This window comes from Erythrolamprus reginae, chromosome 1 (genome assembly GCF_031021105.1).
Source record: "Erythrolamprus reginae isolate rEryReg1 chromosome 1, rEryReg1.hap1, whole genome shotgun sequence".
Classification (NCBI taxonomy): domain Eukaryota; kingdom Metazoa; phylum Chordata; class Lepidosauria; order Squamata; family Dipsadidae; genus Erythrolamprus; species Erythrolamprus reginae.
In genome coordinates this window covers 27,871,930-27,989,271 of record NC_091950.1, presented here as the reverse complement: position 1 = coordinate 27,989,271, position 117,342 = coordinate 27,871,930, and the positions used below count along the sequence as shown (strand labels likewise).

General features: G+C 44.8%; 2 protein-coding genes across 7 annotated transcripts in view; both read right to left on the bottom strand.

Annotated features, from left to right (window-relative positions):
* Positions 1 to 19,366: 19,366 nt before the first annotated feature.
* Positions 19,367 to 88,141, bottom strand: PIK3R2 (phosphoinositide-3-kinase regulatory subunit 2). Of its 3 annotated transcripts, XM_070748166.1 has the most exons (16): positions 88,036 to 88,141; positions 70,881 to 71,535; positions 58,120 to 58,212; positions 56,312 to 56,374; positions 52,551 to 52,685; positions 51,245 to 51,449; positions 49,940 to 50,025; positions 47,753 to 47,858; positions 45,962 to 46,060; positions 44,779 to 44,959; positions 39,857 to 39,982; positions 38,403 to 38,545; positions 33,636 to 33,812; positions 29,978 to 30,049; positions 22,799 to 22,969; positions 19,367 to 20,364 (listed from the first exon to the last, which is right to left on the bottom strand). In XM_070748166.1, exons 2-16 carry the CDS (start codon positions 71,212 to 71,214, stop codon positions 20,172 to 20,174), a joined length of 2,184 nt encoding a protein of 727 aa, XP_070604267.1. In that variant the 5' UTR covers positions 71,215 to 71,535; positions 88,036 to 88,141; the 3' UTR covers positions 19,367 to 20,171. The 3 variants fall into 3 exon arrangements, with proteins under 3 accessions (XP_070604267.1, XP_070604276.1, XP_070604287.1); XM_070748175.1 differs by lacking the exon at positions 58,120 to 58,212; XM_070748186.1 differs by lacking the exons at positions 56,312 to 56,374; positions 58,120 to 58,212.
* A 17,836-nt stretch (positions 88,142 to 105,977) lies between these two features.
* The window catches only part of MAST3 (microtubule associated serine/threonine kinase 3), a 130,580-nt gene continuing 119,215 nt past the window's right edge, over positions 105,978 to 117,342 (bottom strand). For all 4 annotated transcript variants that reach the window (XM_070748149.1, XM_070748131.1, XM_070748141.1 and 1 more), the window contains 5 exons: positions 116,940 to 117,166; positions 113,411 to 113,533; positions 112,059 to 112,195; positions 109,040 to 109,221; positions 105,978 to 107,456 (listed from right to left, as the gene is read on the bottom strand). In XM_070748149.1, coding sequence (XP_070604250.1) covers positions 106,423 to 107,456; positions 109,040 to 109,221; positions 112,059 to 112,195; positions 113,411 to 113,533; positions 116,940 to 117,166 — 1,703 coding nt within the window. In that variant the 3' untranslated portion in view covers positions 105,978 to 106,422. The remainder of the gene's footprint in view (positions 107,457 to 109,039; positions 109,222 to 112,058; positions 112,196 to 113,410; positions 113,534 to 116,939; positions 117,167 to 117,342) is intronic.

Below are 117,342 nucleotides of genomic sequence, written 5' to 3'. Positions count from 1 at the left end.
TTCATTAGTATATCAACTTTAAAAACTACAAAAAAAGAAAATGCAAACAAAATAGACATTATACAATAACCGACAAACAAAAAAAATCCACAAACAAAACATAAAAACATACATTAATACCCTTAAGGTTATTTTATGATACGTATATCTACTCTTATTTTACGCTCATTCACTATTTCTACTTTCATTATATTTCTGTATCTCTTAGAGCAGTGTTTCCCAACCTTGGCAACTTGAAGATATTTGGACTTCAACTCCCAGAATTCCCCAGCAAGCGAATGCTGGCTGGGGAATTCTGGGAGTTGAAGTCCAGATATCTTCAAGTTACCAAGGTTGGGAAACACTGCTCTAAGGAACTTAATTATAGTGCCTATAAGTAGTATATACACTGCTCCCAAAAAAATAAAGGGAACACTGAAACAACACAATATAACTCCATGTAAATCAAACTTCTGTGAAATCAAACTGTCCACTTAGGAAGCAACACGGATTGACAATCAATTTCACATGCTGTTGTGCACATTCAACTTTGTTCAGAACAAAGTATTCCAAAGTACTGTATGTTTCATTCATTCAGATCTAGGATGTGTTCTTTGAGTGTCCCCTTTGTTTTTTGCATTGATTACTCTATTGCTGAAGTCGTATTTTTTTGCAGTTTAGTTTGGAGCTGTTGACATTTAGTTTAAATCTATTTTGTGCTCATGTGTTGTTGCGGATGAAGGTGAAGTAGTCGCTAACAGGTAAGACATTTTGCTATCTGAGGGGCACAACGGTGCGCTAATGCACACCCCTTACAGACCTCTTAGGAATGGAGTGAGGTGGACTGTAGACAGCCTAACAAAAAAAGTTAAAAGTTTTGAGGGTTTGGGGAAGAAACCACAGAGTCAGGTAGTGCATTCCAGGTGTTGATCGCTCTGTTGCTGAAGATAGTTTTCTAGTTTTCTAACCACTCTGGCAGTGTTCCCTCTAATTTTTTGGGGGGGTGTCCCCTGGGGCCCACCAAACGACATTGTTTAGTCAACGGGACCCGGAGAAGGCCAACTCTGTGGGACCTAACTGGTCGCTTTGATTCGTGCAGCAGAAGGCGGTCCTGGAGATATTCTGGTCCGATGCCATGAAGGGCTTTATAGCTCATAACCAACACTTTGAATTGTGACCAGAAACCAATTGAGATCGGCAACCAATGCAGACTGCGGAGTGTTGAAGTAACAAGGGCATACTGTATTTAGGGAAGTCCATGATAGCTCTCACAACTGCATTCTGCACGATCTGGAGTTTCCGAACACTTTTCAAAGGTAGCCCCATGTAGAGAGCATTACAGTAGTCGAGCCTCGAGGTGATGAGGGCATGAGTGACTGTGAGCAGTAACTCCCAGTCCAAATAGGGCCGCAACTGGTGCACCAGGCGAACTTGGGCAAACATTGCATGCAGCTTCGCGGTTCTGGTGCACAAATGTGGAATCGAGTGCAGTTTTACTTCCCACACCTGTGCAGATAGCAAAATCCTGTATGGGGATGCACATGTGTGCATGTTTTGCTGAGGTTTTTTGCTTCCCAGTGTGTGCGCAGGCACTTCAAAGGCCTTATTTTCGGGGAAGGGCTTACTTTAGGGCATACGCTCAAAAGCCCAATTGGGCTTATTATCCGGAGAAGTCTTAGTTTCAGGGAAACATGATATATAGACACCTAAATCATCAAACCCGAGAAAAAAATGTGAGTTTGCGAGTGGTGATGATAACATTTATGCTTTCACAATATGTTCTATGCAATCTTTAGCCATGTCCGAAGCCCCAAGTATCATGTGGTCTGACTGACATGAGATTATAACTACAGTATTATGGCTCAGCAAAATACGACACTGTGTTTCACAAGTCAGCACAAATACACTGGATGTGAATAAGGCAAAGATTGTTGTGTTTTAGATCATTACCATGTTGTGTTGTGCTTCCCCTCTCCCTGTGTTTCCAGAGCTCCTAGAACAGTGATGGCAAACCTATGGCACGGGTGCCCCAGGTGGCACGCAGAGCCATATCTGCTGGCACACGAGCCATTGCCCTAGCTCAGCTCCAGTGTGCATGTGTGTGCCAGCCAGCTGGTTTTTGGCTCGCACAGAGGATCTGAGAGAGCATTTTTGGCTTCCAGAGAGCCTCCATCATTTTAGGGGAGGAAAGAGTGTGTCTTATACTCTGAAAAATACAGTATGTGAAATGACCTGTTTTCCTCCACATTCACACAATTAACAATTAATACTACTTGTCTGTGGAAACCAAAGGAGGGATGTTAGATTTTATTTGTTTGTTTGTTTGTTTGTTTGTTTGTTTGTTTGTTTGTTTAGTCCAAAACATAATACACATTGAAGAGAAAGATATGTAATAATATAAGTAAAGAAAAGAATAGAAGATAAGATATAAAAGTACTGTACAGGTGAACAAATTTGAAAGGAAGAAAAGATAAATGAGATAAGGAGAGACAATTGGACAGGGGACGGAAGGTGCACTTATGTACGCCCCTTACTGACCTCTAAGGAACCTGGAGAGGTCAATCGTGGATAGTCTAAGGGAAAAATGTTGGGGGTTAGGGGTTGACACTACTGAGTCAGGTAATGAGTTCCGTGCTTCGACAACTCGGTTGCTGAAGTCATATTTTTTACAGTCAAGTTTGGAGCGGTTAATATTAAGTTTGAATCTGTTGCGTGCTCTTGTGTTGTTGCGGTTGAAGCTGAAGTAGTCATTGACAGGTAGAACGTTGCAGCATATGATCTTGTGGGCAATACTTAGATCGTGTTTTAGGCATCGTAGTTCTAAGCTTTCAAGACCAAGGATTGATAGTCTGCTTTCGTAGGGTATTCTGTTTCGAGTGGAGGAGTGAATGGCTCTTCTGGTGAAGTATTTTTGGACATTTTCAAGGATATTGATGTCCGAGATGTGGTATGGGTTCCAGACAGATGAACTGTATTCAAGGATGGGTCTGGCAAAAGTTTTGTAGGCTCTGGTGAGTAGTGTGAGATTGCCAGAGCAGAAGCTGCATAGGATCAGGTTAACAACTCTAGAAGCCTTTTTGGCGATATTGTTGCAGTGGGCTTTGGCACTGCTGAACTACTAGATATTGAACTCGCAAGATGTAGAGCAAAATTTGATTTATTTTTGCTGATTGTCTACAGAGATTCTCAATCATCCAGTTCATTATTATCCCTAAGGTCAAACTTCAGACCTGAAGGAAGCTGCTTGGATGAGAAGTGAAACGTCTTCAAGGAAAACAGAGTCCAGCTGCCTTTTGAAAAAGCACCTTTGCTTTGGGACAATTTTGCTAATTCCAAGACAGTTATTGTTAAAACTCCGTTTATGTCTGTGGAAACTGTTACCAGGGAAAGTATGCTAATAGCTTGCGCCTGATTGGTTAAGGCGCTGACAGCTCGTTTTGAGCGGGAAGAAAAACTGTATAAATAGAGCCGGTTTTCTTTGCCCAGCTGAGACGCGTTCCAGCTGATAGTCACTTGCAAAAAGAGCTTAATAAAGAACCGTCTCGTAGCTGCTGCCTCAAGACTCTTCACCTGGCGACGACGGAAGAACGAGCCTTCGCTTGCCGCAATGGATTCCCTGCCGGTCGGAAGAGCTCCGGAATACTTCAACCCGGAGAAGTCTACCTGGGACGCCTACCTCGCGAAATTCGACGTCTTCCTCGAGGCTGCCGGCATGAGAGACGCTGATAACGACCGAAAGAGAGCAATTTTTTTTAAATTACTGTGGCTCAGAGATGTTCGATCTTGCCCAGACTTTAACCGACCCGGCACCAGCGAATTCAATCTCCTGGGATTCCCTGAAAACGAAGCTGTCTGCCCATTTCCAACCAACGAAGCCGGCGATCGTCTACAGACACCAATTTTCAAGAATGGGCCAGCTGGAAGCTGAAAGCATCAACCAATACGCTACGCGCCTAAGAACCGTGCTGTCAAAATGCCGCTTCGAAAACCCGGAAGCACGCCTAATCGACTCAGTTATGCTTGGACTCCAGAAGAAAATCTAAAACTGAAGTTAATAGGACAAGCTACAGTCTCCTGCAGTTATTTCATAAATGTAAGTTTATTGATTGGCTAACCCAAACCTCTGGTGTTTGTTGAAGTGAAAATATCACATCACTTTTCACAACTCTAAAATCTGGAACTGAATGTAGATTGTTCTGAATCACCCAACCCACAGTTTCTTTTTAAAAAAAGCACACTTCTGCCAACAATTCTGTCAACAAGATGGACATTTGAAAATAAGAAACCAATGTGTTCTTTAAAATAGCAGTAGCAATATCATTTAGATTTATATACCGATTTACAGTGCTTTACAGCCCTCTCTAAGCAGTTTACAGAGAAAAAGCATATAGAAACATAGAAACATAGAAGATTGACGGCAGAAAAAGACCCCATGGTCCATCTTGTCTGCTCTTATACTATTTCCTGTATTTTATTTATTTTATTATTTTATTTATTGTTAGAGTTGGAAGGGACCATGCAGGTCATCAAGTCCAAACCCCCTGCCTAAGCAGGAACCCTATAGCATTCCAGCCAAATGGCAGTCCAATTTCCTCTTTAAAATGTCCAGAGTATTGGAGTTCACAACGTCCGCTGGTAGGTTGTTCCACTGGTTGATCGTTCTGACCATCAGGAAGTTCTTCCTTATTTCCAGGTTGAATCTCTCCTTGGTCAGCTTCCAGCCGTTGTTCCTCGTCCGGCCCTCCAGTGCCCTGGAGAATAAAGTGATCCCCTCCTCTCTGTGGCAACCCCTCGTATACCTGTAGACTGCTATCATGTCCGCTCTGGCCCTCCTTTTCTCTAGGCTATCCATGCCCAGTTCCCGCAGTCTCTCTTCGTAAGTCTTGGTTTCTAGACCCTGATCATTTTGGTTGCTCTTTTCTGCACTTTTTTCTTTTATCTTAGGATGGATATATGTTTATCCCAGGCATGTTTAAATTCAGTTACTGTGGATTTACCAACCACGTCTGCTGGAAGTTTGTTCCAAGCATCTAGTACTCTTTCAATAAAATAATATTTTACCACATTGCTTCTGATCTTTCCCGCAACTAACCCTTGTTCTTGTGTTCACTTTCCTATTAAAATACTTTCCCCCTGAACCTTATTTAACCCTTTAACATATTTAAATGTTTTGATCATGTCCCCAACAATCTGGGTCCTCATTTTACCAACCTTGGAAGGATGGAACATATAACAGGGCAACAGCAGCACACTTTTAAAAAACTTATTCCACAGTAAATTCATTCATAAATTGTTACCTACCCCCAGTTTATGAAAATTAGATTAGCAAATGGGGAAAAAAAGTCTAGTTGTGTAAGATAAAATAAAAGATGGACATTTCCCCTATGGATATTTTCATATTGTTTTCAAATGGAAACATACCACTGAGAGGGTTTGCTACTAATTTGTTCCCAGTCGGGTCTACACTAACCAGATATAATCCTGTCCAGGTTTCTTGCGATCTTTTTGTGAATCAGAGACAAACTCTTGCAGTGCTCTTCTCTAGTTGTAAAAGGCTGAGACTAGAATTTCGGCTGCTAACTAAGGCAGTTGTTAATAGAATAGAATAGAATAGAATAGAATAGAATTTTATTGGCCAAGTGTGATTGGACACACAAGGAATTTGTCTTTGGTGCATATGCTCTCAGCGTACATAAAATAAAATATACATTTGTCAAGAATCATGTGGTATGACACTTAATGATTGTCATAGGGGTCAATAAGCAATGAAGAAGCAATATTAATAAAAATCTTAGGATACAAGCAACAAGTTACAGTCATACAGTCCTAAGTGGGAGGAAAAGGATAGGAATGATGAGAAAAACTAGTAGATAGAAGTGCAGATTTAGTAAAAAGTCTGACAATGTTGAGGAATTATTTGTTTAGTAGAGTGATGGATAATGACCATATAGAAAGTGGAAGCCTGATATTTGGCTCCATTCACACAAACAAGCAAACAGATCCATAGAAAACCCATTCAAGATGGGATATTTTGAAATTTCCCCATGGCAAGATTTGGCAGCTAACAAACCACACTACTAGAATCCGAAAATCTTAGGATATAAATGAATCATGCCTGTGTTTGCCAACTTTTCTGGCTACATTTAAGCGAACCAAGGCAGCTGTTAAGTGAATCGCATGGTCATTAAGTGAATACGTCTTTTCCCCTTTGACTTTGCTTCTCAGAAGCTGGCTGGAAAAGTCACAACTTAGTATTGAGACACTGCAGCCATTGTAAACACATGCCATGCACTCAAATTTTCATCCGATGACTATTTTTTAAAATTTATTTATTCATTTGTCCAATACACAAATACATAGGAAGAAAAATAGACATGTAGTAATATATATAAGGGTAAAAGTGAACTTAGAGGAGAAGATATATGAAAGGAAGAATATATATATGATACCGTGTTTCACCGAAAATAAGACACCGTCTTATATTAATTTTTGCTCCAAAAGTTGTGCTACGTCTTATTTTCAGGGGGTGCCTTATATTTCTCAAATAAGACAAATTCACAGGCAGAAAAGCTGACAGCCCCAAAGAAAGTGTACACTGATTATGGTACGGTACCTGTCAGTATGGCACCCACACACACAAACGACGGCACTTATATGGTACAACAGTATACTCCCTCTATTGCAGCTTCCAGCCACCCGAGGAACTACAGTCTACGCACTGGAGTGGAGACTGTAATGGCGGTGAGACAGCAGCAGACTGTGACTGTTGTACTGGATGGTACAAAGCGATGGAAGGGGCCAGCAGGGGACGCCACATTATTACGGTACCGCTATGAACAGCTTTGAATGGTACCATATGTTTTTCCACCGTACCGTATGTAAACTTGACTACGCCTTATTTTCGGGGGGTGCCTTATATTAGCAAATTCTGCAAAACCTCTGACATGTCTTACTTTCAGGGTACGTCTTATTTTCAGGGAAACGGGGTATGTGAGAGAAAGGAAAGATAATTGGACAGGGGACGAAAGGCACACTAGTGCACTTATGTATGCCCCTTACTGGCCTCTTAGGAATCTGGAGAGGTCAATCATGGAGAGTCTAAGGGAGAAATGTTGGGGGTTAGGGGTTGACACTATTGAGTCCGGTAATGAGTTCCACGCTTCGACAACTCGATTGTTAAAGTCATATTTTTTACAGTCAAGTTTGGAGCGGTTCATATTAAGTTTGAATCTGTTGTGTGCTCTTGTGTTGTTGCGGTTGAAGCTGAAGTAGTCATTGACCGGTAGGACGTTGTAGCATATGATCTTGTGGGCAATACTTAAATCGTGTTTTAGGAGCCGTAGTTCTAGGCTTTCTAGGCCCAGGATTGTTAGTCTATTTTCGTAGGGTATTCTGTTTCGAGTGGAGGAGTGAAGGGCTCTTCTGGTGAAATATCTTTGGACGTTTTCAAGGGTGTTAATGTCTGAGATGTGGTATGGGTTCCAGACAGATGAGCAGTAGCCTAGGATGGGTCTAGGGATACTCCAGTGGTTGGAAGTGCAAATATCAGTTATAATTGAGGTCCCTTGGGTGAAACCTGTTAGGAAATGAACCGTGTAACTGAGCGAGCAGGCATGAACGATGCTCCACTTGTTGAGTGACGGGTGCTTGCACTCACAAAGTTCCACTTGCATGAGCAGTGAACATTTGCACTCATGCCCAAAGCTCTGATCACATAAATGGAGGTGGGCATGTTGGCACCTGCCACTCAAACAGAATCTTCCCCTGTCTGTGCCACCACGGAGGAAAAGTTGTGGACCGCTGGAAAAGTTGTGGACTGCTGAGTTATAAGTCACTTTTTTTTAGTACCGTTGTAGTTTCAAATAGTCACTAAAGGAATGGTTGTAAGTCAAGAATTAACTATATACTCCATAGTGTCATCCCCAAACCCCCAACACTTTACCCTTAGATTATCTATGGTTGACCTATCCAGATTCCTAAGAGGTCAGTAAGGGGCGAGTACAAGTGCACTAGAGTGCCTTCCGTCCCCTGTCCTATTGCTCTCCTATATCTCTTATTCCTTTCTTCCATTCCTATATCTCTTCTTCTATTCTTTCATTGATATGTTCTATTACTATACCTTCTTTTCTATTCTTTCATAGATATATTTTACTATGAGTATCTCCTCTATATTTATTTATTTATTTTATTTATTGGATTTGTATGCCACCCCTCTCCACAGACTATAACCTTCATCATGTATTTTACTATGTAAAAATTCAGCAAAAACATGTGATACATATATATGTATCACATGTTTTTGCTGAATTTTTAAAATTAAGGGAGACTAGAATAGCACTATTTCGGCCTTGTTCTGGCCTCATCAGCTAGCCATACCCTTACTGGGATTTGATCCGGCAGCTTCTGCCTTGTAAGGCAGAGAATTAACCTCTAGGCCACCAGATCTGATCCCTTCAGCTTTGTACCAGGGAGGGGCTATATGTTTTTTATGTCGGATCACCCTGGTATATTGAAGGAACGTCACAGCTCCTTTTTTGCCTCTAGGCCCAAACCCAGGGCCATTTCAAGGCAGTTAATTTATTCATAGCCAACAAACTATGTTCTGTATGTATCACATGTTTTTGCTGAATTTTTAAAATTAAGGGAGACTAGGATAGCACTATTTCGGCCTTGTTCTGGCCTCATCAGCTAGCTTTATATATATATACCCACTAAAACTCTCATTGTGTATTGGACTAACTAACTAACTAACTAACTAACCAACCAACCAACCAACCAACCAACCAACCAACCAACCAACCAACCAACCAACCAACCAAATAAATAAATAAATAAATAAATAAATAAATAAATAAATAAATAAATGGAAGCACTTGCTGGGGTGTTTCTAAAAAGTGAAGATGGTAGATGGAAGTGAAGATGGTAGATGGCATTTAGCATCATCAAGATTGGCAAAGATATATCCAAATACAAATTCGACCTGTTAGAAATGCAATAAAGATGCAGACACCTTCTTTCACATGTGGTGGTTATGTCCCACAGCAAAAAGTTACTGGAAAAAGTTTCATGACTGGCTGTAACAGGTTACAGAAAAGAAAATAGGATATGCTCCTTTTTATTGGGTATAACAAGAAAACAACAACCGAGGGACCACGGGTGGGCTGCTGCTCGGATTGGGGCCGCAGTGGGGTAGCAGAAATGGAGCTCCACCCCAGAGCACCCAATTTGCACTGAAAGTTGAAAGAAAACGCAGGGCATCCTGCATAAGCCATGCTCACAGTGTGGTAGTAAAAATTTTGGTATCCCTTCACTGCGAGAGACATACAATATTTATCACTACATATCATCATGGCAGCAAGAATCATTTATGCTCAATACTGGAAAGAGGATAGTGTTCCATTAGATAGCGTATTGATTGATAAAATATATAGGTGTGCGGAAATGGACAAAGTGACAATAGAATTAAATGGATAAAAGGATAACTACAATGTTTGGACTAAATGATACATTTGGATTTAAAAAAGAGAGAGAAAAAAAAACATGAGAAAATGTGGGGAAAAGACCAGGAAATGGGATAATGAAAATTTATGAAGTAATGTAATAATAATAATAATTATTATTATTATTATTAATAATAATAATAATAATTTATTTATTAGATTTGTATGCTGCCCCTCTCCGCAGATTCTGTGCGGCTCACAAAAATAATAAAACAATGTACAATGTGACAAATCTAATGTTTAAAAGAAAACACATTAAAAACCCAACATTTGAAAACCATGCAACACAAGCATGCCATACATAAAACTATACTGTATAAGCCTGGGGAGATGTCTCAATTCCCCCATGCCTGGCGATATAGGTGGGTCTTAAGCAATTTATGAAAGACAAGGAAGGTGGGGGCAGTTCTAATCTCTGAGGGGAGTTGATTTCAGAGGGCCAGGGCCGCCACAGAGAAGCTCTTCTCCTGGGTCCCGCCAGATGACATTGTTTAGTCTACGGCAGAGGTCCCCAACCTTTTTTGCACCAGGGACCGGCTTTAAGCTAGACCAGTTTTCCATGGCCCGGTGAGGGGGGAGGGGGGGGGGGGGGGGGGAGCTAGCTGTCAGCGGCGCCGTAAAAGGGGCGATCAATAGAGGAATGGGTGAATGAATGGACGGAGGGTGGGAAGGAAGGAAGGAAAGAGGGAAGGGACAGGAACAAAAGAAGGGTGCAAAGGAAGCAAGGAAAGGTGTGAAAGGGGAGAGTAAGAGAGGAAGGAGTGAAAGAAGGGAATGAGGGAGGAAGGAAGGGAGGAAGGAAAAGGAAAGCAAGAAATGGAGGGAGGAAAGGAAGGAAAGAAAGAAAGAAAGAAAGAAAGAAAGAAAGGGGGAAGGGACAGGAACAGAGGAAGGAAGCAAGGAAACTTATGAAAGGGGAGAGTAAGGGAAGAAGGTAGGAAGGAGAAAGAAAAGAAGAAATAGAGGAAGGGAAGGTAAAAGAGAGAAAGAAAAAGAGCAAGAAAGAAAGCAAGAAAGAGAAAGAAAGAAAGGCAACTTCAAAGAAAGGCTCACTGAGCATCTCTCACTCTCTCTCTCTTTCTATCCCTCTTTCTTTCTTTCTCTTCCTTTCTCTCTCTCCTCTTCCTTTATCTCCTCTCTCTCTCCCTCTCTCTTTCTCTCCCCCTCTCTCCCCCTTTCCCTCTCTCCCTCTCTTGCTATCTCTCCCCCCTCTCCCTCTCTCTTTCTCCCTCTCCCTCTCTTTCTCTCTCTCCCCCCTCTCTCTTTCTCTCTCTCTCCCCCTCTTTCTCTCTCTTCTTCTCACTTTCTCTCTCTTGTTTTCTTTCTGTCTCTTTTGCTTTCTCTCTCTCTCACTCTTTCTTGTTTTCTTTCTCACGCTCTTTCTCTCTCTTGTTCTCTCTCTTGCTATCTCTTTCTCTCCCCCCCCTTTCTCACTCTCTCTTTCTCACTTTCTCTCTATCTTGCTGTCTGTTGCTCTCACTCACTCTCGTTCTCTCTCCATTCTTCTCAGCGATGACGCGCGCACGCCCTGCCCGCCTCACCTTTGCGAGAGCACTTTCGCCCCGGGCTCTCAGCAAGGGGGTTTGGAGGAGAGGCGGGGCCGGCGAAGGTGATATTGAATGTCGGGGGAGAACGGGCGGCTGCAAGCGCTCCCTATCCCCCTGCTAGCCCACTCGGAATATTCAAAATAAGAAAAGCCTTCGCCGGCAAAGGTTTTTCTTATTTTGAATATTCCGAGTGGGCTAGCAGGGAGATAGGGAGCGCGTGCAAATACCCGTTCTCCCCCGACATTCAATATCACCTTCGCCGGCCTCCGCTGAGGAAAGCCTTTGCCGGCATTTCCTCTCGTTGTCAAGGAGGCGCAGCGGCGGGCGGAGAGAGGGAAGGAGGGGGGGGCAGCGGCGTCCCTCCTGGCCTTGGCGGGCCGCCCAACCCTCCCCACCTCCTGCAAACGCGGCGGGCGGCGGGGGGGAGAGCGAGGAGCCGGTTCCGGCGGGCGCGGGGCTTGGCTGGCTGGCGGGGGGAGCGCCGCTGGTGATGCGGAAAGGCCGAGGGGGCCCTGGCGCCGCGGACCGGCTGAAAAGCTCCAACGGCCCGGTCCCGGTCCGCGGACCGGCGGTTGGGGACCTCTGGTCTACGGGACCCGGAGAAGGCCAACTCTGTGGGACCTTATTGGCCGCTGGGATTCGTGTGGCAGTAGACGGTCCCAGAGGTATTCTGGTCCGATGCCATGTAGGGCTTTATTGGTCATTACCAACACTTTGAATTGTGACCGGAAACTGATCGGCAGCCAATGCAAGCCACGGAGTGTTGGAGAGATGTGGGGAAACCTAGGTAACCCCACAATAGCTCTCGCATTCTGCACGATCTGAAGTTTCCAAACACTTTTCAAAGGTAGCCCCATGTAGAGAGCGTTGCAGTAGTCGAACAATGTATAAGATTCGGGTGTAGATCAGTGTAAAAATGATATGATGTTTAAAGATAAAAGAACAACTAAAAATATTTTTAAAAATGAAGATGGTGATGGAAGAAAAATGGAGTAGCCAGAGGAGAGGATTGGATTATAAAATTAACAGAGCTTGCAGAAATGGCAAAGCTAATAAAAGATTTATCTGGACTTTTTGTGGACAGGAGAAAGGTTTGAATTCATACTTATAGATTTGGGGATTAAAGAGGTTTAAAGAGGAAAAAGAAAGAATAAGATGGCAGTTACCAGATGAATAGAAGGGTAAAAAATTATAATTCTATTTTTCTTTCTCTCTGCATCTTTTTTCTTATTTCCTTTTTTTCCTTTAACTGTTTCTAGCTTTATTGAACTGAAAAATTCTAACACTTTTTTTTAAAAGGGGGAAGTTATCCATATGACTTCCCCCTTTTTAAATATAATTCAATAAATCCAACCCCCAAAAAAGTCAAGATGGAAACTGCAGAATTGAAACTATTATTTTTTTTAAATGTATGTTGCATGTGATGCTTGCAACGGTTATGTTAGTGCGGTTAATATCATCCTTTGTGTGACTTGTTTATATTATTTTTAAATTGTGACTATTTTATGTCTTATAATAATAATAATAATAATAATAATAATAATAATAATAATAATTTATTAGATTTGTATGCCGTCCCTCTCCGTAGACTCATAAGTATGAAGTCAGAAATCACTACCCCTAACTCCTTCTCTTTTGAGGTTTTTGCTAGCACAGAACTGTCAATCCTCAGATTGAGGATTACTTTTGCCCAAGTGCATTATTTTACATTTGGAAACATTAAACTGTGCATACGCTGGCCATCTTATTTTCAGCTTTTTAAATATACTGTATACATATTTAGAGGCTAAGGCCACTGCCTTACAAGGCAGAGGCCCAGGTTCAAATCCCAGCAAGCATATGGCTACCTGAGCAAAGCAAATAAGCTCAAAATAGATCTACAGTACAGTACTCTCTCTTCCTTTTCATTATCAGCAAAAATATGTTACATACATACATACATACACACATACATACGGCACAGGAGGAGGAAGTGAACTGACAGCGAGGTAAGTTAGAACCCACCCCTGTACAGAGGGTTAGAATCAAGATCATGTGAAGTATTAATTCCACTTTATAATGCCTTGGTAAGACCACACTTGGAATATTGCATCCAATTTTGGTCGCCGTGATGTAAAAAAAGATGTTGAGACTCTAGAAAGAGTGCAGAGAAGGGCAACAAGGATGATTAGGGGACTGGAGGATAAAACATATGAAGGACAGTTGCAGGAATTGGGTATGTCTGGTTTAATGAAAAGAAGATCTAGGGGAGACATGACAGCAATATTTCAGGGGTTGCCACCAAGAAGAGGGAGTCAAACTATTCTCCAAGCACCTGAAGATAGAACAATAAGCAATGGGTGGAAACCATGGATTGCTCCCCAGTTTGGACCAGTTCTTAAAATGGGTAGAATGGGTGCCGGTGGTGGGAGGCTCCACCTACCCCCGGAATGCTTCTTCACATGCACAGAAGTCTCATGTGCGTGCGTGTGCATGAACCGGTGGCAAAATTATTTACAACCCACCACTGGTGGAAACCAATCAAGGAGAGAAACAACCTAGAACTAAGGAGAAATATGCAGTGTAGGGCAGTGTTTCCCAACCTTGGCATCTTGAAGATATTTGGATTTCAACTCCCAGAATTCCCCAGCCAGCGAATGCTGGCTGGGGAATTCTGGGAGTTGAAGTCCAAATTTCTTCAAGTTACCAAGGTTGGGAAACACTGGTGTAGGGTTTCCTGCCATACAGGGACTAGAAGACCTCCAAGGTCCCTTCCAACTCTGTATTCTATTCCATTCCATTCCATTCCATTCCACTCCACTCCACTCCATTCTATTCTATTCTATTAATTCTAATTCTATTCTTGATATAAATAATGATGGGGCTTTGTTCACATGGTCACATCCAACATTTTGGCTTTGGCACATAAGTAACATAGAAACATAGAAGATTGACGGCAGAAAAAGACCTCATGGTCCATCTAATCTGCCCTTATACTATTTCCTGTATTTTATCTTAGGATAGATATATGTTTATCCCAGGCATGTTTAAATTCAGTTACTGTGGATTTACCAGCCACGTCTGCTGGAAGTTTGTTCCAAGGATCTACTACTCTATCAGTCAAACAATATTTTCTCATGTTGCTTCTGATCTTTCCCGCAACTAACCTCAGATGGTGCCCCCTTGTTCTTGTGTTCACTTTCCTATTAAAAAAAGTAATTATTAAAAACACTTCCTTCCTGAACCTTATTTAGCCCTTTAACATATTTAAATGTTTCAATCATGTCCCCGTCTTTCCCTTCTGTCCTCCAGGACAGTACAAGTAGTTCTTGACTTACATCCATTTATTCAGTCGCCATTTGACGTTACAACAGCCCAAAAAAAGGGACTTGTGCGACTGGTTTTCATACAACTGTAGAAGCATCCCCAGGGTTACATGATAAAATATGGGTGCTTGGCATACTGACATATATTTATAACAATTGCACTATTCCAGGGTCATGTGATTGTCACTTGTAACCTTTCCAGACGGTTTCCAACAAGCAAAGTCAATATAGGTAATAATTGAGGTATGACCCCAATTGAGCCAATAAATTATGTCGCTATAAATAATAATAATAACAATAATAATAATAATAATAATTATTATTATTTATTAGATTTGTATGCCACCCCTCTCCGAAGACTCGGGGCGGCTCACAACAACGATAAAAACAATATTATAATGGCACAAATCTAATATTAAGAAAAATAGAAACCCTATCATAATTAAAAAACCAAACAGCACATACATACCAAACATAAATTATAATAAGCCTGGGGGGAAAGATGTCTCAAAATCCCCATGCCTGGCGGTATAGGTGGGTCTTAAGTAGTTTTCGGAAGACAAGGAGGGTGGGAGCAGTTCTAATCTCCGGGGGGATTCGATTCCAGAGGGGCCGGGGCCGCCACAGAGAAGGCTCTTCCCCTGGGGCCCGCCAGATGACATTGTTTAGTCGACGGGACCCAGAGAAGGCCAACCTCTGTGGGACTTTAGCGGCCGCTGGGATTCGTGCGGTAGCAGGCGGTTCTGAAGGTACTCTGGTCCAATGCCATGTAGGGCTTTAAAGGTCATGACCAACCACTTTGAATTGTGACCGGAAACTGACCGGCAGCCAACGCAGGGCCACAGAGTGTTGTAGATACGTGGGCGAATTTGTTATGAGCTTTGCTCCATTTGTACCTTTCTTGCCCCAGATGTTAAGTGAATCCCTGCAGTTGTTAAGCTAGTAGCACCGTTAAGTGAATCTCGCTTTCCACAGGTGATATACACTGCTCAAAAAAAAATAAAAAGAACACTTAAACAACACAATATAACTCTAAGTAAATCAAACTTCTGTGAAATCAAACTGTCCACTTAGGAAGCAACACTGATCGACAATCCATTTCACATGCTGTTGTGTACATTCAACTTTGTACAGAACAAAGTATTCCATGAGAATATTTCATTCATTCAGATCTAGGATGTGTTCTTGGAGTGTTCCCTTTGTTTTTTTTTGAGCAGTATATTTTGTTTACAGTGTAGGTAAGCATTTTTTGTGAATAGGACCAAGTTCATTTTAAAAAATATTCTGATTTTGTATGTCACAGGAGTCACGTCGCCTATTTGTTTTGTGAAGAGGTGGCCTGTTTTTTTGTAGCTGGAGGGGGGGGGGGAGAAGAGTTGGTAGTTTAGAAGAAAGGAAGCAATGAATATTGTGCCACCACAAATCAATGTTGTTGCTACCAACTTGAGGAGCATGGCAACTTTAAGGTGTACTGCCTGGGGGATTTCCAAGAGTCAAAGTCCATGCTAGGCCTTGATTAATTTTGTTTTGTTCTACAGTTCTACAGAGGAATCATTGAGTTTGTCATCTGCACCTCTATAACTGTCTGGTTTGGTGCTGCAACCCAACAAGACCCACACAGACTTCAGGGGACAATCAGAACTGCAGAAAAAACAATGGCTGCCAACCTGCCTTCCATTGAGGACCTGTATACTGCACGAGCCAAACTGTTTCAACTCCTACCCTCAAAACGTCGCTATAGAGCACTGCACGCCAAGACAACTAGACACAAGAACAGTTTTTCCCCGAACTCCATCACTCTCCTAAACAAATAATTCCCTCAACACTGTCAGACTTTTTACTAAATCTGCACTTCTAATCTACTAGTTCTTCTCGTCATTCATATCATCCTTTTCCTCCCACGTAGGACTGTAACTTGTTGCTTGTGTCCTAAGATTTTTATTAATATTATTTCTTCATTGCTTATTTGACCCCTATGACAATCAAGTGTTGCACCACATGATTCTTGACAAATGTATCTTTTTCTTTGATGTACGCTGAGAGCATCTGCACCAAAGACAAGTTCCTTGTGTGTCCAATAATAATAATAATAATAATAATAATAATAATAATTATTATTATTATTATTATTTATTAGATTTGTATGCCGCCCCTCTCCGAAGATTCGGGGCCAATAAACTTGGCCAATAAAATTCTATTCTATTCTATTTAACTTGTGTATCAAGTTATTAAAAGACGCTAGGGTTGCAGTTTTCAGGGGTTGTTACTCTCGTGGTTTGAAAAGCCTGATTTATGTGCAATCGTTTTTCACTTCTTCTTTCTACAAAAAGCATCAGGCTACCCACTTCCTTCTCAGGAAAAAAAGAAAGAATGTTCTTTAAAGGTTATTACTGCTCTGTCTCGGTCTTGCTTGACAGGCCTTCAACCCTCCAACCCTGCAGGGTTTGTTTTTTTAAAAAAAATACCCCTTGAATTATTTTTTTTTCCATTTTAAGAATCAAACATTTGATGAGCAAAGAGAGAAACAAAAGTATGTGCACCATTGCATTAACACATTTCATTTTATTATTTTTTTTAATGTTCGAAGTACCGTACAAAACTTTTCATTTTCTTTTTATCTTACAGTAACAAATTCTGACGCAAATACTGGAGCTTACAATGATGTAATAAACATTTCTTTCCTTTTTTTTAATTTTTTTAAAGTGAAGGAGCCTGGAAAGTATGGCTGGAATGATGTGAGGAAGGGAAATAAAGAGAAGGTGGTTGGTATTATTGCATATAACTAGGATGAGAACACACACACACACACACACAATCACACACACACACAACTTTTGCTTCTGGAATCCACTCATTCCAGCTTGCTCTATTCTGCACAGATCCAGAGGGGCACATGGACCAAGAAAGAGCCCTCCTCCTTACTCACTGGAAAAGAACGATGAAAATGAAAATAATAACAATTCCATTCTTTAATGGAGGTCAGCAATGGCATCAAATGGGGGCTGTGATAGGAAGACAAAAGGAAAAAACAAAACAAAAATAAAATCACAAGGTTTTGTGTGCGATATGGGTTGCATGGATCAAATGGCTTTAGACCAGCCCTTTCTTTGGAAATGGAAGCCAGCACTACATTAAAGCAGGCCAGGTAATACAGGTAGCTTAGGGGCAGGGGTGGGCTTCAAAAACTTCAGCAACAGGTTCTCGGCTCGGTTGCTGGAGGCGCGTGGCCATGGCCTAGTTGGTTTTCTGCACAATAGCGGGGCATTTTCGCCTTCCCCAGGCTCTGGACGCTTTTCTTGAGCCTCTGGAGGGCAAAAACTCCTTCCTCCAGGCTGTGGAGGCCCTCTGGATATCCCAAGATACCCGTTTACCCCCTTGCATTTACCTCTTATTCAAAATGGGCCGCGTGGAGACTCCTGGGAGGGGTGGGGTGAGCCAGACAGGGGTGGGATTTGGCGGTTCTCGGAACCAGCCATGTTAGCTGTGGGTTCTCCCGAACCCCGGGAAAACCCATAGCAGCCAACACCCCCGTCTTTGAGTGAGAATTACCAAGAACTTCCTCCATCCCCGTCCTTCTCTGGCATAAGTTGGGAAATGAGTTTATGGCTTTATGCCAAAGAGCATGCAAGCTGCCACCAAATCTCCAGGTTTTATCTGGATATATGGACAGGCACAGCCCTGAGAAGCAGGACTGACTAGGGGGGGGGGGGGGAGCGGAAGGGTGGTGAAACGGAGCCCTATCAGAAGGGATGTACCCGGTCCAACGGGAAGGCCTAGGATCTCCAGCAATGGCTTACCAGCCTCAGCCTCAGGGTTCAAAGAAGAGGCAGGCTTTCCATCCTGGTTAAATGGAGCCGTGGGGGAAGAAGGCAGAAGTGGGTGGGCAATTGAACTGGCGTCATCCCCCCCCCCCTCCCTCCCCACTCATTCAGCAGCAGGTAAAGTGCTTGGAAAGCAAGGCAGATTGAAAGGAGTGGGTGTGTGAGAGGAGGGGGAGAAGCTTCCAAAGACCACGGATCATGGAGTTTTCTTCTCCGCTCTCCGTTTTTGCATATTTTAAGAACAGAAGCAGCTGCATAGGAAAGCTAAAAACGAAGTACTTGTCATATCATTCTACACCAGGGAAGGAAAAAGAAAGCTGGCACAGGGAAAGGAGGTGGGTGTGGAGTTACCGCAAAGCAGGCTAAAGTTTTGCCAGGTGAATGCGAACACAGATGGATTGCAAGGGCTGAAGAGTTTATTAAATCATCTCATCCGGCCCTTTTCCCAGGCAAAACCGGGAGGCAGAAAACAAGGAAAGGAAATACAGTGATACCTCGTCATACAAACTTTTCGAGATACAAACCCGGGGTTTAAGATTTTTTGCCTCTTCTTACAAAACTATTTTCACCTTACAAACCCACCGCCGCGGCTGGGATGCCCCGCCTCCGGACGTCCGTTGCCAGCGAAGCACCTGTTTTTACGCTGCTGGGATTCCCCTGAGGCTCCCCTCCGTGGGAAACCCCACCTCCGGACTTCCGTGTTTTTGTGATGCGAGGGGAACCTCAGTGAAATCGCAGCATCGCAAAAACACAGAGGTCTGGAGGTGGAGTTTCGAGGACTTCGGTGTTTTTGCGATGCTGCGATTTCAGTGATGCTCCCTTCGCTGGGAAACCCCACCTCCGGATTTCCGTTGCCAGCGAAACACTCGTTTTTGCGATGCTGGGATTCCCCTGCAGCATCGCAAAAACACGGAAGTCCGGAGATGGGGTTTCCTATGGAGGGGAGCCTCGGGGGAATCCCAGCAGCGCAAAAACGGGTGCTTCGGCTGGCAAAAAAGGTGAATTTTGGGCTTGCACGCATTAATCGCTTTTCCATTGATTCCTATGGGAAACATTGTTTCATCTTGTAAACTTTTCACCTTAAGAACCTCGTCCGGGAACCAATTAAGTTTGTAAGACAAGGTATCACTGTAATGGTTTCTTCCCAAGTTCTGAGGAATTGCCAGCCTGCAGAAGCGCCATACCACCCACCCTCCCCTCCCTCCCTCCCCAAGAATAGCTTTTCTGCTGAGATTGTGCACAGCGGTATAAGGAAGGATCCCTAGCACCAAAATAAAAAATAAAAATAAAAGCCGCTAGGAGAAAATGAAGAAGGGATTCAAAATGCATCAGCGGATGTAAAAAGAAGTGAGCCTAGAACAGTGATGACGAACTTATGGCACGCGTGGTACGCGGAGTCATATCTGCCGGCATGCGAGCCGTTGCCCTAGCTCAGCTCCAACACGCACGTGCATGCCGGCCAGCTGATTTTCAGCTCACACAAAGGCTCAGGAGCCTGGGGAGGGCGAAAAACAGGCTTACTGGGCCCACCAGAAGTTGGGAAACAGGCCGTTTCCAGCCTTCAGGGGGGCAGGAGAGGCCGTTTTCACCCTCCCCAGGCATTGAAATATGGGTGCGTTCACTCGTGCACGTGTGAAACCGCTCGCACACTTTCGGCACCCGAGGAAAAAAAGGTTCGCCATCACCGGCCTAGATTAGTGATTTTTCAACCTTGACCACTTTTAAGATCCATGGACTTTGGTTCCCAGAATTCTCCAGCCAGCGTGCAGAGCCGAAGTCCCAAGTATCTTAACATTGTCAGCAAGGTTGAAAAAAAGAAATTCCAGCTGAGAGAAAGGAAGGTAGGCAGGAAAAGGGAAAAAGAAGAGGAGTGCAGGAGCAACAATAGGCAGAATTAACGGTGAACGCGAGCAGGAAATCTCTGCAGCGCTTTTGATCCCCTGGGGCCGCCAAAGGAAATGCAGGCCATTCACCGGAGGTTCTGGAAGGGTAGGGAGTGGGAAGTTGGCAGGGGAGCGTTCATCTTGGGGGAGGTTGGGAAAGGATGGGGTGTGCCAGCGTGACGTTGAGCGAGTCATTGTGCTGCACCAGGGAGGTGTGCTTGTAGTGCAAAACCAACTCCTTCAGCGAGGCGTAGAGGTTGTAAGGTTCTGCAAAGCCGTAGCCTGTCGCCGTCTTGTAGATCACGCAGTGTTTCGTGTCTCCGTCCACCCTGCAAGGACAAGTAAATGAAGAACTGAATCAACAGGAAGGTCTTAAGCATAAAACGTATCAGGAAAGACTTCATGAACTCAATCTGTATAGTCTGGAGGACAGAAGGGAAAGGGGGGACATGATCGAAACATTTAAATATGTCAAACGGTTAAATAAGCTCCAGGAGGGAAGTGTTTTTAATAGGAAAGTGAACACAAGAACAAGGGGACACAATCTGAAGTTAGTTGGGGGAAAAGATCAAAAGCAACGTGAGAAAATATTATTTTACTGAAAGAGTAGTAGATCCTTGGAACAAACTTCCAGAAGACGTGGTTGGTAAATCCACAGTAACTGAATTTAAACATGCCTGGGATAAACATATAGCCATTGTAAGATAAAATACAGGAAATAGTATAAGGGCAGACTAGATGGACCATGAGGTCTTTTTCTGCCGTCAGTCTTCTGTTTCTAACAGTGAACGCTTCGTGAAACAACACAAGAGCATGCGACAGATTCAAACTTAATATTAACCGCTCCAAACTTGACTGTAAAAAATATGACTTCAGCAACCGAGTTGTCGAAGCGTGGAACTCATTACCTGACTCAGTAGTGTCAACCCCTAACCCCCAACAATTTTTCCCTTAGACTATCCACGATTGACCTCTCCAGGTTCCTTAGAGGTCAGCAAGGGGCGTGCATAAGTCTTCTATGTTTCTATGTTTCTATGGATATATGTTTATCCCAGGCATGTTTTAATTCAGTTACTGTGGATTTACCAACCACGTCTGCTGGAAGTTTGTTCCAAGCATCTACTTACTCTTTCAGTAAAATAATATTTTCTCACGTTGCTTCTGATATTTGCCCCAACTAATCTCAGATTGTGCCCCCTTGTTCTTGTGTTCAGTTTCCTATTAAAAACACTTCCCTCCTGAACCTTATTTAACCCTTTGACATATTTAAATGTTTCAATCATGTCCCCGCTTTTCCTTCTGTCCTCCAGACTATACAGATTGAGTTCATTAAGTCTTTCCTGATACGTTTTATGCTTACGACCTTCCACCATTTTTGTAGCCCGTCTTTGGACCCGTTCAATTTTGTCAATATCTTTTTGTAGGTGAGGTCTCGAGAACTGAACACAGTATTCCAAATGTGGTCTCACCAGCGCTCTATACAGCGGGATCACAATCTCCCTCTTCCTGCTTGTTATACCTCTAGCTATGCAGCCAAGCATCCTACTTGCTTTCCCAACTGCAACAGTCTTTTTGTGGGTGAGGTCTCCAGAACTCAGAACTCTAAGCCTCCCCCATTCAGCACTGAATTTAAACATGCCTGGGATAAACATACAGTGATCCCCCGATCATTGCGAGGGTTCCGTTCCAGGACCCCAAGCAATGATCGGGTTTTCGCGAAGTAGCGCTGCGGAAGTAAAAACACCATCTGCGCATGCGCAGATGGTGTTTTTACTCCCGCAGCGCTAGCGAGGAGCCGAAGATTGGGGTTCCTGTTTTAAAACGTCGCCGCCGGCATGGGCGGCTTGCCAGCACCCCCCCGGACCCCCAACCCGGGTTTGGGGGGCTGCTAGGAAGCTGCCCATGCCAGCGGCGACGTTTTAAAATAGCCGCGCGGCTTTCCAATGAGTCCCGAAGACAAACGTCAAACTTCCGCGTTTGTCTTCGGGACTCATTGGAAAGCCGCGCGGCTGTTTTAAAACGTCGCCGCCGGCGTGGGCGGCTTGCCAGCACCCCCCCCCCGAACCCGGGTGAGCAGCGAGCGAACGGCGGGTGGCCGGGCGAAGGGCGGGCGAGCGGCGAAGGGCGGGCGAGCGGGTGCTGGGGAGGGCTTCTCGCCCTCCCGCCAGCAAGAGGGGGAGCGAATGGCGTGGGAAGCGGCCCGAGCGAACAGCAGCAGCGAGGAGTTTGCGTGGGCGGTGGGGAAACTCCTCGCTGATGCCCGCCAAGTGGGGGAAGACCTAGGGAAGCCGCCCAGCAGCTGATCTGCCTGGCGCCATCTACGCATGCGTGCCCATAGAAAAAAAGGGCACGCATGCGCAGATGGTGTTTTGACTTCCGGGTTCAAAAATCGCAAATTAGCCTGTTCGCAATGGTCGGGAACGCAATAACCGGGGGATCACTGTATATCCATTGTAAGATAAAATACAGGAAATAGTATAAGGGCAGACTAGATGGACCATGAGGTCTTTTTCTGCCGTCAGTCTTCTATGTTTCTATGTTTCTATCATAACTTCAAATGGTCGCTGATGAAGCGTTCGCTAAGGAAGGACCACCTGCATTTATTATGGAGTGAAAAATACAGCACGTCATGCCAGGTTTCACCATAACACAGGCAGCAACCGATTCAGGTCAGCTGATCAAGCAAGTCAACTAAATTTAACTAAGCTTGATTGTTTTTTTTTAAATGAACAGGAAACAAAAAACTTTAATAAGACGACTCACACCACCGAGCAGGCGTAGCACCCTCGCTGGCTGCTCTCCCGAATAAGAAAGGTTCCATCGCGCTTGCCCACCAGCATTTCCTCTGCCTGGTTGCGGTTGATCTTGCCTACATACCATGTCCGGTCATCGTGATGGGGCAGCTCTTCCTCATCCTCCATCATGGAGTATTGGCTGCAGGGAAGAACGAATTTATTTATTTTTATTTTATTTTATTTATTGGATTTGTATGCTGCCCCTCTCCGTAGACTCGGGGCGGCTAACAACAGTAACAAAAAAAACAGCAGGTAAATCCAATACTAAAACAACTAAAAAACCCTTATTATAAAACTAAACATCCCTACAAACAAACATATCATACATGAATTGTAAAGGCCTAGGGGGAAAGAATATCTCAGTTCCCCCATGCCTGACGGCAGAGGTGGGTTTTAAGGAGCTTACGAAAGGCAAGGAGGGTGGGGGCAATTCTAATCTCCAGGGGGAGTTGGTTCCAGAGGGCCGGGGCCGCCACAGAGAAGGCTTTTCCCCTGGGCCCCGCCAAACGACATTGTTTTGTTGACGGGACCCGGAGGAGGCCCACTCTGTGGGTCCTAACTGGTCGCTGGGATTCGTGCGGCAGAAGGTGGTCTCGTAGATACCCTGGTCCCGCCAAACGACATTGTTTTGTTGACGGGACCCGGAGGAGGCCCACTCTGTGAGACCTAACTGGTCGCTGGGATTCATGCAGCAGAAGGCGGTCCCTGACATAATCTGGTCCGGTGCCATGAAATGCTTTATAGGTGATGACCAACACTTTGAATTGTGACCGGAAACTGATCGGCAACCAATGCAGACTGCGGAGTGTTGGTGTTACATGGGCATTTTTGGGAAAGCCCATGATTGCTCTCGCAATCATGGTGAGAATACAAAGGGGAAGCTGTCCAGTTCCCTGAAAAGGAGCTCTGTAGAAGACTGCCCTCCAACGACACTGCCACTACCAACACAGAGTCCCACCGCCTTCTTGCCAGAGCCCTGAACCATTGGCATAATCCTACATCTTGATTTGTCTTAAGGTATTTCCAGGGTGTCCAAGGGGAAAGCATTTTGAAAATTCCCTGGCATTTCCTTGTAACATGCGATTTAGTTAAAGCGCGGTCGTAGATGACGTCATACCAAATGGCTAAGCCGTGGAGAAATATCGGTAGCTGAGGAAGCAAGTTGTTGCCACAGTTATGCTCATTTTTGCTTGACTCTGCTAGGCAGTGCGATTCGGGGGTTTTTTTTACATGATTTTCCCCTGACTTTGAAACATTTTAATACAGTTTGGGCTTTTTCCTGATTTATTCCATTTTTTTACGAATTCCCTGATATTTCCGATTCCAAACCGCCGATTTCCCTGATAATTCCCTGATTTCTCTGTTTTCCAGGTTTGCTGGACACTCTGTATTTCCTACTGTGAATCCTAAGTATCTTAAGTATCTGAGACAGTGGTACCTCTACCTAAGAACGCCTCTATTTATGAACTTTTCTAGATAAGAACCGGGTGTTCAAGATTTTTTTGCCTCTTCTCAAGAACCATTTTCCACTTACAAACCTGAGCCTCTGAAACTGTTACCGGAAAAGGCAGGGAGAAGCCTCCGTGGGGCCTCTCTAGGAATCTCCTGGGAGGAAACAGGGCTGGAGAAGGCAGGGGGAAGCCTCCGTGGGGCCTCTCTAGGAATCTCCTGGGAGGAAACAGGGCCGGAGAAGGCAGGGGGAAGCCTCCGTGGGGCCTGTCTAGGAATCTCCTGGGAGGAAACAGGGCCGGAGAAGGCAGGGGGAAGCCTCCGTGGGGCCTGTCTAGGAATCTCCTGGGAGGAAACAGGGCCGGAGGAGGCAGGGGGAAGCCTCCGTGGGACCTCTCTAGGAATCTCCTGGGAGGAAACAGGGCCGGAAGAGGCAGGGGGAAGCCTCCGTGGGACCTCTCTAGGAATCTCCTGGGAGGAAACAGGGCCGGAAGAGGCAGGGAGAAGCCTCCGTGGGACCTCTCTAGGAATCTCCTGGGAGGAAACAGGGCCGGAAGAGGCAGGGAGAAGCCTCCGTGGGACCTCTCTAGGAATCTCCTGGGAGGAAACAGGGCCGGAAGAGGCAGGGAGAAGCCTCCGTGGGACCTCTCTAGGAATCTCCTGGGAGGAAACAGGGCCGGAAGAGGCAGGGAGAAGCCTCCGTGGGACCTCTCTAGGAATCTCCTGGGAGGAAACAGGGCCGGAAGAGGCAGGGAGAAGCCTCCGTGGGACCTCTCTAGGAATCTCCTGGGAGGAAACAGGGCCGGAAGAGGCAGGGAGAAGCCTCCGTGGGACCTCTCTAGGAATCTCCTGGGAGGAAACAGGGCCGGAAGAGGCAGGGAGAAGCCTCCGTGGGACCTCTCTAGGAATCTCCTGGGAGGAAACAGGGCCGGAAGAGGCAGGGAGAAGCCTCCGTGGGACCTCTCTAGGAATCTCCTGGGAGGAAACAGGGCCGGAGAAGGCAGGGGGAAGCCTCCGTGGGGCCTCTCTAGGAATCTCCTGGGAGGAAACAGGGCCGGAGAAGGCAGGGGGAAGCCTCCGTGGGGCCTGTCTAGGAATCTCCTGGGAGGAAACAGGGCCGGAGGAGGCAGGGGGAAGCCTCCGTGGGGCCTGTCTAGGAATCTCCTGGGAGGAAACAGGGCCGGAGGAGGCAGGGGGAAGCCTCCGTGGGACCTCTCTAGGAATCTCCTGGGAGGAAACAGGGCCGGAAGAGGCAGGGGGAAGCCTCCGTGGGACCTCTCTAGGAATCTCCTGGGAGGAAACAGGGCCGGAAGAGGCAGGGAGAAGCCTCCGTGGGACCTCTCTAGGAATCTCCTGGGAGGAAACAGGGCCGGAAGAGGCAGGGAGAAGCCTCCGTGGGACCTCTCTAGGAATCTCCTGGGAGGAAACAGGGCCGGAAGAGGCAGGGAGAAGCCTCCGTGGGACCTCTCTAGGAATCTCCTGGGAGGAAACAGGGCCGGAAGAGGCAGGGAGAAGCCTCCGTGGGACCTCTCTAGGAATCTCCTGGGAGGAAACAGGGCCGGAAGAGGCAGGGAGAAGCCTCCGTGGGACCTCTCTAGGAATCTCCTGGGAGGAAACAGGGCCGGAAGAGGCAGGGAGAAGCCTCCGTGGGACCTCTCTAGGAATCTCCTGGGAGGAAACAGGGCCGGAAGAGGCAGGGAGAAGCCTCCGTGGGACCTCTCTAGGAATCTCCTGGGAGGAAACAGGGCCGGAAGAGGCAGGGAGAAGCCTCCGTGGGACCTCTCTAGGAATCTCCTGGGAGGAAACAGGGCCGGAAGAGGCAGGGAGAAGCCTCCGTGGGACCTCTCTAGGAATCTCCTGGGAGGAAACAGGGCCGGAGAAGGCAGGGGGAAGCCTCCGTGGGGCCTCTCTAGGAATCTCCTGGGAGGAAACAGGGCCGGAGAAGGCAGGGGGAAGCCTCCGTGGGGCCTGTCTAGGAATCTCCTGGGAGGAAACAGGGCCGGAGAAGGCAGGGGGAAGCCTCCGTGGGGCCTGTCTAGGAATCTCCTGGGAGGAAACAGGGCCGGAGGAGGCAGGGGGAAGCCTCCGTGGGACCTCTCTAGGAATCTCCTGGGAGGAAACAGGGCCGGAAGAGGCAGGGGGAAGCCTCCGTGGGACCTCTCTAGGAATCTCCTGGGAGGAAACAGGGCCGGAAGAGGCAGGGAGAAGCCTCCGTGGGACCTCTCTAGGAATCTCCTGGGAGGAAACAGGGCCGGAAGAGGCAGGGAGAAGCCTCCGTGGGACCTCTCTAGGAATCTCCTGGGAGGAAACAGGGCCGGAAGAGGCAGGGAGAAGCCTCCGTGGGACCTCTCTAGGAATCTCCTGGGAGGAAACAGGGCCGGAAGAGGCAGGGAGAAGCCTCCGTGGGACCTCTCTAGGAATCTCCTGGGAGGAAACAGGGCCGGAAGAGGCAGGGAGGAGCCTCCGTGGGACCTCTCTAGGAATCTCCTGGGAGGAAACAGGGCCGGAAGAGGCAGGGAGGAGCCTCCGTGGGACCTCTCTAGGAATCTCCTGGGAGGAAACAGGGCCGGAAGAGGCAGGGAGGAGCCTCCGTGGGACCTCTCTAGGAATCTCCTGGTAGGAAACAGGGCCGGAAGAGGCAGGGAGGAGCCTCTGTGGGACCTCTCTAGGAATCTCCTGGGAGGAAACAGGGCCTCCACCCTCCCTGTGGTTTCCCCAATTGCACACATTATTTGCTTTTACATTGATTCCTATGGGAAAAATTGCTTCTTCGTACAAACTTTTCTACTTAAGAACCTGGTCACGGAACGAATTAAGTTCATACGCAGAGGTACCACTGTACTTCCTATAGAGCCGTGATGGCGAAACTATGGCACATGCCCTATGTCAACTCCAACGCATATGCACACACTAGCCAGCTGAATTTTGGTCTTGGGGAAGGCCGTTTTTCCTTCCAGAGGCTTCAGGGAAGCTTCTGTGAAGTCCCAGAGTGAAAAAAACCCTTCCCAATGGGCAAACTGGAAGTTCGGGAAAAAGGGACTTCCGGTTTGCCTGTTGTGCTGTTTTTCACACTCAGGAGCCTTCAGGGAAGCTTTCTGAAGCCTCTGCCAAACTTCCCGTTTCCCCATTTTTTTCACTGTCCCAGGCTTCAGTGAGACCCATCGCATGTGTGGGGATGGGGTGAGGGCGGAATTGTGTACATGCGCAGGGGCTGCACGGGGATGCGGATGCAAGGGGGGAGGGGATGGGTGTGGGCAGGCGCCATCATTGCTATGGGGCAGTGTTTCCCAACCTTGGCCGCTTGAAGATATCTGGACTTCAATTCCCAGAATTCCCCAGCCAGCAAATGCTGGCTGGGGAATTCTGGGAGTTGAAGTCCAAATATCGTCAAGCAGCCAAGGTTGGGAAACACTGCTATAGGGAGCCGTGGTGGCGCAGTGGTTAAAATGCAGTACTGCAGGCAAATTTGCCCACAGCCTGGAGTTTGATCCAGATGGAGCTCAAGGTTAACTCGGACCTCTATCCTTCCGAAGTCAATAAAATGTAAAATTGTTTGGCCAATTGCTGATATTTGTAAACTGCTTAGAGAGAACTGTAAAACTCCAGTGAAGTGATATGTAAGTCACAGTGCTGTGGTTACATCTGTCGGCAGTGAAGTCTCAAAATGGCCTCAGTCAGGCCAGCTGTGGGTCTGTTACTTGGAACCCTGACAATGGCCTCCAAAATACCAAAGACTACTCTCTCTTCTCCACTTTCGAGATGAGATATTATTAAAGAACATCCAAGGTCGGTAAAACGAGGACCCAGATTGTTGGGGGCAATATACTTACTCTCTGTATACTGCTTAGAGAGGGCTGTAAAGCACAGTGAAGTGGTATATAAGTCTAAATCTCTGGGACCGGCTTCTGCCGCACGAATCCCAGCGACCGGTTAGGTCCCACAGAGTTGGCCTTCTCCGGGTCCCGTTGACTAAACAATGTCGTTTGGCGGGACCCAGGAGAAGAGCCTTCTCTGTGGCGGCCCCGACCCTCTGGAACCAGCTCCCCCCCAGACATCAGAGTTGCCCCCACCCTCCTTGCCTTTCGCAAGCTCCTTGAAACCCACCTCTGTCGTCAGGCATGGGGGAATTGAGACTTTTCCCTTCCCCCTAGGCTTATAGAATTTATACATGGTATGCTTGTATGTATGAGTGGTTCTTTAAATTGGGGGTTTTTAGATTATTTTTAATATTAGATTTGTTTACATTGTCTTTTTATTGTTGTTAGCCGCCCCGAGTCTTCGAAGAGGAGCGGCATACAAATCTAATAAATACAAATAATACAAATACAAATAAATGCTATAAATGCTATTATCCTGTTATGAAGTAGCAATTTCCTTCCTTAAGAGGACAATAGATATGATGGAATTCCAGGCCTATGTAAAACAAAAAGATCCAGAACTCAGAATTCGGTCCAAGATCATATGTCGATCTTTTGTTGATTTTATGGTGAGCTTATTTAAAATCTTGGAAAGCTCACTGAAGACTCTGCCACAAAGATGCCTTTCCAATCCCCTGCTAGTTGTCCATTTATTAACTCAGTGGTTCTCCACCTTTCTAATGCTGCAACCCCCTTAATATAGTTCATCATCTTGTGGTGACCCCCAACCATAAGTCTAGCGCCAATTCTCTCAACAAAGCTTTAAGCTGACTGGCAGGAAGGTCAAAGGGACACACCCACTGTAAACACCTGATTGGTTGGATTGTAAAAATATGTTCCAAAGCGCCAGAATTGAAGCTTTAATTCCTATGGGAAATTTGTCTTTTCCCATGGGGTTAGGAGACCCCTGTGAAAGGGTCATTCGACCCCCAAAGGTTGTGTTGTGATTAGCTCTGGCCCAGCTCCTGCCCCAAGGACTGTGGATGTGGAGGAGACATCCACATGCTGCAGGCCTGTTTTGCCCCCGGTGGAATCTTCTGATGAAGGCTCCTCTGACCAAGAAGACATGAGTGGCAGGGAGGAGGAGAGTGTGGCAGACAGCTCAAAAGGAGATCAATTATCTCTCTCCTCCTTGGATTCAGAACAAGAGTTAATGATACAGCCACGCATGTGGAGAGCGATGCATAGGCAGCAACAACTGAGAGATTATTATCAAAGAAAATGAGGCCACCTGTGGTTGGGTGGGGCTGTGGTAATTAGCGAGGCTGCTATAAATAGCAGCCTGTGGGTTTGGCCATTGTGGAGGATTATCTGATCCTTGTGTTTCGTGCCTGCTTTACTGACTTTGACCTTTTGTGTGCTGCTTTTTCACCGCTTTGAAACTAAACCAGGGCAAAGTGTGTTTCACTTTGTGAAAGAAGAAGGACTGTGAATTGCCTCACAGCTGCAAGCTAAGTATCACGGAACTGATAAGGGACTTGTAGAAATTACCAGTTTGTTTGGAGACGAGTGCTCTTTGCTATACCAAAAGAGGGCTTAGATTAAGTGAATTTTCATTATAAAGAACATTGTTTTGAATTTTCAAACGTGTGTGTGTCTGAAATTTGTACCTGTGAATTGTTGGGAGAAGTCTACCAGAGAGCCCGACAGAACAGGTTGAGAACCACTGTATTAACTGAACACACCAGAGTTTCAATCTGAAACCTTCTGAATACAAAACAATCTCCTGTAGACATAGATGGTAAACTATCTCGGAGCAAAATAAGAATGGAGCCACTTACTCCTCAGTTTCACTCTTGATACCGAGCCATTCATTGATCTTCTTCTGACGAGTCCCCTTCTGGGTCAACCATCTGGAGGCATTAAAAAAAAAAGAAACAAAAATGGCATATTTTTAAACAGCACTTAAGGGACGTTCACGAAATTGTTCTTCCAGGCCTAGTAAATTAAGATGACAATTGTGACCACATCAAGAAGGCTTTGGTGCATAATTATAAAAGGGTAATTATTCAAAGTGTTGGTTATCACCTATAAAGCCCTTCATGGCACCGGACCAGATTATCTCAGGGACCGCCTTCTGCTGCACGAATCCCAGCGACCAGTTAGGTCCCACAGAGTGGGTCTCCTCCGGGTCCCGCCAACTAAACAATGCCGCTTGGCGGGACTCAGGGGAAGAGCCTTCTCTGTGGCGGCCCCTGTCCTCTGGAACCAACTCCCCCCAGAGATTAGAATTGCTCCCACCCTCCTTGCCTTTCGTAAGCTACTTAAAACCCACCTCTGTCGTCAGGCATGGGGGAACTGAGATACCCTTTCCCCCTAGGCCTTTACAATTTTTATGCATGGTATGTCTGTATGTATGTTTGGTTTTTATTATAATGGGTTTTTAAATTGTTTTTAGTATTGGATTATTGTTATATGCTGTCTTATTATTGCTGTTAGCCGCCCCGAGTCTCCAGAGAGTGGCGGCATACTAATCCAATAAATAAATAAATAAATATTTGCATTCAGCCCTAGTGGGTTAAAAAATTCTAATGTTAAAAGAACATTTTTTTAAAAAAAATCATTAAATAGTTATTTTAAACTTAGCTGTCCCAAGAACATGTTAATATAATGTTCTGTTATCTAACCAGAAAAATAACATTTTAGAAGGAGATCATACCCCCCCTTTCAGATAAGCAAAGCCACTCATTGGATAGCTTTCGTCAGCCCCTTTCTTAAGCTTTTAACTATTTTACACAATCAGGTTGAAAGCCTTGTAAGTCTGTACAGTACGTACTTGCTTTAGCACTGAATGATGAGAGCACATGCATTTTGTGGGCAGGCCACTGGGGGGCAGGATTACACTATCAAAAAGGCAACTGGAAATCAAAGTAGCTCGATTTTTGACCCTAACGCACTGCTTCTCAAATAGTGGGGGGTGCCCTGGGGGGGGCAGAGCAGAAGTGGGCTATTGTCTGGCCGAGGAGGGGGGGGAACGCAGTGGGGTAGCAAAAATGCAGCTCCAACCCAGAGCACCCAATTTGCACTGAAAAGATGTTGAAAGAAAATGCAAGGCGTCCTGCATAAGCTACGGCTTGCATGGTAGTAAAAATTTTGGTAGCCCTTAATTGGCACAGAGTGATGCTGGGGGGGGCACGTGTGACCCCGTGGTCCCTCTCAATTGATTCCCCCAGATGGGGAGTGTTTTCCCAGTTGCACGCTGCTCCGAGCCCACAAGAGAAGGCGGCCAAGCGGGGCGTGCTGGCTGCATGAGTTTTTATTGTTCTCGGTGGGCGCCGCAGTAGTTTAAGTTTAAGTTTAATCAGATTTGTATGCCGCCCCTCTCCACAGACTCGGGGCGGCTCACAGCAACAGCAACACAATGTACAACAAATCCAATATTTAAATTAATTTTAAAAACCCCACAAGTTAAAACCAATCATACACACTAGCGTACCATACATAAATTTTATAAGCCTAGGGAGAAGGAACATGTCAATTCCCCCATGCCTGACAACAGAGGTGGGTTTTAAGGAGCTTACGAAAGGCTAGGAGGGTGGGGGCAACTCTGATATCTGGGGGGAGTTGGTTCCAAAGGGTCGGGGCCGCCACAGAGAAGGCTCTTCCCCTAGGCCCCGCCAACCGACATTGTTTAGTTGACGGGACCCGGAGAAGGCCAACTCTGTGGGACCTAACTGGTCGCTGGGACTCGTGCGGTAGAAGGCGGTCCCGGAGATATTCTGGTCCAGTGCCATGAAGGGCTTTATAGCCATGAATGGTGTGGCGAACCTGCTGATGGGAAAAAGCACCGAAGGGCACCCTGAAGCTTCCTTCCCCACCGTTTGCTGTGAGTGCCTGGCAGAGGCAGCGCTTATGGGCCAGGCCGGCAACCCCAAAATATTTGCTTGATTAAGTTGTCCTGGCCCTTTGTCAAAGAGTAGCAACGGCAGCCTATGCCTACCTAACCGAAAACAGGCTCCACTGAGTTTAGGGTGACTTACTCCCAGGTAAGTGGGTAGAGCAGCCTTCCCCAGCCAATAGTTTGCCTGCAGCTTATAATAAGTAAAATGATAAATATTAACACTAAAATTCCATTGGGGCCCAGATCGGAGAATTGGGTGTGCGTGTGTGCGAAATGTTTACTTCTTTCCTGGGGGAGTGGGGAGGCGTGTAACAGAAAATAATTGAACCCAGAATTTTCCATCAAAAATCAGGATGATGATACATCAAGGCACCCACGTGGCTGACCCAATTTTATGACATTTTCTGCAGCAGTCGTTAAGCAAATGTAGCCATTGTTAAGCAACCCCACTGTCTGCAATAGGGTTGGGTTTATTTCTTGCATGAAACTGTAAGAAAATGCTGGTTTCTGGCAAAAAAAAAAAAAGGTTGCAAATTACAGTCATGTGAACTCAATACACTTCAAAGGGCCAGTTGTTAAGTACCCAAAAGGTGCCACGTGACTCTCTGTTTGTCTGTAGGGGGCATTATAACTTTGAATCTAGATAATTAGCGAACTGGAGGCTAAAACATATGAAGAACAGTTGCAGGAATTATGTATGTCTAATGAAAAGAAGGACTAGGGTAGACATGATCACACTGTTCCAATATCTCAGGGGTTGCCACAAAGAAGAAGAAGGCAACCTATTCTCCAAAGCACCTTAGAGTAGAACAAGAAGCAATGAGTGGAAGCTAAACAAGGAGAGAAGCAACTTAGAGCCAAGGAGAAATTTCCTGATAGTTAGAACAATTAATCAGTGGAACAGCTTGCCTCCAGAAGTTGTGAATGCTCCAACACTGGAAGTTTTCAAAGAACAGATTGGATAATCATTTGTCTGAAGTAGTGTAGGGTTTCTTGCCTAAACAGGGGGTTGGACTAAAAGACCTCCAAGGTCCCTTTGAACTAGTGTTCCCTTGATTTTCGCGGGTTCGAACTTCGCGAAAAGTCTACACCATGGTTTTTCAAAAATATTAATTAAAAAATACTTCACGGGTTTTTTCCCTATACCATGGTTTTTCCCACCCGATGACGTCATATGTCATCGCCAAACTTTTGTCTGCCTTTAATAAATATTTTTTTTAATAAACTTTAATAAATAAACAGGGTGAGTAATAATCTGAATGGTTGCTAAGGGAATGGAAAATTGCAATTTAGGGGTTTAAAGTGTTAAGGGAAGGCTTGTGATACTGTTCACAGCCAAAAATAGTGTATTTACTTCCGCATCTCTACTTCGTGGAAATTCGACTTTTGCGGGCGGTCTCGGAACGCATCCCTCGCGAAAAGCGAGGGAACACTGTATTCCTATTCTATTATATTCTATTCTAGATTTTATTCAACTGGTCACTAAGAGATAAGATGAGGACTACCTGTACAGACATCCAACCCATCTGCTTAGGGAAGGCAGATTTTAAACCGCATTTATGCTTGTATTTCTCAGGATGCTTATGAAGAGCACATACACTAAGTACTGGTCACGAAGTTTGCGCAGCTGCAGCAAGTCAGGTTTAAGACTATTCATGCGCTTGTCGATCTCCCGGTTTTCGGAGGCCTGCTGCTTGAGGTCCTGCTCCAGCTTCATCTTGCTGTCATGGATTTCGGTAATGCGAGACTTCAGCTTTTCTGAATTCATCATGATCCTAGGGGGGAAAAAAGACAGAGAGAGGCTGTTAGAGAAACTAGAAAGGCTCAGAAGTTGCCTAAGCAGAGCCAGCTTGGTGAAGTGATGGCTTAGAAACTAGGAGAGTGTGAGTTATAGCCCTGCCTTAGGCATGAAAGTTGACAGGGTGACTGTGGGCCAATCACCAGGAGATTCAATCCTAATCCCATTTTAGGGACTAAAAATCTGACTGGATGACGTAAGCCAATCACCCGGAGACAGCGAGTTCTAGTCTTGCTTTAGGAATGAAAGCCAGGTGGGTAACTTTGGGTCAGTCGCCAGGAGACTGTGAATTCTAGTCCTACCTTAGGCACAGAAGCTGGCTTGGTGATTACCAGTCTTCTTCTTTATGTATCTCAGCGACCAATCAGGTCCTATAGAAGTAATCTGGCGGGGCTTAGGGGAAGAGCCTTCTCTGTGGTGGCCCCGGCCCTTTGGAACAAACTCTCTGGAAATACTTACAGCCCCCACCCTTCTGGCCTTTCACCAAGCCTTGAAGACCCATCTCTGCCAGCAGGCATGGGGGCCGTGTCTGTTGAAAGTTAACTCCGGCCGATGCTGTGACTGGCTTGATCTAGCTGGATAAATATGGGTGATTGTGTTTTAGGATAAATAAGGTTTTAGAATTTTTTTGTTTTTTAGTTTTCTTATATACTTTGTATCGTATTTATCATGTTGTACACCAACCTGAGTCGGTTGAGAAGGGCGGCATAGAAATCTAATAAAATAAAATAAAATAACAAATAAGTCATTGTCTCTCAACCCAAACCCATGTCATAGAGTTGCTGTGGGGAACATAGGAGGAGGGAGGTTTAGATATCTTTGCCATCTTGGGTTACTTATAAACATAGAAACATAGAAGATTGACGCCAGAAAAAGACCTCCTGGTCCATCTAGTCTGCCCTTATACTATTTCCTGTATTTTATCTTAGGATGGATCTATGTTTATCCCAGGCATGTTTAAATTCAGTTACTGTGGATTTACCAACCACGTCTGCTGGAAGTTTCTTCCAAGCATCTACTACTCTTTCAGTAAAATAATATTTTCTCACGTCTCTTCTGATCTTTCCCCCAACTAACCTCAGATTGTGCCCCCTTGTTCTTGTGTTCACTTTCCTATTAAAAACACTTCCCTCCTGAACCTTATTTAACCCTTTAACATATTTAAATGTTTCGATCATGTCCCCCCCCCCCCTTTCCTTCTGTCCTCCAGACTATACAGATTGAGTTGATTGTCTTTCCTGATACGTTTTATGCTGAAGACCTTCCACCCGTTCAATTTTATCAATCTCTTTTTGTAGATGAGGTCTCCAGAACTGGACACAGTCTTCCAAATTAATTAATTAATTAATTAATTAATTAATTAATTAATTGCATTCTTATGCCGCCCCTCTCCACAGATGTGGTGTCACCAGCGCTCTATACAGCAGGATCACAATCTACCTCTTCCTGCTTGTTATACCTTGTTATACCTTATAAAGTAATGAAGACGGGGATAAAAATCTAATAAATAACAGCCGGGGTGGCGCAGCAGGTAGAGTGCTGTACTGCAGGGCCACTGAAGCTGACTGTAGATCTGTAGGTCAGCGGTTCAAATCTCATCACCAGGCTCAAGGTTGACTCAGCCTTCCATCCTTCCGAGGTGGGTAGAATGAGGACCCAGATTGTGGGGGCAATAGGCTGGCTCTGTTAAAAGGTGCTGTTGTTAACATGTTGTAAGCCACCCTGAGTCTAAAGAGAAGGGCGGCATAAAAATTGAATGAGTGAGTGAGTGAGTGAGTGAGTGAGTGAGTGAGTGAGTGAGTGAGTAAGTAAGTAAGTAAGTAAGTATATCTCCGGGACCGCCTTCTGCCGCACAAATCCCAGCGACCAGTTAGGTCCCACAGAGTTGGCCTTCTCTGGTTTCCGTCGACTAAACAATGCCGTTTGGCGGGACCCAGCGAAAGAGCCTTCTCTGTGGCGGCCCCGACCCTCTGGAACCAACTCCCCCCAGAGATCAGAGTTGCCCCCACCCTCCTTGCCTTTCGTAAGCTCCTTAAAACCCACCTCTGTCGTCAGGCATGGGGGAACTGAGATATTCTCCTCCCCCTAGGCTTACAAAAAACTTATGCATGGTATGTCTGTATGTATGATTGGTTTATTAAATTAGGGTTTTTAAATTAACTTGAATATTAGATTTGTTTATTTTGTCTTATTATTGTTGTTAGCTGCCCCGAGTCTACAGAGATACAGCATACAAATCTAATAAATAAATAAATAAATAATAAATAATAGATCCTCAGCGGCTGCGTTCCAGAGGGGTAAGGAACAATTTAGTCCAAATATTATGTGTGCGAGAAAGAGGGTGAAAATAGCCCGTGCTTAATGGTTCACAGTATTGCAGAGGCCGATAGTAGAGTCTTTAACCTGGCCAGATTTTGCCCACAGGTGTGAAATAATAAATAGCACAGCTTGGAAGAATTACATGTCTTTTTTGGTGTGAGGTTTGACAAAATGAGAACATAGTAAATATGAGAAATTCTCCCCCCAAGTTTAGACGCAACCACATTGCCTTCTTGACAACACTACAGAAGTGGTTTGTCTCAGCATTTTCCCAGCATTTACAAAAGAAAAAAAAAAATCCAGTCTAACCTACAATTCTGAGTTTCCTGGTGCTTTCCTATTCAAATACCAGGTCTAGTCCTGCTGAGGTTTTTCAAAATCAATAATGGAGGCCCACAATAAAAGCATTTGGAAAGGCCACAGAACAGCGCCAAGAATTGGCTGCAAATTCTAGCTTTTAACTTGACAGCTGGGGGAAATTAAACACACAGGGATTAACCCTATTAACTGTACTTCATTCATTTCAATTAACTGGAAATTGGTGTTTTTCTGGGGGGCCCACCCTCTTCTCTCTTCTGTTTGTGAAATGTAGTCCAGTGGGAAAAGAGGAGAAGATGTAACTACTGTATTTTGTGGAATATAAGATGCACCTCTTCCCTCTCTAAAAGAGGGTAAAAATTTGGGTGAGTCTTATACACCGAATGTAGCCCTGCCCAGTCTCTCAAAGAGAGGTTTCAGAGGGGTTTATCCAGCCTGTGAAACCTCCATTTCAGAGGCTGTTTTTCCTCAGCTTCTGAAATTTCCATTTCAGAGGAGCTTTCAGAGACTGGGGAAAAAAACCCTCTAAAAGGGAGGTTTCAAAGGGTGAGGGAAAAAAGCCTCTGAAATGGAGGTTTTAGAGGTTGGAAAGAAGCCTCTGAAAAAGTGGTTTCACAGGCTGGAAAAAAGCCTCTGAAAAGGTGGTTTCACAGGCCGGAAAAAAGCCTCTGAAAAGGTGGTTTCACAGGCCGGAAAAAAGCCTCTGAAAAGGAGGTTTCACAGGCCGGAAAAAAGCCTCTGAAAAGGAGGTTTCACAGGCCGGAAAAAGCCTCTGAAAAGGAGATTTCACAGGCCGGAAAAAGCCTCTGAAAAGGAGATTTCACAGGCCAGAAAAAGCTTCTGAAAAGGAGATTTCACAGGCCAGAAAGAAGCTTCTGAAAAGGAGGTTTCACAGGCCGGAAAAAAGCCTCTGAAAAGGTGGTTTCACAGGCCGGAAAAAGCCTCTGAAAAGGAGATTTCACAGGCCAGAAAGAAGCTTCTGAAAAGGAGATTTCACAGGCCAGAAAGAAGCTTCTGAAAAGGTGGTTTCACAGGCCGGAAAAAGCCTCTGAAAAGGAGATTTCACAGGCCGGAAAAAAGCCTCTGAAAAGGAGGTTTCACAGGCCAGAAAGAAGCTTCTGAAAAGGAGGTTTCGCAGGCCGGAAAAAGCCTCTGAAAAGGTGGTTTCACAGGCCGGAAAAAGCTTCTGAAAAGGAGATTTCACAGGCCGGAAAAAAGCCTCTGAAAAGGTGGTTTCACAGGCCGGAAAAAGCCTCTGAAAAGGAGATTTCACAGGCCAGAAAGAAGCTTCTGAAAAGGTGGTTTCACAGGCCGGAAAAAGCCTCTGAAAGGGAGATTTCACAGGCCGGAAAAAAGCCTCTGAAAAGGAGGTTTCACAGGCCAGAAAGAAGCTTCTGAAAAGGAGGTTTCGCAGGCTGGAAAAAGCCTCTGAAAAGGAGGTTTCGCAGGCTGGAATGAAGCCTCTGAAAAGGAGGTTTCACAGGCTGAAGAAAAAGCCTCCGAAAAGGTGGTTTCACAGGCCGGAAAAAGCCTCTGAAAAGGAGATTTCACAGGCCAGAAAGAAGCTTCTGAAAAGGAGGTTTCACAGGCTGAAGAAAAAGCCTCTGAAAAGGTGGTTTCACAGGCCGGAAAAAAGCCTCTGAAAAGGAGATTTCACAGGCCGGAAAAAAGCCTCTGAAAAAGAGGTTTCACAGGCTGAAGAAAAAGCCTCCGAAAAGGAGGTTTCACAGCTGGAAAAGCAAGGCACAAAATTTACAACCAATGAACCTGTTCCTAAAGTTCACCTCTGGGAACAGCAGATTGAGGATATCCAGGGAGGCCATCCACCTCACAATCTGCTTTTTTCCCCTTATTTTCCTCCCCAAAAACTAAGGTTTGTCTTATACTACGGTGCGTCTGAGAAATACGGTGTATTCTGAAAGGGTCTCACCGCTGCACTTCCTTCTCATTCCCTTCCCTTCGGAAGCGCTCCACGTAGTCCCGGCTGCATTTCTCTTGCGTCTGGCACTGCTCCTCAAAGATCTTGATGGTTTCGTTGAAGGCCTCAATGGCCGTCCGTTTCATTTGCAGTTCCTGAGCAGGAGGGAGAGAGAGGACGATGGAGTCAAGAGGAAGTACTATGGAAGCCCACCATAAATAGGTAGCAGGTATAGGAAGTTTTGAATGACTATAATGGAGCCCACCCGTTACGTTTGTAAATCATGATGGCTAAACTGACTTCTTTGATAAAAGGAAAAAAAAAAAACACAGAAGTACTTTTGTTTCTACTTGGAAACCCCTTCTGGATTTTGTGCTTGAAGCAGGAACAAACCTGAAACGTTGATTCTGAGTTTTGCTGATTAGTTAGACCTTGTTATAGAAATGGCTAGTTGACATTGCTATGTAAAAATAACAAGTTGAGGTTGGATATAACTTCTTATTCTACTGCACCAAAGTGATGTGAGTGGTCCACGACCAGTTCAGTTAGTCACAGGTTCTGAGGAGGATGAACTGGGTCCATCTTGGTACCCTACGCTTGTTCTTGACAGCTGAGTCACAGAGTGAGAGTGAGGGAGAATTGGAACCTGGGGAACCACCAGTGACTGTAGAAACCCGAATTATGGTAATATCTGACTCAGAGGAGGAGGAGGAGGAGATTGGGGACCAGGAGCCCCTATTAGAAGGTCACGAAGCAGATGGGGAATATCTTTATGGAAAATGTTCTAGAAGCTGAATCTCTAGGGAAGAAAGTTTATCTCTTGGAAACAGTTGACAACACCCGGACAGTATATTAGTGAAAGTTTATGGGTAAAGAGGTGTCAAGAATCAACATTGTAATGGTGGAGGTCCTAGATCCAAGGGTCCAGAAATGCTTTGCTGGCAAACTGCTGTTATCCCTTTAAGTTCATCATGCAGACTACCGGTGCATCCTCTGAGGCCATTGCAGGTGCACATGCGCCCAGGGATGCAAGATTTGGCTTCTGTGCATGCACAGCAAGCCAAATCTCATGCGAAGATGCTCATGCAAATGAGATTTCGGAGATTTTCGCTGATATTTTTACTTCTGTGCATGCGCAAAAAATCGGCGAAAATTGCCAAAATCTCGCTTGCGTGAGCGCGTTCACACATTTAGCTTTCTGCGCAGAAGCCAAATCTCACGCAGGGGCGCGCATGCACACATTGGGAATGTGCAGCTGCGTGGTCATCCTGAAAATCGCCACCGGAGCAGAGCACCTGACTGCTCCGGTAGTGGCCCATCCCTGATCCCCTCCCTCCGTACCACCAGTCTGCAATGGCGGAAAGGCTGGAGATGCGGACCGCTGTTCTATAGGCTTGATTAGGTTGTAAATCAAGGACCGCCTGTAGTCTTTAAAGAGGATTTTAAAGCGGGCAGGCTCCAAGTACCTGCGAGGTGCGTGTGTATTCTTCATACAGAAGGTCGTACTCGCGGCTCTTGTCCTGGTACTGCTGGTGATAGACTTTCAGCTGCTCCCCAACTGCCTCCACGCTGTCCTCCTTCACCACCTGGTCCTGCCAAAACAGAGCAAAGGCTTAAGAGAGAGGTCCCCAAACACCGCAACTTTAAGACTTGTGGACTTCAACTCCCAGAATTCTCCAGCTAGCTATGGACCAACATCAGAGCCAAGAAGGTGGCTTCATCCTGGAAGTTTAAAGTTTGATCTAGACACGGAAGAAGAACAAACTATCTGTACTCCTTACTCGACCCACCACCACTGGCTCTCATGCCCTCCTTTTATTTATTTATTATTTAATTGTACTTTTATGCCGCCCCTCTCCGTGGACTCGGGGCGGCTAGTATTTTGTTCAAAATACTTCCCTTCAGTGCCAACAGCATAAGGTGGCACCAGTTCAGGCTCTCCTTTCCCACCAAGCCACTGCATTGGTTGGTCTGGTTTTTGTCCTCTGAAAATATTTTAGCTGTCTACTGGACAGTAGAGATCAAATTTTGTCTGATGTGCTGGTTATCCTGTGCCTAGAGTAAGGATCCTCAAAGTTGGCAACTTTAAGACTTGTGGACTTCAACTCAAAGAATTCTCTGAACTTATGGACTTCAACTCCCAGAATTCTCCAGCCACCTATGCTGGCTGGAGAATTCTGGGAGTTGAAGTACACAAATCTTAAAGCTGCCATGTTTGGGAACCCCTGGATAAAGAGAATGACCATTACCATCCTTGATAATGATACAACAGACATTCATAGAGGCAGCATCCTCCCCCAAAACAAGACACTCCAAAATATTTTGCCAAGTTTTTTTCTTTAAAGAAAGAAAACCTCCTTAAGACAGTTAGCTTAACTGCTCTGGGAAAAGCAGAGTTGGCAACTTTCGGTAATTTAACCTTCCTGGGTTTTAAGATTCTTGGCTCCTCTTTAGTTCGGAGAAAGCCACTTTCCATTTCTTTGTTCCAACAGTGAATTGCTTGTATATTCCTCCCTTCCCATGTTCTTTCTGGTAAATTAGCGAGGCCAGCAGACCAATTCTGCCATTGATTAATTGAAGATTAATGTCTGGTCAAGCCAAGGCAGTCTTCTCCAGTCTGCTGCTTTCCAAATGTGGAAATAATGGAAATAGCTGCAGATTAAACCTCCAGGTTGCTGGGACAGTGAGGATCTGCCGTGGTTAATTGCTGCCGAATGTCGTTTTCTGATATATTAATCTAAATCCATTTTTAAAAACATTTAGCAGCTCTAGCAGCCGAGATAACTAGCTCAACATTCTCTTTCCAAAGCAGGGAAGGCAGTAAAGAAACAGCATAGGGCAGCACATAAATCTAGGAAATTATTATTTTCCCTTTGTGTTGCTTGTTCTGCACAATTAGTTTATACAAGGCAGACTGCTGCTAGATATGGAGGCTTTGCTCAGCTACCTCGACTTGTTGATACTGGTAGGAGCGTCTATGGAGATTCTCAATCATCCAGGTCATAGTTGTCCTAAAGGTGCTTTTTTTCAAGAGGCAACAGGACTTTCTGGTTTTTTCTTTTGAAGACGTTTCGCTTCTCATCCAAGAAGCTTCTTCAGCTCTGACAAGATAGTGGGGAATGGAAGGATTTGTGCTCCTTGTAGACAGCTGGGCATTTGCATTCTTTCAAAGAGCTGTTGAAGCCACCTGGACATTTATCTGTATTGTCAAAGTCACCTGAATAGTGCAAATGGGTGTGGAGCCTTCTTGGAACTGCTGAAAGGACTGTATTGTAGACTGCATTGGTTGCCGATCAATTTCCGGTCACAATTCAAAGTGTTGGTTATGACCTATAAAGCCCTTCATGGCATTGGGCCAGAATATTTCTGGGACCACCTTCTGCCGCATGAATCCCAGCGACTGGTTAGGTCCCACAGAGTTGGCCTTCTCTGGGTCCCGTCAACTAAACAATGTTGTTTGGCGGGCCCCAGGGGAAGAGCCTTCTCTGTGGCGGCCCCGAATCTGTGGAACCAGCTCCCCCGAGAGATTAGAACTGCCCCCACCCTCCTTGCCTTTCGTAAACTCCTCAAAACCCACCTTTGTCGTCAGGCATGGGGGAACTGAGATATATCCCCCGGGCCTATACAATTTATGTATGGTATGTTTGTACGTATGTCTGCTTAATAATGGGGTTTTTAAAATATTTTAAATTGTAAATTATTAGATTTGTTATGAACTGTTTTATTGTGTTGTGAGCCGCCCCGAGTCTACGGAGAGGGGCAGCATACAAATCTAATAAATAAATAAATAAATAAATAAACAAACAAACAAACAAACAAACAAACAAATTCTCTCTATGGTGCAAAAAAGGGCAACAAGTATGATCAAGGAAATGGAGCCCCTCCCTTATGAAACCAGGTTGCAACACCTTGGTCTCTTCAGCCTTGAAAGACGGTGTTTAAGGGGTGACTTGATCGAAGTGTATAAGATCATGCATGGGACAGAAAAGGTGGATAGAGAAAAATTCTTTTCTCTGTCACACAATACTAGGACGAGGGGGCACTCCCTAAAGCTCATAGGTAAGAAAGTTAGGACAAATAAAGGGAAATATTTCTTCACCCAGAGGGTCGTTGGTTTATGGAATTCACTTCCAGAAGAGGTCGTGACAGCTGTCAGCCTGGATAGTAGCTTCAAGGCAGGATTAGACAGATTCATGGATGCCAAGTGTATCGATGGTTATTGGAACGGATGTCCAAATGCCATCTCTATGTTGGTTGAGGCAGGCAGGATTCCCTTGGGTACCAGTTGTTTGGAAAGGGAGGGTCTTGCCTTCTCTTTCTGCTCAAGATCCCCATGGACAATTGGTGGGCCACTGTGTGACGCAGAATGCTGGACTCGATGGGCTTTGGCCTGATTCAGCATGGCTCTTCTTATGTTCTTATTATGTCGTATACCCCCACGCCCCCACTCCTCGTTGAGACAAGGCTGTTCAAAAGGCCTCTTTGACCCCTATTTAGCCATCCTCTCAATCCAAACGTGGACTTTGCTGTCTTCAAGAGAATGGCCTTTGTTTTTTAAAGGCAGATAGACATCGGAATCTAATCCTGATGGGTTTGTTCTCCTGTGTTGTGCCATGCATTTATGAAGAAGCTTCTTAGATGAGAAATGAAACATCTTCAAAGAAAAAACCAGAAAGTCCTGTTGCCTCTTAAAAAAAGACCTTTGGGGCCTTGTTGAAAAAGAGTTAAATTCTCCTATGAACTTGCCTAATCTTTAGATCGTAAATCCAGCCCAGAGTATCCAAGTCAGAATGCTTGGAGATTTTGGCCTGCCACATTATGCTATGTTCTTTTGGAATGCTTCTTGCTGTGGGAATTTGGGAGGAGGGGGCGGTGGCTGCATGCCATGAAAAATTCCTTTTAAGTTCTCAAGGTCAGCCTTTGTTCAGCACCTGGCCGGAAGCTGACAGGAGTTGCAGGATACCGCTGACAGAAGATGTATGGTTTATGTGATGGACTTGTGGGAGGAGATGCAAGGAAATGAACTCTAACCCGGGGGAAGATACTCTTGTAACTTCAGATTCGGGTTTCTCCAGTTGTGCTAACATGGCCCTGTTAATAACTGGCACTTTGAAGAAGGCGAAACCTTGGACTCTGATTTAGAAACATAGAAGACTGACGGCAGAAAAAGACCTCATAGAAACATAGAAACATAGAAGTCTGACGGCAGAAAAAGACCTCATGGTCCATCTAGTCTGCCCTTATACTATTTTCTGTATTTTATCTTAGGATGGATATATGTTTATCCCAGGCATGTTTAAATTCAGTTACTGTGGATTTATGTGTATGTATGTAGATTGTTCTGAGTTCGGGTTTTGACCCGTGTAATATTTTGAGTGTCTATGCGACGTTTCGGTGAAATTACATTCAGCATCATCATGGTCCATCTAGTCTGCCCTTATACTATTTTCTGTATTTTATCTTAGGATGGATATATGTTTATCCCAGGCATGTTTAAATTCAGTTACTGTGGATTTACCAACCGTGTCTGCTGGAAGTTTGTTCCAAGGATCTACTACTCTTTCAGTAAAATAATATTTTCTCACGTTGCTTTTGATCTTTCCCCCAATTAACCTCAGATTGTGTCCCCTTGTTCTTGTGTTCACTTTCCTATTAAAAACACTTCCCTCCTGGACCTTATTTAACCCTTTAACATATTTAAATGTTTCGATCATGTCCCCCCTTTTCCTTCTGTCCTCCAGACCATACAGATTGAGTTCATGAAGTCTTTCCTGATACGTTTTATGCTTAAGACCTTCCACCATTCTTGTAGCCCGTCCTTGGACCCGTTCAATTTTGTCAACATCTTTTTGCAGGTGAGGTCTCCAGAACTGAACACAGTATTCCAAATGTGGTCTCGCCAGCACTCTATATAAGGGGATCACAATCTCCCTGCTTGTTATACCTCTAGCTATGCAGCCAAGCATCCTACTTGCTTTTCCTACCGCCCGACCACACTGCGCACCCATTTTGAGACTGTCAGAAATCACTACCCCTAAATCCTTCTCTTCTGACTTTTTTGCTAACACAGAACTGAGAATTTATTTCTCGGATGCCATTTGGAACGCTGAGACAAGAGTTCCATTCGGCCTGTAGGCCAGCTGTGTGCTCCAATGGGCCGGACACCAAAGATGGAGATAGTTACAGTATCTTCCGCTTGAGTTCTTAAAATCCAGCGTCAGGCTGCTTCCTGAGGAAGACACTTCCCTCAGCCGCCATAAAACAACCTCTCTACCCGCTTCAGAACAGGCGACTTCCTTCCCCTCAGGAAGCGCTCCGGTTATTTGGCATCCTGTTTCTGACGGAGGCCCGTTCCGTCGGTGCGCAGTGAGTAACAACCCCTCCTCACCTGCTGGTACTTGGAGATCGGGTACAGTAACCGAGTGTCCAGCTTGGCGTTGTACTGGGCCAAGGACTCGTGCCGGTAGTGGTTGATGAGTTCCACCACAGAGCCAAAAGTCAGCGGCTCTGAGAAGCCGTATTTGCCTTCCCGGTGGAAAATCTTGATCAGTTTGTTGTTTCCCCCTTTCCTGTCGAGAGAGAGAGACAGACAAACTGACATTCAGCCCATCCAGGCTTGGCAGCAACACATCACTCCTCCGTCTTGTCTCCTTCCTCAGTGCACACCTGGGCTTCTCATCCTCTCTGAAGCCCAAACCCAGAGAAGGGACAGTGAGAGGCAGTAAAGTCCAATCCTTTTTTAGAAATAATAATTTATTTTATTTATTTATTTATTAAATGTGTATGCCGCCCCTCTCTGTAGACTCGGGGCGGCTCACAACAGTAATAATATTTATTAGTTTTTCCAAGTTTTAAAAACAACATTACTATAGTTTAATACAGATCTATCCCCGATTCCTTAGGTTTGTAACATTTCTTATATCACCTCTTTATAGATATATACACTGCTCAAAAAAAATAAAGAGAACACTCAAAGAACACATCCTAGATCTGAATGAATGAAATATTCTCATTGAGTACTTTGTTCTGTACAAAGTTGAATGTGCACAACAGCATGTGAAATTGATTGTCAATCAGTGTTGCTTCCTAAGTGGACAGTTTGATTCCACAGACGTTTGATTTACTTGGAGTTATATTGTGTTGTTTAAGTGTTCCCTTTATTTTTTTGAGCAGTATATATTATATTACATGTTTATGTATTTCTCGGTTTTTTATATGTCCTTTCACACTTTATCTGTCCCTTGTTGTCAATCCATCACAATCTTTTCTTACATATCGGATGTACAGTATATTTAGTGTAGTCAAGTCCAATCCTTTATTACTTACACCTAATGGACAGAATCTTGCCAAACTAAAGCTATAAATTTTCTAACCTATTAGATATATCCTGAAAAATTCTAGGCTGTGGCTACTCTAAGTCTTTTTCCCTGTTCTCTTTTCCAGACTGGAACTATGCAGATCTCTTAACCCGGGCCATTATTTGGGAAAGCTCTGTGTGTCGTCCTCCCCCTCCCCCTCCAGGTACCTATTCCATCACATCTGCCCTCCAACAAAGTTAAATTGGGGCTCACCGGAGGGTCAATGTATATTCACCCTGGATCTTGCTGGAAGCATCCCTCACCAGGAAGGTACCATCAGGAGTGTCTCGGAGTTTTTCATTCACTTCCTCTCTGAAAAAGAGGCGAGAAGATTTGGATCAATACTTACGATCTTCACGCACACAAACCTATACGAACGTTGTTGTTGTTATTGTTAATTATTAATTATTATTAGATTTATAGGTCATCGTTCTCCTTGCGGACTCTGGGCGGCTTACAAGATAAAATAAAACAACGATAAAGAATTGTACAATACAGTTAAAACATTAAAAAAGTAGAAGTAAATACCCATGTAAAACAGTGACCGTATTGTTTGGTGTATAAGACACAACTTTTTCTTCCCTAAAGAAGCTGATAATCAGGGTGTGTCTTATACTCTGGATGTAGCTCCCCCCTCCCAGCCCTAAATAGCTGCTAACGATCTTCCCAGCTCTTACTTTGCAGGCTCTTTCATTGTTACTCTCTGCGAATAATGTTTTCCAAACCCTGTCTTTGATTTTTTTTTCATTCTGTATTTGCTCCAAATGTTTCCTTCCAGCCCTAACCAGGTGCTAACAATGTTCCCAGCTCTTACCAGCTTGCAAGCTCTTTCATTGTTACTCTCTGCCAAGAATATATTCCAAACCCTGTTTTTGTAGGGCTTTCCCCCCCATTGCTTTACTTGCTCCAGATGTTTCCTTCCAGCCCTAACCAGGTGCTAACAATGTTCCCAGCTCTTACCAGCTTGCAAGCTCTTTCATTGTTACTCTCTCAGAATAATTTTTTTAAGCCCTTAACCAGGGGATAAAGTAATGTGCTGAAGCTGACCAGACTAAGGACGCTAGCTAGATGAATACCTGGTAAGCAGATTCTTTCCCTTATTTTCCTCCCAAAAAAACCTAAGGCACGTCTTATATTCCGGGGCGTCTTATACTCCGAAAAATACGGTAATCACCACCCATTTATACTATTGGTCGGAGCAGAACTATCGCTCACGGCTCCAGGCCTGCTGGCCTAGATATGCTTTTAGCGCCTTTTGGCAGGCGAGGAGTGGGGGCGGTGTGAATCTCCAGGGGGAGTTGGTTCCAGAGGACCAGGGCCGCAACAGAGAAGGCTCTTCCCCGCGGAACCACCAGTTGACATTGTTTGGCCGACGGGACCCGGAGAAGGCCAACTCTGCGCGATCTAACCAGTCGCTGGGACATGTGAGGCAGAAGACGGTCCCCTAAATAATCTGGTCCCATGCCATGTAGGGCTTATGTTCTAACTATCAGGAAATTTCTCCTTTGTTCTAAGTTGCTTCTCTCCTTGATTAGTTTCCACCATTGCTTCTTGTTCAACCCTCAGGTGCTTTGGAGAATAGGTTGACTCCCTCTTCTTTGTGACAAGTCCTGAGATATTGGAACACTGCTATCCTGTCTCCCCTGGTCCTTCTTTTCATTAAACCAGACATACCCAGCTCCTGCAACCGTTCTTCATATCTTTTAGCTTTTAGTCTCCTAATCATCTCTGTTGCTCTTCTCTGCACTTTTTCTAGAGTCTCAACATTTTCCATCCCACTTCCCGAACGTCCCATTCTGACCAAAGTGTTCTTCCCACATACCCTCCCCCCCCCACATGACTACAGACAAGGTCTCCAACCTTGGCAACTTTAAGACTTGTGGACTTCAACTCCCTCCTTTGCTGGTTGAGGAATTCTGGGAGTTGAAGTCCAGAAGTCTTAAAGTTGCCAAGGTTTGAGACCACTGGTTTAGTTCACTTGGTTCCCTCCCCCCGCCCTTTTACCTGGAGATGTCTCCCCAGTACCACTCTGCATCCTGCAGGGTTGTGCCATTCCCGTTGGTCAGAGAGACTACTGCAGGTTTCGCTTTGGGCGGCTTCGGAGGCAGAGCTAGAAAAGAGAAGATCAGGATGGCTGAAAGGGATCATGTCAACTCTTATCCTGGAAGACCACCATGCTATTTGAAAAGGAGCATGGAGATCTGTTGTGGTTAGCTCTGGCCCAGCTCCTGCCCCAAGGACTGTGGATGTGGGGGAGACATCCACATGCTGCAGGACTGTTTTGCCCCCCCCCCCCCCGGTGGAATCTGCTGATGAAGGCTTCTCTGACCAAGAAGACATGAGTGACAGGGAGGAGGAGAGTGTGGCAGACAGCTCAGAAGGAGATCAATTATCTAGCTCCTCCTTGGATTCAGAACAAGAGTTAATGATACAGCCACGCATGCGGAGAGTGATGCATAGGCAGCAACAACAGAGAGATTATTATCAAAGAAAATGAGGCCACCTGTGGTTGGGTGGGGCTGTGGTAATTAGTGAGGCTGCTATAAATAGCAGCCTGTGGGTTTGGCCATTGTGGAGGATTATCTGATCGTTGTGTTTCATGACTGCTTTACTGACTTTACTGACCTTTTGTGTGCTGATTTTTCCCCGCTTTGAAACTAAACCAGAGCAAAGTGTGTTTCACTTTGTGAAAGAAGGCCTGTGAATTGCCTCACAGCTGCAAGCAAAGTATCACAGAACTGATAAGGGACTTGTACAAATTACCAGTTTGTTTGGAGACCAGTGCTCTTTGCTATACCAAAAGAGGGCTTAGTTTAAGTGAATTTTCATTATAAAGAACATTGTTTTGAATTTTCAAACGTGTGTGTGTCTGAAATTTGTACCTTTAATTTTCAGGAGGAGTCTACCAGAGAGCCCGACAGAACAGAGACCCAACGGTATCTCATCAAGGGAGAATTCCTATTTGCCATCATCTTTTTTCTAACAACCCCAGAATCCTTTGCGGGGTGGAATTTGGGGCAACTGAGCAGAATATTTACTGGCCGGATTCCCTTCCTGTCACCAATGCAGAGTTTTGTCCAGCACATCTATTCTCAATTGTGCCCAAAAGATAAAAATGTCTGCCTCTACCTAAGATCGAACTCACAGACTCCTTATTGTGAGGAGAGAGATCAATCTGTAGGCCAGCGATGGCGAATCTTTATTTTCCCTTGGGTGCTGAAAGTGTGTTCACACATACGTGCGTTGCAGGAGTGCCCACACCCATAATTCAATGCCTGGGGAGGACAAAAATTGCCTCCCCTGCCCCTCAGAGGGGAGGCCATTTCCCAACTTCTGGTAGGCCCAACTAGGCCCAACAGGCCCATTTCCCAACTTCTGGTAGGCCCAACTAGGCCCAACAGGCCCATTTCCCAACTTCTGCTAGGCCCAACTAGGCCCAACAGGCCCATTTCCCAACTTTTGGTAGGCCCAACTAGGCCCAACAGGCCCATTTCCCAACTTCTGGTAGGCCCAACTAGGCCCAACAGGCCCATTTCCCAACTTCTGCTAGGCCCAACTAGGCCCAACAGGCCCATTTCCCAACTTCTGCTAGGCCCAACTAGGCCCAACAGGCCCATTTCCCAACTTTTGGTAGGCCCAACTAGGCCCAACAGACCCGTTTTTCACCCTCCCCAGGCTCCAGAGGCTTCCCTGGAACCTGGGAAGGGCAAAAACACCCTCCCACATCTCCCCAGAGGCCCTTTGTGAGCCAAAAATCAGCTGGCCAGCACGCACATGCATGAGCTGAGCTAGGGCAATGGCTTACATGCCCTCAGATATGACTCTGTATGGCACCTGTGGCACACAGGCAATAGGTTCAGCATCATGGCTCTGGGCCCCTGCACCACTCCAAGGAAGTCCCCCCATTCCTCTCAATCATATGCAGAAGAATCAACCCACCCTGAAGGGGTTTAACCAACTGGGGGCCTTGGCACTCAGCTTCTGCATACACCTGCACCCTTTCTAGCCTTCGTCCGCCTGTTGTTCTCCAGATGTGTTGATCTTCAACAGCCAATGAGGCTGTTCGGGACATAGGGAGGAATCGCTAAGGAAGGCGGCTGCCATGTTCCAACTCCACCCGCTTGTCTCCTTGGCCAAGCATCCCATCCTCACACTCCCTTCTCCTGCTGGACACACAAAGACATACCCTACCTGGAGGGGGAAGGTCTGACTCAGTGTCCTTTGTCTGCAGAAGGGTCTCCAGGAAGAGGTTTGGAACATCTGGTGTTGTCTCAGAGCTGCGTGAGGAACAGGACAAAGGTTATGCATCGGAGTGGATGGGGAAAACTTTTAGTTTGTCAAACGTTTTACTAAGTTTGCACTTCTATTTCTACTAGTTTTTTCTCATCATTCCTATCATCCTCCCCTTAGGACTGCATAACTGTAACTTGCTGCTTGTATCCTAAGATTTTTATTAATGTTGATTGTTTTTTAATTGCTTATTAGACCTCTATGACATTAGACCTCTTCATTGCTTATTAGACCCCTATGACAATCATCAAGAGTGCCACTTTGGGTCACTACAGTGTCACTCAGAGCAAAACAGAGTCGGCCTTCTCCAGGTCCCGTCAGCCAAGCAGTGCCGGCTGGCAGGCCCTTCTCTGTGGTGGCTCCGACCCTCTGGAACCAACTGCCCCCGGAGATTCGCACTGCCCCCACTCTGTACCGGCAGGCCTGGGGCTGTTGAGCTTTATCATTCTTGCTCCGGATGTTAATTTGAATTTGATTGCGGTATGAATGTGTGAGTACATGGTTTTTTTAAATGGATCTTTTAGTTTATCAATTGGGTTTTTAGATTATTTAATATTGGACTTTTTGAAGCTGTTTTTGTATTTTGTGCTTTTGTATGTTGTAAGCCGCCCTGAGTCCTCAGAGAAGGGCGGCACGTAAGTCCAATAAATAAATAAATAATGAATAGTGCAAAAAATTGGTAGAACTAGAAAAGTAATGATAAACATAGGAAGCATTAACACGACGAAAGTCAAACAGACTTCAGCTCCAATTTAAAGGAGGATTGAGCAAGAGTGGCACAGTGGGTAGAGTGCAGTATTGCAGCCCACTAAAGCTGACTGCTAGATCTGCAGGTCAGCGGTTCAAATCTCATCACCGGCTCAAGGTTGACTCGGCCTTCCATCCTTCCGAGGTGGGTAAAATGAGGACCCGGATTGTGGGGGGCAATAGGCTGGCTCTGTTAAAAAGTGCTATTGCTAACATGTTGTAAGCCACCCTGAGTCTAAGGAGAAGGGCGGCATAAAAAAATTGAATGAATGAATGAATGAATGAATGAATCTATGAATGAATGAATGAATGAATGAATGAATGAATGAATGAATGAATGAATGAATGAATGAATGAACGAAGATTGCCTCTGGCCCAGCCCGCGGTTGTGTTTTTAGGAGTGCCGATTAAAGGGAGCATCTGTGCCCCAAGGCAGAGGGGGGGTTTGGAGCCACTCACCTGGCAGCTGCAGGGAACCGAAGGAGCAGACCGCCGAAGATCTCACTCAGGGCCCGAGGCGACAATCCATTGCTTTCGGCTTGTTCAGCCACTTTGGAAAAATGCCGGAGCAGGAACTGGAAAGTGAGGAGGTGCGGCAGAGGCATGGCTGGCGATTCCAACACCGAAAGCAGCTGCTTTTGACAAAGCTCTGGCTGGGTAACATCTAGAGAGGCGACGGAGTCAGGTTCCCAAACAGGAAAAAAGAGCGAGGCTTGATAAATCTGTGCACTTTTGCGCCAAAAAGAAGGTTTGGGCATACCAAAACATGTCTACGTCTGCTAGGAAGGACTCCCGGGAGACGGGCACTCCTTGCATACCGAGAACCCCACCAAGCATTCGAATGAAATGGGAGAAGAAAGCAAGGGGGGGGGGGGTTTCCAGAAGTTAACAGGGCGAACGACTGTGGGGTGTTTGAGGAAACAGGGGCGGCTTATGGAACTTCAAGATTCGGTGGCCGGATTGACCGATTGCTTCTTTTCCGCCCCCACATCTCCTTTCTCAGTCGTTTCTCTTTTATGCTGTGTATTTCACACTGTAATCCAGGGGTCCCTAAACTTGCCAACGTTAAGACTTGTGGACTTCAACTCCCAGAATATGCTGGCTGGGGAATTCTGGGAGTTGAGGTCCATTAGTCTTAAAGTGGCCAAATTTAGGGACCCCTGGATTACAGTGTAAACTAGCCATGCTGTCTGGGGAATTCTGGGAGTCGAAGTCCACAAGTCTTAAAGTTGCCAAATTTAGGGACCCCTGGATTACATTGTAAACTAGCTATTCTGGCTGGAGAATTCTGGGAGTCGAAGTCCACAAGTCTTAAAGTGGCCAAATTTAGGGACCCCTGGATTACAGTGTAGATTAGCTATGCTGGCTAGAGAATTCTGGGAGTCGAAGTCCACAAGTCTTAAAGTTGCCAAATTTAGGGACCCCTGGATTACAGTGTAGATTAGCTATGCTGGCTAGAGAATTCTGGGAGTTAAAGTCTATTAGTCTTAAAGTTGCCAAGTTTGAAAACCACTGCTGTAAGCTTACATGCCGGGACGAATCTCTCTCTCTTACTGCTTTTACATAAGCTATTCTAAAGCCTTTCCTGGTACAAGGCGGGTAAAAAGGATTTAAGTCAGTGCTTTGGCTTTTTTTAAAAAAGGCTCTCCTTCTTCTGCCCATCCCATACTTCCTGGTCTTTGTCCCAGCTTGCAGCCATTTCTGCTTCTCTCTTCCCAAACCTCCAGCTCTGAAGTTTTCCTTTCCCTACAGAAGCTCTTCTCACCTTGGAGCACTCGTAGGATTTCGCCCTGCACGCAAGGGGGCACCACGGGGGTTGGCAGGTCTTGCAGGTAGCCCTTGAGAGCCTCGCCCAGAGAATGCACATCTAACGCTTCCAAATCGCCAGTCACAGCCCAGTCTGCAAGGACAGAAACAGCGAGAGAGGATTTGTTCCAGGAAGTGACTCATAAGCTGACCTTGGGTTTCCATCTCCCAGCGTATAGCTTTGACCCTCCCGATGACGCTGGCAATGGGAAACAAGACTCAAACAAGGTGTTCTGTTCTCCCCCATCTACGAACATATCAAAACACACCGTTTGAATGGTTAATTTAATCAAAGAACCACTCCTAAAAACTGGCTTAGCAGTGGAGACCCACACACCAATCTAAAATCAATCATTTCTTTACAAAAAGTCAGCTGCTAATTAATCTTCATTAGCACATGGCGTAGGTTCAGCAAAGTCTTAACTCAAAGCAATGCAATTACAGTATTTGTTATTTCACATAGTGTCCAAAGACTTGGCAAAATGCCTAGGAATCTTCCTCCAAAAGCAATCCAAGGAAGAAAAACGGAGTAGAGATTTTCACAAGACAATCACAACAGATACAGGAGTCTAAACTGTTTTGTTTCCTGCAGCTTTTCAGCTGCGTCTAATGTTCTCAAGTTGCCTAGGAGAGTGGCCAATTAACCCCCAGTCTTACTCCCGAGGAGACCTTCTCTAGAGTAACCGTTCCTGTCTATTGGTAGCTCCGTGGGCACTTGCATCAAGAAGAGGTGAAGTCTCTTCTTTCTTATCATTGCCAAGAGGTGCTGGAGGTTCCGAAGGCTCTGGCTGAGCCTCTGCCTCTGGCATGGGGTCCTCACTATCCTCCCCATTGTCCGATTCGGCGCATCACCAAGTCGGTCTCCTCTCAAATGGGATCTGCTATCAACTGCATTGGTTGCTGGCAGGACACAACCCAAGGGCTCCAACCATCACTTTCTCACACCTTGACTCTACAGATCTTAAATATGGCATGTTGGACTACTGTTGGTTCATTACTGGCTCATTATTTCATCCACCCTCTACCAACAGCAGCAGTAGCTGGATTCAAATAATTTAACAACTGGTTCGCCCAGGGTCAGGTTGGTTGTCATGAGAGGCGTGGCCCATCCCCGCCCTCTAACTCCGCTGCAAATGCAGGTTGAGCCTCCTGCGACGGCCAATCTGACCCTGGTCGAACCCACTATCAAAGTAGATCCCGGACGCTGCACTGCAATGGAGAAACAGGCAACGGTGCGGCCCCACCAGAGGGAAGGCAGAGCAGGGAGAAGGAATGTTTGTGTGTATGTTTGGTTTTTTATAATAAGGGTTTTTTAGTTGTTTTTATTAATTGGACTGTTCATGTTGTTTTACCACTGTTGTTAGCCGCCCCGAGTCTGCGGAGAGGGGCGGCATACAAATCCAATAAATAATAATAATAATAATAATAATAATAATAATAATAATAATAATAATAATAAATAAAATAAGAGGGAAAGCGGCCTTCTTCCCTTGCCCCGGCTGCTCTGTTGCCCATTTCTTTATTGCAATCCAGCACCCAGGATCAACCGTCAAGCCGGTGTAGAAATTGGTGATAAATTAGCGGCTTGCCACACCATCTATAGAAGACCTGATGTTTATGGGAACTTGGGAGGGGTGATTTCAAGAGGGAACAGATGTAGCCACAAAGCATTCTTCCGAGGGGTTCAAGGCCATCCTACACCCACCCACCTGGGCGGAAGCGGAGGAAGGACTTGCCATGCTGTCACAATCTGAGTGGGCAACATGTTTGTGGGTGGGGGACAAGGGATGTGAACTTTCAACTGAGTGGGAAACTCAGACTCGGGTTTCCCTGTGTAGGTGTCAGGATAGTTCCCGCAATAAATTGGAACTTTGAGGAGTACTTTGGCTCAGAATCTGATTTAGTTTGGATGCCACCTGGAAGCTTGACATCCACTTTGATAGCAGGGGTTGTAATTTACCTGAACTGGTGCGAACCAGCTGAATCCCACCCCTGAACAACAGACACTGCTTGTAGACCTTCTTTCGACACCTCCTAGGCCTTTTGACTCTCCAATCGCCTTAAAGTTGCTTTTAACACACGCACTTCCCAGATGACGTAAACTAACTTGCGTGGGCTAAAGTCAACGGAAGGAATTCAAAACATGGCAGCTGGAAAGTTCAGAGAAGCACCAGCGTGGCTGCTGGTGGTTTTGGCATCCACGCCCGTGGCAGCCCATCTGAGCAAAAGTTGACTTTCAGAAGAAATCCAGGAAAAAGCAACATCAAGTATCAGCTGCTTTAAAAAAAAAAAATTAACCCAATGTGAGTTTAGAAAATAAAAACGGGGATGGGAATGTGTCTAGGACAGTGTTTCTCAACCTTGGCGGTTTGAAGATTTGTGGACTTCAACTCCCAGAATTCCCCAGCCAGCAGAGTTGGCTGGGGAATTCTGGGAGTTGAAGTCCACACATCTTCAAACCGCCAAGGTTGAGAAACACTGGTCTAGGATCACCATTTCCTGACAAAGATAAACCAAGATAGCCAGGAATTTGGGGAGATTTTAGGGATGGTGTAAAAAGCAAGCTTATCTGGTTTTCTTCTGGTAAGTTTCCTCACCAACACTGGAAGTTTTTAAGCAGATGTTGGATAACCATCTGTCTGAAATAGTGTAGGGTTTCCTGTCTAAGCAGGAGGTTGAACTAGAAGACCTCTAAGGTCCTTCCAACTCTATTATTATTATTTTTATTATTTTTATTATTTTTATTATTATTATTATTATTATTATTATTATTATTATTATTATTTAGATTTCTTTGCCGCCCCTCTCCGAAGACTCAGGGACTTTATTATTATTATTATTATTATTATTATTATTATTATTATTATTATTATTTAGATTTGTATGCCGCCCCTCTCCAAAGACTCGGGGACTTTATTATTATTATTATTATTATTATTATTATTATTATTATTTAGATTTAGATTTGTATGCCGCCCCTCTCCAAAGACTCGGGGACTTTATTATTATTATTATTATTATTATTATTATTATTATTATTATTTAGATTTAGATTTGTATGCCGCCCCTCTCCAAAGACTCGGGGACTATTATTATTATTATTATTATTATTATTATTATTATTATTATTATTATTATTATTATTATTATTTGATTGGTGACTAACTATCCCTACTGTGGCAGCCATGTTGTGAATGTACGACCGCCCCCTCCCCCCGCGGCATCCATTCTGCAAGAACAGGGGCCCAAAATATGCTTCCCAAATTTAAACATGTCCAGCGTTTCCCTAATTTTATTTCCTCTTCCTACGCGTACAGAAAATCCCAATAGATCTTGAACAAGAGTGGCCTCCTGCCAGTCAAAACAGTCCACTTAGGGTGAGATGGCCAACTTGGCAATGTCCGAAAATCTTCTGCCTGCAGAACATAAGGCCACCCAAACCCACAGTAAAAAAAAAGTATATTCCAGAGCACTGCAGTTGGTTGGCTTCCCATCGCTTTTGAATTTAGAGTGAGTTAACTAAGTGGGCTCACGATTCATGGGGCGCTTTCCCGGGAGGCTTGGCCCCTTTCGACCACCCTCCTCCCCTTGTTTCTGCCCTCCCTGCCTGGGTTGGAATCCAGGACGCTCTGAATCCAGGCACTGCTGCTGCTGCTGCTGCAGCCTCTAATCTCTTCCATCTGATCAGCCTCGCTTGCTCCCCACAGAACTGGTTCTTACCGGTTCTCAGCGCTTGCCTTAGTTCGGAGCCAGATGTTCTGTAGAGCATCTTGCTGTCTAACCCTGCGAAAGCAACACACAGCAGATTGGATTAGATTCACAAAGGAGATTTCTCTCTCTCTCTTCCTGGTTTGGAGAGGGGGGCAGGGAGCTGGGGACGCTGTACTTTGGGGGCAGGGAAATAAAACATAGAAACATAGAAACTTGACTGTAAAAATATGACTTCAGTAACTGAGTTGTCGAAGCGTGGAACTCATTACCGGACTCCATAGTGTCACCCCCAAACCCCCAACACTTTACCCTTAGATTATCTACGGTTGACCTATCCATATTCCTAAGAGGTCAGTAAAGGGCGAGTACAAGTGCACTAGAGTGCCTTCCGTCCCCTGTCCTATTGCTCTCCTATATCTCCTATACCTTTCTTCTATTCCTATATCTCTTCTTCTATTCTTTCATTGATATGTTCTATTACTATATCTTCTTTTCTATTCTTTCTTAGATATATTTTACTATGAGTACCTCCTCTATAACCTTCATCATGTATTTTACTATATGTATATATTGCAGGTTCAAGTCCCAGTGGGTATGGCTAGCTGATGAGGCCAAAATAAGGCCGAAATAGATCTATCCTAGTCTCCCTTAATTTTCAAATTCAGCAAAAAAACATGTGACACATACAGATAGAATTGTCGGCTATCAATAAAAATAACTGCCTTGGAAATGGCCCTGGATTGGGCCGAGAGGCAAATAAGGAGCTGTGATGTTCCTTCAATACACCAGGGTGATTTGACACAAAAATATGTAACCCTTCCCTGGTGCAGAGCTGAAGGGATTGGATGCTGTAGCCTAGAGGATAATTCTCTGCCTTACAAGGCAAAGGTTGCAGGTTCAAGTCCCAGTGGGTATGGCTAGCTGATGAGGCCAAAATAAGGCCGAAATAGATCTATCCTAGTCTCCCTTAATTTTCAAAATCAGCAAAAAAACATGTGACATACCCACTAAAACTCTCATTGTGTATTGGACAAAAAAAAAAAAGATTTATTCATTTATTTATTTAATTTGTCCAAAAAGAAAAAGACCTCATGGTCCATCTAGTCTGCCCTTATACTATTTCCTGTATTTTATCTTAGGATGGATCTGTGTTTATCCCAGACATGTTTAAATTCAGTTACTGCGGATTTACCCAACCACGTCGGCTGGAAGTTTGTTCCAAGCATCTACTACTCTTTCAGTCAAATAATATTTTCTCACGCTGCTTTTGATCTTTCCCCAAAACTAACCTCAGATTGCGCCCCCTTGTTCTTGTGTTCACTTTCCTATTAAAAAAGGGGAAGGAGTAAGGCACAATGCTTAGGAAAAGGAACTGTTTTCTTTTTCCTGTATGCCCACCTGCACATCTTTCATATTTATACTTCGCTATCCCATTCTTTCCTTAAAATGCTCAGGACCCCGGGTTTCATTCCTGCACCCAAAAGACCTTGTTAGGATGGGCAGAAGGAGATTGATTGGGACAATGAGCCTTCACATCTCAAGTTTTGAATCTGGCCTCTCCAATCATTACCACCAGATTGGCTCATGGTGGCAGAGCAGAAATCTTGGTAGCGCCAGCATCCCGGGAGCGGTAGGGTGGGGGCGGAATCAACCCTTCCAAAAAGGGAGGGAAGAGAGCTTTTCCATATGGTATCCTGCCGATATATTCCTGTGTTCAACCACTTCTGTGCATTTGTCTGTGCACTGCCCTGTGTAGCTTTCAGGCACTTGCCTCTGGGCCAAAATCTAACACCGCCCTGCTACCTCCTTTGGCTCACCTTTCTTCTCAATCACATCCACCAGTCTACACAGCAGCTGTGGGGCGACCTCGGGTGGGGCAAACTGCTCAGAAAGTTCTGGAAGTGTCACCCCTGAAACATGGACAGAAAGACTGGTCAGCAAAAGGCCTGAGATAATTGGGGAAAAACAAAAGCAGGTTTCAAAAGTGAAAACTTTTTTAAATAATAAATTTATTAAATTTATATGTTTTCCATCTCTCTCTCTCCCTCCCTCCCTCCCTCTCTCTCTCTCTCTCTCTCTCCAAGGCAACTCTGGAAATAAAAGAAAAAATCATGTATTTTTTAATATTTTTATAATGCCCAAAGCAATTGCTCTGGGCTCAAAATGAGGGAGCAATAACAGGAAGCCACAATCCTTGTGATTAAGTGACAATTTCTGGACTCGTGGCCTTGAGTTGCTTGTGGCTTAGCAAAATTCCTCAATCCAAAATGTTGATAAAAATGGAGACGCCGTTAACAGTAGTGACCTTGAAGGGTCAGAGGTATTCTCATCTTGGCTAGTACCAAAATCTAGTTAAATAAAAAAATAATACACTTTGAAAACAACATGGAACTCTCTTCCATTTCCCCCAGTTTTTCCTTGATTTTTAGTAAGCAAGTATTTATGAGAATCATTTTTGGGGGGAATGAACTGTACCTGATAAGAAATTGCATTTGATAATTGTATATTCAAGTACAGTTTTGGTACGTTTTGAATATCTCACCTGTTATATCCCATAAATTATGTCAGCAGCAGCAAGTATTTTTAAATGACAAAAAGGGATATGTTTAATTGTTTCTAATGGTTTATACAAATTATGAACTATATGTTGCCTAGTCACATTTGACTTTTGTAAAGCCCTAAAAACACACCTCTGCTGACAGGCTTGGGGTCATTGAATTTTAACAGATAATCACCACCCCCTTGAGTGAATGGAATGTAGATGATTGGTTTTTAAATGAATTAGGGGTTTTAGAACATAATTTGTGTTAGATTTTAAATGTAATTCTAGACTTGAGGTTTTTAGTATTTAAATGTTAGATTTCTTATATATTTTTATATATCCTGTTATAAGCCGCTCTGAGTCTTTGGAGAAGGGCGGCATAGAAATCTAATTACCGGTAATAATAATAATAATAATAATAATAATAATAATAATAATAATAATAATAATAATCTGCAACGACTCTGGTATAAGCCAGTGAAAGTGGTCCCAGTGGTACTTGGCACACTGGGCGCAGTGCCAAAGGATCTCAGCGGACATTTGAAAACCATCAGAATTGACAAAATCTCCACCTGTCAATTGCAAAAGGCCGCTTTACTGGGATCGGCAAACATAATTCATTACTACATCACGCAGTCCTAGGTGCTTGGGAAGCACCCGACTGGTGATGAAATACGAAATCCAGCATAGTGATTTCGTTTGCTGTGTTGTATAGACATAATAATAATAATAATAATAATAATAATAATAATAATAATAATAAACTTATTATTGTTATTGTTATTATTATTATTATTATTATTATTATTATTATTATTATTATTTATGACAACAGTGCACCATCAACTAGTTGCTTAGTGAACTTTTAAGTTTTAGCAGACCCCAAAAAAGCTATTTAAAAATCTAATCTGAATTCCAAGTTCCAACATCTGTACCCCTCATGGTTACATGCCCATTTTTGGCATGCTTGCCAATTGGACCACATTTATGGCTCTGTCCATGCAATTTATAATATTTTTGTCAAAATCCATCATTTGGGCTATGCTTACACAACATATTTTACCCTTAATTTGAAGTAGTAATGCTTCTGGCAAAAGGAAATAGAATAGAAAGAATAGAATAGAATAGAATTCTTTATTGGCCAAGTGTGATTGGACACACTAGGAATTTGTCTTGGGAAAAGGAAAATCTACATCATGAGCAATGGATTTGCTTGTGGCATTTGTTTAATGTCCATAACATTTCCTTTACAACTACTGCCAAAAATTAAAAAGAAATAAAGGCTGTACAATCAGGTGTGGTCACATGGAAACTTGCTTTATGACCGTCACGACTTACGGCCAAAATTGCAGGTTTATTTACAGCCGTATGAAAAATTTAGACAAATACGTCCAGTGATAAACCTATCATTAATACAGCTACTGTGACCCATTATTATTAATACAGAGTAACAATGAAAGGAATGAACAGAAACAAGGCTGACTTCCTACAACTCATGACATTAGGTTCAAATGACGTGCAAAGTTTGTGATTGATCGTGATATGGGACATGATCCACCGATTGTCTTAATGACTTGTGTGACAAGGTCACCGCAGTAAGCAAAAGGTTTTTTTTATATATGAGGGCAGTCTGTGACCCAAGCAAGTATAGGACATTGCTATGTCAAATTTAGGGTGAAGTATGTTGTTTAAATCAGTGTTCCCCAACCTTGGCAACTTGAAGATATTTGGACTTCAACTCCCAGAATTCCCCAGCCAGCATTCGCTGGCTGGGGAATTCTGGGAGTTGAAGTCCAAATATCTTCAAGTTGCCAAGGTTGGGGAACACTGGTGTAAACACAGACAATCAGCGACTCTGGGACTAGGATCCTTCCAACTGTATTTTGGAATAATAACATTGGCATGGGGTTTGGGTTTTTTTGAACAACTGTTGCAAAGATTATCGATGGCATAACTGAAAGGATCTGAGGCCAGGATGTGGACCCGGATTGGGAGCGCAATATAATAATAATAAATTAATAATAATAATAATTTATTAGATTTGTATGCCGCCCCTCTCTGAAGACTCGGGGCGGCTCACAACAATAATAAAAACAATGTTACAGTGGAACAAATCTAATATTAAAAGAGAAAAAACATATAAAACCCCATCATTTAAAACCAAACAACACATACATACCAAACATAAAATATAAAAGCCTGGGGGACCTGTCTCAGCTCCCACATGCGTGGCGATATAGGTGGGTCTTGAGTAATTTACGAAAGACAAGGAGGGTGGGGGCAGTTCTAATCTCCGGGGGGGAGTTGATTCCAGAGGGCCGGGGCCGCCACAGAGAAGGCTCTTCCCCGGGGCCCGCCAAACGACATTGTTTAGTTGACGAGACCCAGAGAAGGCCAACTCTGTGGGACCTTATGCTGGCTCTGTGAAAAAAGTGCTATTGCTAACAGGTTGCAAGCCGCCCTGAGTCTAAGGAGAAGGGTAGCATTAAAAAATAAAAATAATAATTAATTAAATATTATTATTTATTATTATTATTTATTAGATTTGTATGCCGCCCCCCTCCAAGGACTTGGACCGTCTCACAACAAAATACAGTATCACATATCCAATATGTTAAAAAAGCACATAAAAAAACCCATTATTAAAACCATACAACTCAGTCATACCATACACAAATCTAATATAGCCTAGGGGTAACTCAGTTACCCCATGCCTGGCGACATAGGTGGGTTTTGAGTAGCTTAAGAAAGGCAAAGAGGGTGGGGGTGGTTCTAATCTCTGGGGGGGAGTTGATTCCAGAGGGCCGCGGCCGCCACAGAGAAGGCTCTTCCCCTGGGTCCCGCCAGATGACATTGTTTAGTCCAGTGATTTTCAACCTTTTTTGAACCGCGGCACATTTTTTACATTTACAAAACCCTGGGGCACATTGAGCGGGGCGGGGGGCTAAAAAAAGTTTAGACAAAAAAATTCTCTCTCTCTCTCTTCCTCCCTTTCACTCTATTTCTCTCTCCCTCCTTCTCTCCCTTCCTCTTTCTTTCTCTCTCTCCATCCCTCTTTCTTTCTCTTCCTTCCTTCCTCTCTTTTTTGCTCTCTTTCTCTCTCCCTCCCTCCCTCTATGTCTTTCTCTCTCCTTCCCTCCCTCTCTTTCTCTCTCTCTCTTGCTTTCTTTCTCTCTCTTGCTCTCTCTCTCTTTCTCTCTTTCTTTCTTACTCCTGTTCTTTTTCTCTCTCTCTCGCTTTCTTTCTCTCTCTGAGCTTCGCGGCACACCTGACCATGTCTCACGGCACACTAGTGTGCCGTGGCACACTGGTTGAAAAACACTGGTTTAGTCGATGGGACCCGGAGAAATGTGACTCTGTGGGACCTAATCGGTTGCTGGGATTCGTGCAGCAGAAGACTGTCCCAAAGGTATTCTGGCCCGATGCCATGTTGGGCTTTATAGGTCACTACCTATAGAAACAAACAAACAAACAAATAAATAAACAAACAAACCTATGGCATGTGTGCCACGCAGAGGGTGTTGCCCTATTTCCAGCGTGCATACATGGGCTGGTCAGCTGATTTTCGGCCTTGGGAAGGCTGTTTTGCCTTCCGGAGGCTTCAGGGAATGTAAAAAACCCATCCAATGGACAAACCGGAGGTTCGGAAAACGGACTTCCAGTTTGCCCGTTGTGCTGGTTTTTTTGCACTCTGGAGAGTTCAGGGAAATTTTCTGATGCCCCGGAGTGCAAAAAAACAGCACAATGGGCAAACAGGAACTCCATTTTTCTGAACTTCCGGTTTGGCTGTTTTTTCACATCCTAGGCTTCAGTTGAGGCCTATGTGCATGCGAGGGAATTGGGGGGGATTGTGCACATGTGTGTGGGGGAGGGTAGGGTTGTGGGCACATGCAAACAGCTGGCACACCCACCCACACCCTTTTGGCCCGGGAACCAAAAAAGGTTCACCCTCACCGATCTAAGGAGTCAAAAGGCTCCGCGCATTTTCAACGAACGTAATGTAAAAAATAATGATTTAAAAAAGCTGATAATAAAGATGGAACCTGTCCAGATGCTAAGGGGCAGAATTTTAATCTTTATATTTATACATTTATAATCTCCAAGAGCCATAAAAGTGGCAGGGAGCTTCCACTACGGCCTGCCAATTCTCCTGATTTTATTTAAATAAGGTCTGGTTTTTCCAGACTCAACTGGGCACGTTGGCAATCGGTTGGCTTCCTTTGTAAAAGAGGTGCCAATTTCTCTTTGCAGCTGCCCTGGGCTCGACTTTGTACTCTCAATCCTCAATCACAGTATTGTATTGGCAGTTCTGTGTTAGCAAAAACTTCAGAAGAAAAGGATTTAAGGGTAGTGATTTCTGAGCAGTGTGGTCAGGCGGTAGGAAAAGCAAGTAGGATGCTTGGCTGCATAGCTAGAGGTATAACAAGCAGGAAGAGGGAGATTGTGGTCCCGCTGTATAGAGCGCTGGTGAGACCACATTTGGAAGACTGTGTCCAGTTCTGGAGACCTCACCTACAAAAAGAGATTGATAAAATTGAACGGGTCCAAAGACGGGCTACAAGAATGGTGGAAGGTCTTAAGCATAAAACGTATCAGGAAAGACTTCATGAACTCAATCTGTATAGTCTGGAGGACAGAAGGGAAAGGGGGGACATGATCGAAACATTTAAATATGTTAAAAGGGTGAAATAAGGTTCAGGAGGGAAGTGTTTTCAATAGGAAAGTGAACACAAGAACAACATCTCAGGTTAATTGGGGGAAATATTAGAAGTAATGTGAGAAAATGTTATTTTACTGAAAGAGTAGTAGATGCTTGGAACAAACATCCAGCAGACGTGGTTGGTGAATCCACAGTAACTGAATTTAAACATGCCTGGGATAAACATAGATCCATCCTAAGATAAAACGCAGGAAATAGTATAAGGGCAGACTAGATGGACTATGAGGTCTTTTTGTGCCGTCAATCTTCTATGTTTCTATGTTTCTCTCTAAGTAAAAAAGAAATTTTAAAGCTATTCCTATCTCTTGGTAAGCCCTCTCAGTCACCCCCATTCAAAAAAAGCCAGAAATTTCTCCTCCTGGACTGTTTCTTTGCATGCTGGCTTGAGGCCAGTTCTGGCCCCCAAGCCCCACAGCCGACGGCGTCAAATCCTCTGGCTCAGCCGGAGAATGTCAAGTCAGCACATTCCTGATTGTGAAACAGTGTGTGCATGCACGCACACTCGTTTATCTCTCTCACTCTCTCTCTGTGTGCGTGTAAAGCAGGCCATTCCCCCCCTCCAATGGCTCAGCTTTGAGACTCTCTTCTTCAATGAAAATTAGCTGATGCAAAAGTTAACGGGAAGGAAAGCTTATTTTGGCTGCTGTCTGTAAAGAATTATGTTTCTGTTATCAGCTACCTTGATTAAAAAAAATTTTTTTAAGGGAAAATGGGAGAAAAATGGGCCAAGGAAACTTTTTTTTTGCTTTTGGTGCTCTTATTCTTTCTCTCTTTCTTTTTTTAGCAAGCACTTATACTACCGTATTTTTCAGAGTATATGACGCACCGGAGTATAAGAGGCACCTTAGTTTTGGGGGAAGGAAAACAGAGGGGGAATTCTTCCTACCAGGTATTCATCTGGTTAGCATCCTTAGTCTGGTCAGCTTCAGCACAATATTTTATCCCCTGGTTAGGGCTGAAAAAAAACTTATTCAGAGCAAGTAGCAATGAAAAAAAAGCCTGCAAAGATTTAGGGTTAGAAAAAAACCTCTTTTTTTTTGGAGAAAGTAGCCATGAAAAGGCCTGCAAGCTGGGAAGATTTGTCGGGCCCCAGGGGAAGAGCCTTCTCTGTGGCGGCCCCGGCCCTCTGGAATCAACTCCCCCCCAGAGATTAGAACTGCCCTCACCCTCCTTGTCTTTCGTAAACTACTCAAGACCCATCTATACCGCCAGGCATGGGGGAGTTGAGACACCTTTCCCCCAGGCTCTTTATATTTTATGTTTGGTATGTATGTGCTGTTTGATTTTTAAATATGTTAGGGTTTTATATGCTTCTTTTTTAATATTAGATTTGTTTCGCTATAATATTGTTTTTTATTATTGCTGTGAGCCGCCCCGAGTCTTCGGAGAGGGGCGGCATACCAATCTAATAAATTAGTATTATTCTTATTATTAAGATTGTTAGCACCTTGTTACAGTTGGGAGGAAAAAAAGCTTAGAAAAAGCTACATTCAGACCATAAGACACACTCAAATTTTCAGGCTCTTTTATTCTTATTGTACTTATACTGTTGTTGTAAGCCGCCCTGAGTCCTTCAAGATTGGGCAGCATAGAAGTGGAATGAATGAATGAATGAATGAATGAATGAATGAATGAATGAATGAATGAATGAATGAATGAATAAATAAGGCATGTTTAAATTCAGTTACTGTGGATTTACCACGTCTGCTGGAAGTTTGTTCCAAGCTTCTACTACTCTTTCAATAAAATATTTCCTCACGCTGCTTCCGATCTTTTCCCCAACTAACCTCAGATTATGTCCGCTTGTTCTTGTCTTCACTTTCCTATTAAAAACACTTCCCTCCTGAACCTTATTTAACCCTTTGACATATTTAAATGTTTTGATCATGTCCCCCCTTTCCCTTCTGTCCTCCATACTATAACTCCCAAAATGTGTACAGTGATCCCCCGCTCGTTGCGAGGGTTCCGTTCCAGGACCCCCCGCAACGAGCGGGTTTTCGCGAAGTAGCGCTGCGGAAGTAAAAACACCATCTGCGCATGTGCAGATGATGTTTTTAACTTCCGCAGCGCTAGCGAGGAGCCGAAGATTGGGGGCGGCGGGGCTGTTTTAAAACGTCGCCGCCGACATGGGGGGCTCGCTAGCACCCCCCGAACCCCCAACCCAGGTTTGGGGGGGTGCTAGCGAGCCCCCCATGTCGGCGGGGACCTTTTAAAACACCCGCGCGGCTTTCCAATGAGTCCCGAAGACACGTTTGTCTTCGGGACTCATTGGAAAGCTCCGATCGTTTTAAAACAGTTGCGCCGTTCTCCGCTGACTCCTAAAGCGGGGTGCGAAATGACTTGGAGGAATGTGAAGCTGAAACCGGCCGATTTGGACTTCCCATTCCTCCAAGTCACTTCGCCGCTCATGTCCTGGCTAAACCGGGCAGCAGGAGACAGGCTTTGAGTTTTGGCTGCGGGGCGAGGGAGTTAGGAAAGTCCTACTTCTCCCCCCGCAGCCAAAAACTCAAAGCCTGTCTTCTGCTGCCCGGTTTAGCCAGGACACGAGCGGCGAAATGACTTGGAGCAATGTGAAGCTGAAACCGGCCGGTTTCAGCTTCACATTCCTCCAAGTCATTTCGCCGCTCGTGTCCTGGCTAAACCGGGCAGCAGGAGACAGGCGGTGGGCTGGGAGCCGCAGGCGAAAGGAGCTCGGGCATTGTTCTCCGGACCCCGCCCGCAGCCTGGAGAGGGAAAGGGCCGCCGCGGGGCTGAGCGGGCGGGGTCCGGAGAACAATGCCTGGCGCCGCGCTCCGATGCCCGAGCTCCTTTCACCTGCGGCTCCCAGCCCACCGCCTCGCTGGTTGGCTTCTCCTCCTGCTCAGCCTCGCCTCGGCCTTTGTGCGCGGCTTGTCCCGACAGCCCCCCACCCCAGCACTTTGAATCCAGCAGCTTCTGCTGGATACGGGCGGTGGGTGGGACGAGCGGCGCGGAAGCCAGGGGCTGTGGCAGCTCGCCCCCCCATCGCCCGTATCCAGCAGAAGCGGCGGGATTCAAAGTGCTGGGGTGGGGGGTGTCCCGACAGCCCCCCACCCCAGCACTTTGAATCCAGCAGCTTCTGCTGGATACGGGCGGTGGGTGGGACGAGCGGCGTGGAAGCCAGGGGCTGTGGCAGCTCGCCCCCCCATCGCCCGTATCCAGCAGAAGCGGCGGGATTCAAAGTGCTGGGGTGGGGGGTGTCCCGACAGCCACCCACCCCAGCACTTTGAATCCAGCAGCTTCTGCTGGATACAGGCGGTGGGTGGGACGAGCGGCGCGGAAGCCAGGGGCTGTGGCAGCTCGCCCCGCCCATCGCCCGTATCCAGCAGAAGCGGCGGGATTCAAAGGGATTCAAGGCTAACTTCTGCGCTTGGCTTGAGGACTCAGCTGGGAAGCGGCACAGGTGTTTTAAAAGGTCTCTGCCGGCATGGGGGGCTTCCTACCCCCCCCGAACCCCCAACCCGGGTTTGGGGGGGTGCTAAGAAGCCCCCCATGCCGGCGGAGACCTTTTAAAACACCAGTGCCGCTTCCCAACTGAGTCCCGAAGCCAAACAAACCCGGGTGGCCGGGCGAGCAGCGAGCAAATGGCGGGTGGCCGGGCGAAGGATGGGCAAACGGAGGGCGAGCGGGTGCTGGGGGGGGGCTTCTCGCCCTCCCGCCAGCAAGAGGGGAAAGACCCAGGGAAGCCGCCCAGCAGCTGATCTGCCCGACGGGGAACACCATCTACGCATGTGTGGCCATAGGAAAAAAGGGCGCACATGCGCAGATGGTGTTTTTACTTCCGGGTTGAAAAATCGCGATGTAGCCCATTCGCAATGGTCGGGGACGCAATAACCGGGGGATCACTGTATATCCATACTATAGGGTCAAAACACTGAAGACATTGACTACAATCAAACTCTTACCTGTTTTTCAATGTGTGTTTGACCGCATCCCTCTTTAGCTAGCTGGGAACTCCAACCCTCCTATTTTTGGAAACTGCCAAATTGGGATGTCTCTATCCATCAACCATTTAATTTCATGTGGCTAAGATCCTTGCTCCTGGCATTATTTATAAGCGTTTTTACCAAAAATAAATCCATCCTCCCCTTTTAACATTCCCGGCTCCCCTGTTGGGAGTACCTGGCTAGTCCATTTAACAACAAAAAAACAACACATATAAATAGATTTTACGATTTAACATAAAACACATCCTGGCAGGACTTCCTCTCCTGCGCTGGCTAAATGCTGGGAAGCCTAATGAGAAAAATGGTCTCCGCTTGGCTTAGCTTATGATTTCTTTTCAGAGAACCTCTCTGCCCTTTGATGTGGTAGTTCCTGCACATGACCCTGAAGCCCATAATTTGAGGCCACACGGCTTGCTGACTTCAAGTGTGCGCCCAGGCATCACCTCTGTCCCTTATTCTGGGCAGGGCGTCTTAAAAGCCTCTGGGCTGTTCCAACTCAAGAGGCCGAGAGCAGCCGGACCTACCTACTCGCTCTGCGGGGGGCACATGCAGCCAACAAGAACCAGGAAACTGGTTGGAGCAGAACAATGACTGGTGTGTTCTTGTTGTTGGTAGCCTTCCTTGGACTGGATGGTTTTTTTCCAAAGCCTGACCCGAAGCCACACCAGTGTCAAGCCGGCGCAGAAGTTGGTGATGAATTAAACGGCTTGCCACATTATCCATAGAAGACCTGATGTTTATTTTATTTTATTTATTTATTTAATTAATTAATTAGATTTGTATGCCACCCCTCTCCGCAGACTCGGGGCGGCTAGCAGCAGTAAAAAAGACAAATATAACAAATCTAATATAAAAAGTCATTTTAAAAACCCCAATTTAAGAGACCAATCATACAAACAGACATACCATGCATAAATTTTATAAGCCTAGGGGGAAGGGAATATCTCAATTCCTGACGACAGAGGTGGGTTTTAAGGAGCTTACGAAAGGCAAGGAAGGTGGGGGCAACCCTGATATCCGGGGGGAGTTGGTTCCAGAGGGTCGGGGCCGCCACAGAGAAGGCTCTTCCCCTGGGTCCCGCCAAACGACATTGTTTAGTCGACGGGACCCGGAGAAGGCCAACTCTGTGGGATCTTGGGAGGGGGGATTTCAAGAAGGATGCAGCCATAAAGCAGTGTTTTGCAAATACAGTGGTACCTCTACTTAAGAACTTAATTCGTTCCGTGACCAGGTTCTTAAGTAGAAAAGTTTGTAAGTAGAAGCAATTTTTCCCATAGGAATCAATGTAAAAGCAAATAATACGTGCAAACTCATTAGGAAAGAAATAAAAGCTTGGAATTTGGGTGGGAGGAGGAAGAAGAGGAGGAGGACAGTCGCTGCTCAGAGCAAAGGGAGCGTTTCTTTTCTCTGGGTGCTGGCAGAGGTTTATTCCCTCTCCAAGCGCCCAGAGAAAGGAAAATGCTTTGTTCGCTCTGGGCTGCCAAAGCCTCCTTAAGCACCACCGAAAGATTCCTCTGGCAGCGTAGAAAAGCCCGAGATGGCCGGGATTAAAGGGGGAATGGCAGGAAACTGGCCAGGCCTTCATGCCGCTCTCAAATTTCCTGGGAAATTTTTCCGGGCTCTCAAGAAGAGGCAAAAAAATCTTGAACACTTGGTTCTTATCTAGAAAAGTTCTTAAGTAGAGGTACTACTGTAGTGGGGCGGGGCCCCTTGGGGGCAACAGAGAAATAGTTGGGGGGGGGATGCATGACCCCAGGGAACGTGCTTTTTTTGCCACGAGGAATAAGGCCTTTTGCACCGAATAATAGCACATAGCACAGAGTAGGAGATATGAAGTGCAGATAACAAACCCTTAAGAGGCACCATGGAAAAATATTTAACAGGGATGAAAAGAAAGGAGGAGAGAGACGGCGATAACGAGACAAATGTAAGTTTCCCAAAAGCTAAGACGAGGAAATATGAGCAAGCACATGTAGCGCTTGGCTTCACGGTGGGAGACGAGGAAAGACCGGTATGTTTACTGTGTCTAAAAATATTGGTAGTGGACAGCATGAAGCCTAATAAATGAGCCGGGGTGGCACAGCATGTAGAGTGCTGTACAGCAGGCCACTGAAGCTGACTGTAGATCTGTAGGTCAGAGGTTCAAATCACATCACTGGCTCAAGGTTGACTCGGCCTTTCATCCTTCCAAGGTGGGTAAAATGAGGACCAGGATTGTGGGGGCAATAGGCTGGCTCTGTTAAAAAATGCTATTGCTAACATGTTGTAAGCCGCCCTGAATCTAAGGAGAAGGGCAGCATAAAAATCGAATGAATGAATGAATGAATGAATAAATAAATAAATAAATAAAATAAATAAATAAATTAAGGCATCTCTTAAACACATTGCACCCAAATCATGCTTATAAGCCACTTGAGTTTTTTCAGAGAAAATGTGCTGAATATTGCAAAAAATCGTCCCAGCGGACAGTTGGGGCGCGCGAAATGTTTTCTTCTTCCTGTGGGGGCGGGGCATAAGACAAAATAATTGAGAAACACTGCCATAAAGCATTCTTTCTCAAGGACACCTTATGTCCACCCACTGGGGCCAGAAGCAAAGGAAGGGCTGGCCACGCTGGCACGATCTGAGTGGACAACATGACAAGTTTGTGAGTGGGGGACAAGGGATGTGAACTTTCAACTGAGTGGGAAACTGAGATCCAGGTTTCCTTGTTTAGGTGCCAGGATGGCTCTGGGAATAAATTGGAACTTTGAGGAGTACAGTGTTCCCTCGATTTTCGCGGGTTCGAACTTCGCGAATAGCCTATACCATGGTTTTTCAAAAAATATCAATTAAAAAATACTTCGCGGTTTTTTTCTTATACCACGGTTTTTCCCACCCAATGATGTCATATGTCATCACCAAACTAATAATTTTTGAAAATAAATAACAAACAAAATAATTATTGTTAATAAATAATTATGTTTATAAATATCAGGATCACTAAGTGTCTTATTCAATGGTGAGTACCAATAATAATGGGGAGTAAATGGTCGTTAAGGGAATGGGAAACCACAATTTAGGGGTTTTAAAGTGTTAAGGGAAGGCTTGTGATACTGTTCATAGCCAAAAATAGTGTATTTACTTCCGCATCTCTACTTCGCGGAAATTCGACTTTCGCGGGCGGTCTCGGAACGCATCCCCCGCGGAAATCGAGGGAACACTGTACTTTGACTCGGATTCTGATTTAGTTCGGATGTTACCTGGAACCTTGACACATTTAACCTGGATCTGAGTTCCCCACTCAGTTCACTTCCTCCCTCCCTCTTGCAAGCCTTCCCTCTCCCTTTGCACCCTGACGCAGGTACTTACCCTGTTCCTCCAGAGCGTGGGGTGCCCCTGTTCCAGGAGTGGCGGGCAGGGGCCTGGTGACCCTGGGACGATGGGACGGGAGAGAGATTTTCACCGGCCCCACATATTCCACGTAAGTGCCTGGGAAATCCCCCTTTTGTTTGGTGCGCTCGTTGACCCCCAGAATCCAGCCAATCTTGTTCGGCATCTGCTCATCCCCATCCTTAAAGCCCAGCGCTTGCAAGGCCCCCTTGCTGACCACCAAGGTATCTCCAGGTAACAGGTCGATGTCTTCGTTGCGTTCCTTACGGTAGGGATAGAGGGCCCGGTACTGGAAGCCTTCCGTGCTCCCCATAGTCCCTTGGAAAAGGCCAAGCGAATGCACCGACGAGGGGAAAAGGGGGAGAGAGAGGTGGGCTGGAGGGGGCTTTCCCACTTCCCTCTCAAGAGCTCTGCATGAAGTTGAAAGTCTCCTGGGTCCGCTGGCATGGACGGCCGGGCCCTAAGTGCAGCCCCGTCGTTCCCGTAACTTGAAGCCACGATTCAACCAGATGATGAAGCAAAGGGAGAACGTGACGAGCATAATCCAGCACTTATAGGTGGTCCTGGCAGGAGAGGCAAAACCGCAGCTCAGGGTCTCAAAGATGGTCGGGGAGACGTTGGGATGTGCAGGACTCTGGAAAAGGTGAAGGAAGGGAGACCGTCACTTAGAAAAACTTAATGCTGCCTTAGTAAGAGGGCTAATACAGTGGTTCCTCTACTTAAGAACTTAATTCGTTCTGTGACCAGGTTCTTAAGTAGAAATGTTTGTAAGAAGAAGAAGAAGCATTTTTTCCCATAGGAATCCATGTAAAAGCAAATAATGCGTGCAAACCCACTAGGAAAGAAATAAAAGCTTGGAATTTGGGTGGGGGGAGGAGGAGGAGGACAGTCGCTGCTGAAGGAAGAAGGTGAGGTGAGGGGAATCAAAAAAATCCAAAACTTTAAAGCTTAAAAAAAAAAGAGGGACTCTGAAGCAGCGAGGAGGAGCACGTGCCTCCCCTACACCTGGCACGAGGCTGCCTCCCATACATTGGCTGCTGCTGCTCCTACCTGCTTCCTCTTCCTTCCCATGCTGAAGGGCTCCCCTCCCCTCTCCTCTTGCTCGCTCGCTTTGTAGTTTAGCTTAGTTTTAGTTTAATCAGATTTGTATGCCGCCCCTCTCTGCAGACTTGTAGCCGGTGCCTTTCCTTCACTGTGGTGACTCCTTGGCTGCCCAGAGTGAAGAGAGCGTTTCTTTTCTCTGGGCGCTGGCAGAGGTTTATTCCGAAAGCAAGGAAAATGCTTTGTTCGCTCTGGACTCCCAAGCTACTACTAAGCGCCACCAAAAGGCTCCTCTGACTGCCTTCTGCCGTGCGAATCCCAGCGACCGGTGAGGTCCCACAGAGTTGGTCTCCTTAGGGTCCCGTTGACCAAACAATGACAGCTAGTGGGACCTAGGGGAAGAGCCTACTGCAATCAGCTCCCCCCGGAGATTCACACTGCCCCCACCCTCCTCGTCTTCCAAAAGAGTTTAAAAACTCATTTTTGCCGCCAGGCCTGGAGTTCCTTAACTAATGTTTTAGTTTGATTGTTGAATGAATGATATTTACAGTTTTTTTAATTAGAAGTTTAAAGATTGTTTTTTAATGTATTCATTGGATTGTTATTATTGTTTCTTGTTTTTCTGTACACGCTGTGAGCCGCCCCAGGTCCCCGGAGAGGGGCGGCATACTAATCCAATTAAATCTAAATCTAAAGGTGCCACCATCTTCACCCCTCAGCATTTTGGAATTTTTTGCTTTGTGTGCATGCCAATTTTTTGCAAAAAACGGGCCCATTTTTGCAAAAAATGAGATGCAGGGGCGGGGCTTCGGGAGGCTAAAAATGATTGTAGGCGGTGTATAAGACACACCCTTTTTTGGGAAGGGGAAGATGCGTCTATACTCCAAAAAATACGGTATTTGCAGTAGTTAAGTCAAGGAATACAGTGGTACCTCTACTTACGAACTTAATTTGTTCCACGACCAGGTTCTTAAGTAGAAACATTTGTAAGAAGAATAAATTTTTCCCATAGGAATCAATGTAAAAGCAAATAATGTGTGCGATTGGGGAAACCACAGGGAGGGTGGAGGCCCTGTTTCCTCCCAGGAGATTCCTAGAGAGGCCCCACAGAGGCTTCTCCCTGCCTTTTCCAGTCCTGTTTCCTCTCAGGAGATTCCTAGAGAGGCCCCACGGAGGCTTCTCCCTGCCTTTTCCAGTCCTGTTTCCTCTCAGGAGATTCCTAGAGAGGCCCCACAGAGGCTTCTCTCTGCCTTTTCCGGTTACAGTTTCGGAGGCTCGAGTTTGTAAGTAAAAAATGTTTCTTGAGAAGAGGCAAAAAAATCTCGAACACCCGTGTCTTATCTAGAAAAGTTCGTAAGTAGAAGCGTTCTTAGGTAGAGGTACCACTGTACCTGTATAAGCATCTTAGATGCCAGAAACCTCTCCCCAGGTATATTAAACATCCAGGAAAACCTAGATAAGAAACACTTCTCCGAGGTAACCAAGAGATACTTTGATCCCAAGTATGTTTCTCAGAACAAGCAATCCCTGTTGTTAGGCCAGGGGGAGAGCAGCAATTCGCTTCACAAAGCACACTAACAAGAGTCCAGGAGATTGGAAATAAAAGCAGCCAGATGTGCATGAGGAATGACCAGTGACCTGACCCGTTTTGTCCTCAGGTGAATCTCTGAAATCAAGGATAGAATTCCTCAATTGCAACGCAAATCCCTCTCAATTCCCAGACCGATATTTCATGAACAAGGCAAGTTTTATTCACTCTTCTCCCTTTTTTAAAGCTAAGATATCTCAGGTTTTCTTGCTCCCAATTCTCAGGATTTCTTGCAGGCTAGAAAATGTACGACAATGGATTTATTTAGGACATTTTATTTAAAAAATGGCTGGAGGGACTTGGCGCACGCTGCAGAGAAGGGCATTAGAAGTTCACACTGTACTGGGAACAGAAGCCTGGAATTCATCCCTCTCCCAACTTTCAACCAATACTCTCGCACGCTCTCTTTCTGTGTGTGTGTCACACACACACATGCACATTTGTAAAATTTGAACCAAGTCCAGGGAAGAGATTGAAGGCGGCGGCAGGAGGAACTTCTGCCCTATTGTGCTTCGGAAATCTCTATCCCAGGGAACACTCTCCCCCATCCCCCAAGCCAGCAACACATACAATCTCTGCTACTGCCTAAGTTAAACAGGCTGTGTTTGTGTGTGTGTGTGAGTGAGTGTGTGTTGTTAACTCCTGTCCAAGTACAACAATCTAGCATTCCCCCTCGTAAAATGCTCCACGGATAGAGAATGGGCTGGGAAATTAGTTGAGCTAGATCAGGAAATAACAACGGCAATACTAATCAGGATGGTTATTATAAAGTAATCAGTAATAATAAATTGAAGAGGAAATATAAAAGAATTATATGACACCAAATAGGAAACGTTAGTGTGCTAAGGCAGTGATTTTCAACCTTTTTTGAGCTGCGGCACATTTTTTACATTTACGAAACCCTGGGGCACATTGAGCGGGGCGGGGGGGCTAAAAAAAGTTTGGACAAAAAAATTCTCTCTCTCTCTCTCCCTTCCTTCCTCTTTCTTTCTCTCTCTCTCTCCATCCCTCTTTCTTTCTCTTCCTTCCTTCCTCTCTTTTTTGCTCTCTTTCTCTCCCTCCTTACCTCCCTCTATGTCTTTCTCTCTCTCTCCTTCCCTCCCTCTCTTTCTCTCTCTCTCTTGCTTTCTTTCTCTCTCTTGGTCTCGCTCTCTTGCTCTCTCTCTCTCTCTTTCTCTTGTTCTCTTTCTCTCTCTCTTGCTTTCTTTATCTCTCTCTTGTTCTCTTTCTCACTCACTCGCTCTTTCTCTCTCTTGCTTTCTTTCTTTCTCTTTCTTTCTCTCTCTCTCTTGCTTTCTTTCTCTCTCTGAGCTTCGCGGCACACCTGACCATGTCTCGCGGCACACTAGTGTGCCACGGCACACTGGTTGAAAAACACTGTGCTAAGGGATAGGAACAACTGCATAAAATTTGACAAGAAATAATTAAGACCGAGATAGTCAAGAGAGAAATAAGACATTTCTCTCTTTTTATATGGTGTTGGTTCTGTTTCTTCTTTTGTTTTTCCCTTTGTGTGTGTGTGTGTGTTTGTGTGTCTTTTTTTCCCTTTTTCTTTCCTCTCTTTTTGTTTACCTGCTTGCTTGTTTTTATGATGATTGTCATGATTACATATATTGTAATAATTATTTTAAATTTTTTAAAATAAATTTTATTTTTTAAAAACGATACACATGTATAGTGTACTACTTGAAAGTGTACTTAAAGAGTAGTAAATGCTTGGAACAAACTTCCAGCAGACATGGTTGGTAAATCCACAGTAACTGAATTTAAACATGTCTGGGATAAACATAGATCCATCCTAAGATAAAATACAGAAAATAGTACAAGGGCAGACTAGATGGACCATGAGGTCTTTTTCTGCCGTCAATCTTCTGTTTCTATGTATTTACAAAAATAACTTATTTTTGTAAATACACTATATATGTATCATTTAAAAAAAATTATTAAATTTTTAAAAAAATACAATAATTAGTATGGTTAAACTTCCAGCTCTTGTGTCAGTGTACCTTAGATTCTCTCTTACATTAAAAAAAAAAAGAGGAGACAATGTTGCTTTCTTTGTAAATGTTTTTAGCTTTCCAGGAACTATTATGTTTAGCAACTGTCTAAAGTCTCAACATTATCTATCGCAGGTGAGCAGATAAGCTCTTGGACGGTAGACGATTCCAGGTATATGCTAACATAGAAAACATAAGACAAACAAACCAGAAAACCATGTCAAACTAACGCCATACTATCGTCAAGAAAACAAACTACCAACAGGCCTTTTAATCTGATCTGCCAAATCTTTCCAAATCTGTCTTTCCAAACAGATTTGGAAAATTAACTACAAATTAACAATTTCAGTCCCCTATAGAGAGAACCAATATAAGATGTTTTACCGGTGGCATTATGCCCTGGCAAGATTAGCAAAAATTTATCCAAATCTGAAAAGCAATTGTTGGAAATGTAATTCAAAGCATGGTACCTATTTCCACATGTGGTGGTTGGTGTCCAGAGACCAGGAAATTCTGGATCAGGGTCCAAAATATGGTTAAAGAGATGGTAAACTTTGAATTATAATTTAAACCTGAGACATTCTTATTAGGGATAATCAGAGGACAATACGAAAAGGTGAGCTATTATCTTATAGTACATGAATTAATGGCGGCTTGATTGATTTTTGCACACAATTGGAAAAAAGAAAATGTACCAACTATGGATTTGGTAATTAAAAAAATATTAGAATGCGCAAAATGGAGCAAAATCACTTTTGAGTTACAGAACAAACAGGAAGGAGAATATTATACTGTGTGAGACAAACTTTATAATTGGATTGATGGAAAGTGAGAAATAGGATTAATGTAAATTAAACCAAAATGGAGTAACTGAAGAATCAAATATATAATTGTAAATATGTTTTCATGTATAATGATTATGCTGCAAACTTTTTTTGTTTCCTGTAATTACTGTGTTTTGTCTTTGTCTTTTTAAAAACCAATAAAATAAATAAATAATAATCTGATCTGCCAAGATCCTTCCCATGTTCTTAATATATGTGGTATTAAATGAGTGAATCAGGGCTGACAGAAATGAAGGCAAACTCTGAGATGAACAGCACAACGGAAGAAAAAATGGACGTCGTGACAGCTCCTTTTATAGTGGAGCTGTCAAACTCTGAGCCAATGACAAGGTTCTGTTTTCCCGCTTGCCAGCTACTTGCGCCAGAGCCAATCAGGCTCGACTAGCAGCTGGCATGGTTGTAACTGTGAGGATTTAACACCCCCCCCCCCCAGATGGCACATGCGTAGTTGACGAGGAACACGGGCAGCCGTCGACCAAATCGCCTCAGCTGAGGGCTGGCAGCCGAAGGAGGAGGAGGACCTGGAATGCTACTCCGTGAAACTGCTTGGAGACTTGGACTGTGCCATATTTGGAGGCCCGTGCAGCGCTGGAGAGGCCCTGACCAGGTGAGGCCAGCGGCAGAGGTAGTGTTCGGCTGGATGAGCTGCATTGCGGGGAACTCGCTGGCAAAGCTGGTTTATGTGGTGCCTCCTAAATCGTCCAGCATCCAGGCGCACCCTATAGGACAGTGATGTCGAAACTATGGCATGGGTGCCACAGGTGACACATGGAGCCATATTTGCTGTTGCCCTAGCTCAGTCCAACGTGCATGTGTGTGCCAGCCAGCTGGTTTTTGGCTTGCACAGAAGCTCTGGGAGGGCGCTTTTGGCTTCCAGAGAGCCTCCGGGGGGATGGGGAGGGCATTTTTACCCTCCCCTGGCTCCAGTGAAGCTTTTTGAACCTGGGGAGGGAGAAACACAAGCCTACTGGTCCACCAGAATTTGGGAAACAGGCCATTTCCGGCCTCCAGAGGGCCTCCGGGGGACGGGGAAAGCTGTTTTCGCTCTTAAAATCATATATCCTCCCAATCATTCATGGCCCCAGGCCCACTGGAAAAGCCAGGTCTTAATCACTTTCCAGAAAGCCGGTAGGGTAGGGATAGTGCTTATAGTTCCAAAACATCAGAGCCACCACAGAGAAGGCCCTTCCCCGCAGTCCCGCCAGCTGGGATTGTTTGGTGGACGGGACCCGGAGAAGGTCAACTCCGTGGGCCATTATTGGCCACTGGGAAGTATGAGGTAGCAGGTGGTCCTGTAAATAGATTGGTCCTAAGTCATGTAGGGTTTCTGTAAAATACAGAAGCCACCAAACATACAAATACTAGGGGGTTAACAACAGATACCACAACAGAAAAGGTAGATTTATTTTGCAAAGGAGAGGCAAAAAAAAATCTTGAACACCCGGTTCTTATCTAGAAAAGTTCTTAAGTAGAGGCGTTCTTAAGTAGAGGTACCACTATACATCTCACACAAGCTTGCAAGATTTTTTCTTCTGTCTCACTCTTGAAAGGAGATCTGGAAAGATCCCAATGGCTCATATCCATCATCTCTGTTTGATTGTTTCCATCCTTGTGATTCTGGATAGAAACCCACAATTCTTGGACAACGTGCAGCCTCTTGAACTAAGCCCCATCTTTGCTCAGCCCGTTGACTTTTTGCCACCTCCACCACTGAGGATATCTTTTCTCTAGATCAGGAGCATCCTACCTTGGCAACTTTAAGACTTGTGAACTTCAATTCCTAGGATTTTCCAACCAGCCACAATTCTTAAAAGTTGCCAAGGCTGGACGCCTCTGCTGTAGATATCAAATATCTCTAGGGGACATTTTCTTTGAAATTTTAATATTGCAAAATAAAAAGGAGTCTAAAGACACCTTTTCAAAGGAATATAACAAATTAAAACTCATAGCTTTCAGTAAACTGCAGGTCACTTTACCAGATTGACCTTTGTCTTATGCCTTTCAATCCAGTCTGTTAGCCTGAAAAGGTGCCGTCAGATTCCTTCTGATTTTTTTGGTAGATGATTATAGATGAACGTGGCCTTTCCCCCTGCAATATCTTCCACTATCCAAAACCTCCTGTAGCTTTACAATATCCTCCTCTGACCTTTCCAGAGCTCACTCGCCTCAGCATATTTAATAGTTCGACTTTAATTAAGTCCATGTGGGTTGCATCTGAAATTGGCTCTTTATTCACAGTTTCTAATTTAGTGCAGAATAATCACTGAAACCTTGACATTCCCACACTCCACTAAAATAAACTTGGGGCCCTTCCAAATTTTATGCTCCCACTAGTCATTCTAATATGCAGATGGGTAACCTAGAGCAGTGTTTCCCAACCTTGGCCACTTGAAGATATCTGGACTTCAACTCCCAGAATTCCCCAGCCAGCATTTGCTGGCTGGGGGATTCTGGGAGTTGAAGTTCAAATCTCTTCAAGTGGCCAAGGTTGGGAAACATTGACCTAGAGAGCCCTCTGGATTCACAAGTGCTCTTGCCTTGACCATGTTGGAAACATAGAAACATAGAAGTCTGACGGCAAAAAAAGACCTCCTGGTCCATCTAGTCTGCCCTTATACTATTTTCTGTATTTTATCTTAGGATGGATATACAGTGATCCCCCGATCATTGCGAGGGTTCCGTTCCAGGACCCCTAGCAATGATCGGGTTTTCGCGAAGTAGCGCTGCGGAAGTAAAAACACCATCTGCGCATGCGCAGATGGTGTTTTTACTTCCGCAGCAGCGAGGAGCCGAAGATTGGGGTTTCCCCACCGCCCACGCAAACTCCTCGCTGCCGCTCGCCCGCCCTTCGCCCGCCCACGCCGTTCGCTCGCGCCGCTTCCCAGCTGAGTCCTGAAGCCAATTCGCTTCAGGACTCAGCTGGGAAGCGGCGAGAATGAACGGCGTGGGCGGGCGAAGGCGCGTGGGCGCGCGGGCAGGCAAGCGGCGGACAAGCCGTTCTCTCGCGCCGCTCGCTCGCTGCCGCTTCCCAGCTGAGTCCTGAAGCCAATTCGCTTCAGGACTCAGCTGGGAAGCGGCGAGAATGAACGGCGTGGGCGGGCGAAGGGCGGGCGGGGCGGCAGCGAGGAGTTTGCGTGGGCGGTGGGGAAACTCCTCGCTGATGCCCGCCGCTCGCCCTCCCGCCAGCAAGAGGGGGAAGACCTAGGGAAGCCGCCCAGCAGCTGATCTGCCCGGCGCCATCTACGCATGCGTGCCCATAGAAAAAAGGGCGCGCATGCGCAGATGGTGTTTTTACTTCCGGGTTGCAAAATCGCCATATAGCCGTTTCGCAATGATCGGGATCGCAATACCCGGGGGATCACTGTATGTTTATCCCAGGCATGTTTAAATTCAGTTACTGTGGATTTATCTACCACGTCTGCTGGAAGTTTGTTCCAAGGATCTACTACTCTTTCAGTAAAATAATATTTTCTCATGTTGCTTTTGATCTTTCCCCCAACTAACTTCAGATTGTGTCCCCTTGTTCTTGTGTTCACTTTCCTATTAAAAACACTTCCCTCCTGGACCTTATTTAACCCTTTAATATATTTAAATGTTTCGATCATGTCCCCCCTTTTCCTTCTGTCCTCCAGACTATACAGATTGAGTTCATGAAGTCTTTCCTGATACGTTTTATGCTTAAGACCTTCCACCATTCTTGTAGCCCATCTTTGGACCCGTTCAATTTTGTCCATATCTTTTTGTAGGTGAGGTCTCCAGAACTGAACACAGTATTCCAAATGTGGTCTCACCAGCATTCTATATAGCGGGATCATAATCTCCCTCTTCCTGCTTGTTATACCTCTAGCTATGCAGCCAAGCATCCTACTTGCTTTCCCTACCGCCTGACTGCACTGTTCATCCATTTTGAGACTGTCAGAAATCACTGACAATGGAAGACAATGGAAACTCAAATCAACGAAGGCAGTGATTTGTGTGACAAAAGGGAGTGCAGGCATTCCCTCCTCCTCACGCATGCGTGCCCTACCGTGCTGCCCCCTGCGCTTGTGCGCAACCCTCCGCCACGCATGGGCCTCACTGAAGCATGGGATGGTGAAAAAATGGACTTCCAGTTTGCCTGTTGTGCTGTTTTTCGCACAGAGAAGCTTCCTGAAGCCCTGGAGTGCGTAAAACAGCACAACGGGTAAACCGGAAGTCCAATTTTCCAAACTTCTGGTTTGCCCATTGAGCTATTTTTCACATACTGAAGCCTCCAGAGAGTGAAACGGCTGACACATGCGCACTGGAACTGACACAAGGCAATGCCTCGCGTGCCCTCGGTTATGGCTCCATAGGTTTGCCATCACTGAACTAAGGGCAACAGGCTTTTTATCTTAATCTACTGTCCAGCGGCTTCATTTCTGCTCACAATCCTCTAAGAGTCACTTATTTTAACTTGCCCGGGATGGAATACGGGAAGAGTTTAAAAACAATACCGAAAGAGTTTAAAAACACATCGTTTCTGCCAGGCCTGGGGACATTAGATCTTCCTCCTGACCAATGAATGTCTTTAGTGTGATTTATTGAGTGAAGGTTAATAAATGTGTTAAAGTTAGAACTTTTAAGGATCTTTTTAGTATATTAATTGGATAAACTGTATTTTTTGTATATGCTGTGAGCCGCCCCGAGTCCTCGAAGACGGGCAGCATACAAATCCAATTAAATAAATAAATAAATAAAATAAGTCCTCAGCTTACGACTACAACCAGTTGTTGAAACTGTTGTTAACTGATTTTTGTCCCATTTTCTTAATACCGTTGTTAACGAATCAATAAAGTTGTTAAGTTAGTAACGCAGTCGTTGAATCTGGCTCCCCCACTGACTTTGCTTGTCAGAAGCAGGGGTATAATGTCCCTACTTTGCCCGTGCCTGTCAGTCACCGGAAAGCCGATCGAGAAGCTCCGCCTACCCGACGCCATTTGGGTTCTTTTACACTCTGCGCATGCACAGAACGCTTTGCACATGCGCAGAAGGTAAAAGAACCTAAATGGCGGCGTCTGGGCGGAGCCTCACTCTGCCTTCGTGACTGGCTCTCCAATGACTGACAGGCAGGAGCGAACCGTGAGATTTCACCCCTGATCAGAAGGCGGCAAAAGGTGATCATGTGACCCTGGGAGGCTGCAACCATTATAAATATGGACCAGTGGCCAGACATTGGAATTTTCATAATGTGACGATGGGGATGCTGCAAATGGTCGTAAGTATGAAAAACGGTCCTAAATCTCCTTTTTTTTAGTGCCATTGTAAGTTCAAACAGTCACTAAACAAAAAGGTTGATAGTCAATAGTCAAGGGACCACTTGCACTGCAAATAACTTTCAGGCTACACTGATTTTGGAGAAAAGAGAGTGCTGTTTCTTTTAACCGACACAGACTTCAGAGGATAATCAGAAGTGCAGAAGAAACAATTGCTGTCAATCTGCCTTCCCTTGAGGACCTGTGTACTGCACGAGTCAAAAAGAAGGCTGTGAAAATATTTACAGACATCTCACATTCTGGACACAAACTGTTTCAACTCCTACCCTCAAAATGAAGCTCTTGAGCACTGCACATCAGTACAACTAGACACAATTTTTCCCCAAACGCCATCACTTTGCTAAACAAATAATTCCTTCAACACTGTCAAACTATTCACCAAATCTGCACTACTATTAATCTTCGCATTGTTCCCATCACCCATCTCTTCCCATAAATGACTGGCTGTAACTTTGTTGCTTGCATCCTTACGATTTATACTGACTGGTTCCTAATGTGATTTGATTAATTATTTGTACCTGGACTATCATTAAGTGTTGTACTTTATGATTCTTAACCAACTTATTTTTTCTTTTATGTACACTGAGAGCATGTGCACCAAGACAAATTCATTGTGTGTCCAATTACATTTGGCCAATAAAATGGCCAGACTATTTTACAGGTCTATTGCCGCATACCTTCCAGAGACCAATAAGAGCTCACAGAGTTGGCCTTCTCTGCAGGTTGGCGGGACCACGGGGGAGAGCCTTCTCTGTGGCTGCCTCAGCTCTATGGAACCAACTCCCCCCCCCCCAATATCCGTATTGCTCTCACCCTGCTGGCCTTTTGCAAGGCCAGGAAGACTTGGCTTTGCCGGCAGGCCTGGGGGCCATACATTTACATCTTCGATGGCCAATTGTATGAATGGTGTGTATGTATATGAGTGTGACTGCCATTTCTTATAATAACTTTTAGTTTGTTAGTTTTAGCCTTAGAAAATGTTTGACTTCTTTTACTGTTTTGTATCTATTTATTGTATTCATACTGTTGTTGTAAGCCGCCCTGAGTCTTTCGGGATTGGGTGGCATAGAAGATAGATGATGATGATGATGATGATGATGATAATAATAATAATAATAATAATAATAATAATAATAATAATAATAATAATAATGGGGCTTCCCAGATTCGCCCACGTTTCTACAACACTCCGTGGCCTGCATCAGTTTCCGATCACAATTCGAAGTGTTGGTAATGACCTTTAAAGCCCTACATGGCATTGGACCAGAATACCTCCGGAACCGCCTTCTACCGCATGAATCCCAGCAGCCGATAAGGTCCCACAGAGTTGGCCTTCTCCGGGTCCCGTTGACTAAACAATGTCATCTGGTGGGCCCCAGGGGAAGAGCCTTCTCTGTGGCGGCCCCGGCCCTCTGGAATCAACTCCCTCTGGAGATCAGAACAGCCCCCACCGACGTTTCGACGAGGTCTCACTCGTCATCTTCAGGCTGGTGTTTCTGTCCTTGTTCTCTGTCCTTGTTCTCTCTCTCTCTCTCTCTCTCTCTATATATATATATATATATATATATATATATATAGAGAGAGAGAGAGAGAGAGAGAGAGAGAGAGAGATAGAGAGAGAGAGAGAGAGAGATAGATAGATAGATATAGATATATATGTACAGTATATAGATAATTGATATAGATATATTTCTTTTAATATTAGATTTGTTTTACTATTATGGTCTTTTACTATTGTTGTGAGCCGCCCCGAGTCTTCAGAGGGGGCGGCATACAAATCTAATAAATACTAATAAAATACTACTACTACTACTACTACTACTACTACTAATAATAATAATAATAATAGATTTGTATGCCGCCCCTCTCTGGAGACTCAGACCGGACAGACGACAGACAGAGAGACAGAGAGACAGACAGACAGGGTTTTGTTCTGTTGTTCTGTTGTATTTCATTCCACTGCATTCCATTCTGGAACCGAGCAAAGGAACCTGGTTCAGAGATGCCCGTCCATGTAGGATGCAGAAAAAGGAGAGAAGCAACTGAAACTCTCTGGAGAAAAGCTCGCCTAAGCGACATTTTGCCCGTCCCAGATGCAGCCTGGAATGTGGGCAGCAGCAGCTGCTGTTCGGAATAAGCCTGCTCTGGGAGGCCGAGCCTTCTCCAACCCAACTTTTTACGACAGATGTGGCAGCTCATCCAGGATTTGTGCCGAAGGAAGCACCAGGTGCACGCACGACACAAAAGAAGTACAGTCCCTTGCCCAGAGGGCTTAATTTGACCCGAGTCAGATGAATGTTGGATGGGCACAGGCTGTGGGAACAGGGATGGTGGCCCTAGGAGCTTCGAGGAAAGATCCCGAAGGAAAATGGAGTTGTCTGAGGAGAGCTTTTGTTGGCAGGTGAGCTTATGAAAACACAGGGAGCAGGAAGAGGCAGAAGAAGCAGGAAGAGGAGGAGCCCTAATCAGGGATTAGAAAGGAATAAACTTTTTAAAACTGAGGACTAGACTCTTGATGGGGACACCGCATGAACACTAGATAAGGAAATCTCATCGCAGCTCCAAGGGGAAGGGCGGAAAATAAGATTAGGCCGACTTTGAAAATCAGGTAGAAATGTCAAATACAGCAGATAACCTTCTTGACCCTGGTATCTTTCATGAAAAGATTGACAATTTGCAACCTCAGCACTAGCAGCAAGTTTGAAAAAATGCTGTTGTGAATGAGACTGGGGGTAAAGGTTGCAACAGCCAGCGAACACCAGCCTGGCTAAAAGAGCTGAAATCAGATTGGAAAAAGACCCTGCAACATCGCACCGCCATTTCTAAACACGCACCGCCACAATTTCTACACACAGCACTACAATTTCTACACCGTAAAGCAAAACTTTGTGTCAGAATGGTGAAATATCTTGCATCGGCTCCGAGTCTCCGGAGGGGGGCAGCATACAAGTCTAATAAATTATTATTATTATTATTATTATTATTATTATTATTATTATCATCATCATCATCATCATCATCATCATCATCATAATCTCAACCAAAAAATGCTCTGTCCTGCACATTGGCAAAAAGAATCAGAAACTCCAAATACAAGCTGAATAAACCATACCGTGCAGATGACCCTCACTCTGTCAAAGACCTTGGAATACTCGCGTAAGTGCCAAAGCCCACTGCAACAACATCACCAAAAAGGCTTCAAGAGTTGTTAACCTAATCCTACATAGCTTCTTCTCCAGTAATATCACACTACTAACCAGAGTACAGTATACAAAACATTTGCCAGACCAATCCTTGAATACAGCTCATCTGTCTGAATCCAAACTGCATTTCAGATGTAAATACATTAGAAAGTGTCCAGAGATACTTTACGAGAAGACCCCTCCACTCCTCTGCTGGCAACAGAATATCTTACACAACCAGACTTGAAATCCTAGGCTTAGAATAGAATAGAATTTTTATTGGCCAAGTGTGATGGGACACACAAGGAGTCTATCTTTGGTGCATATGCTCTCAGTGTACATAAAAGAAAATAAATATACATTAGAAAGCTTAGAACTATGTCGCCTTCGAGACGACTTGAGTGTAGCTCATAAAATCATCTGCTACAACGTCCTTCCAGTCAATGATTACTTCCGCATCAACCACAACAACACACGAGCACACAACAGATACAAACTCAAAGTAAACCGCTCTAAACCTGACTGTAGAAAATACGACTTCAGCAACCGAGTAGTTAATGCCTGAAACTCACTACCCTGACTCTGTGGTTTTGTCACAAAAGCCTCCAAACTTTACCCTTAGGTCAGTGGTTCCCAACCTTTTTTTGGCCATGCCCCACCTAAGCATCTCTAAAATCCTGAGGCCTCCCCCCATGACATATAATTCATATTATTCAAAAAGTGAACTACTCACACTGAGGAAGCCTAAAAGGCCATTAACTAGGTTTATACAAGGTTCCAATTGCCCCCATTAAAAATGAAATTGCCCCCTGTGGGGCATGGGGCCCACATTGGGAACCAGGGCCTTAGACTGTCCACTATTGACCTCACCTGATTCCTAAGAGATCAGCGAGGGGCGTGCATAAGCGCCCCAGCGTGTCTACCATACCTGTCCTAATGTCTCCCTCTTATTAGTACCCATCTCGTGTATATAAACAGCATTACGTCTATGTATATTATCAATACATACTTTACAATAATAACAGTTAGAAGGGACCTTGGAGGTCTTCTAGTCCAACCCCCTGCTTAGGCAGGAGATCCTACGCTACTTCAGACAGATGGTTATCTAACACAGTGATTTTCAACCTTTTTTGAACCACGGCACATTTTTTACATTTACAAAATCCTGGGTGTGGATGAGAGGCGGCCTGCTATTGGTTCATCACAAGTGGTTGGGATGAATCCTAGAAGGTGATTGGTCAGTGAGCATTCCCTGTGCCTCCACTCTTCCTGTCGCTGATAGCTGGAGGGATTGTGAGGGGAATGTTTATGTTTGGATGGAGGCGGCTGGTGGCGGGCCGGATAAATGGCCTCCACAGACCGTATCCGGCACGCGGGCCATAGTTTGGGGTCCCATGTTTAATTTCTCCACGGCACACCTGACCATGTCTCATGGCACACTGGTTGAAAAACACTGATCTAACATCTGCTTAAAAACGTCCAGTGTTGGGACATTCACAACTTCTGGAGGCAAGATGTTCCACTGATCAACTGTTCTGTCAGGAAATATCTCTATTTCTAAGTTACTTCTTTCCTTGTTTAGTTTCCAACCATTGCTTCTTGTTCTACCCTCAGTTGCTTTGAAGAATAGGTTGACTCCCTCTTCTTTGTGGCAACCCCTGAGATACTGGAAGACTGCTATCATGTCTCCCCTGGTCCTTCTTTTCATTAAACTAGACATACTCAGTTCCTGCAACCATTCTTCATACGTTTTAGCCTCCAGCCCCCTCATCATCTTTGTCGCTCTTCTCTGCACTTTTTCTAGAGTCTCAATATCCTTTTTGCATCGTGGCGACCAAAACTGAATGACAAAAATAAAATAAATAAAAAGCCACCCGCTAGGCCCCGAAACATTTCAGCCACCAGGATCACCCAAAATAATTGGCCCGTGCCTTGAAAAGCCTGGAAATATTTGTCTTTGCCTCCCCTCCCCCCTTTTTTTCCCTCAGAAAGGGAAACTCAAAAGACTGGCCTTCTTACAACTTCGCAAAGAGATGCTTTTGGCACAATAAGTTCCGAGTTGTTTCTTTTAAAATAAAAAATAAAAAAAAAATTAAACCATGGTGGAATATTTCAATTAATTCCTCCTTCTTCATTTTTTCTTTTAAAAAAGAAACTTGGAAATCCCGAGAAAGACGAAGGTGGCCGTTCCTGCCCCATCGAGCCTTGGGGGAGGGGTGTTCAAGACCCAGATTCAAATTCTAAGAGTTCATGTAGACCAGTGTTTGCCAAACTTGGGCACTTGAAAATATTTGGACTTCAACTCCCAGAATTCCCCAGCCAGCAAATGCTGGCTGGGGAATTCTGGGAGTTGAAGTCCAAATATCTTCAAGTGCCTAAGGTTGGCAAACACTGGTGTAGACTTTCCACTTAGCGGCTTCCTGCTCTCCCCCACCACCACAAAAGCCACAGTAGAGGTGGGGGAAGGTACACAAAGCAAGATCCTGGTTTCTCTCCCCCACCAAACTTCAGGTTTTCCTCTCCTTCAAGCCATTTCCTCTTGCAAAATATATATATGTATATATATCATTTATTTCTCCCTTCTGGGCCAGCGAGGGCATTGTAGCCCCAGCGCAAAGGGGAGAGAGGAATGCACAAGTCCAATCCCCCCTCCTTTTTTTTTTCACAGATGGGGAGCGGGAAGGAAGTGGCACAGGGAAAGGGGGGAGGCGAAAGAGCAGAAAAAAGGGAGCAGAAATTCTCCCCTTCCCTTCGCTCCTTATCGCAGATTCCCCCCCCCCCCCATCTTCCTAGCGTCCAATTCTTCCCCAAAATAAACCTTATTTTAATTCGGTTTCCAAAGCGGAGGCAAGAGACTTTTCTTTCCGTGCCCGGGCACCGCAAGAGTCGACGGCTTGCAAATACAAGCAAGGAGAATCGACCCTTCTTTTTTTTATTCCCCCCCACCCCATAATCGAATCTGCCCCCCTCCCCCCCCCCAAAAAAAAAATCCCCTGCAACGACTGGAAATGGTGGATTTGCATGGCACCAATTTCGCACACACACCCCCGGGAAGGATTTTGTTTAAAAAAATATTTTTTTGCAATGCAGGTCAATTCTCCCCGCATTAAAAAAAAAAGAGGAGGGGGCTCCCCTATGTGGAACGATCAAGTTAAACTCCCCCCTGTCTCCGCACCCCTAAACTTACCTTCTCTCGCCCACGAAGCGCTCCTCCAGCTCCCCCTCCTCGCTCCAGCCAGCTCTTGGCGCTGGGAACCCAGCTGCAACCCAGGGAAAGAAGGGGGGAGAAAAACCGGGAAAGGCCGAGAGTTGACGATCGGATCCGAGAATACCCGAAGTCTCTCCTTCGGGGAGAGAGAAGGGGAATTAAAGAAGAAGAAAAACCACCCCACACACGATCCGAACGCTATTGGCGGAAAGAACCGAGTGTCAGCCCGAGCGCGCCCGAAGAGTCGAAGGGGGGAAAAAGATAAATTCGTCCTTTTGTCTACTAAAGTTGGAGTGTACGCTTCCTTTCCCTCCTCGCAGTCAATAGATAAACAACGCTCTCAGCGATGCCAAGCTTTCTTATCGTCTAACTTAGTGTTTCCCAACCTTGGCAACTTGAAGATATCTGGACTTCAACTCCCAGAATTCGCTGGCTGGGGAATTCTGGGAGTTGAAGTCCAAATATCTTCAAGTTGCCAAGGTTAGGAAACACTGGTCTATCTGATAGGGGAGACCAAACCTTAAAAGTTTATCCTGGTTCATTTTTTCTAGCAAACATTTCTTGTCTTAGCAAGAACTCTAGATCCTTCCTTCCTTCCTTCTTTTTCTTTCTTTCTTTGATTTTTATGCCACCCAATACCCTAGAGACTATTATTGTTGTTGTTATTATTAATATAATAATCTTAATAATTAATAATAATCTTAATATTATTATTAATTCTGCAATTGTGGGAATAAAGGTTTTTTTCTTAGCCCGGATTTTGCTGGCATAGCGCTGGAGTCTGAAGCAGCTAACGTTTTTTAGATCTCAATTGCCATTGAGCGATGTTGGTGTTTCTTCCAGGGTTAATCATGCCAAGGGGTGAAGGGGTTTTCCCTGTAGGGAAGGAAGGCCTTGAAGGGTGGAAAATGCATCGAAACCGGGGTCTAAAGCCAACAAAGCAATATGTATAGAATAGAATATAATTCTTTTTTTCTGGGTAATTTTTTTTTAATTTTTCTTCTCCAATCACATGTACAGAAAAAAAATACAGTACCATTAATTTTAAGTTATACAATACACCATTTTACAATTTCGGTGTACATAGCTTAACCAATGCTACCTCCTAAACATTTGACATCTGAACAAAAATAATTACTCCAATTCTTTATATGAATATACAGTAATTCTTTATTGGCCAAGTGTGATTGGATACAGGAGGAATTTGTCTTTGGTGCATATGCTCACAGTGTACATAAAAGAAAAGATACATTTATCAGGAATCATGAGGTACAACAGATAGAATAGAATAGAATAGAATAGAATAGAATTCTTCATTGGCCAAGTATGATTGGACACACGAGGAATTTGTCTTTGGTGCATATGCCCTCAGTGTACATCCAAAGTGTAAATCCTGCCTCTTCTTTTGTAAATTATGCAAAGCCAGCATTTGCTTTGTATTAAAAAAAAAAAAAGCAACCCGTGACAGAATTTTGCCACTTATTTATTTATTTATTGGATTTGTATGCCGCCCCTCTCCAGAGACTCGGGGCGGCTAACAGCGACAATAAAACAGTGTACAATAGTAATTTGGTATTGATGATTAAAAATCAATTAATATAAAAACCAAACATACATACATACATACCATGCATAGAATTGTAAAGGCCTAGGGGGAAAGAGGATCTCAATTCCCCCATGCCTGGCGGCAGAGGTGGGTTTTAAGTTGTTTACGAAAGGCAAGGAGGGTGGGGGCAGTTCTAATCTCTGGGGGGAGTTGGTTCCAGAGGGCTGGGGCCGCCCGTAACAAGCGGGGGGAGGGGGAGAGAAACCTAGTATCTGCCGGAAAATAAGGGCCGCCGTGGTTTGTCGTTATTTATTATTATTATTATTACCTCTACGGTGAAAGCTGCAAACTAGCGTTCCTAACCTAACAGGACCTAGGCGATTTGCGTAAATTCCGGAGAAAGCCGAAAACAGCCGAATCGGAGTTGCTCGGTTTCTCCGAAAGGGACACGAAGATAATCGTGACGGGACGCGGAAATGGGCGAAATCTTCGGATGTAATGTAGAGGCGGAACTGCTCGGCTGGCTATGACGTCATCTAAATGCATTGGAAAGCTCTGATGGAGGCGCGGAGGGGGGAGGTGAGGGAATAATTTGTGGAAGCGGCTTTTCAGCTTTGCGAAGCTGTTTTTGCTTATCTCTCGCCTGCTTAAATGGCAGCAAGCATTCGCTTAATAGAGATGTAGGATAATAAAGCTGGACTATCCTGATAGGCGTGTGTGAAAATCGGAGCGGTCGCTTGAAAGGCCTCCGATAGCCCTCCCCAAATAACATGTAGAGATTATGTCATCTTAGGTCAGGGGTAGGCAAAGTTGGCTCTTCTATGGCATGTGGATTTCAACTCCCAAAATTCCTGAGCTAGCATGATTTGCTCAGGAATTCTGGGAGTTGAAGTCTACAAGTCATAGAAGAACCAAATTTGCCTACCCCTGATTTACAGTAGGTCAACCTTGGCAACTTTAAGACTTGTGAACTTCAATTCCCAGAATTCCTCAGCCAGCTTGCTGGGAGTTGAAATCCACAAGTCTTAAAGCTTGCTGGCTGAGGAATTCTGGGAGTTGAAGTCCACAGGTCTTAAAGCTTGCTGGCTGAGGAATTCTGGGAGTCGAAGTCCACAAGTCTTAAAGTTGCCAAGGTTGGAGACCCCTAATGCAGGTTGTCCCAAAGGTGCTTTTTCAGGAGATAACTGGACTGTTTTTTTCTTTTGAAGCCATTTTGCTTTTCATCCAAGAAGCCTCTTCAGCTCTGCAGGATAGTGGGGGATGGAAGGACTTCTATTCCTTGCAGACAGCTGAAAGTCATTGAAAGTCATTGGAGGTTTATCTCTGTCCCCAGGGGTCACCTGAGTAGTGCATCTGATTCCTATACTGTAGTCTGCATTTTTTCCCTCTGGAAATCCATTCCTACTGCCACATCATTCAAAGGGTGCTCATCCCAAATTGAATAGCTAAAAGTGTGGAAATTCTCAAGTCATCCAGGTAATGGTTGTCCCAAAAGTGCTTTTGGGCTTTCTTTCTTTTTTTTCTTTTGAAGACATTTTACTTCTTATCTAAGAAGCTTCTTCAGCTCTGACAGGATTCCATTCCCCACTATCCTGTCAGAGCTGAAGAAGCTTCTTGGATGACTAAGCAATGTCGTCTGGCAAGCCCCAGGGAAAGAGCCTTCTCTGTGGTGGCCCCGGCCCTCTGGAATCAATTCCCCCCCCCGAGATCACAACGGCAACCACCCGCCTTGCCTTTTGCAAGTTACTTAAGACCCACCTTTGTTGCCAGGCATGGGGTAACTGAGATACCCCTGAGCACATATAGTTTTATGAATGGTATGATGGTATTGAATGGTTCTTAATGATGGGTTTTTAAAATGTTTTGTTTCTTTTTAAATATTGGATTTGTATATTGTTGTGATTGTTGTGAGTCGCTCCGAGTCTCCGGAGAGGGGCGGCATACAAATTTAATAAATTTTAATTTTTATTATTTTTATTATTTTTTTAATTTTAATTTTTATTATTAGAAGCGAAATATTTTCAAAAGGAAAAACAAGAAAGTCCAGTTGCCTCCTGAAAAAGCACCTTTGGGAGCTCCCACAAAAATACACTGATCAAAAAAATAAATAAAGGGAACACTGAAACAACACAACAGAACTCCAAGTCAATCAAACTTCTGTGAAATCAAACTATTCACTTAGCAACACTGATGGACAATCAATTTCACATGCTGTTGTGCACATTCAACAGAACAAAGTATTCAATGGGAATATTTCATTCATTCAGATCTAGGATGTGTTCTTTGAGTGTTCCCTTTATTTTTTGGAGCAGTATATTCTGAACTACATTATCTTGTTCACTTTTTTTAAAAAACCAAAAAGATTTAAATTAATGTTTTTCGAACTTGGCAATTGTTGTGGTTCAGCCTGGGACCCCTCCGGGAATGGCTGATTTGCTGTCGGCTTCCAGCTCAGAGGGAGAGGCTGAGGACCAGGAGGTGCAGACTGACGAGGAAGCGGAATCCCAGGCTGAAGAAGAAGGACAGCCAGAGTTCCACCAGGGGGAGCTCTCCCCAGCAAGCAGCCTGGATTCCCTGGGGGAAGATGCTCATGACATCATAGATATGCGACAAAGGAGAGCTAATCAGAGACGAACTCAATTGGCTAGGTATTTCCAGCATTAGAGGTCACAGCTGGGTTTGGGTGTGGTGCTTGGGAAAGGATAAAAGGCGGCCCCACCCTTCCTGGCTTGTGGAGTTTTATCTTGGAGATTCGTGAGACCTGTCTGTGAACTTTGGTGGCTACAATCCTGGTTTGTGCCTTGGACTATTGAAACCTTGGGGGTGTGTGCCAGCAAGAAGCTTGTGAAATTGACTGGACATCAGGACCCTGTTGTAACGTATTGTAACCTGTCTGTTGTGAAGACAGGTTTTCCTTTGTGCTTATTTTTTCCTGCTATAAAATACTTTTGGGATTTTACCAGAGTGTCTGGCTGTTTTTTCAGTGGGTGTGGAGGTCTGGGAAAACCCAGACAGAACAGCAATGTTAAGATGTGTGGACTTCATCTCAGAACTCCTCATCCAGCATGCTGACATGGTTTTATTTAGAAGGGGTAGATAGTTATTTCAACCAACAAGCATTTTAAAAACATACAAGGTGGACTGGATGAAGGTCCTCCACATGAGAAGCAAGGTTCATGAACCAGTTTGCAATATCTTTGGAGTAATTGTGTAATCTTTGGAGTAATCGAGTCTACAGAGAGGGGCGGCATACAAACAAATAAACAAACAAACAAACAAACAAACAAACAAATAATCCAACCAACCAACCAAATAAATAAATAAATAAACAAATAAACAAATAAATAGTTAGTGACTTAAGAGAAGCTCTGTGACGTGCTGAATATCTTGACCTCATCCTGAGTCATAAAACGATTAGTTCCCTCCTGGGTTAAACTGGGAAATTGAGCAAGCTGAAGTTGCATTTTTGTGGTTATCTCCAGGGCTGTTGGACTTACATTTGAATACCGTATATTTAAAAATAGAGACATCCATGTAATGTTCTTGGCAAACTGTGTGGAAGAAGTTCACACTGCCACCTTCTAGGTTTTGGACTTCGAAGGGAATCATGTTTGCACCTGCTTATAATCCAAAAACTGCCAAAATTAGTTACAGTGGCACCTCTATTTACAAACTTAATTCGTTCCATGACCAAGTTCTTAAGTAGAAAAGTTTGTAAGAAGAAGCAATTTTTCCCACAGGAATCAATGTAAAAGCAAATAATGTGTGCGATTGGGGAAACCACAGGGAGGGTGGAGGCCCTGTTTCCTCCCAGGAGATTCCTAGAGAGGCCCCACGGAGGCTTCTCCCTTCCTTTTCCGGCCCTGTTTCCTCCCAGGAAATTCCTAGAGAGACCCCACAGAAACTTCTCCCTGCCTTTTCTGGCCCTGTTTCCTCCCAGGAGATTCCTAGAGGCCCCACGGAGGCTTCTCCCTGCCTTTTCTGGTTACAGATTCGGAGGCTCAGGTTTGTAAATGGAAAATGGTTCTTGAGAAGAGGCAAAAAAATCTTGAACACCCGCTTCTTATGTAGAAAAGTTCATAAGTAGAAGCGTTTGGAGGTAGAGGCACCACTGTATTTGCTTTTAAAAGCCTACAGGATAAGCTTTACGCATGGTCCTTGAGTTATGACCGTCATTAGGATCAGAATTTCTGCTGCAAAGCAAGGTAGAATTCTGGGAATTAAAGTCCATGAGTCTTAAAAGTTACCGAGGTTGGCTATATCTGATCTACATGAAGTAATCTGTGGGATGTTTTCCTATACAGTCCGTTATCGCACCATGGTTAATTTTAAGACATATAACTGTTTCTATTTTTTCTGTAATGCATGTTATATTACAGAACAGGCTCTGTGATTGGAAAAAAATATCCTCAAATACAATCTGCCTACAGTTTTTATGAAGTCTAAATAAGTGAGTATATATATATATATATATATATTTGTTTTCGTAAATTTTCACGGGTATATGTATGTAGATTGTTCTGAGTTCGGGTTTTGCCCTGTGTAATATTTTGCATGTTTATGCGACGTTTTGGTGAAATCACATTCACCATCATCAGGCTGAAGTTTCCAAGCTTCGTGCTGTTGTAAAATGTTGTAAAATGTTGTAAAAACCGAAACGTCGCATAAACATGCAAAATATTACACAGGGCAAAACCCGAACTCAGAACAATCTACATATATATATGTAGATTGGTACAGAGCTGAAGGGATTGGATACTGTAGCCTAGAGGATAATTCTCTGCCTTACAAGGCAACGGTTGCAGGTTCAAGTCCCAGTGGGTATGGCTAGCTGATGAGGCCAAAATAAGGCCGAAATAGATCTATCCTAGTCTCCCTTAATTTTCAAATTCAGCTTAAACATGTGACACATACAGATAGAATTGTCGGCTATCAATAAAAAAATTAACTGCCTTGGAAATGGCCCTGGGTTGGGCCGAGAGGCAAAAAAGGAGCTGTGATGTTCCTTCAATATACCAGGGTGATTCGACACAAAATGTAACCCTTCCCTGGTACAGAGCTGAAGGGATTGGATACTGTAGCCTAGAGGATAATTCTCTGCCTTACAAGGCAACGGTTGCAGGTTCAAGTCCCAGTGGGTATGGCTAGCTGATGAGGCCAAAATAAGGCCGAAATAGATCTATCCTAGTCTCCCTTAATTTTCAAATTCAGCTTAAACATGTGACACATACAGATAGAATTGTCGGCTATCAATAAAAAAATTAGCTGCCTTGGAAATGGCCCTGGGTTGGGCCGAGAGGCAAAAAAGGAGCTGTGATGTTCCTTCAATATACCAGGGTGATTCGACACAAAATGTAACCCTTCCCTGGTACAGAGCTGAAGGGATTGGATACTGTAGCCTAGAGGATAATTCTCTGCCTTACAAGGCAACGGTTGCAGGTTCAAGTCCCAGTGGGTATGGCTAGCTGATGAGGCCAAAATAAGGCCGAAATAGATCTATCCTAGTCTCCCTTAATTTTCAAATTCAGCTTAAACATGTGACATATATATATATATATATATCCTCTCCTCTAAGTTCACTTTTACCCTTACATGTCTATTTTTCTTCCTATGTATTTGTGTATTGGACAAATAAATAAATAAATAAATAAATAAAATAAATAAAATAAATAGTGAAAAGATCAATAAACTGTCTTATTAGGGAAGGTTGTTGGTTGCCCTTTGTTCAACATGCTTCATGGAGTTATTGAGAGAGAGAGAGAAATGGAGGGATCTTCTACATATGCCACCCCATATTCTTGGAGCTAAACATCTTGAAATAAAACCATCAAAGTCCAGTTGCTTCTTGAAAAAATACCTTTGGGGCAACCATGACCTGGATGACTGAGAATCTCCATTGACATTCTGGAGCTAAAGTGGGATTGAAATTCTTCCAAATATGTAAACAGAGCAGCTGGTTTATATTTCCATTTAGGAATAAAATGTAATTTTCAAGGAATGCAGATTGTTCCTTTAAAAACAATTTGCTCCTGTTTTTTAAAGCAAACTGATGTGATATATCAGATCTGATGTGGAACGTGACTTATTTTCAGAAATTTAGTTCCTCTATTTTAATAATTTCAGATGTGTTGCTTGTGAAGGGGTAGTACATAAATTTTAAGTTACACACACCAAAACCTATAAGGAAGTTTGTCATAATGACTCACTTGCCCCATTCGTTTTTGATTTGATGAACTTAAATTGGGATGTTACTCAGAAATTCTTGAAATAACAGGCACACATATCATTCTAAAGTCATATCATGTGCTTTTTATTTTGGATTTCTTTGGATGTTAATCTTAATTCATCATGCTGCGTGCAGCTTAAGTCCCAGAGTGGTAATATTACAGAGAATAAAAAGTATGGAAACTTCTGTCAAAACTTTGCTTCTCACCCCACCCAATGAACAACTTCATTTCCCAACTGCAGGACAGAAATATTACTATTTCCACGCAGACCCCAAAATGCCTAAACTCTTTTTTCCCAACTCAATGCTTTCCAGATATGTTTTTTGGCACCTGAAATTCCCAGGCCACTATGATGATTCTGAGAATTGTGGTTCCAGTTCGTCTGAAGGGCTGGTTTAATATGTAGAGTTCTTTTCAAAATCCAGTCTTTTTTTCGTGGCAATGAGGAAGAAAGAGATACAGTGATACCTTGTCTTACAAACTTAATTGGTTCCGGGACAAGGTTCTTAAGGTGAAAAGTTTGTAAGACGAAACAATGTTTCCCATAGGAATCAATGGAAAAGAGATTAATGCGTGCAAGCCCAAAATTCACCCCTTTTGCCAGCCGAAGCGCCCGTTTTTATGCTGCTGGGATTCCCCTGAGGCTCCCCTCCATGGGAAACCCCACCTACGTGTTTTTGCGATGCTGCAGGGAAATCCCAGCAGGGGAATCCCAGCAGGGGAATCCCAGCATCACAAAAACGAACGCTTCACTGGCAACGGAAATCCGGAGGTGGGATTTCCCAGCAAAGGGAGCATCAGTGAAATCGCAGCATCGCAAAAACACCGAAGTCCTCGAAACCCCACCTCCGGACCTCTGTGTTTTTGCGATGCTGCAATTTCACTGAGGCTTCCCTCGCTGGGAAACCCCACCTCTGGACTTCCGTTGCCAGCGAAGCACCCATTTTTGCGCTGCTGGGATTCCCCTGCAGCATCACAAAAACATGGAAGTCCAGAGGCAGGGCATCCCAGTGGCGACAGTGGGTTTGTAAGGTGAAAATAGTTTGTAAGAAGAGGCAAAAAAATCTTAAACCTCAGGTTTGTATCTCGAAAAGTTCGTATGACGAGGCGTTTGTAAGACGAGGTATCACTGTACTGGGATTTTCCAAAACTGTCCATCTTTGGCAGTTTTAAGACTTGTGGACTTCAACTCCCAGAATTGTGTTGGTTGAGGAATTTTGGGAGTTGAAGCCCACAAGTCTTAAAAGTTGCCAGGCTCAGCTGTTTTATCACCTTTAAAAATTTTTTTATTAACCTGAAGACTTTAGCGCTTGGGTTACCAGTCAATCTACTTCACAAATGGCAGAACTAGTTTCTAGTGGGAGTTCACAATACCATTTTGTCTAATGCATTTGCAAAAGTGTAGAGTTATTAAAACTGATCAATGCCGCTTCTTTCGAAGAACACCTGTTTTGGATGCAACCTGGTGAGCTTTGAGAAAAAGGTCATCAGAAGGTATCAAAACCTACTCTCCTTCCTCAACATATGCCTCCTCAGTATCTACAGGTAAGGACAAGAGTCTGAGGAAATCAAATCCCTTTGAGAAAGTGGAGAAGACCCACAGAAAGCAAATTTGGGGGAATTATTTGAAAAGCAGCCTGCCTCTTGCAACCCAAGTAGCATCTGTAAGAAACATGGTTTATTGCTAATCTTGAGAAGCTAAGATGCGTTGGGCCAGGTTAATGTTTGCATGGTAGGTCACCGAGAAGTCCCTAGTTATGGGCTCAATTGTAATTTTTTTTAAAACCCCCCCCCCCCCAAAAAAGAAATGATGATCGACATCATATTGTTGCCAAGGAAACTACAAGGACTCATTGGTGAAGCCAGATGAAACTGGGTGTGACTCAAGGAAATATTTTACACTTTGGCCTCCTGGCAGATCACGAAGAGCCATTAAAGGTTCCTGGGCTGGGCAACAATGAGTGTGATCCTCTAGGCCAGAGGTCTTCAAAGTTGGCAACTTTAAGATTTGTGGACTTAGTGAAATAAAACAAGCAGGAATAGAAAGCGCTCAGGCAGTAATAGTTTTGGGTTGGTGGAAGGATGCGACAAAATGGACAATGCAAAATTGGTATAGGTAGGTACATGGTGGACCATATTCAATTTGAAATTATGGATAAAAGGATAAATTTGGATGATGAAACTGAATTGGGACAGGTGATGGGACGGTGGGACAAGGTAAGACGATATATGATGAGCAGAATCCGAGACCAAGCTACAAGAAATAAATTGGAATCACTCTATAATATGTAAATAGATATATTGCTCTTGGGTCAAGTGGACTATATAAGAAACACCCCCAATTTGGTGGTGGGGTATGTGTGTGTGTGTCTGGGTGGTGGGCACATTTCACTATGCACTGTTTTATGTTGTGTGTATATTAAACTTGTTAAAAATTAATAAAAATAATTTAAAAAAAAGACTTGTGGACTTCAACTCCCAGAATTCTCCAGCCAGCATAGCATAGCAAATTCTGGGAGTTGAAGTCCACAAGTCTTAAAGTTGCCAACTTTGAAGATCCCTGGGTTACATCTTTCGCTGATATCTCCAGATGATATTCTTTCCCTCAAATGCTACTCTCGGTTCCTTATCCTTTTACAAAACCACAAGATCAAGGCCTGGTATAGTCACGGTGGTTGAACTGCAGTTATTTAATAATGTTCAGATGTCTTCTAATCACCAGTTTGTGGTCCTCTCAATAACATCTTCCCCTCAAAGCGCATTTATAACTTAGCATTTATAATTTAACATAGCTGGCTGGAGAATTCTGGGAGTTGAAGTCCATAAGTCCACAAGTTCAGAGAATTCTTTGAGTTGAAGTCCACAGGTCTTAAAGTTGCCAACTTTGAGGATCCCTTGCTCTAGGCACATCAGATAAAATTCGGTCTCTACTGTCCAGCAAAAGGACCAATAAAATCCTCCAAACTATTTCCATGGCCTAGAGCTAAAATATTTTCAGAGGACAAAAACCAGACCAACCAGTACAGTGGCTTGGCCGGAAATGAGAGCCTGAACTGGTGCCACCTTGTCGTTGGCACTGAAGGGAAGGATTTTGAACAAAAGGAGGACATGAGAGCCCATGGTGGTGGGTCGAGTAAGGAGTACAGATAGTTTGTTCTTCTTCCGTGTCTAGATCAAACTTTAAACTTCCAGAGTGAAGCCACCTTCTTGGCTCTGACGTTGGCCAAAATTAAGTCATTATCGGTACATGTTTCAGGTAGTCCTTGGCTTACTACCATTTGTTTTAGTGACCATTTGAAGTTACAACAGCACTGATGTATGCTTGGCTTTTATAACCATTGCAACATTCCCAGTCACATGATCAAAATTCGGGTACTGGGCAACTGACATGTATCTAACCTGGGATTGTGTATTCACAATTTCTACGTCGCTTCCAGCAAGCAAAGTCAATGGGGGGGGAAGCCAGATTCACTTAATGACTGCATGATTCACTTAACAAACACAGTGATTTGTTTAACAGCTGTGGCAGTAGTAAAATAGCAATAGCACTGAGACTCATATACCGCTTCATAATGCTTTACAGCTTTCTCTAAGGCAGTGGTTCTCAACCTTTCTAATGCCGCGACCACTTAATAGTTTCTCGTGTTGTGGTGACCCCCAACCATAAGTCTAGCACCAATTTTCCCAACGAAGGTTTAAGCTGATTGGCTGGAAGGTCAGAGGGACACCCCCACTGTAAACACCTGATTGGTCGGATTATAAAAATATGTTCCAAAGCGCCAGAATAGAAGCTTTAGTTCCAAACACCATGGGAAATTTGTCTTTTCCCTTGGTCTTAGGCAAGCCCTGTGAAACAGTCGTTCAACCCCCATAGGGGTCCCGATCCCGAGGTGGAGAACCACTGCTCTAAGTCGTTTTGCAGAGTCGGCATATTGCCCCCAACAATCTGGGTCCTAATTTTATGGACCTCAGAAGGATGGAAAGCGGAGTCCTCCTTGAACCATCGAGAATCCGGATTGTGGGGGCAATAACCTAGCTCTGTTAAAAAGTGCTATTGCTAGCATGTTGTAAGCCGCCCTGAGTCTAATGAGAAGGGCGGCATAAAAATTGAATAAATAAATAAAAATGTAATAAATAAATCGAACTGCTGGCAGCTGGCAGAATTTGCTTGTGATTCTGCACTTTTTATTTTTTACAACTCACGGCTCCGATGGGGCAAAACTCAATAACTGTCCCACCTAGCAAGAGCAATTTTGGACTCAATCATGGTTGTTAAGCGGCAGACTTGCTTATTCCTTGGATTATCGTTTTAAAGAGTAACTCTGTGGTGCTAACTCCCGTAAGCACTGATATAATTGAGAGTTTATCAGTGATGAAACTGAGAATTCACTATTCTTTGTTTTCCAAGTACGATGAGATTCTTGGGAAAAAGGATTTAGGAAAAAGGATTTGGAGTTCTTCCCTTCCTCCTCCTCCTCTCTGGGAAAGCATTTATGATGTGCCAGTGACAGCTTTCTATTAATTTTTACTTCGGAGCCATCAAGACTAAGTCCTCCCTTTTGGGAAAAAGAAGCCAAATTTCCTTGTTCCTGGGCAACAGTTCATATGAGAGCTTAAAAATTAGCCAAAAAAAGAAAGAAAGAGGGAAACAGATCTTTCCCCAATGAAACAAAATGTAAGGTATGTACTGCTGCCAGGAGTTATAAATGCGCTTTGGGGGAAAAAAGTTATTCAGAGGACCACAAACTGGTGATTAGAAGACATCTGAACATTATGAAATAACTGCAGTTCAACCACCGTGACTACCTCAGGCCTTGACCTTGTGGTTTTGTAAAAGGATAAGGAACCGAGAGTAGCTTTTGAGGAAAAGAATATTATCTGGGGATATCAGGGGTTTGAGGACCCAGGAGTCCTCAAATTTGGCAACTTTTAAGGCTTGTAGACTTCAATTCCCAGAATTCTCCAGACAGCTGGCTAGAGAATTCTGGGAGTTGAAGTCCACAAGCCTTAAAATTCACCAAGTTTGGAGATCTCTGATGTAACCAATTAAAAGCAGACTTCAGCTTTCAATGCTTCATTTAACAATGGTTCAAAGTGATGGCGACCTTGGAAAAAAAGCAATTTGTAATGATGTGCACTCACACGACTGTCGCATCCTCTCGACAGTCACAGAATCACAATTGGGAACAGGCTCACGTTTACAATCGGTTGCAATGTCCTGTGGACATGTGATTGTGATTTGTGACACACACACCCCTTTTTACCAAACAAAAAGAACCCACTGGGGATCTGCATTTGTTTAATAATGGCTGTCTAATTTGCTTAATGACAGCCAGAAAAACTGTCAGTACCATGTATGATACTATGTTGGGTATAACAATACATATAAACTATCAATGTATGGTTAAGGGATATATCTTTAAGAGAAGTATACCTGTTGGCAATAATAGGAAGCCAACGGAGTTCCTGTTTGGGGGAGTATTTTTGATAGTTACTGTATATATAGAACTGTGTGCTGATGTACCTGGTTTGTAGTTGATATTTGGGATTATATTTGTGATTTGGATTGTATAGAGATTATTCTACTGTATATCTATGTATACTATATATATACTCTATATTTCCAGTTTGAATTATTTGCCTGAACAGTCCATTGCTGTCACTACTCACACCTTTACTCTGCGTTAAGTTTGTTTTGTAGATGATCTATTTTCCCTAAACAATTTAACAAAAACAATAGTACTTATGACCACGATGATTTTACGATGGAAATTCCGATCCATTGGTGACCGTAATCAAGGATCACCCAACTGCCCACCAGGCCACATTTATCTTCAGACATCCTGACATCCAGATTGAACTTTAACAATAGGATCGCTTGCTTGGGGTGTGTGTGTTCCACTTACTTTCCCTCCCCATTTTCATCATGATGGAAATCACATGCCCCAGTCACATTGCGTGAAACGCCCAGGAATGACCTTCTGCAGATGCGTAGAAGCCTTTGTGCATGCACATAGGTTTTTTTTTGCAGGCGACTGGAGGACTGGTGGACTGCCAGTTATCGCTGCCGATTTGGTGAACAGCGGTAAATTTCCACTACCAGTTTTAAAGAACCGATCCAAACCGCCAGCAACCCACCACTGAGCCTGCTCTAACTTGGCACTTTGTGGATGGGTTACAATTGCAACTTCCCAGATTACAACTGGCAACTTTAAGGTAAGCCACCAGGACAAAATAGGACATACAGAGTTGTCTTATCCTAGATCAGGGATGGCGAACCAGAGGTGTCACGTGGAGCCATATTGGAGGGCACGCGAGGCGTTGCCCTATGTCAGTGATGGTGAACCTTTTTTCCCCTCGGGTGCTAAAAGAGCGTGCATGTGTGCTATCGCACATGCGGGAGTGCCTACACCCATAATTCAATGCCTGGGGAGTGTGAAAAGAGCTTCTTCCGCCCCCTGGAGGCCGGAAATGGACTGTTTCCCAACTCCTGGTGGGCCCAGTAGGCTTGTTTTGCCCTCCCCAGACTTCAAAGGCTTCCCTGGAGCCAGGGGAGGGTAAAAACCCAGCCCCCCCCCCCATGGGAGGCTCTTTGGAAGCCAAAAATGCCCTGCGGGAGCCAAAAGTCAGCTGGTTGGGACACACATGCATGTTGGAGCTGAGCTAGGGCAACAGCTCACGTACCAGCAGATATGGCTCTGCGTGCCACCTGTGGCACCCATGCCATCGGTTCACCATCACTGCCCTATGTCAACTCCAGCTGATTTGTGGCCTTGGGAAAGGCCATTTCTCCCTCCTGAGGCTTTAGGGAAGCTTCCCTGCAGCCCCCCGAGTGTGAAAAACAGCAGAATGGGCAAACTGGAAGTCCGTTTTTATGAACCGGTTTGTCTGTTTTTTCACCGTCCCAGGCTTCAGTGAGGCCTATGCGCATGCACTGGGGTGGGGGTGGTTGTGCGCGTGCGCAGGGGCATGAGGGGGAGGGTCCACATACATGGGGGGAATGGGTGTGGGCACTTGTGCTCACACTAGCGCATGCACACACTTTTAGCAGGCAAACCAGAAAAGTTTCACCATCACTGTCCCAGATCAAACCTTTGAACGATTTAAGCTGAAACTGTCATTGCTGGCAAAGTCTCACGCAGAGAGAAAAATATTTCTTATCCTGATCCTTAAGACTCTTTGCTGGAAATTCTAATAAGAACTGACTAAGCCTCAATTGATGACCACAATCGAGCCTGGGATTTTGGCTAGAAGTTGTGGTGGTCGTAAGTTAAGTCACCATGTGGCCGGATGTCATTTTTAAAAAGGTCCTAAACTGAGATCGCATGACCACAGGAGTCTGCAACTGATTGTAAAAGTGAGCCAGTTTGGAAGATGCGTTGATGTGTCTGACTCATATTCAAAGACAGAGACTCCTTCAAAACCTTTTTGAGGGCAACACCCCCGGGGGTGAGCTCCAAAGATTTTTTTTGTGTCCTGGCTGTTTTCCTAGAGACATAATTTTAGCACAGGGTTCTCCGCCCAGTTGCTTGCTGGGTGTTGCCCCGGGGGGAATGGCCTAGTTGGTCTCCTGCACCATGGCGGGGGGAGGGAAGGGGCGTTTTTGCCCTCCACCGACTCTGGAGGCTTTCTTCGAGCTTCCGGGAGGGTTAAAACAGTCTGCCCCCAGGCTCCGAAATCTGTCTTGATCCCTACATGGCACTGGACCAGACTACGTCTGGAACTGCCTGCTACCGCACGAATCCAAGCAACTGATAAGGTCCCACAGAGTTGGCCTTCTCCGGGTCCCGTCAACTAAACAATGTCGTTTGGCGGGCCCCAGGGGAAGAGCCTTCTCTGTGGCGGCCCCGGCCCTCTGGAACCAACTCCCTCGGAGATTAGAACTGCCCCCACCCTCCTTGTCTTTCGTAAACTACTCAAGACCCACCTATACCGCCAGGCATGGGGGAGTTGAGACACCTTTCCCCCAGGCTTTTTATATTTTATGTTTGGTATGTATGTGTTGTTTGGTTTTGAATATGATAGGGTTTTTATATGCTTTTTAAAAAAAATATTAGATTTGTTTCGCTATAATATTGTTTTTTATTATTGTTGTGAGCTGCCCCGAGTCTTCGGAGAGGGGCGGCATACAAATCTAATAAATTATTATTAATTAATTATTATTATACTGGCCTGTTCTAGCCTTAAGAGGGCCTCCAGAGCCTGAGGCACAGAAGCTCGGGGAGGGTGAAAAACGGGCCTACCAGAAATTTGAGAAGGCCAGAAATTGGCCCGTTTCCGGCCTCAAGAGGGCCTTTGGAGCCTGGGTATGCAGAGACTCGGGGAGGGTGAAAAACGGGCCTACCAGAAGTTTGAGAAGGCCAGAAACTGGCCCGTTTCCGGCCTCAAGAGGGCCTCCAGAGCCTGGGTACGCAGAGACTCGGGGAGGGTGAAAAACGGGCCTACCAGAAGTTTGAGAAGGCCAGAAACTGGCCCGTTTCCAGCCTCAAGAGGGCGTCCAGAGCCTGGGTACGCAGAGACTCGGGGAGGGTGAAAAACGGGCCTACCAGAAGTTTGAGAAGGCCAGAAACTGGCCCGTTTCCAGCCTCAAGAGGGCCTCCAGAGCCTGGGTACGCAGAGACTCGGGGAGGGTGAAAAACGGGCCTACCAGAAGTTTGAGAAGGCCGGAAACTGGCCCGTTTCCAGCCTCAAGAGGGCCTTCAGAGCCTGGGTACGCAGAGACTCGGGGAGGGCGAAAACTGGGCCTACCAGAAGTTTGAGAAGGTCAGAAACTGGCCCGTTTCCAGCCTCAAGAGAGCCTTCAGAGCCTGGGTACGCAGAGGCTCGGGGAGGGTGAAAACCAGGCCTACCAGAAGTTTGAGAAGGCCAGAAAGTGGCCCGTTTCCAGCCTTTCCAAACTTCCAGTAGGCCCATTTTTGCCTTCCCAGATTCTCTGTGTGTGCCCTGCACTAACCTGCATCCAAAACAGGTCACATGGGGACTTCTAAGAATGGAGGAAGGGTTGGGCCAGCCAGGAGTGGGATTTGAGGGTTCTCCGAACTGCACACAATCTTAGCTAGAGGTTCTCCCGAACTCCTGCGAACCCCCAGCAGCCACCCCTGACCTTCCCCCAAGAAGTTTCCATTGGCTGCAGAGAAGATACGAAGAGGGAGAAGATATTCTCCAAATCTCATTCCTCCATTTTCCAGGGGATTTTGCAGTAGATCTAGAAATGGTGCAGGATGGAGAACCCCACCTTATTCTTCCACAGTAAGTACGACACACCCAAATGGGATCCCCCCACCACAGTCCCCCCAAAAGAAAATCTCAAGGTTACAGATAGAAAAGATAATGCAATGGAACCAAAAGCTTCTGAATTTCTCCGATGAAAGTTTCTGGATATAAACTGAACAGGACCATGTTGGTTTTCTTTTCTTGTTTACCCGCTTGGTTTTTTTTCTCCTCAGTTTTTGATCAAATATTTGCAAGATAAGAGATTAGGGTATCAATGGCATTAGGTTATGGCAGTGTTTCCCAACCTTGGCAACTTGAAGATATCTGGACTTCAACTCCCAGAATTCCCTAGCCAGCATTTGCTGGCTGGGGAATTCTGAGAGTTGAAGTCCAAATATGTTCAAGTTGCCAAGGTTGGGAAACACTGGGTTAGGGTATCAACGGCATACACAGGCACTGCAACGTTTACAGATGTCAGAGGATTGGGACGGGGAGTTCTCCAACCACTGCTATAATTCCTCTTTTGACCAGTTTTCAATGCCTAAAACAATGTCACTTGGCGGGACCCAGGGGAAGAGCCTTCTCTGTGGCGGCCCCGACCCTCTGGAACCATCTCCCCCCAGAGATTAGAATTGCTCTCACCCACCTTGCCTTTCATAAACTTCTTAAAACCCACCTCTGCCGCCAGGCATGGGGGAACTGAGATACTCTTTTCCCCTAGGCCTTTACAATTTTATGCATGGTATGTCTGTCTGTATGTTTGGTTTTATAATAACGGTTTTTAACTGTTTTAATATTGGATTGTCATATGCTGTTGTTAGCCGCCCCGAGTCTACGGAGAGGGGCGGCATATAAATCCAATCCAATCCAATCAAGAGAAGAGGCTACCTAGAACGAACAGACTGTGCCGCCAGCTACCTACACGAGGCAGAAAAGGTATTTCGTATGCTTTACTCTTTCATTTATTACCTTTTTTCACATTCGGCAGTATAGCCAAGGGGTCAGCGGGAAAAATTATTAATCGTGGAGCATATTCACACTCCAGAAGATACCCAGGTGCGCGGGTGGGAACGTTTAATGCTTGATTTCAGGGCACCGAACAGAAGCCAAATCTGAGAGCCCCAAACCTGAATGAAATGGGAATGTTTTCTAATTAGTAAAAAAAAAAAAAAAAAGCAGCGTTGCCTTTATCTCCAGCGTGAACCACCACCAACCTGGCCCTGCGAAGAAAAACACAGAGGAGGAGGAGGAGGAAGTGATAAACAGCTGAAAAAGACCCTATCAGCAGAATGAAAATGAGACCCCAAAGTTCTCAGTCCTGGGCATTCGCTTACTTTCTTTGAACTGCCCCCTTTAAGTGGTTTTAAACGGGACTTCCAGTCATTTTTCCAAATTCTCCGGTAATTGCCACTTCGGGGCGGGTGAAGGTGAGATCACTGCCTTCTCCCCGTGGGTTGTCCTGTGTGTGACTGCAACAGTGGGGGAAGACTCCCTCTGTTCCCAGCTGCCCCAGGGCTGGGAGGAGACGCTCTTGTACTCCACGGCCATTGTCCCATCGTCTTGCTCAGTGTAGACCCGGGCCTCCAGGTGGGCAGGATACGATCCTTGACATTCCCACGTGGCTGCGATTTCTGCGGGCTCATCCCCTTGCACTGCAATGTCGGGCACGAGGAGCCCCTGAGGATCCGATGAGCCGCGAGGCCCGTCCTCTACCACCCAGGAAGCGGCGTGAGATCCGTGCTGCCAATCTCCAGGTTTACTCTGTGCTTGGGCCTCTCCGCCGGATGCAAGCTCTGGCTCATCAAAGCTCACTTCCTGGACCGCTTCTTGCTTCTTGAAAGAGTCCCGGCGTTCAGATAAGTTCAGCCGCCGCATCACCACGACTTCGGGGTCTCGGTCGTAACGTTCCTCAGACCAGTCCCGAAGTCGAGAAAGGCCGGCGTCTCCCAGGGGGGCCACGCCGCTCTCCCTGGCTCCTCCGTTTCCCAGGTTGGGCGTCTCCAGGGTGAGCTTTCGGACGCCCACCACTTTTTCAGCAAGGGAAGTAGGGATTTTCTCCGTGGACTGGACCCGCTTGAGAAGAGGCGAACGGGAGCTGTCTGCACTGCGAGGCCGGGACACTTGGCGGACCATGGTAGGTGGAGACAAGGTCTTGCCTTGGAATGTCTGGACGTTTTTTGTAAACAGTGGAAGTGGGGAAGGGGATCTTTGCGGGGAGGGGGGCTGGGGGACGGAGGAAGGAGTGCAGGCCAACGGGGAAGGTGGGATGCTGCTGGTTGACTTGCGGCGGCTGACCTTGTAGAGATGACTGTTGACTTTTGGCCCCAAGCCGTGGAGGGAACTTGGCCGGATCTGCCCTGCTGGAGAGGTCGGCGTGCTGGAGGATGGAGAGGGACTCTGAGGCGAGATAGAATCTGTCAAAAATAGAAGCAATTAGGGGGAACATACTGCACGTATCTGGTGACAGCAGATACTTTTACCGCTGTTGACTTCCTTTATTTAGTAATTTATTATTTGTTTGTTTGTTTATTCGACGTCTATGCCGCCCAATCCCGAAGGACTCAGGGCGGCTTACAAAATAATACAATACAATACAAAAAGATACAAGCAGTAAAAATAAGTTGAATATAATATCTAAAACTAAACCCTGTAATAAAACCCATATATATATCAACCTTGAATCAACCTTGAGCTGGTGATGAGATTTGAATCACTGACCTACAGATCTACAGTCAGCTTCAGTGGCCTCTACCTGCTGCGCCACCCCGGCTCATTATTATTATTATTATTATTACTATTATTGTTGTTGTTATTATTGTTGTTGTTGTTGTGTATATACTATATAGTATACTGTATATACAGACTCAAACTCAACCCGGATAAGACGGAGTGGCTGTGGGTTCTGCCTCCCAAGGACAATTCCATCTGTCCATCCATTACCCTGGGGGGGGGGGAGTTATTGACCCCCTCGAGAGGGTCCGCAACTTGGGTGTCCTCCTCGATCCACAGCTCACATTAGAGAACCATCTTTCAGCTGCGGTGAGGGGGACGTTTGCTCAGGTTCGCCTGGTGCACCAGTTGCGGCCCTACCTGGATCGGGACTCACTACTCACAGTCACTCATGCCCTCATCACCTCGAGGCTCGACTACTGTAATGCTCTCTACATGGGGCTACCTTTGAAAAGTGTTCGGAAACTTCTGATCGTGCAGAATACAGCTGCGAGAGCAATCATGGGCTTCCCAAGGTATGCCCATGTTACACCAACACTCTGCAGTCTGCATTGGTTGCAGATCAATTTCCGATCACAATTCAAAGTGTTGGTTATGACCTATAAAGCCCTTCATGGCATCGGACCTGAATACCTTTGAGACCGCCTTCTACCGCACAAATCCCAGCAACTGATTAGGTCCCACAGAGTCAGCTTTCTCCAGGTTCCATCGACAAAACAATGTCATTTGGCGGGTCCCAGGGGAAGAGCCTTCTCTGTGGCGGCCCCGACCCTCTGGAACCAGCACCCCCCTGAGATTAGAACTGACCCCACCCTCCTTGCCTTTCGGAAACTCCTTAAAACCCACCTCTGCCATCAGGCATGGGGGAACTGATATAACTTCCCCAGGCCTATATTGTTTATGTATGGTATGTTGTGTGCATGCTTTTTTAAATTATGGGTTTTTAGTTTTAATTATTAGATTTGTATCCTATATTGTTTTTTCTATTACTGTTGTGAGCCGCCCCGAGTCTACGGAGAGGGGCGGCATACAAATTTAATAAATAAATAAAATAAATAAAAAAATTTCACAACAGGGTGGAAAAGGACTGTGTTTTTATGAACTCTTTCAATAAATCAAGGAGCCTGTATGATTTCTCTTTTCAAACAGCTGTTTCTAACCACAGCGCCACTAAATCTCTTACAACTTTTATTCATCCCAACAGACTTAGTGGATAAAAAAGTCCAGGTGAGAAAAAGGATTTCGTGAGAGATTCACAAGATCTTACCTGGCACAATATCCGGGACAGGGTTGTGGCAAGAAGCAGTGGATCCAGAGGACGAGCTGTGCGTTGGGGATCCAGGAAGGCTCTCGCTGGACGAGAGAGAATGGTGGAGGCCAGAGGAATAACTGCGGCTGGTGTGCAGAACGGAAGTTTGTTTTGAGATCCTCTTGAATAAGGATTTCCGTCTAGGAAGGAGCGGGGGGAGAAGGGGAGAAAGACACTTACTAAAGGTTCCAACATCTGAAGAACCAGGCTGAGACTTACCAGAATGATGGTTGATTTGAGGTATGATTTATCAGCTGTCATTATCATTAACATGTCCCACTTAGCAATTTTTAGCATCAATTTCAATCAATTCAATTTATTAGATTTGTATGCCGCCCCTCTCTGAAGACTCGGGGCGGCTCACAACAATAATAAAAACAGTATTAACAATGGAACAAATCTAATAATAAAATTACATTTAAAAACCCCAACAATTTAAAAACCATACAACACATACACACCAAGCATAAAATATAAGAAAGCCTGGGGGAGATGTCTTAATTCCCCCATGCCTGGCGATATAGGTGGGTCTTGAGTAACTTGTGAAAGACAAGGAGGGTGGGGGCTGTTCTAATCTCTGGGGGGAGTTGATTCCAGAGGGCCGGGGCCACCACAGAGAAGGCTCTTCCCCTGGGGCCCGCCAAACGACATTGTTTGGTCGACGGGACCCGGAGAAGGCCAACTCTGTGGGACCTTATCGGCTGCTGGGATTCATGCAGTAGAAGGCGGTTCCGGAGCTATTCTGGTCCAATGCCATGAAGGGCTTTAAAGGTCATTACCAACACTTTGAATTGTGACCGGAAACCGATAGGCAGCCAGTGCAGGCCACGGAGTGTTGTAGAAACTTTAAAATCTTTGTACTCTTCTGTTTTTACTTTCTTCTCTTATAAATCATCTTTACTTATCTATTATTACCCAATATATATAGATATATACATGTACTAGAAATTGATATTTCATTGGAAACGAGATGTAAGATTTACTACTACAATTTAAGATATACAGTAGTTGGTAATAATAAGGATACTGTTTATTTACATTGTTTAAGAAACATTATAATGATAATAAGGAATTTACGTACTATGATGTATAATGTTACTATTTTTCCAAATTTCTTGATTTTGTATCCCCTTTCCCTACCTTCCCTTTTTTTCTTCTGTTTATCCTTTCCTTCCCCTCCTTCTCCCTTTCCCCCCCTGTATTTATAAATAAATTATACATTTTTAAAAAAATTAAAAGTAATATTAAAAATTTTTTAAAAAAGAAAAGAAACGTGGGCGAATCTAGGAAGGCCCATGATAGCTCTCAGGCTGCATTCTGCACGATCTGAAGTTTCCGAACACTTTACGGTAGTCGAGCCTCGAGGTGATGGCATGAGTGACTGTGTTCAGTGAGTCCCGGTCCAAATAGGGCCGCAACTGGTGTACCAGGCGAACCTGGGCAAACGCCCTCCTCGCCACAACCAAAAGATGGTGTCCCGGTGCTCTTTGTTTGGTACGCAACGCACAAGCGAGAACTTGTCACTGTCAGTTGCCTCATGGCTTGCTACATTATTTTTTATCAGAAAAAATGGATTGGTGCTCGTTTTTGGTATCTCCCAGAACCAATTAATGACAAGTACCAAGGTACTACTGTATTTATTTTCAGTATATTAAGGAAAATGCTGATAATCTCTGCAAAAGTCAGCATTTTGCTGCCAGGTTTCAGGACAAATTTAGAAGGCTCTCCGAAAAAGTAGATCTTCAGGTAATCTTCAGGTAGCTTGCCCAGTACAAGCATAGGTAGTAGAAGAGGAGGGTCAACTCACAAAGCATGAAAGAGCTCTCTTACTGGCTTAAAATGATGGCCAGGTTCTGTTCCAACAACAAATAGGTGTATAGAAGGTTGGATAGATAGATAGATAGATAGATAGATAGATAGATAGATAGATAGATAGATAGATAGGGATGGATGGATGGATGGATGGATAGATAGAGATGATAGATAGATAGATGTGATCGATAGATAGATAGATAGATATGGGTAGATAGATAGACAACAGACAGACAGACAAGGTTGGATAGAGAAGTAGATAGATAGATAGATAGATAGATAGATAGATAGATAGATAGATAAACAGAGAGATGGATTTATAGATTATAGATGGATAGAAAGAAAGAAAGATAGATAGATAGATAGATAGATAGATAGATAGATAGATAGATAGAAAGATAGACAGACAAATAGATAATAGAATAACAGAGTTGGAAAGGACCTTGGTGGTTTTCTAGTGCAACCCCCTGCATAGACAGGAAACCCTTATACCAGTGATGGCGAACCTTTTTTTCCTTGGGTGCCAAAAGAGCATGCGTGCGTGCTATCGTGCATGCGTTAGTACCCACACCCATAATTCAATACTTGGGGAGGGTGAAAACAGCTGCCCCTGCCCTCTGGAGGCCCTCTGGAGGCCTGAAATGGTCTGTTTCCCAACGTCTGGTGGGCCCAGTAGGCTTGTGTTTCGCCCTCCCGAGCCTCCAAAGGTTTCCCTGGAGCCGGGGAAGGGTAAAAACACCCTCCCGCATCCCCGTGGAGGCTCTCTGGAAGCCAAAAACGCCCTCCCAGAGCCTCTGTGCAAGACAAAAACCAGCTGGCCAGCACACACACGCACATTGGAGCTGAGCTAGGGCAACAGCTTGGGTGCCAGTAGATATGGCTCCATGTGCCACCTGTGGCACCCATGCCATAGGTTCGCCCTCACTGCCCTATACCATTTCAGACAAATGGTTAGCCAATCTCTTCTTAAAAACTCCTAGCATTGGGGGCAAGCACTGGGCCTCACCCCCATTCCAAGCTTGTCTCAGTTACCTTCCTCAATTCGGCACCAATTAACTATTATTAATTCGACTTCTATGCCGCCCAATCCCGAAGGACTCAGGGCGGCTTATTTATTAATTAATTATTAGCTATTAACTTTGTTTGCCTGATCTCAGCCACCTACTTGTCCTGGCTGTCCCGTTTGCGATTCTTCTTACAGCGGCGGGCCATCCGTGTCTTGGAGCTATTCTTGCGCGCAGGGCCCACTCGGATACTAGTGTTCTCTAGGGCAGTCGTCCTCAGGGAGACCTTGTTTCCGCTCTGCAAGAAGGACACAATCGAGAACTATCGGACTCTCCCAAAGGGCCACCCTTGAAAAGGTACGCCCCACCACTCACTGAAATGCTACAGACACACGGATAGAACACGTTCACATTACGACCACTGGCACTGCCCATTCTCTTCTGCTGGCTTCCCGCTACACAATAATAATACCAACTTCCCCCGTGAACTTTCCCTGCGAGAGCTACATGCCTTGTAACCTTACTTTCCAGATAACCCTTGTACTTTAGGAACCCATTTAGTTTTGACTTTCTCATAGCTATCTTTTGAAAGGCATTCCATCAGCTAGTATCTCACCATTTTTTCAACATTTGTACTTAGAAACATAGAAGATTGACGGCAGAAAAAGACCTCGTGGTCCATCTAGTCTGCCCTTATACTTTTTCCTGTATTTTATCTTAGGATGGATATACAGTGATACCTTGTCTTACGAACTTAATCGGTTCCAGGATGAGGTTCGAAAGGTGAAAAGTTCGTAACACGAAACAATGTTTTCCATAGGAATCAATAGAAAAGCGATTAATGCGTGCAAGCCCAAAATTCACCCTTTTGCCAGCCGAAGCGCCCGTTTTCACACTGAGGCTCCCCTCCATGGGAAACCCCACCTCTGGACTTCCGCGATTTTGCGATGCTGCGATTTCGCTGAGGCTTCCCTCACTGGGAAACCCCACCTCCAGACTTCTGTTGCAAGCGAAGCAGCCGTTTTTGCGATGCTGGGATTCCCCTGCTGGGATCCCCCTGCAGCATTGCAAAGACGCAGAAGTCCGGAAGTGGGGTTTCCCATGGAGGGGAGCCTCAGGGGAATCCCACCAGTGTGAAAACGGGCACTTTGCTGCAACAGAAGTCTGGAGGCAGGGCATCCCAGCGGCGTCGGTGGGTTCGTAAGGTGAAAACAGTTCGGAAAAAGAACCCCGGGTTCGTATCTCGAAAAGTTCGTATGACGAGGGGTTCATAAGACGAGGTATCACTGTATGTTTATGCCAGTCATGTTTAAATTCAGTTACTGTGGATTTACCAAACCACGTCTGCTGGAAGTTTGCTCCAAGCATCTACTACTTCCTGTAATAATATTGTCACATTGACGCATGATTCGTCAATTTTATGATTCTCCTGTTGCATGATTCTCCTTGTTTATCATGACTTGTGATAAACTTGACTTTACTTGCGATCTTCACTGCAGCTGAAGATACATACCTTCAGAAACAGCTCTACGACATCCATGTGAACCAAACCCAGGACCGACTCCCCGTTCACATGAGTGATGAGATCTCCCGCTCGGAGTCCTGCATCATGAGCTGGGCTCCCATCCTCTACATTCTACGACAGAAACAAATCATCATCCATGAAAATGTTTATGACAATCCACTTAACGTTTGAAAATATTTGCTCGTATAGGAAGGTGGAGAGTTAAGCATGCAAGTAGCTTTCTCTTTCGTAGACTTCTCCAGTCATTTGCCCCCCCTTTCATTTCATTTGCTCCCAATCCAGCAGAAAAGATGTGGACCTGATAAAAACCACACTTCAGAATTCCAGCTTGGAAATGAAGTGAATCTCGGATTCTGCAATGTTCAGCTACTGCTTTATTTATTTATTATTTATTTATTTAGATTTGTATGCCGCCCCTCTCTGCAGACTCGGGGCGGCTCACAACAAAGTGCAAAAAACAATTTATAACAAATCTAAATTTATACTAAAAACATTTTAAAAAATCCCATTTTCTAAACTCACATACATGCACACATACCATTCATAAATTATATATGCCCGGGGGAGATGTCTTAGTTCCCCCATGCTTGACAACACAGGTGGGTCTTAAGGAGCTTACGGAAGGCAAGGAGGGTAGGGGCAGTTCTAATCTCCGGGGGGGAGTTGGTTCCAAAGGGCCGGGGCCGCCACAGAGAAGGCTCTTCCCCTGGGGCCCGCCAACCGACATTGTTTAGTTGATGGGACCCGGAGAAGGCCCACTCTGTGGGACCTAATCGGTCGCTGGGATTCGTGCGGCAGCAGGCGGTCTCGGAGATATTCTGGTCCAGTGCCATGAAGGGCTTTAAAGGTCATAACCAACACTTTGAATTGTGACCGGAAGTTGATCGGCAACCAATGCAGACTGCGGAGTGTTGGTGAAACATGGGCATACCTAGGGAAGCCCATGACTGCTCTCGCAGCTGCATTCTGCACGATCTGAAGTTTCCGAACACTTTTCAAAGGTAGCCCCATGTAGAGAGCATTACAGTAGTCGAACCTCGAGGTGATGAGGGCTTTATTTATTTATTTATTATTAATAAGTAGTTATGTTTATAAATATCAGGATCACTAAGTGTCTTGTTCAATGGTGAGTACCAGTAATAATGGTGAGTAAATGGTTGTTAAGGGAATGGGAAAGGGTAATTTAGGGTTTTAAAGTGTTAAGGGATGGCTTGTGATACTGTCCATAGCCAAAATTAGTGTATTTACTTCCGCATCTCTACTTCGCGGAAATTTGACTTTCGCGGGCGGTCTCAGAGCGCATCCCCCGCGGAAATCGAGGGAACATTATACTATAAGATGGAATCCATAGGGCCTTGGTGATTGGGAATTATTTGTTGCTGTTTGTCTGTTGGGGTCGAACTTTAAATCTTTCTCTTTCAACCTGTTCTTCATATCCACTTGGTAGAATGCCTGGCCTTGTTTCTGGAAAGGCTGAACCATGTTGGGAGTTAAGTGGCTCTGCTGTTTCTGTTTTCAGTTATGCCTCTTGCTAACAACTACTTGGCTAGGAATTTATGACTGAGTTTAGAAAGCCCGCCAAACATCCTCCAAAAAATAAAAACCCACATTCCTGATTCACCAAACATCCTCCAAAAATCAAAAACCCACATTCCTGATTCTCCTCCAATGCGTTCTTTTTCAGCAAAGTGATTTAGAGAGCAAGAGATGCTTCCTGGTGATTATGAGGAGCATATAATCCTTGCACATCTATGGCAAATCATCTTCAGATCTGCCAAAGTGACAATCCCACTTGGCTTCCTGTTGAATTAAAGGATTTCAGTTCCAAAGACGAGGATTTGACATCTAAGATCAGTTACAGCAGAGCTCTAAACTGGAAGCTGAATTAGCTGGTCTACAAGCCCCCCCCCCCTTAATTCTATGGTTCAAATCATACAAAAGCAAAGTTCTTTTGGGTTATTAATAAAACCTGAATGGCTGGGTTCATGCCTTATTGTAAGCCAAAGAGCTATATTCACTCCCCTTACAAGTGCAACACTTTACAGCTTAGCTCAGTGTTTCCCAACCTTGGCAACTTGAAGATATTTGGACTTCAACTCCCAGAATTCCCCAGCCAGCGAATGCTGGCTGGGGAATTCTGGGAGTTGAAGTCCAGATATCTTCAAGTTGCCAAGGTTGGGAAACACTGCCTTAGCTTATGGCTGCTTTCTCTCACATGTGATTTCTGTTACTTTGATTAAACAAATTTTGCGACCAAATCCACATCTAGGCTGGGATGAGGCATTCTTGAATGCCTCCCCTGTATCTTAGTATCCTCTGCAAACCATGCCTGCATTATTATTTTAAGGAGCTGTGGATTCAGTTCTACAGAGGAATCGTTGAGTCTGTCATCTGCACCTCCATAACTGTCTGGTTTGGTTCTGCAACCCAACAAAACAGACACAGACTTCAGAGGAGAATCAGAACTGCAGAAAAAACAATTGCTGCCAACCTGCCTTCCATTGAGGACCTGTATACTGCACGAGTCAAAAAGAGGGTGGGGAAAATATTTACTGACCCCTCGCATCCTGGACACCAACTGTTTCAACTCCTACCCTCAAAATGTCGCTACAGAGCACTGCATACCAAGACAACTAGACAAAAGAACACCCGACACCATCACTCTGCTAAACAAATAATTTCCTCCACACTGTCAAACTATTTACTAAGTCTGTGCTACTATTAATCTTCTCATCGTTCCCATCACCCACCTCCTCCCACTAATAACTGTATGACTGTAACTTCATTGCTTTTATAGTTTTGATTTATACTGACTGGCTCCTAATATGATTTCATTACTTATTTGTACCCTACGACAATCATTAAATGTTTTACTTCATTATTCTTGATAAACGTATCTTTTCTTTTATGTATACTGAGAGCATATGCATCAAGACAAATTCCTTGTGTGTCCAACCACAATTGGCCAATAAAGAATTCTATTCTATTCTATTATATTCTATGTTCTATTCCATGTTCTGTTCTATTCTATCCTTATTCTATTCTATTCCATGTTCTGTTCTATTCTATTCTTATTCCTATTCTATTCTATTCTATTCTATTCTATTCTATGTTCTATTCCATTCCATTCCATGTTGTTCTATTCTATCCTTATTCTATTCTATTCCATGTTCTGTTCTATTCTATTCTTATTCCTATTCTATTCTATTCTATTCTATGTTCTATTCCATTCCATTCCATGTTCTGTTCTATTCTTATTCCTATTCTATTATATTCCATGTTCTATTCCATTCCATTCCATGTTCTGTTCTGTTCTATTCTTATTCTATTCTATTCTATTCCATGTTCTGTTCTATTCTATTCTTATTCCTATTCTATTCTATTGTTATTCTATCCTATTCTATCCTATTCAACAGCCCTGAACTAGGTAATCCTAACTAGCTTTCCTACACCCCAAAATTCTTTTTTTCCATCAGCTTCAATCAACCTGAAAGAAAAGTGTGTGGTTGTGGCTTACCCAAACCATGTGGTACACAGTGTAAACATCGCTGTCGCCCATGTAGACACGGATGGCCCTCAGTGAGAAGCCGTACTTCTTCCCCGAGCTGTAGATGACAATGGGAGGCCGCAGACTGGAGCCCCCAAGCCCCGAGTCCCGACTTGGGGAAGAATCACGGGATGAAGGATTGGAAGAGAGAGATCGGGGTGAGATGGGGCTTCTGAGAACAGCCCCACTAAAGTCATCTGTTTAAAAAGAAAAAAAAGGAAGAAGGGGCGGAGTGGTAAGGGTGAGATAACTAAATTACAATACAGTGTAACCTCTACTTAAGAAGTTAATTCGTTCCATGACCAGGTTCTTAACTAGAAAAGTTTGTAAGTAGAAGCAATTTTTCCCATAGGAATCAATGTAAAAGCAAATA

Coding starts and splice junctions, on each gene's coding strand:
- PIK3R2 (XM_070748166.1), bottom strand. CDS start 71,214: ATGGGGAGCACGGAAGGCTTCCAGTACCGGGCCCTCTATCCCTACCGT. Junction 39,983..44,778: donor CGATCTCCAAGTACCAGCAG/GTGAGGAGGGGT, acceptor CTGTTTTGGCAG/GACCAGGTGGTGAAGGAGGA. Junction 20,365..22,798: donor TGCTACGCCTGCTCGGTGGT/GTGAGTCGTCTT, acceptor TTGTCCTTGCAG/GGTGGACGGAGACACGAAAC.